Source organism: Nipponia nippon, unplaced genomic scaffold (assembly GCF_047370975.1).
Source record: "Nipponia nippon isolate SJK-2023a ecotype South Korea unplaced genomic scaffold, ASM4737097v1 scaffold_3, whole genome shotgun sequence".
Classification (NCBI taxonomy): Eukaryota; Metazoa; Chordata; class Aves; order Pelecaniformes; family Threskiornithidae; genus Nipponia; species Nipponia nippon.
Window position 1 is genome coordinate 109,633,744 of NW_028262347.1, and position 144,179 is coordinate 109,777,922.

General features: G+C 36.2%; 1 protein-coding gene and 1 long non-coding RNA gene across 3 annotated transcripts; one reads left to right on the plus strand and one right to left on the minus strand.

The window, feature by feature from the left end:
* Positions 1–44,513: 44,513 nt before the first annotated feature.
* LOC104012880 (heparan sulfate glucosamine 3-O-sulfotransferase 1) lies at positions 44,514–107,378 on the plus strand. 2 transcript variants are annotated; one of them, XM_087765580.1, is made up of 4 exons: positions 44,514–44,877; positions 45,306–45,495; positions 102,862–105,505; positions 106,554–107,378. In XM_087765580.1, exon 3 carries the CDS (start codon positions 102,981–102,983, stop codon positions 103,908–103,910), a length of 930 nt encoding a protein of 309 aa, XP_087621706.1. In that variant the 5' UTR covers positions 44,514–44,877; positions 45,306–45,495; positions 102,862–102,980; the 3' UTR covers positions 103,911–105,505; positions 106,554–107,378. The 2 variants fall into 2 exon arrangements, with proteins under 2 accessions (XP_087621706.1, XP_087621707.1); XM_087765581.1 differs by lacking the exon at positions 45,306–45,495.
* On the minus strand, positions 90,700–107,458 carry LOC148054830 (uncharacterized). The gene is made up of 4 exons (XR_015706469.1): positions 107,355–107,458; positions 106,348–106,498; positions 102,926–103,035; positions 90,700–90,926 (listed from the first exon to the last, which is right to left on the minus strand). It is a non-coding gene; the product is annotated as an uncharacterized LOC148054830 (long non-coding RNA).
* Between the last annotated feature and the right edge of the window lie 36,721 nt (positions 107,459–144,179).

A 144,179-nucleotide genomic window follows, 5' to 3' on the forward strand; every position in this document is an offset into this window, starting at 1 on the left:
TATTAGTATGCATTTTCCTTTAGAGAACATTTTGCCACGCTTGTACTATACATAATGCCATTCCATATTTGATGTACAATCAATCCACATTTTATTTTGCTTTTAAAATTATCCTATGAAAAGTACAAGGCAATCAATGTACTGTGCTCTAGAGAGATGGTGGTATTATTTGAACTGCTATTTAATATTTAGTTTTCAATAAAGCCTTGATTATGGCCCATTGTATTAGCTACCATACAAGTACTTAGGAAAATGTGGCCCCTAATCTAAAGTTCAGCATCTCTGTTTGAATTATGAAGCTTTGGTAAGCTTCAAAAAAGACGGGTAAAACACATTAGAGTGGCCTGGTTATTATTTGTTCTTCATACGTTACCCCTGAACATTCAGAGACTGAGATCACTCCACCATCTTGGAATTCTCATATCAGTTCATATAGCAGGATACCTAAGAAATCATTCTATTGGAGTTAATGTTTTTTAAGTGATTCTAAAGACCTTTGACACTGCACAATAGAGTATTGGACTTTACATAGCTTAAAAAGATTGTCTTCGTAATGCTCTGCAGAGTTCATTCCCTTACTTTAGCAGTGAGGAATTCAGTCACAGCTAGACGAAAACTAAAAAACTACTAGTGGATATGTTTGCCTTTTACCAAGCACAAAATCTGTCCCCATAGATGTCCTTGACATGAAAGGCGTATTCCAAAGTGTATAAGAGGCAAAGCAAGAGTGGCTCAATGACTGGAGAAGGTCATTTAAGATTTTGAAAATCCTGGACACGTTTTGGCTTGACTAAAGAGTGCAGGTGAGAGGTCTATTAGTGCATTTATGTAACTTTAGTGGGGTTACCAGTGAGGAAAGTGGTTGTCCCTGACACCAGATGCACACGGAATTTTTAATGTGTTTGTGAAACTATTGTGAGGCAGACTTATTCCCAGAAGACAATAAATGTATCCTTTGGATTCCTATCTCTATAAAGCCATTGTGGCTACTGTGTACATTGGTATTTTTAAATCTCAAATATTATCAACGCGTTTATTGCATAAAATGAAGACCTGCATTTATGCACTTCTCCCCACTGTAAGGTATTCATTAGTTGAAGGAGGCAGCCAATGCTTCACGACTTGCCAGTCTGTGTGAAGCTTTAAGGACACTTGTGTTAAAGTAATGAGTTGAGGTAATTGTACATGTGCTGCAACTAATTTTATGTAGCCTCACAGTTTTATTTTAAAACCAAATTTTTACTCCACTTATTCTGCACTGACTAAAACAAATTCACTCTTTCATTTCCTTGCTTCCTTCTTCAAATTAGAATATAATAAACAATTTCTTAATTTTCTGACAGAAAAAGGGCAGATTTTATGTAATAAAATAATACAAAATTGTTGTTTTCCAGACTAAAGTGGTACACACCAGATTTCAGCCTGTAGTGAATTTTGTAACGAAGTGGTAAACGGGGATTTGGAAGAGAAATACTGACAGGTCTATTACTAGCATTGTAATATTGTTGAATATGAAAAGTTTCTGAAAGTTTCAATCATATATAATTACAGTACTTACAAAAGCATTTCCCAACACAAAAAAAGGCTAAACTTAGTAGCAGCCAACCTGTCATTCTGCCTCCTTTTTCAGCATTCCTGCGTTTCTTGGAGGTCATTTTTAATGAGTATGTGCAAGCACCTGAAAAATCAGGTGCATAAATTAGCTACCAATTAAGGTAGTTAAAAAAAAAAATTTAATTACTAGTTTCCATATATAAGTCCACTCATTATCATGCAGTATGTCTGCATGTTTATCACATAGCAATTACTGAGGCTCCAAAGAAAAGTGATGTTTTCATTGTGTTGCAGTCCTGAAACTGGATATAACATGAAGCAAAAGAATTTGCTTTCAAATTTATATGTCAGTGTGTACAGTTGAAAGAATGTTATCACGATTTAATATAGCAAGTGCTTAATTATTTCTGTATAACATTTCCCCCCCATTTAATATCACTGTCTGTCTGGAGTGGCTGTTGACCTAGTTTTCAATTAATTGCAATGAGAATACAAAATTGCCTTTAAAGCAGTGAATTTTTTTCACTGGATTACCCACGACAGCTAAAATGGTGAATTCATAATTGATAAACTTTGTTGCCACCATCAATAGTGAACTGGTATTATTACCAAAAATCTTACAAAACAATAATGTCATCGGAAAATATACAGAATGTTGGGAATAAGACTCTGTAGGAAATATCACATTTATTTATAAGACAAAGAAATTTAATATCCACAAATACAAAATAAAATGTCTATGTATTTGGATATTAACACACCAATTATCCTATGAAATATGATCAGGTGATAGCCATGTATTTTAGGCAACTTTGTTGGGGTTTGACTGAGTAGCATAATCAACATTTGGCATTACACCCATAAAACAAGGGAAAATACTTTTCTTTCCATCAGACAAAGAACAGAAGATAATAAGGCGAAGAAAGAAAATGAGGTAAAAAAGATCCATTTACTGTAACCAATCTCGCTCCAACAAATCACAGCCTAGGTATAACAAAGAGTGAAGATGCCTGTAGTTGCAATTTTGATGCAGGCATTTAGATGCCTGGACTCCAGAGTGGAATCCAAAAACGTAAGTGAAATGCTATGGATAGCTGCAGGAGTTAAAAGGTAAGCTATGAGCCTCCAATTGGAATCCCAATGTGATGAATAAATTATCCAAGAAGGAAATGCTGAGAAGGTGAATATAATTTCTAACCTTTCATAGCTGTCCACTAAGGACCAACAACCAGTATCCTTCTCCAGTATATAGCCATTTAATCTTTCTTTTGAAAATTTCAGGTAGGTTTACTCTTTGTTTAAAATTTAACTGCTGGAGTAGAACAAAAAAAAAGACAACCTGATAGTGACAATGCTCCTTTTATATAACAAGCTTTGGTCCAATTCTTCAGTTATCTTTTGGGAACTTAGCTCCCACTGAAACCCAGGAGAATTATGTACCTAATTACTTTTGTTAATGTGATGCCTAGAAGTCAGAACACTACTCAGAATGTTTAAGACCTAAAATCAAGGTCCTCCTCTGCCTGAGGGGATTCAAACCCTGTGTTCTCAGACACTGAGCTCATCCTGCATACACCCAGAGTCAAAACACCAGTCACCCATGTGTAGAGTTTAGCTAGCATCAGATGATATAAGGATTTTATAGCGGTATTAGTTTCATCAATTTTGAATCAATTTGATCATGGTGGTTGAAGAATTTTAATGCCAATAAGACACACAGAAGGAAACTAAAGTCAGCAGATGGTAAATACTCCCAAGTACCCGTGACCTTTCTGTTGTGCATCCAAGCATAATTCCTTCTACTTTTTTTTTTTTTTTCAGAAACATCTCTCAAAGTAAACATTATTAGAGCAAATGGATAGCAATTAAGTTGCTGCTGACATCTCAGAATACAGGATACCTGTATACTATTTAAGTAATATGCAGACTGTAACTTACAGCATTAGAGACATTTACTGTATGCATTTCATTCAGCACTGTAATAGCCATGGACTGTATTCAGCACTTGCTATCAAAATTAGCCTCAGCTAACTGAATGTTATTTATCTCTTTCCATTTCATTATTCACCATCATTTGTTGTTGGTACCTACACTATTAGCACCACATGAGTCACCTTAAAGTAATTTAATCAGTGAAGTTCTCCTGTCACTTAATATTGGTCAACTCAGGCTGCATTGGTATAAAGTGAAAGCATAATTTAGCTCAATGACTGAAAATTAAAGGAGATGATGCTTGTAATATAGATTGCATTCTTGTTGTTTGGACTTCAAGTTAGTTGCCCTTTAGTAGGTCTTTTATCCTGTGTAGCTCACATTGATGACAAGGGTTAACAGTGGTCATTAGTAGGTATTAGTGCAATACACTCATAGGTACCACCCACTGCTAACACAGATCAGCTATTATTCCCCATAAAATTACTTTTAAGTATGCAGGTCAAGCATGCCAGTATTGTCACGCTCAGCCATGGACAGTCCATTATCTGCATATACATAATAAATATTCAGGACTTTTTTTTGTTCTTTTTTTATTCCCAGTGTTTTCCATATAGCTAGATAAAAGAAGGACTGAAGACAGAAATATAGGAGAAGATCAAGGAAAAATGCAACATAAGTCAGAATTCTGTACAGGCTGATAAAATTATAAGATCTCATATGAGGAAACTTGTATGTAAAACTTTATTCATTAATGTGAGATGTTAACCGGTGGTTTGTTGGAAAAAAAAAAGAACTGTGAAGATGACCTTAGACACCACACAGCCACATTATGTAATGTTTTTTTGCAGTTCATTTACGGACTTGTACAGAGACCTGTACACTGCAAAATACAGTGGAAGGTACATATGATTCCTCTCTTTACTTTGACCTTTGATCTGTCAAAAAGACAGTGAAAAATGACATTTTGCACCAGGTAGATACCTCCTTGGTTAGTTAGGGTTGTTCCTGCTCTTTCCTGCATATCTTATATTTCAGGTGCTGAATCTGCAGTACTGAAAAATTTCTGTTGCTTTTGGCTATAAAGTAATTGGCAAACAACCAAGCCCATGAAGGGCGGGTATTTCACCACTATGAGGCATTTGTCATAAACTGTTGAGGTTGGTTTTTTTTTAACCTGTAAAACCTGTAAGTCACAGGGAAGTGGGATTTTGAAAGTATGGTCCCATAGATGAACAAAATATACCCCAAAGACATTATGCAGATGTTTTGCACCCATATATATATATATATATAACATTTAAATAGTATCTGTTCTGTGTAACTAACTGCAAATTATTTTATGATGACCAAAAATAAACAGGGCATCCTTAAAGAACAAGCTGTTGACCAGACAACAGATTATTTTGTTATAGTTTCTGTCAGGACACTAGAGACACTGATAGTACTTAGACACTTAATATTGGTTTTTACTTGGACAATTTAAACCAAGGACACTTAATCTGCGAGGCAATTGGGGCATCGACAGTTCATATTAATTTAAATTAATCTAAAAAATGGTATTATGGAGTCAGAGTGATTTAAAAGACTAAGAAAACCACTGTTTCTCTTGATAGTTTTCTGTACAGAATGTTGATGAAAATTAGACCCCAACATTTCCTGAGACCAAGTGTTTTACTTATTATTCCCTTTGGATTTTTTTGTAGCCAGGAACAAATACACATGGTCACTTTAATTTGTTTTTCTGTTCCAAAGCTGTCAGTCAGCTTTTGGCAGTAGGGACCATTAGGCAGGTGACTAGCACCTTCATTGTATGTTTGTGATCACATAGCAGGACCCAGGATATTAAAGGGAGATGAGGCAGAGAAGCTGAAGAGAAATGGGAGATGAGGGATTTTCCCAGCAGACTTCTGGGAAAATAAGACCAAAGTAATAGAAAAAAGCTGTCAGGATATCAAAGTAATTTTCTGGGTTTTGTCAGTGTCTTTAGGAATACAATTCTCATAGTTCTTGTAAACAGGAGAGCAAAATGTCCATTTAATTTATTTTCACATCAGTCCTTGTGCACAGGTAATCCTCTCTGCTTTAGGTTTTTGTGAGTTTTTTTGAAATAGTTAATCTCAGTCCTTCTGAACTCTCTGCTTCATATAAAATGTAAGTGCAAAACCTATGTTTATTTTCATGATAGGAAGTACAGAATTCTCTTTGCTTAAGGATGATTTTATCGGTATCTCTTTATGTGCAGTAGCAAAGAAAATGATGTGTAGAAGGGCAAAAAAAAGAATGAGGAAGATCTGTATCATTCTACTGATTCCACAGCTCCAGATGGTAGAATACTGCAAATGATGTGAACTCAGATGAAGAATCTCAAAAGGAAGCATTTCCTTACCAGGTATGCCTTTATATGTGTATTGGGTCTGGCTGAGATGAAGTTAATTTTCCTCATAGTGCTGTGCTTTGTGTTGATAGCTGGAAGGGTGTTGATAACACACCAGTGTTTTGGCTGCTGCTGAGCGGTGCTTGCACAGCATCAAGGCTGTCTCCTGGGAGTGGATATAGCCAGGACAGCTGACCCACACTGACCAAAGGGATATTCCATACCATATGATGTCGGCTCAGTAATAAAAGGGGGGGGGGGGGGGGGCAGCATTTGATGTTTTATGGCATTGGTTCTCCAGAGCAACCTTCGATGTTTTATGGCATTGGTCCTCCAGAGCAACCACTACGCATGCTGGGGCCCTGCTTCCTGGGGGGTGGCTGGACATCACTGCTGATAGGAAGTAGAGAATAAAATCTTTTTGTTTTCCTTTTGCTTTTCCACGAGCGGCCTTTGCTTCTGCTTTCATTAAACTGTCCTTATCTTGACCCACGAGCCTTTCGTTATACTTCCTCTCCCCTGTCCACCTGAGGAGGGGGAGTGATAGAGCGGCTTTGGTGGGCACCTGGCGTCCAACCAGGGCCAACCCACCACAATATCATAGCACAGAGGTAGAAGTGATGCATACCAAGAACAAGGGAACGGACCACAAAAGTTGGAGTCGCAAGCAGATAGTGTCTGTGGTTTTCTCAGGTATCCTTACAGTTTACTAGGAAGTCAGCAGGTAACTAGAAGCAGAAAAATACTTGCTTCTCCCCCATAAGTATGGGACTTCCATGTCTTTTCTGTTTAACAGCTCCTAGAAGGGGAAAGAGGAGAGTGGATACGTGGCATATCTCTGGATGCCACATATAGGATAAGGTTCAGTATAGTTATCCATGGGCACTATCAAAATACAAGATATTCGTAGTTTTTGAGAGACATATTGGATGGGGAAGCTGATTTGTATGTTATGCACATAAATTTAAAGATAAATGATGCTTCTGCCCTCAGTGGAAAAGACGTTAGAAACTTCAAAGTTGCATATTTACTTGAGCTTCCATCCTTCACTCTGAAGTCAACTAAATGAAGCCAACATATCTAACAATATAGATATGCTGCTAAGCAGCAACCAGTGCCAGAAGAGAGTTTGCTGGCAACTAATGAATAGCAAGAGAAGATAAAAATCCCAGGCAGCACTAATTGTCCTCAAATAGTCTTGTGTGAAACAGAAATGCTGTAAGTAAGAATCTTGAACTTTGAGGTTTGCAGTTTCTTAACTGTACAGTATTGGGAAAGTCTAGAGCATTTTGTGGAAAGTAATATAGCTGTTCCATAACTAACCTTTTAAAAAATTATAACACTGGATTGTTCTCATTCAAAATACTCCAGTTTTTATATCCACACTTCTGCATTTTATATTTTGAATTTTCAATTCAACAAACCTATGTAAAATGAAGACAGCTGAGTATTTGAAATGCTATGCATATCAAAATGAAACTGATGTTTTTGTCTCTGAAAAGAGCACGCTTGGGGCAGGACAAAAATGCGAACATTTTCATCGTTTTTTTCCAGAATCAATAGAAAATTGATTTGTTATATCTGCATAGTCCCAGTCTTATTCTAGTCTTACGTGTTTATGTGACTAGCTCAGCTTTGGGGGTTATAGTGTTATCATATACAGAATATTTGGGCATTGATATGTATGATTGCCATGCCTTTATCATTAGTTACCTTCTCTAGCCTTTCCATCATCCACAAATTTTATCAGAAGGTTTTTTTTATTCACTTTTACTTTATTGGTGAAAGTGCTGAATAGCTTCAGGATTTATACTGATATCTGAAGAACTCCACCAGAAATGTTTTTTTCTAGTCCTTCAGTTAGTAAGTTTTCATTCTATTTAGTGTAAGATCTATAGATATTGTATTGTACTAATTCCCTCTCAGATTATCTTACAGTACTGATTCAAATGCTGTACAAAGGCTATTGCATCTCTTCAGTTTCTTTTATCAACTAAGTCAGAAATTTTGTTGAAGAATGAAATCAGGTAGTTTGACAAGACAGAATATGTGTAAATTCAATCCCGCCACTTTTGTAAATATGGCTGGCATTGTTTTCTACCTGTAATTTTTGTCAGTTGACTCCCATATTAGCGTTTCCATATTTTCCATGGGATTTATGCCAGGCTGACCAGTCTGAAAAAAACTATTGTCATCCCCTCTAATTTTTTTTTTTTCCATGCTGATACAGCATTAGCACTCTTCTAGGTATCTGAAATTTTCTAGTAGCGCTAGAAACACAGTGATCTTTTGTACTCTTTAGTACATTCTCGTAAGTCTTTTGGGCAGGGATACTCTGGGCATCTTGATTATAAAATATCAGTTCTAAGTAAATGTTGTCTAACATCTCCCCTACATCCTGCTTAGATGATTTAAGCATACTGTCAATCTTCTTCCAAAATACAGTACAAACGTGTTTACTGAATGTTCATACATTTTCTACCTCATCTCTAACAATTCCACAGCTTCTGTCTGAAAAGGTGTCTTTTTTTTCTCTTAATATAGATTGAAAGATCCTCCCTATTTTCATTTTAAGTCGTCAGCCATACATTTTCCTAATGTCTTATCAGTAAACTCCAAATTGGTTTCTACTGCTATTGATAGTTTTCTTTTCCTATTTTTGATACATTGACTTGTATTAAAAATTGCTGCCTTCAGCCAGGATGGGCTTTCATCAAAGTTGAAGCCATAGTTAAAGCAATTATTTTTGTGTTGTACTGAGTATTCTGGCCTTCTACTATCTCATTTTATGGATCTTACAATTGAATAATTTTTCATTGACTTCTTCCGTGTAGTCACTTTATGCATAATTTCCAGCAGCTTAGGAAAGTTGCCACCAGTAAATACCAAGGATGTAAAAGCATGGACCAGGCAGCCTTCTTTCCTACATTAACCCTGTTCAACACAGCATGGTTTCTCTGTCACATGATGGGCGAGAAGCTGCATCCTGTTCTTTGTCTTGCTTTTAAAGAAATCAGGTGATGATCACTGTTTCCCAGGCAACCACCAACCTCCTGTCTTGAGAGTAATCCATTTGAGTCCATGATTTTGAGGGCCAAAATAGTTATTTTAAGTTCGGTAAAGTTTGGGTTTGTTTGGCTTTTTTCATTCAGTAAATATTTCTTTATTGGCATATACAAAAAGCTTTCAATGTATAGCTCCCAGTTTACGTAAAAATAGGGTTTTTTAATTTGCACTCATTATTGACAGGCATTTTGAAAGGATCTCATTTCACTTTCTGATCTGATAGTCTGTAATAGATTTCTACCTTGGCATTGCTATCATATTCCTTTAGATGCATCTAAAACCTATATTTCTGATTTACCAGTAATTCTAAAAGAGAAAGATGTAGAATGCTGAATATGTAGAATGTTTCTCCTATCTAGTCTTCTTTTACATAGTCTACCTTTTTTGAATATGCAATAACCCAGTTATATTAGCATTCAAGTCATGAATCATCCCATCAGGTTTCAGGAATGCCAGTTATGTCCAATTTCTTTTGCACAATGAGAATTTCCAACTCCTTTTGGTTCTTATGGAGCCTCATATGACTTGCACACAAACAACTGAAAAATGTCCTCTTTGTTTTTGTCATATCAGTTCAGTATATTCATGAGGGTGCAGATTTAAATTTCTACTACAGTGATAACCAAGCTAGCTGTAAACGAGCTAGCTTAGGTATCAGAAGCTGTCAAGTTGCAACCGCATAAAATTCAGCTTAGGCTAAAATACTCAGATATTATTTGAGAGCTCACCTGAAAATAGGATTGTATTCTGTTTGTCTCCTTACTTCATAACATTGATTATTTAGTCACCTCCCAGCTGCTTGAACCAGTCTCCAACTCTTTGTATGATATCTCACAAGAATAATGTGACCCACAAACTTAAGCTTTCTGCTTCATGCCAGTTCCACTATCAACAGTAAAGTTTCCATATTTTCACTGCTAGGCAATCTTTCACAATGTGGAACACATATCCTCTCCCCATCATGATGTCTTCTTCAAAGACATTTCAATTACTCATAGTTCAGATCAGTTCAGAAACCTCTGAAGATGGAGATTCCCAGCACCAATAGGTCACTAAGACAGTGAAAGAGACCAGGGCTTATGAAAAAATGCACTGATGTGCAGTGATATTTGAAAATCACGCACTAACCTTTTAAAAAATATATACAGTGTTTAAAACAAAAATAAAAAATCTAAAGTCTCTCACTCTTAGACTTTCTCTTGAAATGCATCACAATTTTTCCTGTTGCAACATTTACTTCCAAAACTCTCCAGCTGCTTCATGTTCATTCTAAACATGAATACCAGATGGCACTTGCCCTCAGGCCAAACATACCTTCTATGTCTTGACACTTCTTTTGTTTTAATGTTTTTTGAGAGAATGATACCTTTGCAGAAGCTGCAGCAGAGAAGATGCTAATGCATTTTTCAAAGCTCCTCAGATCCTATAGTTTACTCTTTGCTTTCCACTACATTTATTGAGTGCCACATTGGGTAGAGAGATGATCAATGTGTCCGTCTCATGGCAATCCTTTTCACTGTTCGTTCACATCTCCTTAATAAGGTGGGAAAGGAAGTGAATTTTATTTGTTAGTGTAGTTCAAATAATTATCAACCCAGTCTGATGCCAAGAATAAGTGAAACAATGCAAAAGGAACTCATAGTCTGACAGTAACAATAAAAATCACGTTTGATATGTTCTGTTTACTTTGTTATGCAATTAAGACCATACAGGATAGCAAATGAAAACTGATTTCAAACAGAACTTGATACTCTTCACTCATGTAACTATTTCATTAGCACTACATAGTTCTGAAAACTTCAGTATCTTCCTACCAAGTCTCCTGCCTTACACAGTAAGTCTTGTAGCTTGTCTTCAGGTAGCGTTGAGAGTCCCAGCTGCAATTGCTCTTGCGTTGTCTGCAGTGTCCAGTTCTAAGGCAGTCCATGTTCACTATCATATTTGCAGTCAGTGCCATCACGTTTTTCCCTCCCTAGATGTCTGATCCAAAGCCTGTTAAAACCAGTGGAAGGGCTGTAATCAGCTTCAGTGGGCTTTCATCAGCCATAGCCAGTCTCTCCTGTCACTATGGGTTTTTCACCAAGTTATGTAAGCACTGTTGTTACTAATAAAAAGAAATTCCTTGGAAACAAAACAGAGAAATGTCTGTGATCAAATTCTACAAAACATTATTTGACCAGTTGGTACTGAGAATTCTCAATCAAAAACTGTTTTCACTCTGAAGACCTGCCAGTTTACCAGACAGGCAAATGAAGGCAGTGAGTTAGCTTAACATTTGTACAATAGTTTATGTTAATTTAAAGCCACATTATTGGTGCCCTTTGCTCAAGTGCAGGCAAGAGAGAAAGAATTTTGCAGGAGAGCAATTACTCCTTTCTTATATTATCTGTTGCTTTTTTGAGTTCCAGCAAGTCACAGTGAAAGACGTTATTGAAATAAAGCTCAATCACAAGAAAGTATTGGATTTTCTTGCCCTGTCCTATTTAAAAGCTAGATCCAGGGCCCTAGGGACCTTGCAAGACTAAGCTCACCAAGGTGAGTTTAGTTCTGGTTTTTTTTTTTCCTGGACTAAACTTGATTGGCTATTCGGACAACACATTTTTATATTTTGAAGTGTTTAGAGCTTTTTTGAAATACTTGGAAATGTATGATTTTTAACTGTACTCCTGTCTTTACGACCCTAAAAGGTTACATCTATTATATTCTGCAGTCAAAGCAGCTCTGCAGGGAATCTTATCTCTGACATATGCCAAATTATGCAGAATCTCATCCATCTAATTGCACATCATGTACAGTGACTTTTAAAGAGTATTTTTAGGCCCTGAGACTGCTACTAACCTTTAAAAAGTGCTCAATCCATTTGTTGTGCCACCTCCTATCACCTGTTTAATTTTTGTCTTGTATGACTGTTAAGTTCAAAAAACAAAAAAACCCAACCAAACCAGCTTGACTGATTTCTTTGTGTATAAGCACAGAAAAATTTGCACCATCTACATTCAAGTGAAAGGATCTCTTCCCTAAACAATCACGTTGTTATGGCTCATACAAGGCACACCTATGGCTTAATTACAATGCCATCTTTTACACAAAATTCAAAGCTATTAGCCCCTTTGTGTAGTATTTCCTTAAAAGATTCTCTTGCATGACCTCAGTTGGTTCTTGTACTGCTAAATATTAACTTGTAGGACCATGTTTTGCATGGGTATTCAGACTATCATATTGATTTTGTCTCTGTGTAAAAAGTGCTGAAATATACATTTAGTTCTGAAGGAATCTTCACTGGGATTAAAAAGAGTACATAGTAGATATCGAATTTCAATGGCAGCTGAGTTCTTCACTCAAAGAATTACCTGTAAAAGTCTCTGCCAGTATCTTTCTTGTGCTTTTGAGAAATTTAGGAATTAAACTGCAACATGTGATGAGGTATTTATTACTGCAATTTATACTTATACAGGAAAATTAAATGTGTATATATATTTTATTTGTATAAAATATTCACAGGGAGTTGATAAACTACCATATTTTTCTAACCATTTAAATTGACTCCCTTTTTGCCCAGCTTCTGCAAAACTAAAATTGTTGTACGTTGCAAACATCAAATCATTCCTCTTCATACTTGAGGTTACTGATCAAGACAGATTCCTTAACATAATACTTGCCTATCAAAAATTGTGGACTCCTCCAAATTCATGAAGCCAAGCAAAGTTTACGTGGAATATGATTGCAAAAATTTTTATCCCAGACACAATATGAAGACTTTGTATTTAAAACAAAGGAAAAATGGTTCTGAATGTATCATTTGTTACCTGCACCCCAAACAGACCAACATAAATATCTGCAGGAATCTGTGAAAATTAGAGCCTAAGAAGCTTGCACAGCTCAAGTAAGAATGTTTCATCTACATTAATTCTTCCTTACCTTTGTGCATGACAGTCAATTGAACCAGATTTGTAGGGGGTTTTTTGTTCCATCATGGGTAGACAGATTTTTTTTTTTTTTTAGTGCAAGTTTAACAGGAGTAGAAATATTTCAAAGTGTTTGCAATTTGCTTTTGTTAATATTAATCCCTAAAATACTTGCCCTCCATACAATGAAGCAAAATAACTTTAAGGTCCCCTGTACTAATACCAGTTTCTATAGGGGTGCAATTTTGAGAAAAAAACTGCATGTAGTTCACTGTGGGGCACAATGTATTCATGTAATTTCATAGACTATAAATTAACAAACTACAGTACTCTGCCCGACAGCTTCAGTGACTAAGACACTGTGCAGAAAATGTTAACCATTCTTTTTCCTAAAAAATGTCATGTGGTTAACTAGGATTGAATAGCACAAACTATCATTTGAAACATGAAAACTCTCTATGCATATACCAATTCATACAGTAGGTTCTTCCTAACACCATTTAGGATTTCCCAGTGTTATCTGATTTGTAAGGAGAAGTCCAGCCATGTACAGCAATTTTAGTTTTGCAGCAGCGAAGCATTTGCCATGTTGCTTCCTGAAGACATGGACTATACAGAGTTCATAGGCAGAAAAGTATACCGTTCAGAAATGTGAAGATGTTGAATGTTTTTTATATGCTGTTCATGCTCATTTTAAGGTGAGTTTATTCAGACTGGAATGCATTTAAGTTCATTATTACATTTTAGAATGACTAAAAAGAAAGATCTTTCCTCTTTAAAGCCCTCCATAAAGGAATAACCACAAGGGTAAAGGGTGACATGATATGGATAATAAATATCACTGTATGCATACAGAAAAATCCACATTAAATGTCAAGACTCCCTAGACTCCCCCAATTGCTGTATTTGGTAATGAGATGTCTGAAGTTCTGATCCATCCTAAGAACTAATGAACAAGTAAAGTCTTTTCCTTCCACTTCCAATAAAACAGTAATAGAAAATTCTTTCTTTAAACTTACCTTGCTGCCTAACACATGCAGTTTTTTTCACCATCTTTCTGTAGCACTGTAATGATATGTGCTGTATCACAAACACTGAGTTGTTTTTTCTTCTTAAGACAAATCTAAGTAGTACTTTTGTCTCTTAGCAGGCCCATACATTTCAGTGTGATCACTACCTTGCAGCAAGGTAAGATATGCAGGAGCACTATCTGACCTACTGTAACACAGAAACTGTAAAAAGATTCTGTCACCACAGGAATATTTTAGTACTCCACAGTGTTGTGAAGATAACTATGAAAAACGTATTTTGTGTGCAGTCTGATTCTGAGTGATGTTATTCTTCCAGCTACTCCCGAGTTCAATGGGTGCTATCCCATGTGTATTTTGTTAAAGTAGTATTTAACACCTAAATAATCAAGACAAGTGTCCTTTTTTTTTTTTTGCAAACTAATTTAATTGTTAAAAACAACTTTTATTCCCATATTAAAACTGTATGATTCTTCAGAAAAGCATGAACGACTCTACAGCTTTGTATATACTTCTGGAAAACAATTGATTGAAAAGATTAATAGCTGTTTATTGGCTTGCTGTTTCTTAAGAAACATAATACCATATGTTTACATTGCAGGAGTTAATAAATGATGGCAAATTCCTCAAGGCATTATCAAACTGTGTGAATTTGTGTATCTAATCAAATATTTATTAGCTGCAGTCTCTTCCTACACTGATTTTTCTTTTCATTTATTGCTCTAGGCCTTACTGCACAACACTAAGGTGATACTCATGGGCATATGCCCCCCAAAGAAAAGCAATCACTATGAAATACCCAACTTCAAAACCACAAGCTGCCTGAATTTTAATTTTTGTTTTGTGTTTTTTTTTTCCTTTAAGTAAGCTGCCACACTATTTAATTATCTTTTCTAGCTCATTTACTTGGCCTATATTAAAATTAAACAGAAAGAAATTTTCATTATTTAAGCTGATAATAGATATTAATTTCTATCGAACAATGTCCTAAGCTTTCTATACTTATATTTAAGCTCTTCTCATTGCTGTATAATTCTACAGAAAGTGATTTGTTCTGATTCTTCATTCAGTGTTTACTGTCTTGGTAGAGGTCTGCTCTATATTATTTTCATTTCTATAGACATGTTAGATGTGCAACAGGTTCATTGCACTGAACTAGTCTGAAACTTTGAAACCAGTAAATGTACTAATAAGGCTTGTGGAAGATTGATAGTTGAAGAAAAATGAAATGTCAATGAAAAAGAAGGAAATGTGTGCAAATCTCCCAGACGCTCTCAGTTTCAACACTGAGCCACCATTAAGTCTTCTGGGTAAGATGCCTTGTTTCAATGCAGTTAACTCAGAGGAGGGAATCTGTGGTGCTGACCCAGCAGGAGCACAGTGCCCACTGTATTACAGGAGCACTAAGGAATGGCACATATCCTATTTTCTCTCATGACCAATCCTTTAGCACCTTTGAGTAAAATAGAACTTCCTGGCGGTGGGAGAGATAGCCTAATGATAACCCCTCCTTCTACAGTGTTCATTTCAGAGTTTTGTTTACCCCGTCATGCTGCATAGGTTCATAGGATAGAGAATTATCTTCTGGGTGTGACCAAATATGCTTTGCAACAGGACTTTGCTTCTCTGAGCACTGCACAGCAAGTTGTTAGGATCCCTTTTATAATTTGAACATCTATGTGTCTATATTAAAATAGATGGAGAGAAAAAACATATTTTGCTTAGGAATATATCACATCCTTGGGTTTTTCTGCATTTCTGTAGGGCCATAAGAAGCTTTGGAGGAACCTGTTTTCAGTAGTTTCACCATAGGAAATGATACGTATATAGAGAAAACCAGTGGCACTACCTTCTCATTTCATTCTCTTTTCTGTCCTTCATAGATTCTCCATTTACCTCTGAGGATGTAGGCCAAAATAGGCCATGGAGACATTGTGTAAATAATACTCTTTATAATATCCCATGTTCTCTAAAATGGAGACATCTTCAGAACTAAGCTAAATTTACATACTGATGCAGAATGCAAACAAATGCACAGAAGTAAAATAAGCCTGAATTATAGCTTACAAAAACATACATTTCATGAAGAACAATAGGGAGAAAGTCTCAGGAGAGTGCAAAGTCACAGACTTGTGAGATCTATGTATTTATTTTGATTCATACAAATAGATGAAGAGGTGCCTATGCTGAGCCCTAGGCATCCCTGACAATTATGAAAAAGCATAAGCAACATAAAGAATGAAGCACTCTGCAGCAATCTCTGCCATCCGCAGCACTGTGTATTAGACCTTACAGCAAGAGGAAATGAAGAGAAACCATGCCTCCCTCGTTCCCTTTCTCCCCAAGCACCCTTCCAAAAAGGAACTTAGGTGCAGGACCACATGATGCATATAATATTGCTGTTTGGTTATTTCATTACTGAGATATTCTTCTCACAAGATAGAGAGATAGATAGGTATCTCCTCTATGTGTATATATAGTCTTGTATGAAATGTGAGAAATGATAGTTTCCATTTCATTTGTTCTATGGTAGTGAACAAGAAATCCCCAATAAGTAATCACTGTCTAATACCTTGTTATAGATTCATACACAATGTTTGACCTGATATGCTGTCTTTTAATGTTTTTTCTTTGTATAATCAATCAAACATGCATATGGACAATTGATACAGCTAGAAGAAATTTAACATCAGTCCCAAGATTCCTAAATGATACATCAAAGACAAAGAGCTCTAGTCTACAATATTAAACCAGTCTAAATTTTAAAATTGAAATTGTTAATAAAACAGTAGTCATACTTACGTTGTTCCATTAGCTTGGCCCTGGACACTGGTATAAAGGGGGCAGTGTTTAGGTGTTAAGTGGTACTATGTTTCAGATTCTGAATTATTTAGGCCTGCTAAGCCACTGAAATCAGTGAAGCTTTGTCCACAGCTCTAGCCAAATAACTAACTGTCGTTGTGGGGTTTTTTTGTTGGGTTTTTTTTTGTTTGTTTGTTTTTTTAGGTCAGGAAGCTGATTGATTGTATCTTTAAGTACCTTCATTTGGAATTTCATTAGGATAATGATTCTCTCTTATCAGTTAGCAGCAGTTCAAATTTTACACAGAGCAGAATATTCTGTCGTTCTGTCCTGGGGAGTGCTTCTGTATGCTGATCCTTTTCCCCTGTTTGCTCTTTGCTTCTACATTCTGAGAAGAGGCATGAGGGAACCATGTGGTGTTTACTGTGACTGCACAGGGTTGAGTCAGAGATGTGTCTTTTTGTCTATTTGATTCTAAAGGCAGTCAGGTTTGGGTTTTGGTGTGCAGTTGGAGAAAGGTAACTACTGCACACATGCTGTGAAGGTATCTGTTAAGATGAAGATTACTCCCTTTTCATCTAAATACTTATCTGTGTTTGAAAACTGCATAGAATGAGATTCAAGGTTTTGAAAATTATTATCATCTGTTTAGTTAAAGCAGCCAAGTATTAGGACTTAAGCATTTAGGATGAATGAAAATGTCTCAGTTTGAAAGCGTCACAGAAAAAAATATAAAGTAAAGGTTAAAAAAAAAAAAGGCCTATGTCAATAAATAAGGAGCTGACTGATAGAATTAAAACCAGGAAACACTGAGGAATTTGTTTTTTTGCAGCACGAGTAGAAGGGTTATGTTTCAATAGGGTCACAGCACGGATGAATTGTCAGCAGGTAACCTTCACCCTGAGCGCAGAAAGATGGCAACATAGTTACAGCCCATTGCATTAACACTTCCCCCTTGTTATCCCAACAAGAAGACAGACTGTACCCATACAGATACCCAAAATGAAGACACAGTAAAGGTGGGCTGTAACCTGGCCTCAGAATGATAGAGGTTGAAGTAAAATTCCAAGGCAAAAGACTGTGCTATAATTGTTTGACTTGTAAAAGGATTAAAAAGCCAGTCCAAAAACCAGTTCATTGTCAGCAATCAAGAGAAACCTAGGAGATGTAGCAAGGTCTTGATACCAGCCATCACTTGTCCTCCATGCTCATACAAGGGATCTTGACCAGGCCACAGGGATCTTGGCCGGACCAGAGATACACACATCTTTGTGCTTGTGAGTATGGAAATACAAGAACGGGAGTGAGTGAAATCCAATGAGTGTGAATGACTAGAATTAGTTTTGTTTAAGATAAATATCACATTCCCCTCCATTAAGGTTTTATGCTGAGTTTTGTTACATTAAATTCCTACAAAAGCAGGCACTTATTGTTTCCAGAGACCTGTTTATATTTTAGGAAGTGTGCTATACTTTTGTGTCCACAAAGGAAACCAAGGCAAATCTCATTCCAATGTCCTTATTTTCTTTCTTTCTCTAGAGTTGCCAGTGTGCTTTGCTATTCATACAAAGACGGAAAGATGATAACTAAAGGACTTTCTCCACCTGTTTACATATGATATCTTGTCTCTAGGCAGATTACTTAAGGATTTACAGGAAGATTTTCAAAGGTAGAAATGGCAATTAGTTATCTAACTCAACTGAGAAAACTACAAGAACTTTATTATAGAAATTGATGAACACTTGCTTTTCCATAAGGAAAATTCAAATAAATTTATTTTGTTTTTATTTTCTAATATGATCCCATGTTTGTAATGAATACAATGCTGTAACTGCTGTAAAAATGTTTTCACGCTGAAAACTTACCTTTATCTATACAATTATAATTATACAAGAAGCCTAAACGATGAGGGGGAAAGTAGAATTTGTGATTGTAAATGCTTTGGGAAGAGTGGAGAAATGCAAAGAGGCAAGAGCACTCTTATCTCAGCATTGTCTACCATATTCATTTACAAACATGGTGATAGCATTTGTCACTATTTTAAGACTTAAATCTCATTTTATATATGCCGTTAACCTTTATGAATTAAAGCATCAATGACTGTTATATGAATATTGAGTAATGTGACTTAATATTTTATATACAGCTGGGCGTAGGTTATTTATGAGTGTTATACTTAACCTGAACTAATTTTTTTAACCCCATTTGCACTTTCATTGGGAAGCATTTTTGGGAGGAAAACAATAATAAATTCCACCTTATTAGCTGGAGCTGGGTCTTTACCCTGCGAAGGGAGAAAAAAGATGCTGGAGGGAGAGAACAGAATTCACTTATATTTTCTTCCCTGATCACTTTTAGCTGAATCAAAGAAGATTAAATAGGAAGTTGAGATGCTGGATGAAGCCTCTGGCCACTCACTGTTCCATAACAGAGGGCTACAGGTAATTTGGAATTTACAGGACTTATCAGTCTAGTCAAAGATCAGGAGAATGGGATGACTTAGATTATTTGGGGTCCTTTCCTGTATGGACTTTAGGCAGACCTAGGATCCTTGCCCCAGATGCTTCATGGGCACCAACACCAGGCCTGTGGACTTTTGATAATGAGACTGGGCTGACAAAGCACTGTCAAGTAGCTGGGATAATTCAGTAACTTTTGTTTTCTGTAAGAGAACTGAACTTTAAAGGAAGAATTGCTAGAATTCTTAGAGCAAGAGGCACAGAGAATTTTGAATAAAGATTGAGTTGTCAGGATATTACAGATCCTATAATATGTATAATAATATAGCAGAAATCACATTTGTTAAGAGAATGTGCAGAAAGCCCAAGTGTGAGGTAATATGTTAGCCAGCCTTTGTTCCCATCACTTTCTCCTCTAAAATACGATGCCCTGTTGTGGTTTGGGTTTTGTTGTTGTTGTTGGGTTTTGGGGGGGTTTGGGGGGGGGGTGTTGTTTTTTGGGGGGGAAGGGGGATGGGGATGTCCCTGAGGAGTTCTTATGGTTTCTATTCAAATGTATTTTATTTTAATTCTGTAAAGCAGCATTCCACGTTGGGGTTTCCGGTGGTTAGCTGAAAGCTTCTTTCTTGACAATCTATAGATGACTGAGTAATTTTGGATGAGCCACACAACACAATGCAAGGTTGTGTAGATATATCTGTGCTTGTTCTGAACCAGTAATCATAGGTGGTAGAAGTCCCTTAAATATCATTTATATTCCAGGAAGAAGGCAGTGTTATGATACACTGTCCTCAGCCAAGCTAAGTACACTGAGTAAAACAGCACACAATGGTGATTAAGCTGTTTTTAAAACACATGTGTATACTTAAGTATACTCTAAATGCAGTAACATAGTTCACTGAGCCTGTGTCTCTACTGTCAGGCATGGTCTAAAATCACAGATGCCCTGTGGAATATTAAAACTTGTTTTTTGATGGTGCATTACACTGACTTTGCACAGAAGTACATTATTGTTAAACCTTGCAGGACAATATAGATTTGGTCCCAGTTTATTCATTCATCATGAATTTTGCTTTGATAAAATCACTCCTGTATATCTTTATTTGTAAAGTTAGGGATACTGTGGCCTCAACTATCATCAGAGTTCAGGCACTATCACCAAATTTTTCTCTTTGCTTGGAATAACATCTAGAAAGCTAAAAGCTCATATTACACTGTGAATGAAAATGTGAATTTCTGTAATTAGGAACACAAGTATAGTAACCTTAAATGAAGGTCATATCCTTACAAAGAGATTTATAATGAGAGTGCAAGTACACATGCTGCTGAAACATAACCCTTTGAACTGTACTGCATAGAAGTTGTAGTAATGATTCACTGATTTTGTGGGTTTTTTTAATTAATTCAGTGATGGGTGAAATCTCTTATGTCTTGCTTCTATTGTCTCTTTGTGACATTTGCCATGTAATTATCATCTTTTAATGTTTCATAGGATCTCCCAGCTATCTTCTGTTCTCAGTAAAATTAGTTTCACTGTTGGTCTATAGCATTATGATTGATTCTTTAAAAAAATTAGATCACAGTATTGCAGCACAGACTCCTAATGCCCAAAACTCAAAGCTGTAATAGATGAGCATTTCCCAGGTTTTCAAGGGAAAGTCTTTTAAATTAAGGATTTATAACGGGAGTTGTATTGCAGTCTCAAATTGCTCCCTTCATCACGTGTTTAAAAGGAGTAGTATTCTGAACATCAACAATTTTTTGTTATTCTCAGGTAAGAACCTTTGTTTATGTAAGTTTGAAGAATATTGATCAAATTATATTTCTGGTTAATTTTTAGTTCTAAAAATTCTTGAAAGTGGAAACTACTTGGAATCATCTCAGTGCTCTCTCAAATTCTTGATGTGCTAACCATTGATACCTCATTCTTGTGTTATTTCTAATTGTATCTTTTGAAATTAAATATATTCCAGCTACAAAAAGTAAATTCTTTTGGCTGTGCTGAACTTAAATTAACACATTAGATGTATTTTCCTTTGAAATTGTTCCCATAAGTTAGATAAGATCAAGTCTGAAAAATCTTGAAAAAGTTTCTCAATGATTGTTCAAGTTATATAGGTTTCTGTCCTATTATACGGAACAGTATAGATTTAAATAGTTTATTTTGCCTTAATTTTATCCTGCATTTAAATATTGTTTACTTGAGGACATTGTTTTTTCCATCAATGTCCTTGGTGAAATGTATGAGCTGTGCTAATTAATTACTATATAGTTTTCATAGTGCCTCACAAAGGAGCAATTATTGAAATAGATCAGTGCATCAGATAAAAAAAAATTGTTTAGTACAACAGGTTGAAATATTTGTGTTAGGAAGCCATGAAAGAGCTAAGACAGCAACCCTGAAATTCATTGTTAAAATTCATCCAACATAGAAGTGTAAAAACATGGTGCTCTCCATGGAACTAACAACATGACAAGAAAGGATGAAAATTATATCAGGTCAGAACTTGCAAGTACACAGACCAGGCAACTTTGAAACAATCTTCTCAAAATTAAATAATTTCAGCTGTTTCAGTTTACTGTGATACAGCAAACAATGTCTGAAATCACCACTTCCCTTAAAGAGAAGCTCTGCAGTGGATAATATTTTATAAGACACTTTATGAATTCAATTTATTACTTGAAAATGCTTACATTTATATGCATCAGAATACTGATATGAGTTCTCTAACACTACCTGAGCTATGTATTTTCAAATGAGCTAAACTGTAATGCTGGCATAGTTAGTTTTAGTGAGACAGAGACAGCCATGACACTATATGTTTTCTCACAGCAGTATCTGTAAATTTTACATCTTTGATATCGGTTTGGAATCAGATAGTTCTAAGATTGAAGGAATATCACCTGTCTGGTCCAAAACCCATGGCACACATACATAGGGTGTAACTGGTGTCTGCATATTCTGTTTTTTTGGGTTGGATCCTAAAGGGGAGGTTTTTTTGTATTGCAGTCCAGGACTGCAGAAGAAGCAGCAAATGGAGAGAGCTGTCCAGAAGTACTGTAGGAGAATGTTCCCTGACATTTCCAGCTTCAATCAGCTCTGACCAGTCTTTATCTCATATTGGTCAATTGTAGACCCACCTGAAAAAGGAAGATCACAGCCATTGTAGACACAGGTTACCTATGAGATTTCAGAGCCTACATCTTGTGGAAGATCAATGCAACTGTAGGACTGTAGCCAGCAGGGCACTGTGGTAACGTGCAACTTCCAGTAAAAAAGTGACCTGTTAAAAGCTACTTCAGATGCCTATACATAGTTTTTCACTATGTGATATAGACATCTCAAGGTCTTTTTTTAAACAGGAGTTTAGAGTATTACTTGATGAACAGAAATGGTGCCAAGTGTTGCAGTTTTAAAACTTCTCACTCCCTTTGCTGGGAAAAATTAGTGGCTCAGCTCAGCTTCAGCAATGAAGTGTGTGCTTTCCATACCCTTTCAATGGAAATTTGAACAGGTTTGCTTAAAGTTTAAGTGAACCCATTTCATGTTGCAGTGAAACCAATGAGGAGCTGTCACACTGTCATTTCCTGCACCTCACCAGAGAGCAGTCAATAGCTTCCTTAGAGTTCCTTTAACTGAACCACTTGTGATTTTCTTATCATACCACTAATTGCAAATGTCACTTAATATTTTTGAAAATGTGAATGTAGGCTAATCACAGATGCACCTCTACTAATCACATATTTCTCCTTTCCCAACAATGATTTTGGCCAACTTAATCTTGTGAATTTCGTTTGACTCTCATTTAAATCACTGCTTCAGAACAGTTTAATTTTTTTTTCAGCACTTTCTTTCATAATTCACTGTGATGTTCTAGTTGCTGCGGTACTGTCCTAAATTTGCAACAAGTGAGTCCTTTCAGAGCCTTCTTTGCTGTTTACAGTTTCACTGATATTAAATCTTTGGGAAAGGAATATTCCAATTTAGGTTTTGGAAAATGGTCCAAAGAAATTAGGAAGTCTGGAGAGAGTAGCATGAAGAGTAGATGTCTAATATAAAGGCATATTAAGTGGCAAAAAGATTAATAAATTCAGCAGAACGATTTCTTTTACATTGTTGTGAAGGGTTATGGATGTCTTATGTACTTGGCAGAACTAATGGCTAGGAGTCAGGCCTGCCTGTAAGGTATTATGCATGTGCAAGATTCTTGGAGAAAACCAATCGAGAATGGAAACTTCATTAAAATGACAGCTTTTTTTAATCAGTCCCCTTCACAGCTGTCTTATTCAAAGCGTACAAGAATGATAGCTGACCTTCTGGATATAAAAATGACATTTAAAAGTATGAATAAAGTACAAATTAATCCAGTTATAAAAGGAAAATACATTATCATTTCTTTGTCTTTGGTATTACTGTTTTGCACTGATAATCCGTCTCAGTTGAAATCTGTGGGAATTTACAATTGATTTTAACTCAGCAAAATGTGCCGTCTCCTGACATCAGAAAAAGACTGACTGAAAAGCTTAAGGTGTCTATTGTGCGGTTTTATTTTTGGAAACTATGCAAATTGAGTTCCTGATGTATTCTAATCCAAAACTAACATATACTGGGCCTGATTTTCATGATTGCTATAAGTAGCTTTCCCACACTCTGGTGGCTAGAATGTACACTTGGGAAGTGGGAGGCATAGATTTGAATTTGCACAGGCTAAGGAGAACAAAACCATAGTTTTTATGCTTTTGAACAGATTAGCCTACTTGGTGAGTTGTTTTGAAAAAAGCAGGTATCATCAGCCAGCTAAGTTCCAGAAAAAGTGAGTCCTGACTAATTAAGTGCCTGTCTTCAGAATATTATTCCAGTCTGTAGAGCATGCATGCAGGCCCTTAATATACCATGCTCGCTGGTACATTTCATGGGGTTTTAGGCTCATTGCTATGCTCACGGTGGTTTATTGGCTGGAACTGGGTATACCCTCACACACAGAAGGGTTTTTGTGGGCCAGCCTACTGAGTTTCTTGTCTGTATTCACTACTGAGGGGAACCTGGGTATTGAACTGTCACTCCCTGGATCATCCTCTTAGAATCAGCCACCTAAGTTTTTGCTGCTGCCTAAGTTGGAAATGCTTTGTCCCTTTCTTTTCATCTTAAGTTAATACCCTTGCTTTAAGGAAACTGTTTTGTCACTGTTTATTACTACATTTGTTGTTCCCCCAAAAAATGGTCTTTCAGGTACTAGTATTCTTGCAAGTACTGGAAATAAGTCAGATCAACTGTGATAATCATAGCGGATGTGGCAGTAACGGATGTCCAAGGCCTAGTCTAAGAATGGGAGAATAAGCTGGACTCAATCCTTTGATTGTCCCTGCCACATTAACCACGTTAGTGCTGTCACAAGTTAATTTATAACAGACACTAGGACTAGTTGGAAAATTTCTGATGCAACATCTCCATCAGCCAGTATTGGTCTGTCAGGAAAAAAATGGAAACATGGTAATTATGATCAATCTTTTGAATGAAACCAGACAAGTTTCTGATAAAATCCTGTTTAGTTTCCCAACAGCTCATCTGACTTCACTGGCTCCTTGGTAGCCCATGGGCAATTGCAGAGCCGGGGACTGTGAGTTATCCAGAGTCCCAGATGGCAGACTAGTCTGTTTTTCAATCATAAAAGCACAAACCCCTACTTTTTTTAAAGTCCCCAGTAGCTTTAATGGAGAGTACTTTTTGGAGTCATTCTATCAATGGTCTAGGAGAAAAGATTCCAAGGTGTAATCTAAAGGCCATGATGAATAGTAAGTGGCCATGGAATTGTGCAACAGAATTCTCACCTAAAATCTTTTGAAATGGATATATTCCAGCTTCTGGAAGAGGAAATCTGCTTACCTAAGAAGAAAAACGTGGGGGGGGTCTGATTTTTTTCCAAATTCTTTAAGGTAGAGAAAAGGCTGTTGGTTTTTTTCCCCTCTTATGGGTAGATTTTAATTTTTGACAGCAATGTGCTAACTCAGTTATCTTAATGGAATTCTATAACTACCTCCTTCACGCTGTCCTTAATAATTACAATCATCACTATCAGTTTTGTGAGCCTATAAATGTGCAGGGATTTGTGCTGTATCTCCTCCCACCAATTGTGTCTAACAGTATATTTAAGAAGGCATTGGAGAAAGGGTGTGGTAGCAATCTCAGTATACAGAAATCTGTGCTTTATTAGAATATGCTTTAACTAAATTGCAAAGAGCATTAACATTTCCCCTCTTGCTTGCTTCTGTAGCATAGTCTTGGACTAAGCTGATGCCTAGTAAAAAAACTATCCGAGACAGGCAAGAACTGCTCTTGCTTTACAGCTGCAATATCTGTAAGAGGAAAGGGAAGTTCCTGCTCTTTTAAAACAATGTGTTAATGACAAATGCATCACTTATCGACACCGAAGGTTTCATTTCAGTAGTTAAATCAGCTGATAAACTATGGAAATTTTTTTTTTTAAATCTGAATATAATAACTAAGGTGTACCACGTGCCATGTTGAGAAAATATTCTGCGTTATTTTGTTCTTTCATGAAGCAACAGTAGAAAACGGGAGGGGGTGGTGGAGTGTGGAACCTAAACCCACAAATCTTTAAGTTATAGTTCCATCGACTTCCATTTATAACAAGTTTGATGCGGTGAAAGTCAGTGTATGCAATGGAAATTACCCCAGTGTGAAAACAGTGGGCTTGATTTTTTTTCATTTCATCAAAACCATTGTACCAGTGCAGAATATAAGTACAAAATGTTATTGTATTGATTTGAGTTTCTCTACTACCTAATCAGCCACAAGCCAGCAGTGTGTTGTAATGACAGCAGGTCAGAGCATCATGTATCCGTTGTTTCTAATACCGTCTCTTCTAAAAGAATGCCTATTTATGCCTATAGCAGCAGATTCACTCGTTTCTGCCAGATAAAATGGATTGTTAAACTAGCATTTTTCAAACTCCTTACTGACAAAAACTCTGGAACATCATTTAAGACTAGATCAAGTTTCAGATAAATGTTTTCTCATCTTTTTGCTGATTTAGGGATACAAACTCCAGTCATTGTTCTTTTTCCAGTAAAGTGCAAGAGATAATTAAGGGGAGCATACATGTGTGAAGTACTGAGTACAGCTTGCTAAATGTCTTAAAAAAGTGTATTTCACTGTGAGGCAGTTGCTAATCAAATGGAGATAATTTAAACTATTCTAGGTCTATCTTTAGATTAAAAGAAAAAAATAAATAAAACAAAGAGAAAGGGGCCATGAAGTAGCTTACACCCAAAGTGTGACTTGCCATAAAATTAGCATAGTAGTTTTGGATTCCTAACACCTTCCCACTCCAAAACCTACCCGTTTATTGCAATGAAACAATTGACCCTATTTACATAAAAGTTTCAGTATCTTGGCTTGACACGCTTTTCAAACCTTGCTCCATACACATTATTTTTCTATATAGCCCCTATTTTGCATAACTGTATAGTAATTAATGCCTTATAAACAAACTACGGCAGCTGTATTCATTGCAGCAGAGATGACAGAGTTGTGTTGCTGCATTTGGCTTTTTTTAGCCTAAAGCCGTTTTAAAATAGTTAATGGAATTTCATTTTTCACCCTGGTATTTAAACCATGATAAAGTTCCCCATTAAAGATCCCTGACATTCTTATGACAGTAGATGAAGCTGAGTGACATAAGCCTCTGCCCTCTTGTGGCAGATCAGGTTGGTGAAGTAAGCTAATGGTTAGAGAATTTCTTTAACAGTGTTTCTGTAAAATGATAAAAAGTTTTAAGGGTTCAGTTCTGTAGGCACTGAAATCTTTGCCTACTCTCATAGTTTCCTAATGGAGCAAGGCCCATGGGCAGAAAATGACTGGCTTTTCTGATTCAGCTCTGCCATTCAAACTCTGCTTGGAACACAGGTATATTCAAATAAAAAAAAGGAGTCCCTGTGCGATGGTGATGGGTAAAGCCCTGCTTGCAAAAGATTGCTTAGGCATTCTGCAACTTCTCTACTGAGACTAACCAAGCTCGTTTGTCATTGTAAATATCCTGGCATACAGTGTTTACAGCAGACAAATCATCAAATACAGGAATAAGCCATAACAGTTCAGTACCATATTCTAGAGATACCAGAGAGAGTTAACTGAAGGGATATTTAATCAAGGTGTACTTCAATACAAACGTTAAACAGAGAAAACTAGCGCATGAATGTACTCACATTAGAAGGAGCCTAAGGAGTATAATTTGGACATTTGGGTGAGAAAGAAACTTTATCCTTCTTTGTTGCCCTAGCAGCAAAGTATTTTTCAATGATATTTTTCAAGGCACTTGCTGGTTCAGCAAACTCCATTTCTTATTTTGAGCTTTTGACATAGTTTGTGGGTGGTTCACCATGAAAAGAAAAGGTATAATAATAGAAAGAGGGGAGGGGCACAGTTGTGAACAGAAGTAGAGGGTCACGAGAAATCCGTGGAGACAAGCTAAGAAGCTCTGGGTATATCAAAAGCCACAGGAGGTTACAATAAATGAGTGGTAATGGTTAAAATGTAGAAGTACAGAAGAACATAGCTAAGGGACACTGGATGTCAAGTTTTGCTTGTCTGTGCAGAGCTGCTCTTCTAATTCACTCTTGGAACCAGATCAGAAGGGTTTTTTTAGCTCCAATTCAGTATAATAAAAGGCTAAGAGACTTTCTGAGGGAAGATAGATGGATAAGAAATCATCTGGAGAAAAAAAAAAAAGAAAAAAAGAAAAACACCAAACAAAAAAACCCCTCAACCCTCCAGGTTCAGCAAGTAGAAAAATAAGCTCAGGCTAAGTATAATGTTGTAGTAATGTATTTACTATCTTGGAACTTTGTGATATAAATTAACAGTAGATTTGAACTACAGCAATTAGTTCTGTTTCAATCTTGTGTTCAATGCTTTAAGATCAGAAATCCTATCTATTTAATGAGAAAAATGTGACACGCATTTAGCAGTTGATTGTTTTTGCTGTAATGGTAATCTGTACAGTTATACATCTCCTCGGTGCCTTAATGACCACAAAGTACTATGATGTGCTACATATTTAAATACTAGCAAACGTATCCACCATAAATAGAAATGGTATTCAGATATCAGATTGCCAAAGAAACTGGCTGTAAACAAAGTAGCAAAAAAAAAACCCCTGAAAACCACAAGGATGAAAAGTAAAAATAGGAAAGTGAAAAAATCAGTTCTTAAAGTTTGTAAAGCCAGATTAACAATGTAGCAACACCTGTTTGTCTGTTTGTAATGCAGTATCTGCTGAATGTCCTAGCCAGTCAATACCAGGGAATATTCTAGGAACCAATCAATAGAATGCTGTTGATTTGGGGACATATCAGGAAAAACAACAACAAAAGGCGAAAGGGAGGACAATGGAGCTTTTGCCATGTGTGTGGCAGAATCTCGGCTTTAGTGTTTCTGCAGTTGTCTGTAATGGATGGCACCCTTAATGGCTTCCTATCCAACCTTGCTACTCCGCCTTACAGAGTTTAAGATATCTTGACACCAAAATTATTATCTCCTAAACAAATAATAACAGAAAGAAAAAAAAAAAAAAAAGGGCGCGTGCACAAAGACTGAAAATACTGTGTTCATAACCTCAGCAGGGAAGCAGAGGGACTGAAGGAAGGCGGGGAAACACAGATCCTACCATGGAGTAAAGTGGAGCAAAGGGCCTTCTGGGCATGGTAGCTCCCACCAAGCAAATAGCATAGAAAGTGGTGGGCCCTTCTGTGTGCGGAAAGGGAATGTGTGAGTGCACAGACCCCCTGAGGGCTCTGAGACGCTGTGATGGAGTGGTCTGTCACAGAGGCAGTGCATATAAAGCCCTAGCTGACAGAAGAAAACAAGGGGTGTGAGTGGGTGCTGGGACTGGGAGAGCCCCGCCCAGGCATGAGAGAGTAGGTAGGAAAGCTGCAGAGGGAGGTGAATGGGAGAACAGAGGAAAACCAGGAATTACTGGTGTCTGCAGTGAACTTGGCCTTACAAAAACTATTAGGATTATTGCTGCCTTATGTATTTAATTGAAAATAAAAAAGAAACATTGTGGATTAGCATCCATGTCGTTGTGAGCATGCTTATTATTAAATCCTACTTCTTCATGTCCTTTGTGTACTGCTACCATGAGAAGACAGCCTACCATTTCTCAAACATCTGTTTTGAAAGACTTGTGAATATTTGCTTACAGTAGCATGTATTTAACATTTAAGCACTTTCAGCAACTCTTTACAACAATTAGCTCATAATGAGCAGCTTCCATGCTAGCAAACTATACTAAAATGCTTATTAAAAACTGTAAAATGTTAAGACTCTGACTTTAACAAGAAAAAGGCCACACAATCATCAGCTCACTCTGGGAAGTCATTTTGAGGTGTTGTTTCTACAAAGCAGAAAATAATTGCTGCAAGGAAGTTCTATTTCACTGTAAGCTTTTGTGCAAGGACTATGTCTGAAGGTACATCAAAGCCTGCTGAGGTTGAGTGTTTTGTGACAAATTCCTGAAACGTCATATGAACAGAGTTTTGACATGATATATTATAAAAGTTGTTGGGGATTTTCTTGGGCTTCTTCATGAACCTTTATCTCACTTCCTTCATCATCAGTAGGCCCAAGGTGCTGCCTTGCCAACCTAGCTGTAAAAAATAGAGTTTGACAAGATAAGGGAAGACAGGGAAAGTGTTTCCTGACACCAGCTATTCAAGAGAAGAGGGCTGACAATGAGGTCTTGCTACAGGGGTAGACCATCAAAAAGAGGCACCTGGCTCAGAAGCAGGGCTTTTCCTTATGTTTCTTGACCACAGAACAATGTGGCCAATATTTGAGAACTCTGATTTCTTGAAGCTGTCCTTGAAGAATCACCAAGGTTTCTTTGTGGAGATCCTTCCCAGAGATCCCAGGAGTCCTAACCCTCCCCCCCCCCCCCCCGCCCCAGATTAAAGTTCAGCCTTGGAACTTGAATGCTTTAGTTAGCTGAACCACAAAGACAGAAATGGAAATAAATAAATAACTCTCTCCTTCTTTCCCCTAAACTTTAGGACTGTTTATTTTTGCCTTGAGATGTAAACTCTTCTCATCCAAATGAACTTAATCTGTAGTTTGCAACTTCTGGTCACTTTGCAAAATGGAAAAATACCTAAAAGGGACTTACCACAGTTCATTTCAACTACTTTATTAGAGGTATTGTTTCACATCAAATATGCGTAAGAGGGAGTTATTGTAAGTTTATTACAAATTTAGAAGGCAGCAATGCTATGAAAAATATATGGAGTGCATGTGCTTAACTGTTCAAAGCCTACGTTATAATCATTTTTTTTAAATGCATACCTCCGCATGCTTAAATCTGAATGTAAATTTTCAGGACCTCAGTGCCTTGGAGGCCCATCTAACACTGTTCCTATTGTGCTGGAGACTGTGTAATTGCATAGTATGAGATGTTGCATGCTGTGACGAGCTGATACTTTAGGTAGACAAGAGCAATGAAGAAAAGCTTATTTAGGGATAATAGATGAAGAAGTGAGGGCCAGATGGAATAAATATTCTTTGTAAGGCCACATGGCTTTCTAGCCAAAATAAGAAATAAACCTTGTTCACATGCTCTGTCTTCTATAAATGTTGAGTCACTTCAGTTGTTTACTCAATAAAAATAACTCAAAGCCTTAATAACAGGTATGAGGTGTCAGTGTTCTTTAGCAGAATGTACAACTTGGTACTTGTACCCAATGTTTCCTGGCATAGTCAAGGGGAGTTTTATCATTCTCTGAAATAAGAATAGGATTTCAGTCATTCAGTTCACCTCAAATGTTATTAACGTGTTAATCTTTGAAAAGAAATGAAAGGTTTTCCAGCACAGAACTTTGATGATTGTTCAGGGTTTGAGATACATCCTTGTTAGTTATGTACCTGCCCTAACACCTTGGATCCAGCATCTCTATGCCCACACAATAATTCTACCCAGAATCAGATCTTGTTTTCTTGAGAATTTAAGCATGCTATATAATACAGCTGATAGTAGGATGTGGAAACTCAAGACCATCAATCTATTGATAGGCTGCTTGGTTCAAAAGTAGCTATGATGCTCTCACTAACAAGAAGCAATTTTTGTCATGACTTCAGTGGCCTTTTGCATGTAGCTTAGACACTTCACTCCAGCATCCTATATCTTGGTTCTCTTTGTCTTATGTACGTGAATTGCAGTCCCATAGATCATATTCTGTCCTATTGAAAGATATTGCACTTACGAGGAAGCAATGAAAACTTAGAGACGTTAATTTATAAGAAAGACCTAGGGTGCAGATATTTGGAAGAACCTCCCTTTTTCCTTCATGATCAAATACATTTGAAACACTGTTATAAAATATGCACTGAGAATCACAGTGATAAAATGTTCCTTCACGTTCTCTAAATAGACAAAGGAGTTCTTGCAGATTATGCAGATTTTAAAGACATAAAGCAAATAACCAATGCATCTTCAGTATACCTTGTTTTCTGTGATTATCTACATAACTACCATAATTGCCCATTGTATTCAATGCATTTTAGTAATATTCTAATTGCTATTATGTTCCTGAAGATGTCATATTTCTAGTTGCTGTCAGCAGTCAACAGATGGCATATGTGCTTGGCATCATAAATTATATATCATATCAAAGAAAAATATCACTTTATCCTTTGCTAATTTGGCTAATTTTTTTTGGGGGGGGAGGGGGAATCTACTTTTAAAAAATTTCTATTTTAAGTATCTAACTATTGCTTTAGATCATGGTTTTGCATGCATCATTAAATTAACATCTGTGAATAAATTGAGCAAAATGACCCAAATTAGAATTTGACCAAAATGCCATGTGAATATATTTACTTTCAACTTTGATGCCTGCTTCCACAGCAGATAGAAAAATAAGGTACATAATAATAATTTAAAAAAACATAGTAAGAAAAATAAGCTTTGGTCATATTCAGCAAAAATTCTGATGTTAGGTCTTCTTCCACTGTTAGGTATATTTATAAGAGCTTTTAAAGGCAAACATGATTTCTACCTGCCCATTCTCTGAAGCAACATGAGCCAGTTCTCACTACATATGAGCCATCCAGCAGCTATATAGCTTCAATAGCACAACACCAAGCATAGCTACACCACCATATATCACAGCAATCCATGGCTTCTGTTTTGAAGATGATTTCCTCTAATCAGTTCAAAACATAGGGAGGCTGAAGTTGCATCTGGTGGTAAAATACAGCGTAGATATATCCTCCGTTAACATAATCTGATCTAGTGTGTCATTCAGTAGGCCTGGACTCAATCTTTTAGTTAGGTCTAATCAGAAGATTTCTACTTCCTTTATTGGGGGTTTTTCATACAAAGTCCTCTGGATACATAGGACAACCCTGCATATCCAAAACTCTCAAACATCCAGAGGGAAAAAAAAAATTAAAACTTTACTTCTTATGTTTTTTCAGTATGTTTAATATAGTTAAAACATCTATATTAACAAATAGTTAACAAATTACATACATGCAAAGCTCTCATTGCTGTTATTGGCAGATCTGATGAATAAATGATACAGCATAGAACACTTGTAGATTTTTGTTGGCTTCCTTTGAATTTATTTTAGAATAGTTACACTTTAAAAGAATGCTATGACATAAACCTTCACTAAAGTTACAGAGGATGCACCACCATTCTGCTCCCCAAACCACCTTTGATCTCCAGTGACAATCTTGGATCCCCAATGACAACTGACTGCACATACATTTTGAAATCTCCAGAATGCTTTCTATGGAGGATTGATCTGAGTAAGAGTGTGGGAACTGTTTCTTGGAAGCGAACTCAAAAAAGTTAAGAAGAACATTTTATTTAAAACCAGCAAAACTGAGCTAGAGGATGACTGAAGACAGTTTTTAAGAGGGTTTTGGTTTTGTGCTTGTTATATCTTGCTTGTATAATGGCACCAGAAGACCCAGATTATGTAAAAGAGAGTTCATGAAAAGATGTTTGCTGTACCAAACCAAATTTTGAAAAGGTGACTCTGGTTTTGATGTCTCAAATACTGGATACTTAGTATAAGAATATTATATTTAGTATATACTTATACTTAGTATAAATATTTGTAGGCAATGAGTACCCACAGTTACCACATCGATATCAGCTGGATTTTGAAAGCACAAACCACTCTGAAAAATCAGGCCCTAGTTTTGCATAGGTTGGACAAAAGTGAAGGCCTATTTTTAAATCTTTGTAATTATCTCTACCTGTAGAGCTAATAAGCAATTAAGTCTATCTACGAAAATTTCTGAGGCAAACAGATCCATTGTTTTCTGTGTTAAACTGCCCAGTAGCCTTTGCTTATGAAGCGTCATGTCTTAATAGTAGAGGATTTATTTTGCTCATACACATTTTGTTTTGTTTTTGGAACATTATGTGGTACCTAAAACCACAGGAATACAATTATTCTTTGATTTTTTGGGAGGGGGGTCTAATTAAGCAGGTCTCCACTGCTATAGGCACAGCTGTGACAGAATTGACTGTGACATGAGTTATGTATCCCAAACTGAAGGCAAGGTTGCTCAATAGATTAGGTTTATTATTTGAGAGTAGAATCCACAACAAAAGAGATAATTAACATCAGAAGAATATAGATACCATTATTTTCTTGGTTTAGGTGATTTCTTTTTTGGACAGGCATGGTAAGTTGTTCTTTTAATGTCAATCTTTTCTTTTAAAGACTACAGTCATTACTGTGTAAGCTGCTTTGATGGGTTAGAGTGGATTCTATTTAGTTAAAATATCCCATAGTACTCTGATGTGTTAAAATGACCCAATTAATGTATATACTTACCAAGAAAAAATCTAACTGAAATATTAAAAACTATTGTGAAGAGACCAAATATGAAAAACTAAATGAAGTCAAGGGCCACCCTTTTTTGTTTTAATTACTGTCATTTCCTCAATTCCCCAGCTGTAAAAAGTGCGTATTTCCTTGTTCACATCTTCTCCGATATTTTGTAGTTAGGCTGTTTCACACAAGGACAGTTTCCCTCAAACAAAGAGATACCAATCTTGATTTTGTGATGTAAATCTTAAACACTTCAGTCGAAGGTTTTCAACTTCCTCTGTCATGCCTCAATGGCAAAGTCTCATTTGACTTCTACAAATGTAGGCACAGATGTGAGAGGTCCATTTCATGATACATGTGTAAACAACTGAAAATGTTTTCAACAGGAAAGCAGGACTTCAAGGAGCTGAGAACTCTTAACGTTGAAATCTGCAGTGCATTAAGGGAGCTGTAGCAGATTCAGTCTCCAGGCTACTATAAAATGGAGTCATCCTATAAAGTAGTTTGGGAGCTGAACAAAGTGTAACTAACTAGTTCACTTAGAAGTATTACAAGTATCATTTTTTCATAATTTTATGTTTAGAACCTTGCACATTTCCTCAGATTCATTTAACCTGGAATGATTACAGCTACATATTTGAAAATGAAGGCCAAATGATTTTATACATTAAATTAAATCATTTGCATTTTAGATAATTTCTTTATTTTTAACCCTGGGCATTTCCTTTTAAATGTTTTTTTCCTTGAGACTTATCTGCTACCAAGCCTTTTTTTCAGCCAAGAACTTCAACATTTGAGGCCATGGAGCAAAACTGCTGATTTTTAAAAATTTGATTAAATAACTGTCAACCTAACCACACAGATAAAGGAACTTCAAATGGCCTGAACTTTACAGACATGGAGAAGTAAGCAGGAGGAAACATGTAAAAGATGGACTGAATAAGATAAAGGTATGGGATACAATTATTTTTAACATAATCATCTATCAGTTAGTCTGTTTCACTAGGCTGATTGGTAAGACTTCACATTTTCCTTTGAAAACAGTGGATTTATCCTGTTCTTTGCTTTAGTTTCTTCTGTATCTTTTACTGTCATCTCTGAAATCATGGTGAGTTTTTATCCTGATAAGAGGATAATGACCATTCCGTAATGTCTGGATAAATAAAATCCCCATCTAACATTTTCTGAGCACCTACATGACCAAAGCTAAGTTTAAATGCGACTTTCAGGAAAACAAACAAAAAAACAAACAAACAAACAAACAAAATTGGTAAGGTATTTATTTCTTAACAGACTACTTTTTTCTCTTTTTCCTGCTTATGAGAAAGAGAGAAAATAATATGCCAAAAAAGCCTAAACTGGAATTGGGTTCTCTTCAGTTAAGTGGCAGAGTTCCGTCATCTTTTTACAGTCCTCATAAAGGGCCAAGTACAGTCCTTCAACTATGATCCCGTAAGCTCATGGGTCACCCTTTGCCATTTCCTGCATTCCGAGCTTCTCCATGAGGTAGATACATTTGGAGCTATGAGCTTGTGTCTGCTTCCCGTATGCCACTCAGAAAACTTTACTTGATTCATGGAGTTTGATTCCCTATTGTAAAAGTCTATGCATCTGCCATAGTTGTTTTAGGAGCACTGAGAATAATACATGTCCCTTCCTTCAAAGCTTCATGTGAAATGATGTCATGCAGTGCTTACAAAATGGACTGCTGTTATCAAGGCAAAGGTTGTCCTGTAAATTATTTTGATCCGGGTATATTTCTTCATATTTGCTGTAATGCACTTTACCTGAACAATCTTCTGGAACAACAGTGGCAAGGATAGTAACTTTTTAACGATGCTATCTGAACTCTGTTTAGAACAGATCTAAGAGTAAATGACAAAGTTGCAGTAGTCTAATGACTTATCTACATGATTATTACTACTATTGGCAAAGAACAGAAAAAGAAAAAATTCTATCATAGATGGATTAAATGAGCCAGCTAAGGTTATTCAGTGTTACCACAACAATCAGACTGACTGTATATAAAATACTTTTCCATGAATATTTTTTCAGCCTGAAGAATAATCAGTTATGCATCGATGTAGACTGACTAATCATTCCATATACCTTGCATTACAGACTAAGCGTACTGTTTTAAATATCTCCCTTTGGAATCATTATTGCATCTGGCGTTCAGCAGTGTAGTAGATGATAACAAATCCCAGGAATCGGGGGTCTGAAACTCTATTCCAGTTGCTTCAAAATACAGGAGTTTAATATATGATGAATGGCTATTTATGGTTTGTATAATACCATCGGTGTGAATAGCAATTTATGCCATAAAAACTGACAGGTTTCTATCCTGATTTTCCAATCTAGTACTGAAAACAGTAGTGAGGGTCAGTTTCCTTCTTGACTTCACAACATTTGTAGAATTACTGTAGAATAAATGATTGGCAACTATGAACTAAAAGAAAATAAATATGTTGAGGAATTGTGTTGACACACTGTAGTACATAAGAGTAAAACTATTGATGTAGAGTGAAAGATAGATTTCCCTGAAGTCAATGAGAATTTTTCTACTGGGTTCCACATTGCCAACATTTCACTGTCAGTACACAGAGTTTGGCTATTTTTATCTTGAATTAATGTACAGTTCATCTCCTTTCCTATCCCTCCCCACTCATTTTCTCCTCTACTACTCTGCCTCCCTCCTTACCTCTCTTTGGTTCCTGTTCCATATCTGCTGCATCTGCCAGGCAGTTAAATTTTAAAATAGCTTTTCCCTTTGAAGTGCTAATGCCAGCACTGCTATTTCTATAGCAAGTAACTTCACTGACTCTTGTGGTTTGGTTTTACTCTTTGTTTTATGTGTTTGTATGTGCATATGCAGGGTGTTATGTGATTTTAACAGTGAAGAGATGGAAAGAATGGAAAGAAAGAAAAAAAAATCTCCTAATTAAGTTTTATAAATGAAAGTTAAATCCCAGCTGCTCCACCTCAGGCTGTTATTTTGTCACGAGCTAAGCAGGTTGAACTTGGTGAGTAATTAGACAGGAGACCTCCGAGGAAAACCCAGGGTGCTGTATGTGGTGGCACTGAAGATTCAGTAGCTGCCACTGTTCCTTTTCAGTAAGTGTTAAATCATTGCTTATGTTGTTCTTTCTTCATTCAGTCCATCAGTGACTATTAAACATGACAAGTCTGTACAGAACCTCTGTTGCAGAAAACCTTTACACTGTTTATTGCCAGAAGGTAAGATGTTCTTCTGAAAGGACCACTTTGTACACACACTCTTTTTATAGTCTTTAACCATCTGCTAGTGGCCAAGGATAGAAAAGTAGATGAACTATACATTGGAGACAGAGTACTGGACCTTTGATCAGTTCCAGCGTGGCATTCATATGCTCTCTTAATAGCCAGAATTTTTTTGTGTATTGAGCACTTGAGCAATCACTGTTGTCTTCTTCAAGATCGTTCTTTTTGCTGTTGAATAAAATATGTGTGTGTTTATTTTAAACATCTATACTTACCTTATTTACATTAATGACCAACTGCCTTAATGTGACCATTATACAATATGCTGTACATTTACATAGCAAAGTAAAAAAAAAATGCATTCCATACTTGGGTGTTAACCTAAAAGAGTTTGGGAGTCCTTAGTGATACCGTGAGATTTATAAAGCTCAGAGGTGTCCATTTTAAATATTTATGTTTCATTCTTTCACACTGGAAATGTTTAATGCATGAGTGTGTTGCATCTTCCACATAAGTTGTTTAATTTATTTACAGGTATAGGAAAAAAAACAGTGATTAATAATGAAGTCACCAGTTACGTGTGCACTGGGAAAATTAATCATTTGCATTATCTGGATTATCCTCGAGATTTGCTTTGGGAAAGATAATTTGAGATAACTGTCTGTATAAGTCAGGAATGTACTCATACTTTAGTGAGTTGAACTCACAAGGTCAAAGCTTGACGGGTTGTCCTCTTGTACAGTTGTTTCTTTGAGCTGATCCTGTTTGTTTACAAGAAACTAGAAAATCCTGTTTCCCTGAACAAAGCAACGGAGTATTCCTTCACTGCTTGCTCCAAGCCACTGTCAGCCCGCTACCCCAAAGGCTCTCTCCTTTTCTAAGCTTTTTTCAAGGCTCTGGGGGCAAATTCAAAAGATACCTACCTACATGCTCTCTTACTTTTTCCTAGACTTGCTGGAGAGGGGTTGTAGGTGTATTGGGGAGGCTACAAACGCCTAAATCTTCACATAAAAGTTGGGAATTAAAAACTTTTTCTCCTGTATAGGAATGTCTTTTTGATTTAGCAGGTCTTTGGGGTATTTGAATGATAACTAGATATATCAGTTTCAGCTCCCAAGCATAAATAATTCTTATGAACACCTTAAAGGAAGGTGTTTCTCTGAAAATGTGAGGCGGGAATTCTGTAAGTCAATTAATAATGATATGTATAGTTATATCTGAGATTTATCACTTTAATAACAGCATGTATATTTACATCTGAGATTTATCACTCTGTCACACAGCTTTGTTATTGTGCCCAGCGGCTGGTCAAAATTTGGGGGTTTGTAGACTATTCCCACTAGAAGGAGGAACTGTTAATAGAGATTGATCTTTTTTCAGTGCGGTCCTGTTTCTAAAAAGCAACATAAAAATATCCTGTTTCCTTGAGTGTATCAGAAATTACACATATTGAAAAAGCTTCTTTTTTTCAGGGATTCAACACATGTCAGTCTGTGCTAGCATCCAAAACCTGTCTAGGTTTTCTCCTAGGTACCTATTCTTTCGCAGTAATTTGACATGAGCTCCTTCTACATATTGGCTGTGTCTGCATGTTTACGTATGTCCTACATACCTAGCCCCTATTTGTTTCACTTGTATTTATTTCCTGCTTAAAACAGCAAAACCAGTCCACCCACCTCAGTCACATTCTGAGCTGGCTCTTTCAAGCTTTTGTTTTGTAGAGAGACATGTAATTGTGTTTGGGGTTTAGAGACTACTGTCATTCCAGCTACTTGTTTCTGCAAAGGAGCATAATGACTTCTTACATCTATCTTAAATGAAGAGGGACAGCTATACCCAAGAGCTGCAATGAGGTTTACCTGACCTATAATTTTATAGCATTATAAACCACATTTCAACTGAAACTTCAGGGCTAGCAAAACATTAAAGGTCTTGGTTCAGCATTGCGGTGTAGTGAGTTTTCCTTCCGGTGGTCTCATGTCTGTTCTTCCAGAACCTGGAAATGCATCGAGGTTCTGAAGGGCAAGTCTGCAACACCCTTCACTCTTCGGTTAATTGCACAGCTTCAAGAGGATGTTCAGAGATGATAAACTGTAGACACCAGCCCTGTCTGCAACTTACCCTAGCTGCGTATAGATAATTTTGGACTGTTTTCAGGGTGAGAGAACTACAAAAGCAATTTTACTTTTAGTTACCATCCACTCTGAGTCTGCAGAAGGTACAACTCAGCTGGACTAGCAATTCGGAGTAATGTCTTTTTTTGGATCATCTTATTCCTTGCTGTGACTGCTCATTTACCCTTCCTATTTTCTCTCTTTTCTTTCTTCAGTTCACTGCCTCTGGTGATACAATTTAGAGCAGTGCAACAGACATGTGAGTGAGGGTATTTAAAATCAAGGGCAATTTTAAAAATCAGAAATAGAGTATATGGCAAAGTGTTTCAGCTTCAAAAATTATCTACACTTGTGTGGAATGTCCTCAGTAACCCTTCAGGAATGACAGAATTGCCCCATTTTTGGAAAATAAATTTGTCATCTTTCAACACTGTTGATGTCCTCTCAGTAACTTGTGTCTATCGCTTTACTGTTAATAAGGATTTCTAACAGTCTTTATAACTTTAGTGAGAAAAAGTCATTTCATGATAATTAAGATGTCAGGAATTACAATACTCAATTGCTAAATAAACATGAGAGAAGATGCACTTCTCTGGAGTCTTTCAAAGGTTGGTACTGTATTGAATACTAGACGGTGCCTATGTCAAGCCCTGAGGTTTCATATGATAAAGTTCCTGTAAGTTTTATGCAGATTGAAATCCACATTTGTCTTCATAATCTCACTTTGTTATAAAGCTGTGAAGAAAAGGTCTTTGGAGAATGAGGAAATGTTGAGTCAAATTCACTTTTAATGAACTCTAGTGACTTGAGTACAGAAAGGTAAATCTGCCCCATTATTTGTCAGATGTTTAATTCACTTAAAAACGCATTGAAAATCAAGGCAAAAGACACCCTTTATGCCTTGAGTTTTAGTCTATGCTTCAGACTGAAACAAATACTCAATCATAATTCAACTGAATCCACAGTTTCTGTGTAGTGGCCAGAATTAGTCATAAATCAGACCAACTCTGTGAACCTTAGTGGATGAATAATTGTGACCAAATTTTGAGTATTAAGCCTTGCATCAAGCAAATGTCATATGGCCTTCAGGCCAGGGATATTTCATATAGCTCTATTACTATTATTTGCTTTTAGCTTTACTAAATCAGGACTGATCCCATCATAAAATATTCTTCCATCAATATAATTCATTTTCTAAAAAAAAAAATAAATCTAGAAAACCTCTATGTTTATATTTTATATAAGCTACTGTAATTAGGAATTTCATGTCAAATACAGTGAACCCTCAGAGAAAATTCAGTGAAAGAAATCCTAGCCCTGATGATGGAACTAGCAGAATTTCCTTGATTTTTATGTGATCAGGATTTCACCTAAAGTCTTTGACAGACATGCACCAAGACTAAATGTGTAGATGTGACAGCACTGAAACTTGAAGTGATCCATAATATGAATACATATATTACTTGAAATATTTCCAATTAATCTGCGTCCATATAAATTCATATGTTGCAGTAGTGGAACTATGCATCCTTATGTAATAAATCTGTCCATCTTTTAGTACCAGTAAGGCATCAGCAAGGATGTTAACCATTTAGTAGAAACATAAAGTTGTACTTCAATAAATAAAAACAATGTAAGAACTCCAGGCTTTGAAATTTTGAATACTTTTATAGGTACATAGCTCCACAAGAGTCACTGAGATGACTGATGAATAAAATAGCCCATGCAATTGAGTTCTATGATAAGGAATCTGGATAATTTCCAAAAATACTCAGAAGAAACTAGTGAAAAGCATTGAAAATAGGTCCTTTCTCCCTCCTCTCCAGCCACAGTGATTTTTCTTTGCATCATAGTCCTAGGCCATTTGTAAGTGGAAATCTAGCACAGCAGATAGACTGGACTTTCACCAGGCTAGCCATACATGTTCTTCTCCTCTGTTCTTTTAATTACACTGTACCTTTATCCCTCTATCACGAACATATGACACCTCATCCACCATCTCATTTAACACCTGTGTTTTCCAGAGTTTAATGCTAGTCACCTGGAAGCAGCTGTCTGTATATGGGCAACTATTTAAATGGAAGAGATGAAAACTAGTAAAAAAATTGTGAAGCAGATAAGGACCTGCAAAAGGAAGGGGTCTTATGTTGAAAACAGATCAATGCATAACATGGAATCTGCTAGATTCTTTAAGAATCAGTCTTATTATTTCAGTATCTTTTAATAATTTCACTCGTAATCTTAGAAAAAAAGAAAATGTGAAATTTACCGTTGATTCCCAACTTGTCAACAGCACACACAAGATATTGGAGCCAAGAAATGGTGTTACAGCATAACAAAATTCAAGATTATGCAGTAGACCCTAAGAAAAATTTTTGGTATAATCTTGTAGTTTGAGAGTCAAAAGTTGTACAGCAGGAGAAGAATTTGTTGTTAGTACTGAGCACAGGACAAGTTATACCCTATCAACATAGGAAAGTCATGAAAGAAAGTAAGGCCAATCCCATCCTTATCAGTGTTTAAATGGAGATGAGAGACTTAATGCTATTATGCACATTACTAGTAAGAGTTCACTTGAATGCCATTTATAAAACTCTGTCCATTAGTGTTTGAGACAGACTAATTCAAACTGTAATAGGTCATAGATGTCATCAGAGAAACAGAGAACTTATTTTATGAAAAGAGATTAAAAGAGAATCTGGTTCAATTAAATAAAAACTCAGTGTTGTATATAAATACATCAAATGGTGAACCAAAGAGAATAACACTTAAGAACATTATTGAGAGAAACAAATGAGACAATTTCTAATCAGAGGAGTGATGTTCAGGCACTGCCTTCAGTAGGAACAGTGAAACTGATTTTAAGATGAACCACTGGATTACACAAGATATTAGATAATGTAGTCTGCTGAAAAGCAAAGAGTTTTGGATTGGCAATTCATAGGTTTTACTCAAGTCCCATTTTTTTTTCTATTTTTCCTGCTAAAACTGATGTACGCATGTGAAACTTTCAATTCTGACAAACTGATTTTTTTCAATAAAAACTAGACAGTACAGTTCCATCTAATATTATGTAATTATGTTGGAACACCAGTACTAAGTGCAATGAAGTAATATGGTGGCTATATCCAGAAGCAGTCAGAAAACAATGAAGAAAATTAAATCCACATGAAAACCAGACACCAGAATTAAAAGAATACTTCATTTCATCAGAATATTAATCTAGGACACACACTTTTAAAAGCAAAATCAGAAACAGGTCTATCTGTCAAATCTCTGTCAAATTTAATTGGTCTGTGACAAATATTGGGATGATTTATATGCTTAATTTTAAAAGTTCAAAATTAGCTTTACCTGTGTTCTTATCCCACTGTAAGAATGGCTTGCAATACATGGGAACCCTTAGAATTCAGAAATGTGAAGAAAATGTGAAAATTCTGAAAAAGAGGGCAATTAAGATTTTTCTCTGCAGAAGACATAAATATTGTTTTTAAAAGAAATTTTAAAGTTTAAAGAAAGTTGTAATTCTCAAGTGTTATGGTGCCAAACGTGTAGTCTAAATGCAAGCATTCAAGTATTAACCGTAGAGATTTTAATCCTGCTATAAGTGTAAACCACAGTGCAACCTCAGCTGTGGAGTTACAAGTAATTACTCTTTTGTATACAAGTAACACAAAACCTACAGCATAATGGGAAAGGAAAAACAACAATAACGTGTCATGTAAATGAAATTTTCCTACAAAAGCGCTCTACCTTTTCATTTTATTTTCTTCTTCCTCCTTAACAGCTTTAATCCTATGATTATCTAACTAAGGGCTTGTGACAATTTGGGGGATCTCTCTATGTAAAGCTTATGAATTCTGTTTGATGCTTGGGAATCTCTATATATAGCTATGTCAGGTTGAAAATTCTTTGCTAATCTGAAATCCAGAAGGGGTAACAAGAGAAATTTTTGCTCCTGGCATATGATCAATAAAGAATTGTTAAACCTTTATAATGTCCTATTCAAATACAATCCCTTGAAGCATGATGATGCTACCAGGTAGGCAAACTTGGTTTCATAGATGAGGTGTGGAGGTTATAAATAGGTGATAAATCATCTGTTCTACACAAATTTCATCACCTGATAAGGGAGCTACCTGACTAAGAAGATAAGGTGGCTGTAAGAGCAAGTGTCTCTTGCTTGGTGTTGTAGACTAAGTACATCTGTTAGTAAGTATTGGAGGGGGATGGTGGACTTGCAGGATTTCTACCTCTATTTGGAGTGGAATATAAAGGCAGAGAAATGCAAAGGTACTCCTGCCTTTAACAGCTGTTCTGAAACCCTTAAAATCGGAGTGGCTGCTTACCCCTGCTGTGAAGAAACTCGAAGTCCAGCGTACCGCAAGTTTAAACAAATGGTATTTGAAGAAATCAGCACGGCCCCTCAGAAGAGAGGGCGGTAGAGCCCCGTGCCAAGATCGCTGCCGGAGGACTAGGGAAGGAGTCGGCGTTGCTGCTTCAGCAGACCAAAACAAGCTCACATGCATATTAGTGGTGTGTTGCATGGAGAAACCTGGCTCTAGCAACTGGCAAGTGGCCGAACAGTTGTTTTTACCAAGGCTGGGGTGGGTGGGGTGGCTACTTTTGTGCGAATGAGCCCTGTCCTGCTAATGTGATCACGGCCATATGGATGCTCAGTGGCCTTTCTGCCCTCAGGAATTCTTGCACTGCCCGGCTCATCCCCTCCGTGCTTGGCAGCGGGCAGCTCGGGGCTCCGGGGCCCTTCTCCACAGCCGAGAAGACAAGCGAGGGCTGCACCTCCCGCCCGCGGCCTGTTTCCCACTGAACTGGGGAATCTCCCCGGCGTTCAGCTGAAATCCGCTTCGTGGCGTGGAGCCGTTGCAACTTCCCACGGTTACCTCAGCCTTTTCCGACCGCTGCCCGCCCGATTCTCGGGCGAGCTACCGCGGCCAGCGGGCTGAGGGCGCGCGTGCCGCGACCGTTGAGCCCTAGCGGTTCCCCGCGCGGGAGGCGCGTGGGGCGGCTGGCGCTGGCCGGGGAGCCAGGGGTGCCGGCGGGGCGGGGTGGTGGGGTGGAGATCGCCCGGTCACCTGCCCAGAGGACTCCCCCCTCCCTCAGACCTGGCAGGGCACGGGCAGCCGCGGCGAGGCGAGGCGAGGCGAGGCGAGGCGAGGCGGGCGCCGGGCGCAGCCTCCCCTCTCGTCCCTCCGCGCCGGCGGAGCCCTGCGCCGGCGGGGGTGAACTCCGGTAGAAGGGACGCTCCCTGCGCCCTGCCTCTCCCCGGCCCCCGCTCCCCTCCGCGTGCCTCCTCCTCTGGTCACTGGGGCTGATGAATTAATCATGATGTGGCTGCTGTTAATGCATTTATGTGGAGCGGGCTGTGCCACCGGCTCGAGGCATAGCGCGGCGGGGTGAGGGAGTGAGGAGAGCGCCGGCCCCTCCGCTCCGCTCCTCACTGCTCCGGCGCGGAGCCGCCGCCAGCCGCGCGGAGCCGAGGCCACGGCCGCACCGCTCTCCATGGCTCCGGAGGAGGTAACGGGAGTTGGGACTCGCTCCCCCTTTCCCCGGCAGCCAGGGAAGGGGGCAGGGCTGGCGGGTGCAGGGGTGTGGAGGGGCACGGCGGCGCTGGCAGGGCAGTTTAAATTGCCGGGAGGGGGGAGAGCAACGCGCCTGTTAGCGCGGGGGAGGTTGGCCCCGTTTCCCCGCGGTTCCCCCCCAAATCCTGCCCGTGGTTTAAAAATTGCTCTCTTGGCATAACTGTGCGGGAGCCGGGCTCACTTTTATCGCCGCTGACGCTGTCAAAAACGTTGTGGCTTCAGCAGTAACAACGGCGAGCCCCCTCCCTCCGCCGGGCTGCCGGGTCACCCGCTCCGTGTGAGAAATTAAAGGCTGATAATCCATTAGCTTCATCTTCCCCGCTTAAGCGAGAGTGATGAAGACTTGCTAATTAATTTACATAGGAGGGAATGATCTCTGAAGGAAGGAAAAAATACCCCGTTGCACCTGCTCCGCCGAGACTTGTCATCTGAAGCTGGAGGAGAGCTGTAAATCATGTAAAGTGTTCGCAGTGGAGTCGGCTTCTGAGAGCTGTAGGATTATGTATCCAAATGCTGAATTTATATTTCCCACTAGGAAAAGACTGAAACTCAGGTCAGATATAAACTACATCATTTCATTTAAAACTAAACTGTAGTTATTTACTGTAATTCTAGAGGGGATTTTTCTTCTCTACTGATTAAATAAAAAGTACTATTAGAGCATGTAGTAATGATTTACACATTATAGCCTGAAATCTCTTGCGGAGTTGGAAGTGGTTGACAGTGTAAGGATGATGCTTTAGAATCACATATGCCCTATTTTTTTGCAAGACATGCAAAGACTGAGAATAACCAGGCTGTTAAATTTTACTTTCAGTTTTTAGTCTGTGCAAACCCATATTTTCTGAGATACAGAATGGACAGAACTTGGACTAGGGAGACCACAACTTCCATTGAAAATGTTGACTTTCTCAACTACAGCAACTAAAATCTGTGTGATGTCTGCTTTGATTATTTCCATCCTTTGAAAAAAAAAACTTTAAAAATGTGATAGGCTACTTCCAAGAATTTCGCTTACTGCCTCTAAGGCAACAATAGTTCTTGACACTTGCCTGTTAAATGAGCTGAACTGGGAAGAGCTACTGCTCAGTAAGATGTTTGTGTTTAGGGATATTTATTCCTGTGGCAGGTATTTCTTCATAAAACAGGAAATGGGGGGGGGGTTAGGCTGATAAGATCATGGTTTCGTACTGTAGAAATTATTAATGGTTTAGTTTTATGACATCAGTGAATTTTCATGTATTTGACTAGTTTTGTTGCTGGCAAAACTAGACTGAGGTTTTGTCATTTCAGATGGAACTAATTTAGATTGGGGTTAATTGCTTTAGTAGCCTAACATATTTTTGGTAATACTGTAAATGGCAAATATTATTAAGTTCTTTTGTTCCAATTATGTAAAACTATTGCTTTCTGATTAAAAAGATGTTGTGTGTTATAGATGGAGCCTGTACATTGCATTAAGTCATGTCGTCAGAAAGAGGGAATTGAGGAGTTTGTGTCCCTCAACAACACATGTGATTTCCAAGTTTCATAAGTTGTGAGCTTATTGTAAAAATCTGTGTATGTGTGTGGGAAAAGAGGGCGATACTAGTAAAATAAACTAATCTATGAAGTAAGCAAGAACATATGAGCTAGGCTAACCACTCAATATGCTTACTCTGAAAACGTGTATGCAGTAGTTTTCATATCAGTGTTCTGCAGCAACAAAATAAGGAAGCCAAGAATAAGCACAAGCAGGAAATAAAAGGACAAAAATATAAAAGGAGACTAGTCAGAGGGGAAGAAACATTTTGAAATTGAGTCCTGTTAAATCCAAGACTGCATGTCATTGTTGAACTAAAGCACACTCTCATATACAGCAGTTTATGACATTTAAGGTGGAAGCCTCGGTCTAGTCTATAACAAACCAATTAGAAGATATTCTGTTGTTGAGGATTTGGTTTGTCACAGAATCAGAGATGGTAGAGGTCAAAAGACAGTCAATAAAGGTGGACTTCATCTCTGAACTTGGAACAGGAGAGCAATTTGTTTTCTTCTCTGATTCTTCTGTCTCTGACTGGAAATGTTGTCATGAACAGCAGTCCCAAAGTGGCCAAAGTATACTAAGCGGTGGATGTATATTGGTCTGAGATAGCACTTTAACAGAAGTACTTTTTCTATGTAACCAGCTTTGTTCTGGCCAGTGCTTTGGCTATGTAGGTCATACGCAGATAACACGTAAGTTTTGAAAGATTAGGGGTTTGAAAAATTTCTGTCATTGCTTAAGTTTCAGTCTAGTGTACATTTTTAAGTGAAATTTATGTTTGGCTGCCAAAGTATAGATCAAGTTACACTGGAAAAGCATTTGCTTCTTTTCTAATCTAAAGTGAAAAAAATCTTTTGTCAGCCAGAAGGATGCAGGGAAATGTGTTTACAGTCACCAGACTTTATGGTGCACACAACGACTTGATTGTGTTTGATACAATGGATTGTGGGCTTGGTGACTTCAGTGAATGACAGACCCACCTACCTTTTCAACATTTGCAACAGGTTGAGCATGCTTTTTGTGTCATGAAGCCATAGTGCTGCACATTTCTTGATGGACATAGGTTTGAAAGGAGCTGAATGGAGAAGAGTTAGCTGTCTGCAACATTGCTTAACGTTCCCTTAATGCTATACAAATAACTATGTGGCAACTGGTCCATGTCTGTAGTCATGTGAATATGCCCTCTCTATTTTCTGTAGCTTATTTTGAATTACACACTGCCATAAGAAAACTTTTGAATGGGTTATTCAATGATTAATATAAAAGCAGTCTGTTACCAGGGGCGCGGGTAGCTCAATGTCCTAACAGAAGCTTATGTGAAGTTTTCACATAGCAACATCAATATAGAAAGGATAGTGCCAGCATTTGAGGCATATACGCATAGAGTACAATCAAATTCCTTTTCTGGCTCTTTATATAGTAAGCAGGAACCCATTAAACTGGCAAGGAGGAGAAATATTTAATGAAGACCTAAAGAGGCAATATAATTTCAGTATGTTTGCAATGCATTGCTCTGTTTAGTTGCTGACTAAATCTTTTGATCTCAAGGAGAGCTGCTAGTAATCTGCTTTGATGCAATATTTTATAAAAACATGTAAGCTAGTGGGGTAGGTGTTTAAGTCTTAAGACGGTTTTCTTTTAAAGATAAAAAATTGCATGTAGTCCTCTCATAGCCCCAGTTGAACTTTAGTGGGAATACTGGGAACAAAAAGACTGGGAAGGGAGGAAGAAGAATAGGGAGCAGTTCTTCACCATAGTAATTCAGGGCTGAAGAAAAGGCCTTTCTGAGTTAGGCAACAATCTTATCTAATCCCAGCCATAAAGTCACCACAGTCTACCTTAAAGCCAGTTAAGTACTTTGCCCTGTTGCTCTTTCTGGAAAGATGTTTCAAAACCTCTCTCCTAATGCTTAGAACTTGCTTTGAACTTCCAGCCTAAATATATTCTTTGATTCCGAGTTTTTAATATCTTAATATTGTTGTTTAAAACCCCTTCCTTGGTGTGTAGCCTTCAATAAATTATAAACATTGATCATGTGTCTTCCTCAGCTTTTATGTGCTAGGATCAAACAAGCAGAGCAAGTACCTTTTAGTTTGTCTAGTAAAACAGAATAAACAGGAAGATACAGAGCCTAGTAACTTGATTTTCCTGAATTCTGAATGTACCTCACCTGCATCAGATACCTTGTACCTGAACTGTTTCCTTAAAGTCTTGAATAATAGTGCTAATGCTCCACTTGGTCTACTGAAAATGCTTTGTCAGATATTAGTGAAGATCAAGTTTGTTTTACAGGTATGCCAGGTTTGCTTAATCTTCTTGCAGTAAACTAGACATGGGTGTGTGATTTCTCTTTTTCTGTTGCTCTCAAATGATAAGACACCCTGTAATTACAGAATTTTGCTGTTTGTAATCATGTGCCTTTGAAGAGCTGCTAAATGTTTTTCCCTTTCTAATATGCCTACCCCAATGGTCCTCCAATGTGTTCTGTAAGTTAGCGACAGCCTCTTCTGTATCAAGAATGCTTCCTGTAACCAGTTTTTATCAAAACACCTCTACTTTTTGCCAGGTTCATAGACATGCAATGAGTCTGAAGAAGGATCTTAAATAAGTCTATTCAATATGTCACCATTAGTCAGTTTTATATCCACTTTATTTTTCTGTTACACCCTATCTTTTCCAACTCAGTAAACAATTGCTGGGTGATACCATATCAAATTATTTACTGAAATCTGGAGAGATTGGACTCTAGATTTCCTTTGCCTTAATATTTGCTTTTAAAGGTTAACTTACTTGTTCCAGACCAATATGTCTTTTTAAAGTTATGTTGAAATTATCTCGATTTTTTTTTTAAATTGTCCTCCTTATTGTTCATTACCTTTTAATTGAAAAAAAGAAAAGCCCAACTTTTCGTACATTGAAGTCAGGATAACAATTGCCTAGGTCACTTGCTTCTCTCTTCTTACACCTAAGCACTACGTTTTCTACTCTCCAATATACTCTCTACTTTGATCTAGATTTTTTTTGCTACTCACTGTTTAAAAGGAGTAATACCTTACAGCTTTCTGCTGATGATACTAGGGCCTTTGTAAATTCCCTACCCTGTGGCCAATCCATTAATAATCCAGGGAGGAAGCATAATTTAATAGCTCAAAAGCCATTGTGCCTTAGTCACTGAGAACAAGGGACTGATCCAGACACTTTTTTTTTTTTTAATACTTGGTTTAATTTCCTAGGTCAGCTTTGTGTCCCTACTGCTTCTTTCTTTCCCCATTCCCCCCTTACAATTGCTGTCCGTTCTGTTCAGCTGCTCAGATGGTGTTCTCTTGAGACTTAATAAAAAAATGGGATAGAGGTGGAATATGGTAGGATTTTCATGATGACATGGGCAACACTTGCAAATTGGGTCATTGAATTATTACTGAAAATATACTATAGAAGTGGAAAGTAGTAATTGTGACTGCATCATTTAAAATTTACTTAGGTCATTCTGTTAAATAACAGACTGATCTATGTTTGTGATGAGTAAATTTGTTGAAATGATTTAAAGATGTTGTCATTCTCTAGATATCACTTTATGAAGATAGCTAGTTCATGTGGCTCCACAGAAGAAAATTATGTCTTGCTGCTGAAAGGACTTTGAATGTAAACTTTTCTCAGTTTAATGTCTAAGTTTCCTTGAGCTCAAAAGTGAAGAATATCTCCAGGATTAGGTTTTTGCTGGGGTGTCTTTCTTTCATTTGTAGTCATTTCTTGTCTGTTAAAGCAGGTTCCTATTTTCAATCCAGTCCTTATTTCTACTGGTATCTGTGAAACAAGCGACACTTACCAGAGCTTTATCAGTCTTCCTGCTGCCTACAAAGTTTTGAATGGAAGCTGTTGAATTGACCAGAGTCTCATGCTAATGTTGCTGCAGGACTGCACCTCCATCTGTACCTCAAAAAACCCATTACCCTTTCATGCATATTTAGAATTTTATCATTTCTAATTATGAATGTAAGAATCTATTCTGTTCAAATACTGAAGAAATTTCTATTGGGGAAAAAAATGCAGTTAAGCCCCCTTGGCTAAAACTAACAAACAGATTGGGAAGTTTTCAAGCCTGGAGAAGAAAGGTAAGCCCATCATATTAATAGATGTTGATAACTGAAATGGGAAGTAAGTGGAAAAGCTACTAAAGGGACATATGTGCTGCAATGGCTTGAATAACTTGAGCTGGAATAAGAGTATGGCTACATTTCATTAATTAAGTTAAAGTGTGGTTTTGAAACAACTGTGTTTTTTAAATGTTTCATTTAAAAAATATAAATAGTATTTTGCATTAATCTTACTTGTATTGCATTTTGACATTGCAACTTTTTTTTTTTTTTAAACCTTTCACTAGTGTTGATTTTGCTTAATCCCCAAAGTGTAACAAGATTTCCACGGAAATATGATGGTGTAGTATTACTCTTACTTCATACTTTAAAATTTTTAATTGTAGATAAGAAAGCAGAGTATGTCATATAAGTGATACATCGAAAATTCAGGGTAGGACATAAACATTATGCTAAATTTGGCAGTGTTAGGTTAACAGTTGGACTCGATGATCTTAAGGGTCTTTTCCAACCTTAACAATTCTATGATTCTATGATAAATAACAGTAGTTTGCCTTTATATATGTGGAGCTGCTTACACAAAAGATCAAATGGATATCTAACCACAGAATCACAGGACTGGAGAAGGTGGAGGGGACCTCTGGAGATCATCTAGTCCAATCCTCCTGCTCAGAACAGAGTCACCTAGAGCATGTTGCCAATGGCTGTCTCCAGTTGGGTTTTGAATATCTCCAAGGATGGATACTTTACAGCCTTGTTAGGCAACCTGTTTCAGTGTAGGACAACCCTCACATGAAAAATGTTTTTTCTTGTGTTCAAATAGAATTTATTGTATTTCTATTTATGCCTTCTGCCTCTTGTCCTTTCACTGGATGCTCCTGAGAAGAGTCTGTGTATGTCTTCTATTCTCCCTCCCATCAGGTATTTATACATACTGATAAGATCCCTCCTGAGCCTTCTCCAGGCTAAACAATCCCAGCTCTTCCAGCCTCTCTTCATATGACAGATACTCCAATCCCCATAACATCTCTGTGGCCCTTTAATGGATGCACACCAGTATGTCCATGTCCTTCTTGTACTGGGGACCCCAGAACTGGACACAGTACTCCAGGTGTGACCTCAGTGGTGCTGAGGGGAGGATCACAGCCTGTTGGCAGTGCTTTTCCTAATGCAGCTCAGGAGGGTGTTGGCCTTCATTGCCGCAAGGGCACTTTGCTGGCTCATGTTCAACTTCTTGTCCACCAGGACCCCCCACATCCTTTTCTGCCCAGTTGCTTTCCACCTGGTTGGTCCCTAGCCTTTTACAAGTGCACAGGGTTATTCCTGTCTGGGTGAGGAATGTGCATTTCCTTTTGCTGAACTTCATTTTTCCAGCCTGTTGAGGTCCCTCTGAATGACAGTGCTACTACTTCCAATTTCATATGGTCTGCCAGCTTGCTGAGGGTGCGCTCAGTCCCATTATTCAGGTCATTAATGAAAATGTTAAACAGCATTGGCCCCAATGTCAGCCCTTTGGGGTGCACCATTAGTAACTGGCCTCCAGCTGAATTTTGTGGCACTGATCACAATCCTCTGAGCTCAGCAGTTCCTCCAGTTTTCATTTCATCTCACTTCCATACTTCATCACTAATAAAGTAGATTACCACTGCTGTATAGCCAGGATAATTAACAGATAAAAATGTCTTTTTGCCATCTTTCCTTGTTCTGATTTAATATCACTGGTACATGTGTGTGCACACACACACTAATTGACAGTTGTCCTTTTGTCTATGTTTTAGTGGATGGGTGTGAATTACCCATACCATGTGTTTGATACAGGGAAGATAGTGTTATTTTATATGTCACACAGCACTGCATTTTTTTGCATGAAATTTATTTCCCCTCCTCATTTTTGAGGAAGGACAACCCTCTGGGCTTGATATAGTTATGGAGATTTTGAAATATATAGTCTTGAAATAATTGATTGTGAAATGGGGGTGAATTAATCAGGCTATGGCCAAAGTTCATGAAGCCTAAATGGCCTTTCATTCAGCTGAAGCAATTGTGTATCTTATGTTTGAAAAATGCAAGGACTTTTAAATATATGCTTGCTTCATATGGTAAAAAAAAACTTGCGAGAAATTGCATCTGTATTCCACATTTCCTCTTGCTATGCCGCGCTCACCTGCTTTGCCAGCAGCACCGAGCAGAAGAGACACTGGACTACCCTCATTGTAAGCAAAGCTTAAGATTTCTAGGGTGATACTCAGTGCTCTGTTTAAGCTTGGTCTAGGATCAAGCTGTTTTGACTCAGGAAAACTTATTCAATATGCTTGAACATAAGGAGTTTTCTGTTGGCTTGTCAAGTCACTGGTGCATTTGCTTTTAGCTAAAAAGCTGTGTTTTCTTTGTGTGTGTGTGCATGGAAGAGTGAATAAAAGGAACCGTTTCATCAAATGAAGGTTTTCTGTTTACAGAATACTGCAAAAGGTAGTACTTAAAATACTGAAACTGCCGATTCTCTTTCTTCTCCTCCTTGAAATGAAGATATGGTGTCCTAGGGACACAGTGATGAGCTAACTATACTTTCAACTTAATACCTTGACACTGATTTTGAGAAGCAATCTAGTCTTTGCAATTTGATTCTGAATTCACATCCTGTAGGAACTCCATTAGAAAAATGGAAGAATTTTGCTTCTCTGTGTGATGCTGAGGCATCTCAGGATGCCTCCAGAACTTGGAGAGAAATGGCTCTTGGCATCTAAGCTGCAGTGAACAGGTGGAGATTGAAAAAGTGCTAATGGGCACCTGTGCAAGTACACAGCTGTAGCCTTTACCTTTATTTCCAAAATCAATATAAATGCATATGCTCCTCATCTCGATTTCAGGAAAATAATTGCTTTTGTTTTTCCTTCTTTTTGTTGTTGTCTAAAATTTCTTGTTAACGCTGTACCTCTGTTTAACTTGGAAAGGTAGAGCAAATCCTTTTCAACTGGTGCTGTAAAAGGTGCCGATATAGTTATTAGGTAAAACGTTACACATTACCTGCAGAACAATGGAGAAAATTATTTAATATTTTTTTCCTACTGTGATTCTTCAGAGTGCTAACCAACCATTTTGTGTACTACATTTAAGTCTCTGCAAGTAAAGTCTTACCTTTTTGTCACCTTAAAAAGTGTGTAAAGGGAAAAAAAGATGTCTAATTAAACTTTGTATAAACTGCAAATAGAAGACTTTCCTTTTTTGCAGGGATCGACCATAGAAAATGTGTTCTAAAATGTGTTCTAAGATTGTATTTATTTACAATGGGATCTTAGTGGATATCTGAAAAAATTTGAAAGCCCAAAAGCAAGATAATAGGGAGATAGATTGCGTTGATAAATGGCAAAATATCAGTTAGTAGAGATACTCTTTTTTAGACATGAGTGAATAAAGTAATCAAAATACTGAGCATAACTTTTTAGTTTCTGGATGGAGAGAAACTGGGCTACTTCTGTCCTTGTCATAATTTAGCATCCATATAGTGCTTACTAGGTACTAAGCTCTTTATATTGTTAATGAGTTTCATTACACCCTCTGAAGGAGGTAGGTGATCTTCTAAAAATGAACTGTATAGGAGCAATATGTTTTAGACCTAGAAATCTGATAGGAGTTTGAATTTTGATATAAATTTGTTTGAAGTGTATGAAGAGCAGACTATGTCCCTCAGTATCCAAAATTAGCTCTTGCAAGATATGCTTTCATTTTTAAGGAACAAAGACACAGGGTTTCATTCTGAACACTTGAATAACGTCACGTGTCTTTGATAATGGAGTCCAGTCAGATGTAGTTTTTCCTGAATTAATGTATTGGCTACTATGCAGAACACTTTTTAAAGGTTCATACAGAATAGATCTTTAATTTACAAAGGTTATATCAGATTTAGCTTCCATTTGTATGGAAAGGTGGTTACACGTGGAAAGAGGGAGCTTGTTTTTCCTGTCTTCCACCTTCCTTGGTTGACAGGCTTTCCCTCCAGCAATCAGTTGACAGCAATCAGTTTGAGGATTATTTCTGAAAGGAAAAGATTTACAGCTTTACTTCAACAGTAAGATTAAAAAGAAAGTAGCTGTCATCTATTTCCTTGGCTTAACTAGTTAAAAACATAGCCATAAAGATGCCGTATTACTCAGCTAAGCTGTTCTGTGTGTTTTATACAGTAAGCAGACCTTATTAAATGAAAGGCGGTCAATTCTTGCAAACAACAGTTTGTAACACAAAATACAAAAAAATAAATTTTTACTAGAACTTCAGAATTTGTTATTTATTGTTTCTAGATGAATTAATGATTTAAAATAACCCTTACACAGATATTGTAATGAAATATTTTAGCCTGTGGCCTTGTCATATATGAAGGAAGGTAATTCTCAGGGTAAAAAAAGTTCATGTCTTATAACAGCCAGATTCTCGAGCATCTTCCAGACTTGCCTCACATTAATTCCCACGTCGCCATGTTTCACATTGTACCATTTATAAAGGAAAGTACTATCAAGTTTAAGATGGAAAATCATTTGCAATAGTCAACTTTGACACTTTCTACTGGTAGATTCCTAAGCTGCAGTATGAAAATAAGCATTTAAGATTTTTTTTTTCTAGGTTGCAACAGCTGGACATCTTTTAGACCTAATCCCCAAACATTAGGCTCTGTGAGTCTCAGGAAGATCTGACTCGCTTCCGTTGTACCACATGCTACCTTTAGTTTATTCTGTAAATAAATAGCTCAATTTAGTTAGATGGTGTTTTGTTGGTTTGGGGTTTTGTTTTGTTTTGTTAATCTGTTTACTTAATTGACTGACAGAATTCAATTTTATGGCTTTGATTTTGTTCTATACTATTAAATGTTGAGTTTTCCAGTAGTTTTGGTTACCTGTGCATCACTGATTTTCTGGCTGTGATATTTTTCCCTCCCCTCCTGTAGTAGATTAATGAAAAATCCGTACAATGCATAGACTTTTTTGTGCTTCTAGAGTTTTCTAAATTCAAAATCTGACATGTGCACTGGAGAATGAAGAAAAAGAAAAGGCTTGTTATTTTCATACTCTAATGCATTCTTACGTTAGCTCCAAGTTTCTGGATCCTAAAGTAAGATCCGTGCCTGTACACTGCAGAAAATCCTGAGAGATTAGGCCTCTTTAGCAGGTTAGAGAGCTGAATATTGTTGTTTTCACCCATTTTGTAATCTCCCCTCAACAAAATTATGGAAGTTTAAGACATTTATTTAAATGTTTCATGGCTGGCTTTTTATTATTGTACTTTATCTCCTGTATCCTGATAGCGTAAATAGTGCCAATGATAGAAAACAGAAATTTCAAAACTAAATTTATCTTTAAAAGAGGACTGTTATAATTACATATGGAGTTTTAGAAAATGGGAATAATATAAATCTTTGCTAAAGAACTCTTCCTCAAAGTCAGGTAATCAGGTATTCAGAAAAGAGCACTGTATCTCTTTTCTTTTGAATCCTTGTGTGGTCATATGCACAAAATATTGTGCTTTAGTACTCCAAGGAATTGTTCTACTTTGCTTCTATAATGAAGCAGTTTCCTTTAATCAAACGGAAGCCAATAGAAATACACAAGCATTGAACATAGTTCTATACTGCCCGCTGGGAGATATTTAAATTTGTGCTAGCTTGCACTAGAAGGAAATGCTGTTAAAGCATTTTGTTTTGTTTTGTTTCTGTAAAAACTCTAATATTCAGTGTGTAAAATTTCCATTTAAAAACAAAAAACAGATAATAGCATATATACTGATTAAGGCAGTTAATTGTTCGGCCAATTGTAGAATACTACTATGCATGTTTTAACATGTTATTCCTGTACAAACTGATCATATTACTTTACACCGTAGATAAAGAAATATGGGCTGCTCTGCTGTTTCTAATTTACTTTTTGTGATCCTAGGGTATTCTCATTTATTAAATGGAAATAATAATTTGTGTATATATATATATATATATATATGTGCGGAAGGAAATAACTGTCTAGGTCTTAAATTGCAAGTATTTGTTTTGATGGACATGATTTTGCTTTTATCTATAAAAGATTCCTCGCTAAAAAGGTTCACAGAAAGAAGAATGTTAGGATTGCAGGGTAATTTTTAAAAATTATGAGTCTAAAAATACCAATTATCTCTGCATATAGCTTATTATATGTGCATTAGTATTTTGACACAGTCTTGCCTGTGCAGTCATGTGCTGTTGATCCTCGTCCCATGAAATGTGTTCATTGTGCACAGTTAATAAGAGCAGCAGATACTTTATAGTTTTTCATTTGTAGATTTTTAATGAGGATAATAAGATTATAACAATGTTTATTTTTACAATCTTATTATAATCTTATTTTTTTTAAACAGATGGAGCAACCAAAGCATACACAGTGAGTTGTTACATAGGAAGCTTTGCAGAACACTTAGAATTAAGTTTTGAGTTTGTAGCTATTGAATGAGAAATGTTCAGTATGGGTCTTCACTGAATAGTATGCCTAGGTTTAAATCTACTGCAGTGTGTAATTGAGGTGAGCTTGTTTTTATCACTTAAAATGTACTTACATAAGGCATGAAGGAATTTTACGTATCAGTGTACAGTGGGTCAGAAACTTTTGGAGGGAATGTACCTGTTGACACACTGCTTGGGCTTAATATTTCATGAGAAAATATTAATTCTGTCTAATAGAATTACTGTCTTTCCTACTCCTAACTGACTTTAAGGGAACTACAGGTCCCAGGAATCCTAGCTGTAAGGCAGAGCTTACCACGCTGGCAGCAGGAAATCTGTATAGCTAGGGGAGTTTGTTTCACATAACTTAATGGAAAATCTCTTTTTTTTTTTCTTTTAACAAAGAGCTTGGGGAAAACTTCTTTCCCCTTCTCCAAATTATCTAAGAAATTTTGCTTCTTAAGTGGAATAATTTCTTGTACTACTGAAGCTTCAGAATTCCTCAGAACCTGAATTCTACCTCCCAGTTAGCTAAGTATCCAAGTATAAAATACCTCTATCTTGACCTCTTAATGGTTAACTTATTCTAATTTTGATGCTGAGTAAATACCTACTTAGCTTTAATATAATCCTGTTTAATGTGGGATGGCTCTGAAAAGTGAATATTGAATTTTGCAATCTAATTTGTAAGGTCATAAGGAAAACATTTTGCCTATTTGAAGTTTTATAAATTGGTCACTTTTTGTTTTATGTCAAGGGAATGAGTTAGTGAGATGGGAAGGGCTATAAGTGGCTTTCCCCCCAAATAACCAGACAATGCTTTCTAAGGCCCATTCAGCATTATTCAGACAGATATGGCAGAAGAAGGTCCCACCTACATCTTTGCTGATGATAAGGTTTTTCTTCCGCACTTTAATATACAATGCAGCTATTTTTTTAGAAGATGCTTTATTCTGTGTTGAAGAGGGAAGAACACAGTCTAATTTAGTCACATTTTCTTTTTAGGTACAGTTTTTACATTTCTTGTGAGTTCTGATTTCTTGTTCATTTGTCTGTTTCCTGTTGTCTGTCATTAAGTGTAATCAATATTTAGTGCAGACTTCTTTTTATGCAGTCTATTTTTTTGGATTTTTTTCCTTTAAGTCTGTGGTTCTCTTGACACATATTTATGGTTTATTTTTCTGGCTTCTCTGGGTTTTTTTGTGTTTTTGGGGTTTTTTTGTGTGTGTGGTGTTTGTTTTAATTTTTATTTTCCTCACGCTTGATTTTCAGTTCTGTTTTTGCTTTCTGCTTGTCATTCTTCACCATCTTCCAATCTCCCAGATATGGTTTTGAGTTCTGAAATGAAACCTCAAACCCTGTTGAACTGCAGGTTTTGATTAGCTTGGGATGGAATTTTCTTCTGAAATGTTTCTCAGTAGATGACACCAGTTTGTCAAAACTCTACCTGTTCACCTGTATTTTGACAAAATCAGTAATTCAGTGGTGTGGGTGCTCACCTGATGGTTGAATTGCAGTAAAATGGGCAGAATCAGGGCTTTGTCTTGCCACATTTTGCTTATATGTTGCACTAGGTAAATATATCTTTTTTTTTTTTTTTTTCCATTTAATGTTGAGAAACTTGTCTTTATTATGATGCAGCAGAAACTGTCTGTAGAGTGTAGCGTTGTATTTCTTGGTGAACAAATCTTTGGCTGACCAGCTTTAGATGTAAATGAACTTTGGATTTGGGATATTTTTGTCACATCTTAAAGTAAAAAATTTTGGAAGTAACTGCGTGCCAAAAGATATAGATGCCTGTAGTGCACTTTTTCTGAAGAGATCTTCAGTATATCATCATTCACTTTTGTGTAGTAGCTACTGGCTATGACATTGAATATATAGTTTATTAGCACAGCATATGCGAGCATAGGACTCATTCAGGATTTGAAACCCGGGTTGTCTCCTACATGCTTTTGAATCCACATCTTCTGCCTGCTGGGAGAGTGTCCACACTGTTAGTTCATAGAATGGTTTTTGGTAGAATGTTGGATTTGGACCTTTACACTGGCACTGTTTTATTATTTTAAATATTAATGAGATAGAGAATACAGCCATAGTGCCCATATCCCTCCCCTGAAAAAGTGGACTGCACCTCAGATCTTCCTGTCTTTAAGGGCAGTTGCCTCAGAGGCAATTTCACTTTTGATCTTGGGTTAGTTAATTAATGCCTGCAAAGTGAAATAGTTTCACAAAATGAGTGAGGAATGGATCTTGTTTTCCTGATTTTCCTCCAGCATCTGAAAATGGATGGGCAGCTATAGTGGAAGGTTTATGTTTGGATCCCTCCAGGCAATACAATTGTTCCTGGTTTCCCATTGTCTCCTGAATGCCTCCTCTGACAGTTGGAGAAGAATAGTGACATTGGCGTTAGCCGAAAAGCAAGGAGAGCTGTGCTAATGTGTGCCAAAATCATCCAAGAGAGAAGGCTGCATCGTGTCTCGTTCCTGTGAGTTCCCTGGACAAAGCGGGTTTCAATAGGAGAGCTGGAAATTATCTGACTTGCTGTAGTGCGCTATTTGGGGAAAAGATCTGGGAAGTATCTAGATGGCAATAAAGCTGTCTATTTAGTAGAGTACACTTGAGTGAAGTAGAGATTTGAATGTCCAATAGTGCTACTACCAGCACAGTCTCAGAACTGGCTGGTGACTTTGGATGCTCTCAGTTTTGTGCTACCAAATGGTATATTTTTAAAAAATTATTTACAGAGAACTGATATTTAATGTTTCTGAAAGTTAGATAGACTTTAAAGGAGTCAATTTTTCAAATTCTGGCTTCATGCTTAAAGAATCTAGTCCTATATATTCAGGTACTTTGGTATATGTTCACAATGCATTTTCATAGGCTTGCTTACAAGTAAACAGAATAAACTGCTTTACTCTAATGATGTTTTTCCTCTTGTTTTTCACTGAAGGCAGGGTTACCTTCTTTACATTAGTAATTGAAACACAGTGGTTTTTAATTGTCAGATTTCACCAGACACTTTAGCAGGAGTACTTGCAAACATAATATTAGTTCTGCTGAAATCCATAGAGCTATAAGTGGCTGAAGTTACAGTTGCTTAAACTGAGCTTGCATTGAGTATTTTTGAGAGGGGTGTTTGTTTAATATTGGAATACATTCTGTATATTCAATTAATATTTAAATGAGACAAACATTTTTTAAAAAAAGCCCATGGCATATCAAATTTTGAAAAGGACCTTGGCAGAAGAAAAGCAATATATTGAAATTTATTTTTTCAGATTAAAAATGTTTTAAGGAGCTGGCATAGGGAAAACTTTTAATTACTTTTATGTGATATTCGGATTGTGGTATTGAAAGAAAGGCTTCCAACTTTGCAAATTATGCTAAATTGGGAGAAAAAATGCAGTCATATTTTATACAAAAGAACTTAAATTAGTTAAGTATTCAAGCTAATAACTGTCAGATGTAGTTAAATGCAGATATGTAATACTACTCTGCGCCAAGATTAAAATGGAGGGTATCTACTGAATGGAAAAATGTTGGAGCGTGCTGACCAGCAGAGGGAATCGAAGGACTTGTTAGAAGAATACCTGGTGTATAAAGCACTGTTTCAGTACAGCTGTACTGTAGCTGGGGAAAAAGAAAAGGGAGAGTTATATATATAAATAAGTTGAAGTCATAGAAGTTTGTTAACATATATACGTGGGAGCATTCAAAGTTAAACTGAACTAAACATTTTTATTTAAATCATATTGAGTCAATGGATATATAACACTTTTTCCTTGTCTCCATTCAGTGTATTTCACTGAGTGGCCATCTTATTTCTTAAGAAATATGTGTACACATCGATCAATATATTTTAGATTTAATTTGGTTTAATATCCCTGAATTTTCTTATATTGATGTGACCCCAGATCCTATCTGGCAAATTAAGGTGTACTTTGTGTGTTTGTCTGAGAATAGTTACTTCGTGTGCTCAAGTCATAGATTCACATTATTCCCCCAGTGAAAATGAAGACAGGTTAAAAACACTATTGTACCTTCTTGCCAAATAGCAGACTTAACCTGCTGCATGTGAAACTGTTATTTTGAAGAGGATAGTAGAGAGGGTATAGAATATAATAAAAAATTTGATGTACTGTTCTTTCTGGGGGAAGCAAAGAATATGAAGCATGTTGAACGATAGGGTGGAAAGATGTCCATGTTTTAATGGGGTCTAGGTAAGAGGAATGTCTGGGATTAATCCAGTGATAAATTAGGTTCTATTCTACTCTCATAGTCTGTGCTCATTGGACTTGTTATTATGTGGTAATCCGGTTTCTCCATATGACACCAGTATAAAAGAGGACTCTCCCTGCCTGCAGAGCCCCATGCCATCCATTTTCCTGCCCACCTCTCTTATGGACCAAAAAGTGATTGTACATTGTGCTCCATTTCTAAGTATGGCATTCTTTGCCCTTCATCAGATTCTGCATTTGGCTCAGAAAATGAAAGAACTGAGAGTCTATTTTGCATCTACTGGGCTTGACTTTATTGGTGAATCAAAAAGATGGGGCTCAGATTGGCTGTCAGTGAAAAAGCTGAGCTTTCTGCTGTGAATAATCAACAGTTGGCCAGCAGCTGTGTGTGTAAGAGCTCAACTGCAGAGCCCTGTTGTGGAAAGCTAGTGTTTTATCATCCATATAATTGGTGTCTGAAATCCATCTGCAGCCATGTGTCGACAGATAGCTGAGGTTAGAAATTAAGAGTCTCTAGCAGTGATAGCCAATTCCTGGAGAAAAACATAGATGCTATAAGAATGTGAAAATGCTATAGTGCTGATGTTAAACCAGCGTTAGAAGTTGGGGGAAGGACAGAGCCTTAAGCCAAAGTTTTAGTCCCAGAACCTTGGCCAAATTCTAGTTTAAATATATACTGTCTGCCTACCCTGTCTGTCTTACTTTGAGGATGGTGCAGGATGAAGGAAATAAATTGTAAAATGTCCTTGATGCAAAGGAGCAATTCTAACTCTGGCATTATAAAATCTGAGACACCCGAAATTAACCTTGTGAAGTTAATCTTGCATACCCCCCATACTCAGTTCTTTAACATTAGAAAGTGGGGGGGTTTGTCTGTGGCAGATGCTTATCTTTTTCTCTGCTCTTCATTTATGGTCATCTTAAATGAATTCTGTGTTCAGTCATTTCTGAGGCTAGTGTAAGGAAATAACATCTGTTTGGCTTGAAGTTCCTGCTATTTGCTTTTAAGTAAACTAGACAGTTCTCTTTATATCCCTCTCTCTTTTTGGTGGTGGTTTTTTTAATTTTCACAAGCATGGGGAATGCTTTTTTGTGGAAGACAGCCTGCATGCCCTAAACGTCACCCTGCCATTCTAATTCTTAAATTGAAACCTTTATTTTTAGGTTTTTATATATAATCTCAGCGTATATGCTCTCTTTCCCCTCTATTTGTCAGAAAGATTAATGTGGGAGTAGACTATTAGCATAGCACAGCACAGGATTATATTAGCTAGTTCTTGTCTCTCTAGAAAGGACCTCTATTCCTTTATTGTATGTTTTCTTTGAATTTGTTGACAGTAAGAGCAGGATCCCACTAAAGAAAAAAAACATCTCTTTGGAAAGCTAACAAAGGAACAATTCCATATAACAGAAGTGTCACAGAAGAGTGGTCATAATTTTCATTGCTTGCACCTTTAGAGTAAAAAGCAGAAATGGATCCAGTCATTTAGTGTGATTCTTGGATACTGCAATCACAGTAGCTGAGAGTAGTTGCATAAGTGGACAAACAGGTAAACAGTAAAAGCACTTTAGCATTTAAGGGTATATACTGTTTGAATTCTTCCCTGAAGAAGCATGGGGTCACTATTTTTCACACTTAGGTAGGATGACAGAATCATTTAAACTCTGTAACAATGTTAACTGAAGCTGGTGAGCCGCTGCTTTTCATTTAAGAAGCACCAAAACAAAGGTATGTCACTCAGAACGTGTAGCTGAGGGGTTTTGCTGAATAATTTTTAGGAGAAATGAGGAAATGACACAAAGGTGAAAATGAGCCCAATGCTCATGAACTTGCATAAATGACTACTTGAAGTGTGAATTGAGACACTGCTTTGTGAGAGCTCTTTTGATGGAATGGTAGATGAAAGTGAGTAGTAAGGAACAGAAAACAATTGCCTGCTTGTGTTTTGTTGTGTTGAGAAAAGTGGAACTTAAACATTGTCTGTAAATAAGCAAGATTGCATCAGACACCAAGTTTCATCATCTGTTTCTTTCCTTAATCAGAAGAAACCTTGAGAACACTGTAATTTTATGTAGCTGTTTAGGTCAGCTGTAGTCAAGCTGATCCCACCTTTAGCAAGAAGCAACTCTTTTCCTGCTGAAATAATCAAGACAAGAATGGAAAAAACAAGTTCATCATGCTTTGAAGCATTCCATCTCTGATCTGAGTAATTGTCCCAAGGGATCTCTAGAGAACTTCAGTTTTCTCATTTATTTTTTTAGAGCACCAGGAGCACTTTAGTCTGTTGGGGAAGCAGTTATTAAATCTGCACAGTGCACTCTAACTCACTTTTGAAAGACTTGCACCTGCTCCCATTGAAATGTCAGAGAAGCCAGCCTAGGTATTGGATGAGGAAAGGACTGAACATGCCTCTTGCATTTCTCTTGTTACACAACCACTTAGTAACAAGAACTATAATTGTCAAAAAAAAACTTAGTCTTGTTGAAACTGGGAAGAGATTAATTCTTCCAGAATGGGATGTTGGTTTTATGTTGTTTTATAAACAGATAATTTTAAAGCTGTGGGTAATACAGTCCTTTATCTCGGCTGACTTAAAAGTATGAGAGTCTGTAATCTACAGCATAGGTAATGTGCAAGATAATGGTGTGTGTCTACTAGAAGTGTTGTTTCCTGTACCATTTTGCCTCTTACTGTATGTGTGGGTACTTAAAACTTGTTACAGAATTAGCATTTAACAGTTATTTCTCTTACTTACCTCTACTTTAAGACCCTTTTTCCTATTCCCATACTGTTCTTATGGGAGTGTGTTATTTGTTTTCATATTGTGTATATTTCCAGAACACAGACATTGGGTGTTTTGGTTGGATTTTTTTTGGTTTAACAGTGGTAGAGCTAGCTCAAACCTTATTCAATTCCTTGAAAATGAATTGTGAACACTTCTGTCATAGATTATAGGCTCATACAAAAATTCAGGTTGGAAGAGACCCAGGAGGTTATCTTGATCTAGCCCTCTGCTCAAAACAGGGTCAGTGTTGAAGTCAGGCCAGGTTACTCAGGGTTTGTTTGAGTGCAGAGACTGTACCACCTCTTGGGGCAACCTGTTCCAATGCCTGACTGTCATAGTAAAAAGGCTTTTCCTTACATGCAGTCAGAATCTCTCATGTTTCAGCTTACATCTGTTGTCTTGTGTCCTCCCACTATGCAACACTATGGAGAGCCTGGCTCCACTGTTGTGATGACCTCCTTGTAGATAAGCTCCTTCATTGTTAATAGTAGCATTATAGATGTTTAAGTACTCTGCCTCACTTAGAAGATTGGCTTCCATTTTTGTGGTTCTGATACCAAAAAGATATTGGAGGCAATTCATCCTATGTGTCTGATCTTCTCTTTCATAGATGTTGGTGCTTGAAGAGAAGGCTCAGGGAGGCAATATCAGTGTTTATAAATATCTGATTGGAGAGTGCAAAAAAGATGAACCCATACTCTTCTCAGCAGTGCCCAGTGGCAGAATAAGAGACAATGGGCATAAACTGAAACACGAGTCCCATCTGAACATAAGAAAACAGTTTTTTACTGTGAGGGAGTTATGGCGTGGGAGTTTTCAAGTTTGGGTTTATTTTTTTTTCTAATTTGGAAATAATCTCAAATAATCTCACAGAGGTAAGTTTTACATGATGATAAATAGATGAGATGCAAGTTAATGGAAGCCAACTGAACAATAGCTAAAATACTGTTGGAAGAAAACAATTTTTTTAACCATATGTTCTTAATTAATTGCCTTTTATTCAGAAGCATATATCTGATGAAATGAGACTAAAAGATCTTGATGTTCTTATTTCCTTCTGTGAATGCACTAGGTCTAAATACTTCAGTAAAACTTGTGGGTTATGTCTCCAGTCAGTTCCTATTGTTCCAATAGGAAAAAAGGTAAAGTATTCTGAGCCATTGTATAACCAAAAATTACTCTTGTCTTTTGATTATGTATCTCTCAGACTTTATAAAGCAAATAAGGCAAGTAGCAGTTTATTCTGTTAGGTGTACAAACCAAACCAGACTTTTCTTTTCCTAGGATAACTATTCAATTTCAGCCTGAACTAAATTTTCCATAAAACAAAGTAATTTGAAAATGCACTCAGTTTTTTAGAAGCATTTTAAGATTTATCATTTGTAACTGAAGATATTCAGAATCACAGATTAATTACTAAATTGCAAAAATAGTGTATATTGAGGGATTGCCAAACATTTCTAAGCTGGTATTTCAGTCCTTTATTTCCAGACAAGCGTGTATCCTGAAGTATCAACATTCTGTGCTACTGTTAATACTGTGATTCAGCACTAATGCACTAATTTATCTAGAAGGAACATTTCTGGAAGATGGTCTGACTGGAGCCAGTGCTTTTGTTGCTCATAGATCATCCTTCTGTGCTACCTTGATCAGCCAGAACTCAAGCATAGAATGTGACACCTGTGTTAGACTCCTGTGCAACACAAAGCATGAGATGTAGAGGAAATAAACTACAGTGTAAAAGTAAGCGTCAGAATTAAAACTTCTGACCACAGGGAAGATGTTTGTTCTGTTTCACTCTGTACGCAAGCAGTAGCTGCCAGCAGAGAGTAAGGTGTACAGAAGTTAGTCTTTTTTTTTTCCCCAAAAGTTGTTTCTACTGCATTTGGTGGTTTTAGTTGTTTCATAGCTCACTGGATCATCAGAATTCATTATGGACATCTTATACAGAAATTGAATCAAGTTTGTGCTTTATTGCTCATGTCCGGTGTTGCCTGCACTCAAAAAGAAGAGTTTGTTGCTAATGTCAACTGGAAAAGCCTATTTTGCCATTGCTAACAGAGTCTCTGGTCAGATCATAGACTGAGATTAAGGTCTTGGGCAAAATCCTGACATTACTACAAGACCCAAAATTCACTATTGGCACAAATGCTAATTATTTTGTCAACCTCAGAAACTCACTCAGAAGCTTAGGAAGAAAAAGTCCTGTGATACAGTAGATGTGATAGAGAACTCAAGGTAATAATTGATGAAAATCATAGAATAGTTTGCATTGGAAGGGACCATTAAAGGTCATCCAGTCCAATCCCCCTGCAATGAGCAGGGACATCTTCGACTAGATCAGTTGCTCAGAGTCTTGTCCAACCTGACCTTGAATGTTTCCAGGGATGGGGCATCTACCGCTTCTCTGGGCAACTTGTTCCAGTGTTTCACCACCCTCATCATAAAAAATTTCTTCCTTATATCTAGTCTGAATCTATCCTTTTTTAGTTTAAAACCATTGCCCATCGTCCTATCACAATAGGCCCTACTAAAATGAAGTAGTGCTTTTCAGAGTGGGAAACACAGTGATCTTGCAAGACTAATAGTTGCGTGAGACACAGGCAACACTAGGAAGTCTTGGCAGCAATGACAGCAGGCTGAGATTTCTGGGCCCAAGGTAGGATTCAGAAAGATAATCAACTTTTTGCTGCCTTAATGAAATAATACTGATATCTTAAATCCATCAGTACCTCAGGGCTGAACTGAAGACTGTTTAGTTATGGGTTATTTCTGTATGTCTCAAAGCTGATTTGGAAAAGTAAACTTGGGGAGTTGTATCTCATACTAGAATCATTTGGAGCTGATGATGCCAAGGGCCATATTTAGGTAATGCTGATCCATTAGAATTCAGAATGTTGAAGCCAATAAGTCAGAGATAACTGTTTCCATCATGTGATTACACAAACAGCCCTCCTTGTGTCCTATGTGCCCTAACTTTGGCACCTAGTAAAGCTAAAATTAAGAGTCTAGGCTCTCCAAAGTCAGTGGTGGCTTCAGAGACTGATTCAACTGTGTAAGATAGGAACACCATCTGCACTGATTGCACAGAGGATCCTCATTTCATGCAAACTTAAATACCAAAAGAACAATTCAGTTAAATTATGGATCTAGGGAGAAGGGAACATTCCTTCTATCCACATCTATAGCTGTCTCCTTCTTACAAAGGAGCTCTCCACCCTCCCAGAACCTGGAAGGGAAGCAGTTTTCAATAGATTGTGCTCCTAGTTTTTGGTTTTGTGTTTTTTAATGCAATTTTTTTCCCCATCACAGACTTAGTTGAAGACAGGTCAAATTCTGTCTCTTGTCCTAGTAGATAGAACTCGTGAGTATGAGATTGAAAAGTTTTCAACCCTGTGTCACCCAAAGAGATGATCTTAGCTACTATCATCTAACCAGTCTAAAATGTTTTAACTGATCAAAATGGAAAGAAAGAATCAGTGTGAATACTTCTTTTCTTCCTTTTTTTTTTTTTTTTTTTTTAACCTGCAGCCATTCCATATTATTGTCTGGCTAATTGATGTATATAGAAAATATGTTGCATGTCAGTAGTGACATGTCCTAAAGCAAAGGTCTGTGGAATGTATACTCCGTGAGACCAGACTTTCTCTGCCTGGAGATCACTTCCCCACCTGTGAAGTAGTCCTAGGGAGACTAAGCAAATCAATATAAATGCAGAGATAGCAAAGAGAAAACCTTACACTGAGATTTTCCTATCATAGCATGTCTGCCATGTAAGCTTTCACACAAAGATTGTCAAGCTTCTACTTTTACATTAGGAAATATATCTCCAATAGATTGGATGGCAGGGTTTTATGAGGACTTTATTTGCGGGAATAGTGAAAACTAGAAACAAAAACTTCCTTTCAGAAGCTAAACCTCTAATCCTTGCTTATTTGGCTAGGAAAGTGACAGTTAATCCACTGGTACCATTAAGAATTATCTCTCTGTTCTGGTTTTCATTTTCTCCTTGGGTAACAAAACCCAAAGAATTTAGTATGCTCATCATATACCCGTCCCCTGCCAAAGCAGTAATGTTAAGACAACTCCCATGGGAGTAGACTGTTTTGCCAAATGTTTTACACAGATTGAAAGCCTCTCAGTAGCCATAGTATTCTTTAGGGTTTTTTGGTGTGTTTGGGGTTTTTTTGTTTGTTTTTTTTTTTTTGTTTCTTCTTGTTTTTGAGATTAACTCCTGTGTATGTTTAGCACCCAAGGATATCTGGGTAAACTTCACATTGTCTTGACTGGGAGTAAGCAACATCTTGCAAAATTAATTTTTTTTTTTTTTTTTTTTTTTGCAATCATGCGCAAAGTTAAGCCAACTGGTTAGAGAAACTATCTCTATAATAATACTCTTCAGTTCTACTGGAACTTCTGAAAATGAGGTATTATATGTATCAACAGCCTAGATTATATTTCATGTATGAAACTCATGGTTAGAAGGGTCTAACTTTTGGGATTTAGTCACTTAAAGAGGCATCAGAATCTGTATCTGTAATGGAGTGATTTGATAAAGGTGTTTTTGCAAAAAAAAGTATAAACAGTCTTTGAATAAGAACAAGTCTGGTTCAGAAGTATTTCTGGTACTCTCAAGTTTCCTCTTTCAGCCATGAAAGAGATAATCATGCTCTGACATAGAAGAAGATTGCCTTTGGATTTTAGAAACGTATTTTTACATGAAAGTGAATTTTCATTGTTGTTCTCTTATTTATCTATGGTGACTCTGTGTTAGGTAATGTGTTTTCCTGTATTGATAAGCTTTGCTAGGAAATCACTTGCTGATCCATTCATTTAGTAAGTTTTAAAGCTTTGATGTCCTAGACATTAAATGCAAATGTAAATGAAGTTTTATTCAGGCTTTTTGGTTTTGATGTATTTCCCAGAAAATTAACTGCAAATGCAGTTCAATGTACTCAGGTTTAGAGACAGATATGTATAGAGGTAGATGTTGCTGAGGAAATGTCTTTAACGTAAAACTGAATTTTTGAGTTTCTAAAATGGTTTTTGAAATGTGATTATTCTAATTGTTTCTTCAAAGAGAGAAGAAAAAGATACTCTCTCTGCCCCCAAAACCACTGGCATAGAAGCACTGTTCACATCTTTCTTTCAATTTTGTTTTGTAAAAATATTTTTAGAAACAACAAAAAAACATTCCTGAGTCCAAAAATCATTAATTCACAGTTTTCCCTGTCTCTTACCATCCTGATTAATTATTATTATATCTGCAACTCTGTTTGAAAGAATGCTTTAATTCTAGCTCATCTATCACTTTAAAAATAACACATGTAAACTCTCTCCAGATGTCATAATTTCTTTCTTAAATTTTAGGATTTGTTTTCAGGAAAACTGAAGCAAAATATACATATGCAATAATATTATGGATATATGCTCCTTCCTATTGACACTATGTAAAATTTTACCAGATCGCCTTCTGTTTCAAATAGATTGTAAAAAAAAATTTTTTTTACATTTTATATTGCCTTGTTTTTAGTTTGCCCCTCTTTTCCTCAGATTATCCTTTTGGGATACTGGATATAGCTTCAGGCAGCACCTTTTTAGCATTTGCTAATTGGTAACACAGCAATGAAACTGAAAATGCATATCTTAAAATGAAAATCAGGAAGGACAGTGTAGGGCACAGATATGAAGTATAGCATACAGTATTACAGAGCACCTGCGAGTTGCTGATGTTTATGTGCTTGAGCAGTTGGTGGTACTTAAAACTGACGTGGCACATTGAGATTCATCAGTTTGACACCAATGAGTCCCACAGTCCATGCTGTGGGCTAACAGAGACACTGGTAAAGCCTAGTCGGGAATGAAGTGCTGTGGCTGTAATTGTGACAGACTGTGATCCCTGCCAGTTCTGCAAGTAAATAAATATATAAACTTCCTGTTATGCACCTTTTAATAGCCTAAATGTAATGTAGTTATGCTGGTTTTCCTTGTCTGATAAATATAAAGTTAAAATGATGTGATGTTTCTGAAATTTTGCTTTTTCTTCCTTAATCTGTTCTTCAGAAAAATGAGCTACATTAAAGGTGTTACAAGCACATCAGAGTATTCTGAGCTGCTTCACTTAGTGATCTGTTTTGAAAAATGATACATACACAAAGGCAACAGTTTATAACTTCAGGCAAGTAACTAATTTTGAATAGAAACTTTATTTCTAAAGGGATTTAGTAGTATCACTGGTGTTAAAGAACAGTGCTTATTGTTTTAATAAGCAAGGCTACCCTTTAGATACTCCACGGTAATTTTTTATTTATATATACACCTTCACTTACCAACTCCCAAATTAAAGTATAGTTGATGAATATATCACTTTTACTACAGACTGAAGTATTTTGCAATGGCTCAGTGCAGGGCTAGCTAAAAGATTACATATTTTAGCCATGAAATGATACCAAGTAAGCTTTATTTGCACATTCTTCAAACCTAGTCTTCAAGTTTTCTTTTTTTACTTTTGTTTCCTCCTATCTATGATGATCTGTACAGGTACTGCTGTGGCATATCAGAGCTCTTAAGATAGTTATTATAGATTCTATAAAGTAACATGAGTCAATATTTTTAATAGCATCCTAACTCACACCTGTAACTCTTGTTTGTAATTTTGAAGCCCTGAAAATGTGACACAGAATAGATTATATATTATAGTCATTATTACTGGAGTTATCCATATTGTACATTGTTAGAATTATAGATTACTATACTTTTAATTAGCCAGATGTAAAGGTTTTTCAGCAGAAGTTGAGAAACTTCTGATGCTTTTACCACTTCTCATAACTTTGATCTCTGATTAAAATTAAATTATACTAACAGTTGTTTTCTGAAATTCTTGCTGCTTTATAATTGTTTCTAAGAGCATCAAAGACTAGAATGAAATTGATATTCTTATAACTTAATTAAAATGTTGTTTTACTGCAGAATACTAAGCATAACCTTCATGATCAGACTGTGCATATGAAACCACTCATTATTAAACTGCAGAAAAGAATTTGCACACATTTAAATATAAATAAAAGATTCAAGCCAGACTTAACTTCACACTTGAATTTGCAACTTCTTTCCTTAAGCTTATCTGTTTGCTCAAATGTCTTGACATGTGATGACTTTTCCATTCTATACTCACAAATGTCTCAGGTTTAATGGAAAACATTCACAATATCCATGGATAGGTATACTTCATCTCATTCTGGACTGCGGTCATATCAAGTAAATCCCTGTGTCTGAACATAGGCCACAGAAGTCATTAAGCTTTTATATAAATTATAAAGGTGAAAATACAGTTTGCTCTCCTGAGGGAGGAGAAGACTTCCTGTGTGTGCAGCAATGAGTTCACACACGTGTCGTAGCTCTAATGTACGATGCATTGAAACTGTTGTTGGTGCGCTTTGCAGTTTGATGTGAGCACACATGGCAACTTCATGTACATCTGCTAACATTGCCATGGTTGTAGCTCTTACGTTAGCTCTTAGGGGGCTGTTTTGTTTATAAACTATATCTTATGCTAGTAGAAGATGTCAGTTTTCAATAAGCCCAGATGTAGACTGAAAGTGTAATCCCATGCTCTGTCCAGAGATAACAGTCTGAGAGCTATACAAAATAACTCTTGAATGGCTGAAAGTGAGGAATTTAATCTTTTTTTTTTTTAAATAAATTTGCTTTTATGCACATTAATAATACTTCTTGGTTTTTATCTAGCAGTATTTTTTTAATTTTTTTTTTTTTAAATGCTCTGGAAATGTTCCATAGGTAAACAAATACCAGCAATGCCATGTCTTCAGGGCAGGTAGAGGACAAGGTAAGAGTTAGAACCAAGCTGTGTTTGATGAATTCTATGTTAAATAATAATTTCCAGTAAAGACTTTTTTTCATTTAATTGTATTGAGTTCCGGAATATTTGAGAACACCTAGAGTGACCACTTTGCAGTGTCCAAGTTAGCCCATGTTGAGCATCTGGCATTTTTTATAAATAAAGTGTTTGGTATATTAGTTTTTGGATTGAATCTTATGGGGATTAGATGATCTAAACTTCTTAAAGCTGCTGCTTCTACTTCTTTCAGGGAAAATTTAGGAAAAGAGGTGGTGATGCTTTGATACCTGTTTCTTTTTTTTTTTTTTTTTTTTTTTTTTTTTACTGTGTTCCTGCAACCATCTGTTCTTTTTAATTTAGTTTTATGCCAGAAAGTTCTTACTCAGGGTGAAACTAGCTTTATGCAAAATACTATGTGCTTCTTACATCCTCATAAAAAGGTGTTGGGTTTTTGCACAGGGATAACATTCCTTTGCGCAACAGACTCAAACAGGAGAAAAAAAAAAAAGTTAAATTTAACTGGTGGTTTTCTTGTGACCTTTTTTATTGACAGCTTTTTTAAAAACATGGTTAGTAATATACTGATATTTAATAAGTGACAGTTGATGTTGCACAGACCTCAAAGGCTTTCTGTTCTTTGTTCTCTGATACAGGATTTCATATGTGAGGCTACTGTTTGACAGCACTGCTTGCTGTAACATTTCCTATCTTACTTTTGTCTGTGGTGTAGTTTAGGTGGATCTGCAGACATTTCAGCAGGATGCAGCCAGAATACATTGTTTTATGGAAATTAGCTTCTTCCATTTTTTATTTTTGTGTCATTTTATTTTTACCTGTTTCAACATATGTTTCACAGAGGGCAACAGTTACAATCAACAAAGTATGCTAATTTAAGAAGCAATCACTGGAAGCCAAAAATGTGGCATAAAGTTAGCTAAATACTTCTTGGAGAGTAGACAGTACAGTTGTAATTTTTCATGACATTTGATCTTGATTAATCATGTTTTACTTGAGAAACAAATGAACTGACCATATGTGACGTGATGTTCTATGTGTTCTATATGCACCAGCTTTATAATCTAACAGAAATCACATTATACTAGAAACTTTGTAATGCAATTGTTAGTGGAACTTTGCCATTTTCCATTTATTGCAAATGCTCATTAAAAATACAAATATAAATACTACAAGTTGATAAGGGCTTAGTGGCAGTCTTGCTACCATTCAAACAGAGCAGACAGTGTTTTAAACGCAAGAGGACTGAAGCCGATACCACCTTGCTTTTGTTGTGCAGATTGCTCCTTCCCTCTCACATGTCCTGGCAGAGAGACTCACTGACTGTCCATTAAATGCATGGAGGCAATAGGTTTTCTTCAGCTTCATGTCTTGATAATCACTGTGGAACGCCAAGATCAGAAGAGGAGGAAATGCTCAATGGGAGATGGGGAGATGAATGATACATGTCTTAAAAGGGACATGTAAAATGGCCTTTTCTGTTCTCATCTGGCCAGACAAAATTCTCCTGATTTCTGAGAGCTTACAGGGTAAGGAAAGTCCCAGAGATTTCATTAAGCTATTGCTTTTACTGCGTTATTCAGTGGATTTAATAAGAGTCTGATTTGAACAGAGTGGAAGGAATTTCATGGAGAGGAATATCAGGCTTCTAACACTAACTAATTTGTATCAGACAGGTTCTGAAAAGTAGTCCTCCTAAAGTAAGCCTCTTAAAGGACAATTTACCCTCTGACAGTTTATTTGAATTTGATTTCTTTAATCTTAATAGACAATTTCTGGATCTCCTCCCCTACCCCAACATTTATTTCTCCACTCACATTTTCCTTTGAGGTGGCAAATATTTGGGGAAAAGAAATAATAAGGCAACTTTTCTGTGGATGTTTCAAGTCATTTTACTTGCAGACAGGTGAAAACTTGAAGATTGACTCTCAGCATGGGTGATTATTGGAAGCATGTTGCAAGTATTCCACAGCAGAAAGTATTTCATTATAGGTGCAGCCAAAATCTCAGTCAAGAGGTGCATTTCAAAGAATAAATAACAATGAAGTGACAAGATATTTAAAAAAAAAAAAAGTTTATAGTGGAAAGGTGAAATAAAATTACCAGAATCAGACAGGGAGAGCTCTCTTTCAGTACAACTTCATGAAACTGAAATTTAAAGGCTTTCTAACTCATTGGAAGACTTTAATTAAAAAGTTTGGGTAGATTTTTTTTTAATGTATTTTTCACTGTGTCTGGATTTTGATTCTTTATTTAACTCTGCCGTATATTCTCTCCAGACAGCTTAGTAGCTCAACCTCATTCACTATTAAGAAACTAAAAAAATGGCCAAAGGGCACAGAAAGAATACTAGTCTTTAAAATGAAATCTTATGTAATTTTTCCTGATGTCTTTTTGCTCTGTTATCTGTCCAGGAGATCTTTAGTTTGTCACTAATGGGAAAAAAAGTGTATTTAGGCTTCAAAATAAAGTCTATGTAATCTTTATAGTATTATTTTCTTCGAAAGCAGGTTTACAATAACACTATCAGATCTTTTTCCCAGCAGAAGTATATTATAGAACTTATATGGAGCAGAGTAGACAGTAATAGCATTAGGCAGTGTCTGTGCAGGAGAGCTACCTTACCACTTGAAATATCCAAACTAAAATCAAGACTGTTTATAGTGGGAAGGGGTGCATCACAGTTACTTACAAAACAGTCTGCTGTGGTGGATTGAGGTCTTCTCTGTGTGCATTGACTTGTCACCCAGTGATGTTCTCCTTTTGGAACATGACCCTTTGCTGCCAATAACAGCTGGGGATCCTTTTATTACCTTACTAAGGTAAATGAGGCAATTCAGTAGCTAGTAGAATCTTATTGTTTCAGGTCTAATCTCTATTTCCAGAAGTGTGGGAAAGTCCTCCACTTTTCAGATTTTTAAAGTACTAGACTTTCTAAGCTTTTTTAATGCCAGTTACCTTTACAAGCAGCATCTTCTATTGCATTCCTGTCCTTAGGATATTTTAAAAATTATATTTTGTTGTATATTTCTTGTCCAAAATTGCAAAAAGTACAATTTTTACAATTATGTCAAATCTCCATTTTTACAGGAGAAGATAAGGCATAGGTGGACAAGAACTTAAAAGTTACAACCACAAACTAGATATAAATAAACGTTTATTATATTTTTTCAAAGAATTTGGGCATGGCTTGTAAATGATCAAAAACATGCTTGGATGTGATACTGTTACTTGTGGAGTGAACTTTTGCTCAGAGCAGGAAGAGGCCTTTCAGTCACCTCTGGCAGTTCTACTAATGCCTTTGCCATCAGAAGATTTCTCTCAAAAAAGATTCACTTTTACTGATGTATTCTATTTTCTTACCTATTCAGATTAAACAGCCTGCTCTTAATTAGTAGTAAGATTTGGTTCCCAGCCACTCCAGGTTTGTCCTCCCTGCACTCAAGGGGCTTAACAAAATAGTGAAATCTCGACTGTTAGAGGAAAACTAATGTTGGGGGTTTTTTTTATTATTTACTGTATTATAATATATCTTGGAATTCAAGTCTGGGACCACTGGGTGGGGCTGTATGAATGCCAAAGACTTCTGCCTACAAGAGTTTATAATCTAAGCATGAACTAAGAGACAATAGATGGATACAAACCAAGAAGGAGGAGTAATATGAGGAAACAATGAGATGTTAGAAGGTAGTCATCCAGCAAAGGAGCAACTGGCTTTTGAAGGCCAAGAAAGCAAAGAATTTAAAATAGGGCAATGAAATAGCTTTGCTGATACTTTCTAGGATGTTTCGTGTGCAGAAGGGCACCATAGAAGAAAACTCTGCAGTTCTCCTGCAAGTAAAGGAATGGACAACAGAAACAAGGTACAGTTGGATGATGATAAATGAAAGATGGCAACAGACAAGGGTAGATTATGAAGCACCAAAGAAAACGAGGAGAAGCAGAAGACACTGCAGATTTTTGGCCTATATTGCAATAGCCTCAAATCCTTTTAACTTTTCTTCTTTTAAAGAATTATATTGTGGAACATTAGGGTTAAAGCATCCATCCTATATACAGTATGTTATAGTTTATCAGAAAAGTTACATGTTAATCTGGCACAGTATTTTCTGTTATCTTTAAGTTGCAGTAACTACAGAATCCAAATGATTTAAAGATTGAAGCCTTCTGAGAATACATCTGATTCTTTCCTTTTGTGTGTCAGGTTGTTGAAAATTTTGCTCTGAATGGCTACTGCCATGCTTAATTAGCGAGTAGATCATAAGAGAAACTGCTTCTTCACCAACTGTGACCAGGAGGTATTGACAAGAAAGCCATGTAAACTCTACAAATGACTGCTGGTGTGCTTAAAACAGCAGAAAAATACGTTCACTTCAATGTCCCTGGGGCATTTAGCTTTGTATATTAGACAGCAGCTTTTACTGGAAATGCGAGCACAGGGCTTGTGAACCTGCAAAAATCTATAGATAATGTTCCAGCTGTTTGAAGAAGCCCATACACACTTATTGGTAGAGTGTTGTCAATATTTAACTCGGCAAGTTCAAAACTTTTTTCTAGGGGATACAAAAACAAAAAAGAGATTGTTCATTTTTCCACTTTTCAAAATAGTTTTTGATCTGTTTTTGGTACCTTTTTCTTCCAGGTATCAGGACTAAAGCCTTAGAGCACCCCTTTTCCCATAACAGTGAGATCCTCTTCTCTCTACCACCATGAAAATTTTAATTTGTCTAGTAAAATTATTCCCATAAAGCAGGAAAAAAAAAAGTTAGAAGCCTTAGTTAATCTATATTAAATTCTGGAAAGAATTGATACCTTTGCAAATAAAGTCCTGCTGTTTTTTATGTTGTTAGTAGAGAATTAATTCTACATCCTAATTGCAAGCAGCTGTGATTCCCAAATCATGCTTGTGAATGAACTGTCATATTCATCCTTCAGTGCAAGTCAAGATGCAGACCAGTGTCAGGAGCTGGCTGGCTTGACCATAGAATCCACATTTGTGAAGGTGCTAATTTGTTTATCATTAGATCCTTTGGCTTCAACAGGCCTAGGCCCCCTGAAATACTTTGCATTATAAATTTGTATTAAACCACAGCCCACCCATGGGGTATATGTGTATATACATATATATGTGTATACGAAAGCATCTCAATCCTTCTGTATAAAAATAATAAGAAAGTAAGATTCATAAAAGTATTTAGCACACAAATTACACTGTATTAGAGAATGCGGTGTATTTATACCTTGATTAATTATGAAGTCCTCTAACTTACTAATTTAAGGGCACTTGTGATCAGTTATGCAGAATTTCTCTCTTTATAAAATTGAAAAACAACAGACATTTTGTATGCCTAGTCACAAAGATATGTGTGCATTGTTATTATCTGCATGAATTCAAGAGTGCCATATTGTCCATTAAAACTGACAAAGAATTAATCCTGCAGACGAGTGTCAGTAAGAACTTTTTGCTACATTGAATTATTAGTAGGTGCAATTGGTAACAGTAATTTTGTAGATTGCCTAAGGAAGGTGTGGAATTTCCATCACTGGAAATTTTTTAAGATCAAGTTATAGAAACATCTGTCAAGAATGGTTTCAATATAGTTGATTTTGCCTTGGGGCAGAGAGGCAGACTAAGCAACTTCTTGAGGTCCCTTCCACCCCAGTTTTCTGTGATTCTGTGGCATTGTGATGCCACATATTGTAGATATGTATATAAAAGTTACTCATTTATAAATGTTTATTTGTACTATTTTATCCCACTCCTGTTTTTTAAGCTTGAGGGATTCATGTGTATAAGTAGGAAGGAGAATGGTTCCTAATTAATTATGGAAACTTGAAATACCATTTAATTGGATGCTGCATTTTAAGATCTACCTTGAGACTGATAAAGACCAGAGTGCAACGAAGAGATAAAAGCGAAGCAGCATAGATGTCGTGGTTTAACCCCAGCCGGCAGCTAAGCACCACGCAGCCACTCAGTCATTCCCCCCCAGTGGGATGGGGGAGAGAATCAAAAGAGTAAAAGTGAGGAAACTCATGGGTTGAGATAAAGACAGTTTAATAGGTAAAACAAAAGCTGTGCATGCAAGCAAAGCAAAACAAGGAATTCATTCCCTACTTCCCATCGGCAGGCAGGTGTTCGGCCATCTCCAGGAAAGCAGGGCTCCATCATGTGTAACGGTTACTTGGGAAGACAAATACCATCACTCTGAACGTTCCCCCCTTTCTTCTTCTTTCTCTAGCTTTATATGCTGAGAATATGGTGTAGAATGTGGTATAGAATATCCTTTTGGTCAGTTGGGGTCAGCTGTCCCGGCTGTGTCCCTTCCCAACTTCTTGTGCACCCCCAGTCTACTCACTGGTGGGGTGGGCTGAGAAGTGGAAAAGGCCACGACTGAGCGCTGCTCAACAGTAACTAAAACATCCCTGTGTTATCAATGCTGTTTTCAGCACAAATCTAAAACATAGCCCCATACTAGCTACTATGAAGAAAATTAACTCTATCCCAGCCAAAACCAGTACAATAGATCAAGACTTGAAAGTTTGCTAAATCAACCTTTCTTATTGAAATATGTTTTAAATGGAATATATCCATAAAGACAGGACAGAGTATTCTTATGACAAGTTTATGAGGAGGAAAGACTGGCATTGCTTGAGAGGAGACTTGAATGCTAGAACTGACAGTGAAGAGGTGAGTGTAGTGTGAAGTCCCAACCATGCAGGGTGCTGCAGATTCACAATTCCTATTAAGTTCAGCCCAATCTTAGGAAGTGTAAAAGAGTTGCAATGACAAGTACTGCTTTACACAGTGGATTGTCGTATGCCACAGAGTTTCCATTTGTGCGTTTACAACTGTGGATGAAAGAGCTTTTCAAAATTCAAAAGGTAGACTGCTACAAGGAAATAACATTTATTGAAGAACATTGCTTTTATTTCTTCCAGACAATGATGGTATGTTTGGCAGAGTTGTTAACCTTTACTAATTGGTGATACAAATAACATGCTTGTTCAGACTGTTCTGTGAAGTTCATAAAAATGTGTGTTTGCAGCTTCTTACTGTATGCCTTGTCCCGTTGATGGAATGAGTGGTACAGTTACCTTTAGGACTCTTCAAAAATATAGGTGGCAGCAGATGGCAGCAGCAATGTTTATGCGTATGCAGCTATGCCTGCAACTTATTATCAACTTCCTAAGCTCAAAAACTGAAAACTCAAGGAAGGTGCTAATTAAACTGGAGTTGAAAAAGTATACTGTTCTGTAACATGTTTCTCTTTTGAGAAAAGGATGGAAAAGCTGGGGGATAAGGAGGAGAAAACACAAGCATTATTCTTGAAGTGGTGTGGTCTAATAATGGAAAATTAGTTCTCAATCAGACAAATCAGGTACTTGACTCTTCTCCCAGAGCACAGATTAGTGTCCTAACAGGGGCCTATCAAACATATTTTAATAAAATACCATTTTTTGTTGAACATTGAAATGTTTCAGTTTGGTTTTCTGCAGAAGGAATATAAATTTGAAAACTTTGGAATTTATATAGCTTTGCAGTAGTGATCTCCAGTACACGCTGTAACTACAATTAGTATAACTTAGGTGGTATGAGAAACACAGTAGGGCTTCTTTCATCCAAACTACAATTAATATAACTTAGTTGGTATGAGAAACACAGTATGGCTTCTTCATCCAAACTAGACTAAGCTTGCTAGAATTAACTGAAATTAAACCTCTTACAAAAGTACAGCAGTAGTTTTACTGATAGAACAGAATTCTGGTATCTTGACTCTTGAGGTGTGCCTTAACCATAAGTCATCTTTCAAGCCTAGTAACAATTTATATCTGTGCATATGCATGTTGGTGTTTGTTGGTTTTTGGTCAATTGAAGACATCTGTTATTTTGGGTGATGGGACCCCCATGAATATTACTGAGATCTCATTTTTTAAGTTAATATTATTTGATATTATTAATTAATACTTGTGTCATTAAAATACATGTCTACTATTAATTAGTAGTTGTTGAGGATGCTCTTTAAATACTACTGTATAATAACGGACTGGAAGTATTTAGGTTTTTGCAACTGACCCATTTTTAGACAGTTTTGCAACATTAGCAGATTCAGAACACAAACAACTACTCCATTTATAGAACACGCATTAAAAATGAAGTAGCAATTTAGTATAGGAATAGTTAAGAGGTCAGTGAAAGTCCCTGCAGCATGGGACTAAAGCATTTCCTTTTATTTGTCATACTACATACCATTTTCCATCAGTAAGATAAAAATCTGGTAACATGTAGGTAACATAACTGTTTGTTACCTCAGATCTCTACATGCATAATTAACTTCCTTATTCCAAGTAGACATATGAAAATAATAAGTGCTGATGATGGTAAGTGCATAAGCAAATATTCACTTTCAAAGACAATAATATGAGAAAATATTTTCTGTTGCCTTGAAAAATATTTAACATACATTTTTAAAAGTGCTTATTAATTTTATGTACCTCTGCTCTTAGCTGTTTGACATAGTTAATGTCAGGTGATGTGTACCTGGCTGCTCTTGTTAATATGGGCTGTATTTGCAGAAGTCTTGCATTTGTGAAAACTTGGACTTTGATATTAAAGCTTGTCTGTTTAGAACGGAAACATTAAAGTATACTGGAAGTTTCTGAAAAAGTTGCCCTATGTTTCCATCTCTATGGAGCCTTGAAATGTTGTGTGCATATTTCTGAGTCTAATTTTTATAGAACATGACTAGTTTGAGCCTTTTTGGCTCTGGGTCCTCATTTGTCACAGTTAATCAAGTATTTAAGAATGTGTGAGCAATTCCAATGGATTTGGAAAGTGAGCTACTAACGTAAGTCTAAAGATTTATATTTCTTGAAGTGAAGTCCAAGTGCCAGATACAACAATCTAATTAAAATATTCCTGGACTTGATGTGGAAGATATGTCAACTGAAGAAGATATTGCTGAAATTGCAGCATGATATGGAAATAATTATATACATTATTTTGCTTGGTTGTCTTTGTTAGGGGATGAAACCTTTGATAACAAAATAATGTAAGCAAACACTTTTAAACTTAGAGTATGGCTTTTTTTGCCTCAAGGAATTCTAATGTATGCTTAAATTCAAGAACATGGCTCAGAGCTTTACTGGATATCTCTCTTCAGTCATGTCTTGAATAGAGAAAAAAAGTGTAAATGTAGTTCTAAAAGTTAGTTGAGATATTAACAACTGATCAAGAAATAAGTAGTGAATTACCAAATGGTCTTTTGTGGATTGTGCTTCAAATGTGTATTACATTAGAGACTTTTTATGTTTATCTTCTCATGCTGAAAAGGATTACATCTGTGGACATTTAAAATGTTATCTGTCAACAGGTAAGCACTCACTCTGTTTTTAAAGTCAGTATTATGTTAATGCTTTTTAAAGCACTGTGGAACCCTAAATACATTGTAGTGCTCTTGCAAAGGCATAAACTGCCAACATTTTAATAGCATCAAAGACTGTTTTCTTCTGTTTTAGGAAAGGAGAAAAAAAGTCAGTGATTTTTATTACTTCCTTACTTTCTGAAGAACCTTGAATCTGTATGCATTAATCTACTTAAATTTTATACATGACCATTTTAAGCAAACTTTAACTATGACCAGTATACTGAACAGCTTATTTCACTGATTTCAATCGTTGCAGTTCACATATTTTAATTGGAACATTCAGTGAAGTTTTCTAGTGGAGCAAATTACCAATGTACCAGCAATTAGATTTAAAAAAAAGTTGTTACATTGCATAGAAAAAAATAAGAGCTTGTTAAAGAAATAGTAAAGTCCTTAGTTATGGCAAACAAGCTTCAAGGGTTTTGGGGAAGAAAGGTTCAGTGCAGGTGTAATTTTATTTGCAATATAAAGAGGAATCAGTTTACACAAATTTGGTTTGGGCAGTTTTTGTTAGAATGGGAATAGAAACAAATCCTTGAAAGTTTCCAGTTCAAGGTAGAAATGGCAGTAAAGTTGAGCAGGTTTAAGAATATTCAAAGTTGTATTAAATATTAAATGTTGTCTTTCTTCAGAACTGCAAAAGGATTGTGAGAAAATGAGAAGGTTCACTGGGTATCAGATCCCAGAGAGACAGCTAAAGACTTTTTATGTTTAAAATGGAGTTTCCGTGATGTCATATATTTGCAATAGCTTCTGGGTAGACAGATCTTGGAATTACTTCTGCTACACAAGGCTACCACCAAGAAATAATTGTTCAACTGTTCTCTTTTTAGGACATACTTATGTTCTAAATTCATATGGTATGAATTTTGTTGCATGGGCAGTACATTGTATGGACAGCTACAGCAAGCGTTTTGTTAGTTATTTCACCATTGTTGGGGGTATATATCTTTCTCATGTAGATGTGCTCCACCCTTCAACTGAGTTCTTGTGCCATATATTAACAAATTCTCTGAAGCATGCCTTCTTCCTTTCTTGATTCTTCTGTAAAGCAGAACTCTTTTGGACAGTAATGTACTTTTTTCTACAGGCTGCTAATAACCCATAAGTACGTGTATATTACTTTTACACAGGTAGTTAAGGGAATGAGGGGATGCCACTGTCTATGCAATTATTTAAAGAAGTGCTAAAACCACAAATGCAGAAGTTATTTCTGTAAAGTACCTATAATTTGGGTGCAATCTTAAAGTTAAAATCTCAAACAGTTGGTTAGCAGAAATGAAAGGCTAATTGCATTTTGTTTTGTTTAATGGTATAGGAATACCTCAGACTGTTAGTCCTTTTGCTCTCTTTCAGTTCTTCTGTTGTGCTTAGTAGTACTTGTTTCATGTGTATTGTTGGGTTTTTTGTGAAGCTTGAAATATGATACAGCTACAAAGCTAGCAGTCTAAAGTATAACCACAATGCCATACATGATGGAGGCAAGCAGTGGAAGTAGAGATGGAGGAAGGAAAGCTCAGGATGACAAAAATAAATTCAGGATACAATTTAGACATCTTATCCATATTTTAATAATGCCTCTAAATAGCAACACATCAGTCAGTATTTGGAATGCAAAATTCAGAAGTTCACATATTGTTCTGGATCTTCCAACAACACAGTGTGTGGGCATCCTGTGTGCAGTGAATTTATATATACATATATATGAATTACTGGTCATGCTCTGATAATTGTTTTCTTCACACAGAGCAGAGGAAGCTGTTCATTCAGGATTTGCAGACATCAGTGGACTGATCAAGGTAGTAGATTCACTCAAAGGCCTATAGAAAACTCAGAGAAGTGGTCAAAAAAGTTGTTAGCATGGACAGGTCTGTAAATGTTTATATGCAAGTGCCTGTCCTATAGAGGAAGCTGGAAGTGGTGCCTGTATTTCATACTGCACATTAATAGCATCATATGTTCAGTTTTTCATAATGCCCCAATTATCAGCTATTACAGGAAGCTGTTCCGTGCAAATCATCTATCTCAGGCTGAATGTTTGTCAAAATTAACCTATTTCAACTATATCTAAGAGTTGTTTAAAAATAAAATAGGGAAAAATATGAGTATAACCTCTTAAAACTAAAAAGTTTGAAACCTCTGTTAGTTGTAGAAAGGGTTTGCCTCTTTTGGGTTCAGTTCAGAGTCCATAGGGAATGGGATGTTAGAGGTTACAAACACCTAAGCCTCCACTGCTCTTTGGTCCTGGTAGTATTGAAACACATCTGGTCTTCCTCTCCAAGTGTCTTGTCCCTTTCTGTCTGTTCTTTTTGGCTTCTTCAGCACCCTTGTGGCTTTTATGCTCCTTCGCACTGCACAATTTTTCATTGCAGTGCACTTTAGTGTGGCCACTGCCACGCAGCCTGGGCGCCAGGCAGGGAGCACAGAGCCCATGACGGGGGTTTCCTGCTGGGCCTTGGCAGCTGCTGTGTGGAATGGTGGGGCAGGTTTGGGGTAAAAATGCCGTGGGAAGGTGGAGCAGGCAGCATGCAATGGGTGATTCAGAGAGTTTTGGCAACCAGGTTTCAAAAAAGATGGTGTGTGTGTATAAACAGAAATTAATAGAAACTCTAACTTGGCCAAATTTCAGGGAAATTTTCATGGACTCAGTAAAATGCTGACAATTCTTTGTCATATTACAAAGCCCTGTTTAACAAAACAACACTAAAGCTTCTCAAAGAGCAAGTTGCTGTGTATTTTTTTTTTTTTAATAACCTGAACAAACAATGTGATTTTCCCCCGGCTTCATTCTTGGAAGCAGCTCACCTCAGTAAGTTGCCATTTTCAAGAAAAAAAAAAATCACCTTGGGCAGACACCCAAGTGTGGAGAATTTCAGCTGACATTTTTTTGGCAAATTTGCGTGCAACTGAAAACTGGATTCGCTAAGAAACTGTGTTGAGCAGCATTGGTGTAAGTCATTGTAGCAGTAATTAAAATGGCAAAGATAGGTGGGACTAGGGAGGGGGAGAACTGAAAAAGAAGGAGGGAGGAATAAAGTGCAGGAACAAAAGGAGAAAGATGAAGCCATGAAGGTAAATGCTGAGAGTGCAGAGCAAGTTAAATAGGAGAGATAAAGATCATGGAGAGCATACAATAGTTGGATAAAGGTAGATGATAGGTGTCATTTTACTGTAAAGAGGTGTCTGCTTAAGTGTTTTGGAATGAGCAGTGCATAGAGTTGTAGCTCAATTTCAGAGAAGCTGTGTAGTCTTAACCAAATAATAAAATGTTAAGAGTAAAGGCATTATGGGGTTTTTTAACATTATTTAACCCATTCTCATGAACTGTTCCAAAGCTATTGAATTCAGTGCAAATAATTCTTACCGTCAGGTGGGGTTTACATCATATACTTACTGTAGAGGATGTTTACTGCAAAAACATCATCAAATCTCAGCAAGTGAACTGGAGAATGCTTTCATCTAGACCATTTCCAAAGCAGTGTATTGGCATCTTGAACCATCTGCTTGTCTTTGGTCTTGAAGTACCAAATTAAAATCGTCTAGAATGCAAAAAGGTTCCATTGAATTATTCTAATTCATTTGACTGTATCTTAAATAGCTTTATTCAGCTCCTTTTGATACATCTCTAACAGTTGTGTGTTTAGTCTCTTCTAAAATTGAGATTTTGGCTAAACCTTCTGACAAGAAGGCACTAACAAATCAGTATGTAAGAAACGAAGACATGCCTGTTATTCCATTATACAAGGATAACAGAAACATAAAAACCACAAATAGAACATAAAACCACAATAAGGTAGACTAAAAAAGAGCTTACAAAACAATTTGTTAAAGACATAAGACTAGCCTTATTTCAAATACACCAGAAACAGGAAGCTTTTTTGTGCCCAAGAATGAACTTCAAACTGACAACTACTGTTCAAGAACTTCACTGTGAGATTATATATTCACAGAGGCATGTATTCACTGCGAGCTATGAAAATAGTAGCAGTCAAAAAAAAGCAAATTTAATACTGGAAATTTTTAGAAAGAAATAGAATGAAGTAGAGAACATCATGGTTACAAGAAGTGTCACAGTGATGCACCTGCACCTTGAAAAGGAAAAGAGAAGAATGAGTAGGATGAGTAAAGGATGATTAAATCTTTCAAACAAGGAACAAGTAGAACTAAGAGTTTTCAGTCTGGGAAGAAGAAAGTTGAAGGAAGCTATGACAAGTTTATCAACTTATGAATAGCGAGTAAATAGATTATGAGTGATTGTTCACTGACTGTTCTATCGCAAGGATATTTGGGATTAGATTAAACTAGTAGGTGGTATGTTTAAGTTAAACCAAAGGAAGTATTTTTTTTTTCATGTTTCATATGGTTATGCCATGGAAGTCCTTGCCACAAGCTGAGTTTACATTGATTCAAAAAGTAATAAGACTCGTTACTGATGTTATCCATTAAGGACTAAAAGCTAATAATTCTGTCTCAGAGAGCCACTGAAACTCAGACTCACTGGAGGCTGGGGAAGTATGCTTGGAAAACTCACTGTATGTTTGCCTTGGTTTTGTACACTCCCTTGTGTCCATGATGGGCCACTGCTAGAGAGGGGATACAGGACAAGTGAAATGCTTGGTCCGACCAAGTATAGCCTTTCTTAGATTAAGCTTAACAAATGTTTCAGTTAAAACTGCTGTCAAGATGCAAGCGTGCTTCAATTTGCATGTAGCTTCAGAGATGGAGAGCTGGCTTTTTCTTTTGTGTGTTTGTTTTAATTTGACTTAATCTGAAATTAACATCTCCATTGAGATGAATGGGATAGCATTTCTAGATCTTTTTTGTTATTGTTACATGAAAGTATGTTACTTTCATGGCTAATTATATTTTAATTTACTCACTGCATATATTCATATCTTTTTTCTGCATTTAATCACATATCAACCATTGCCCTGTATTTAATTCCTAGACTTTCTTTTTAATACATCTTGAATGAGAGTTGTGCTGTAGAGTTCACTGTTTATTGGCAGAAAGCTATATTGGACTACACAATTTTTAAGCGTAAGAGAAACTATGCAGTGTCTTTTATTAATGACCTGGATGACGGAGAAGACATAGGTGATACTAAGTGAGGAAAGGTGCAAGCACACGGGAGGACAGAACTGGGTGTGAAAATGTTGTTGCTATATTCAAGAAATGACTTGAATAAAATAGGCTGCAGTTTAATAGGAACACGTACAAGTAGAAATAAACAGAAATGTTTAACTGTACAAATCCCAGGTGTGGAGTTATTGACTAGCTAAGAGTTGCACTGAAGAATTTCATGTGATTTAATGGATTAGAAACTGGCCAAGAATTAATGCCATCCAAGCAAAAAAGCAGGAAGAATGTAAGAATTATTTATGTGGGCCATAGTCTGGAACCCAAGTGAAGTGGTTGGTTGTTGTCTGTGTTAGTGAGGTCTTATCTGTTGAAAGAGGCCTGGGATTTGGTGTCATGATTGGGGTGGATTTGAAGCAACAGAAAGAGTCTAGAGATCAGTAAGAATGGTCAGAAGTCTAGAAAACATGACTCACAAGCTGAAATTAAATGAACTGTGACTGTACCCTATCATGTACCCTCTTAGGTTTTTCTTTGTACAGTAGAATGTCTTCAAATTCGTTAAACGCTGTTACAAGACAACTGTTTAGGATTCATCACTTAATCATGTTACTTTATGCCCTGGCATCTATAATATGATATAATATAGATAATATAGATATAATATAATAATCTAGAAGGAGCTGAGTTCCTAACTTTCCTCTGTTAGCTTGCTTCATTTTTCATATTTACAACTGCTTCTCCTCTGGCATGTGACTCTAGTCTGTCATGCTGCTGTCCTTTTTCTCGTCTTCTGTAAGTCATCCAACTTTGCTTATACTTTCAATACCAATGTCAAACTGTATGCTCCAATTGTATAGTTCCTGGTCTTCACTAAAGTTAGTGAAACACAAAAAGTTGTCCTTTGAGCTATGACAGTGGAAACTGTGGTCTTTTAGTCAGACATGGAGATTTTTCTCTGTCCTTCTTTCCACAGAACTCAATAAAGTAAACAAATGCATCCAAACCTATTAAAAATTATTTAGCCCTTATTTATATGAAATTTCTTTGGAAAATATAATAAAATAAGTAAGTTGTTATGGGTTTTTATATTATCTACCTCCTAGTTATTATGATCCCAGAAGTGCAGATTTCTCAAATGGAATTCTGTTTCCCCTTGAGCTCTGGTAAATTCTATTTTATAGAAGATTGCTTATTTAAGACACTAAATACTCTATTTTGAAATACAGCTTAAAATGTCCTTTTTCTTTGTTGGCTGTTCTTTCTTTCTTTTTTATTTGTGTTACATAGGTCTTCAGTAATATTTAATGGCAATGACACTCCGAGATTAATCGTACATTGTTCAGAGCATGTAACTTTGTCAGTTTTAATTTTGTTGCCTTTTTGTTTCACTGAAACATGTTCTTCCTGAACTTGCAAGGAGATGAGCAAGGGTTATTCTAGTTCATTTATCTAATGTAGCAGCCAAAGTACAAACTCCTGAGAAAGAAAAATACACGTAGCTTTTGACTACCTCCTTATATTAACAAATTATTTATGCTTGCAATTTTCTGTTGGCAGCCACCTCTGAACTCCCTCTCTCTTTTGAGAGAGATTGACCAGAAAGAAACACACTGTTCCTGGTCACTCTGAACTATTAGTTTACCAAAATACATTAAAATTGTACTGGCATTTTCTCTCACTGCTTTTGCATACTAATAGCGTGCTTGCTTTTGTCCGCTACTGTGCATCATGCTGAAGTTTTCATTGAGGTTTCTGAGTGTTTCACAAAGAATCCTAAGGGTAGGGCTTTCCAAGAAGGCTGAGGGACCTAGGCGTCCATCTCTAATTTGAAATTCAAATTTCAAATGAATTAGTAACCGAAGCTCCCTTAGGCTTCTTTGAAACTCTCAGCCTGTATCTGTTTCTGAAGAGATGCATGGTGCAAGGTTCGGAATTAACCAGATGCTGTAGATGTCCTGCGCATTCCTACACTTTGGTTTCTGAGCTTTTTTTTTTTTAATTCACATTGAATCTTTGCTTTTTACCCAGAAACTAATAGTGAAGTACTTTTTGTAAAAAGGTCAAGTAAACTATGTCATAAACATGAGGGCTGATATTGCTTGATAGGTTGTCAACTCTGTAATTTAAAATCCCTCCAGAACACCTGGATATATTTCTAAACATGCATGGTGATTTAACATTTCCTTTATTGTCCTCATTGCTGTAGCAATGCAACTCACCACTACAATCTTAAAAGGAATCCATTTCATGGTTGCCTCTACCTTTCTATCACCTGGACATTCAAGGTGTTTGGATTTGTCTTTGTAATATCACTGCAAGGTGAGGAACACAATTCTGAAGAGCACAAAATGAGGAACACAATTCTGAAGAGCACAAAATGAGGAAGAAAGGGTAATATTTCAAAACTTTCATAACTGTGCTACTAAGTAAATTATTCTATAACTGACTTCTATGGGACTAAAATTAGGCCAGTGTAAATATGTCTGAAAAATTTCACGCTCAAGGCTTGTCTTCAAGGGGAAATTGCTGTAAGAAAGCTGAGATGTAAATTTTAAAACACATTAGCTGCTGAGCTCTAACTCCCCATGTGAATAATCTCAGAGTTTGAGGAGGTTGCTCTACTTGGAGAGCATGTAATCAACTGTAAATTCAAACTCCATCTCACTTTGTTATGGCATCACTGTGCAAGGTATGTTTGCTCCAGCTCCCCACAGGAAAATGTGGAAATTGAACTCAAATTCATTCAGTTTCCACTCCAATCACAACCACAATACCATCCTTACCACTTTTGCCTTTCTACATACCTGCACCATAATAGAACCTAAATTTTCCTAAGGTTTGATATGTTGCAACAAATCTAAGTTCTTCTGTGCTTGAACAGCTGTTCGTATTTCCAGTGTATACACATTTACCTGTTTGCAATAAACTTTTATAACCTATATTTATCAGCATCAGCTGCATTGCTTGTGAACCCAAGTAGTTTAAATTCTTGAATCTGACTACATTATTTTCTATTACTGCCTGTTCTTTATTTCTCTGTGTGCTATATATGTGTGTGTGTGTATTTGTACAAGTATAGAACCTAATTCTGGACATTAAATGTCATAATTTAAAATACTTCACATTCAATTTCTCTTGCATACTTAAAACACAGCAGATCCATAATGTTTTATGAAATAAGTTGGACTTTGTGATTTTTTTCTCCTACTACTTTTAAATTTGACTGAAATTTCATTTCTGAAACATGCTCAGACTGTGAATGACAATTATATCAGTAATTTTTTTTTAAATGTCAGGGGAAATAGCTTCATTTTATGAATGTTTTTGATGTGCTACTCTCCAATTTCTTATATAATTTTGGTAAGCTCCATAGCGTAGGAATTGAGACTCTTTCACATTCAATAATTGAACCTCTCATTTCTCACACACTGACACTTCCATGTTGTTTGATTGTAACATCTTGATTCTGATCTCAAAAATTTGCTCTGAACTGTTTGTTATCTATAAACTCAGAGTTAGTGACTTTTTCTTTTGACTATAATTCCCTTTAAGGCATCAGTGGGTGTGACAGCTTTCCAAGTACATCCATGTCAGACTTTCCCCCCTGGACAGAAAGGTTCTGGAAGAAATTTAACCTGCTCTTAATATTAATGTTCTTTTTGCTTGAAATGTATTTAAATTGATAGATGCCATAAAGAATAAGTGGGACATGAGTGTGAAAATATTTTAGCTAAGAAATGTCAAACTACAAATGTGAGATGAAAATTCAGCGTTAAAAATGTAAAATAATGTATACAATTTATAGTGTCTAGAAGAAATACTGTCCTCCCTTGAGAGGAAAACCTATTACCATTGCTTTAAAACAGAGCTGGCATCAATAACCGATAGCTTACACTGCTTACTTGCATTACCTTTTTTAGCATGCTATAAACAGAAATAACTATTCCATATTTTATAGTTACAAATTAAATTTAAAATCCAGATTTATTTTCCCCTGTGGGCACATATTTAAGGTAAGAGGAATGAACATTCATAATCAGAACGCAGAAAAAAATCCTTTATTGCCACAAAATTAAACATGATGTTGCTTAAATAGAAGTGTACATTTTTCACAAATGGGACTGGGAGAGAATAGTATTATGACTGTGCTTCATAAACCACTTTATGTATCAATGATCAAACGGTGAGATACTAAAAGCTGAGAGTAGGAGGATGGATAGGTTATGATAAGTAATTCTGGGATTTAAGCAGAGATCCCCTTTCCCTCACTAAGTTTCATGTTAATTTTTCCGAATTACTGTGTCAGGTTGTTTTTAAATTTAAAGTTCTTCTGAAATGGCGCAACATTTGGACATGTCATCAGCTGCAAATAGGTAGTCTGCAAATGTTTGCCAGAGAATTGTTACACATGCCTGAGTATGTTTCTTCCATCTTGCTGAGTTGGAAAATGATTGTATCAGGGTCTGAGAACAGGCGACCTTCAGTGGAGTTCTCAGCCATCCTAGAGATAAAAAAGATTCAAATGCTCACCGTCTTTAAAGATTACACCACCATTTACCTAGGGACTTAAGATTCTCTAGTCTTACATTCAGCACTATCCAACTCCATTTTATTAATGGAATAAAGTACCATTCACTGTGAGTAATGGAAGCAGAATGTCTTTCTGATTTTATGTGCTTTTAGGCAGTCTGATTTGCAAGTGTTGGTTTGGTGTTTCACTTTCTGTTTTTTCTGTAAAACCCACTGGACTTGCAAATTAACTGGTATTCAGGTGTTGACATTTGTTCTTCAAAAGGTTTAAAGTAACTGCTAAGCTACTGATGAAGGATGCCACAGAAAACCTGTGAAAGTACTTCTGTTAACGATCCAGAAAAACTCAGAATGCATTGAAAACGGACAAAAATAATGTACTCAGAAGTAAAATGCATAGTGAGATAATATTTTTTTTTTTAAATTGCACCATGCATAGGGGCTGCTCAGTGTGCTTATGGGGCAAGAGAAACAAGGATCAGGATGCACAAGATGTGTACTTTATGTTTAAAACCATCACGTACAAACGCTTGCTTTATATAACAGTGCTTTAGTAATAATGGAGAACAGGTAAAAGAGAAATGAGGACTGATCCCCAACTTTTCTTTTTTGAATTTCCCAAGGAAAAATAAAATGGACTAGAACAGTATGGAATGTGTGGGTTGTAAGCTATACAGTAAGAAAACCAAATTTAATTGTGGCTAGACAATGGCAATGATAGATCACAAAATCAATCACCTCCTCCTACAGAAAGTAAAGGTCTTTTGCCAGTCTGGAACTGAAATAACAACATTTTGTGCTTTGGTTTTTTGTCTCTTTTATTTAGGAGGGAAGGAGACTGAGAGGGAGAGGGAGAACACAAGATAATGGAAGTACATTTTGCCTTTAAGCCATGTTAAAGTATTGATCCTTAGGGAAATGTCCAGTTGTTCTGGCAATATAAGACCTGTCTGCTGTCATACCGTATCTTTTTGAGTAGCTGAAATCAGGGGGTTTACAATCAGTTAAAGTACATGTGCTGTACAACCTACTCACTGGTAAGAGAATGACTTTGAACATTCTAATGCTTTATTGCTCTAATTAATATGCAGATAATTATGAAAATATATCAGAGTCCCTCCCTATCTCTGCCTCTTTCTCCTCTGTTACAGGGGTTTCTAGCACCTTGCCAACCACCAGAATACTGATAACACCGTTCAGACTTAAGCAGAAAAATATTAAAAGGTCATTATAAGATATCTAGGTGCAACAGATATCTTCCAAATTGATAGTACAATTTCAAATAAAAAAGTACTAGTTAATAAATTTTATCATCTCAGCCAGCAAACACAATATTTGAATCTGGAAAGCAATCTTACCATGCTCCAATTCAGTCTCTGACCACATCTATCGTGGCTCCTCCTAGTCAGAGTTTCTAATGTGACAAACCCTTACCATTTGTCACAAGTCTCACAAATTTGAAGTCTTAAAGTCCAGATCCTGAACATATGTGATGGCTCCTAAATATGATTTTACCTTAAAGACCGAGGTGAAAATTGACAGACAGATCTTAAAGGCTCCAAAGAATTGCTGTAGGCACTCTCAGCTATCAAAGAGCCTTTCTGAGAAGTTGTAACTGAAGTGAAGCAGCATTAAATGAATAGTGTGGAAGGCTTATCTGGGTGCAAAGTAACACTGAGCTATGGGGGAGAAGTGATGCTATATGGCGGGGAGCATGTTCTGTTTGAATTAACCATGCTATATGATGCAGTGGTACTGCAAGGATTTTTCCCCTGGCTTTTCAGGTTTAGAGAACAACCACAGAAAGTGTTTTTGTGGGGAGGACTTAAGCTTGTAGATGCGGAGATTTGTTTTTGCACAGGGAAGTTGTCATAATAACTGGCTGGACTGGGGGAGAGAAGAAGGAGTTACTTCATTTTCCAATGAAGTTTAAAAGATTTTTGACATATGTTTGTATATCTTTAATGCTTTGACTTTGGTTGGACCACTAACAAACCTACTGGTTCAGGCTGTACATTAAAGTTTGAAAGACTGGGACTGCAGAGAGGCTTTTCTGTCTTTCCTAACTAAGAAGTTCAAAAGACAGTCATATAGGACCCCTATTAAATCTCAGAAATCCTAGAGATAAGCAGAAGAAGTGTTTGGTACTAGCTATCTGCTTTCAGACTTTTCAGAGTGGAGAGTATTCTTTTACTGTATTTTAACATAGTACTTCAGCAGTGGGAAGAGGTCTGATAAGGAGCAAAGGATCTGATTTCTACTTTTCCTATGATACCCAGAAAATAAACCATCTTTTACTTATTCTGTGTTTTCAGACTGTCATCTTTGATTCTCTGTTTTAGCCTGAGGAGCAGTACCAAAGAGGCACGAGTTTGGCACATTGGGCTCTTTTCTGTGTTGTACTGTGGTTATCAGGCATTTTCAAATGTTTCCTCAATTGCTTTCATTCCTGTGTCTCTGCAGCTGCCTGCCGGGTTGGACATGCACGTAACTCAATAATGGATATGTGTTGAAGGCATTAATTGAGATTTTATTCAAGAAAAGTATTATATATTTGTTTCTTTTCTAATGTGTTTGCCTGTTCTATATTATGGTATTATATTTACCTCCTTTGTTAGCAAGGAATAAGCAATTACCAGTGTAAGACAGAGTTATGCCTTTTTACTGCTTTCTGTATTAATCAGTTTTAAGAACTGCTGGACAGTTGCTTTCTGTGGTCTCTGACTTCAAGCCCTGCACATTTATTTACTTTGAGGAAAGGTAGACTATGAGGCTTTTTTTGTATAAGTTTGGATTCTTTGATGCCCAAAGTCTCTCAGCTTGCCTAAGCTCAGCATGGACTGGGTATGTTTCTTGGTTTTGCAAATCCTATTATTTCATCAAATATTCATACTCACTCAGGGCTTTTGTCTCTGATCCTTACCTTGATCTTGTCTCTTATCAGGGCCTATGCCAGTACCCAAAATTTCAAAATTAGATTTTCAGCCTTAAATCGTCTAGATGACTTATGTTTTCAGCTTCTTTATATTCTCTCACATCCTCTGTTTTATAGTCATTCTTTACAAAAATTTAAAAAATTGCTCCTGAGCTATTTTTTATTTTTCTCTGTGGTATATTTTTCACAGTCCTGAGTTAACTAAAAACTATTAAAAATATCAAGTACTGAAGAAGTAGCTGGAGTCAGAAAAATAAATATGTCCTTTGGTTGCATGCAGTAATGAAGTACTTTTTAAACTTTGTTCAGTCATCCTTTACAAGGCCAGATAATTTCAACTCTGATGGGCCTTTCAGCTGCTTTGTTTTATTGTGCATGAATTCTCAGCTCACTTTACAGCTGTGCTTTTTCAGTATATTCCTGAGCCAAGGAGTTGGCTCCTTCTCTTAGTGTCTGAATTTGACATTAGAAGGTCTCCAATCTGCTGATTGTTGGATAGTAGGACTTACTACCAAGGGAAGGATCAGTTTATTTTATGCCTTGTATAATGGGGATATACAGCAATTATACAGGACCCAATACAGCAATTCTTATCAGGCAGCATCATATAACTACTTCCCAGAGACTAATGCCAGAGCCTTGGAAAAGTTCTCCAAAAAGATAGTATAAACAGAGGGTAAGATTCTGAGCTTGGCTCAGCAGACTTGGCTGAAGTGCTTAACTGTGGGAGAGCACTCAAGGTGGGGACAAAGGAGCCTCCTTGCCTGCAAGACTTCTACTTCGTGGCTTCTCTCCCTGGCCAGCTCCTTACATGTCACTCCTGGCTGTCTTAGGTAGCTCCAGTGCAGCTGTCATTATCTGCCTGGAGTGCTCTCAGCCTGCATTGGGGCAGTGCTGAAAACATAAAGTATAATACTGACAAGTTCTGCCCAGAAAAGCTCTCCAGTGAGACAAAGTCTTCCCTTTCTGGAGTCCTTGAAGTGGTCATACTCTAGAATCCCCACCAGTTCAGATTAGCAGGGGTTCATGGGGGTTTTTTGTGTTGGATTTGGATTTGGTTTTGGTTTTGGTTTTTTTGTTGTTTTTTTTTTTAAATGCCAGGAAGCTGTGCTCTTTACAAGAGAGAATAACAGGTTCTAGGGTCACCTGTTTGGCATGGATGTCCTGTTGCAATTTGCTGTTTTGTACAACAGAGAGCTAACCTGTCCTCGTTCCTATTGAATGCTTCTGTTGCCATCTCTGACCCTCTGAGGAATCTTTTCCTTTGAAAGACAGGTCTCTCATAAATCCTCTGCAGCAAATTCTAATTTTAATTCCTAAACAACAGTGAGTATTAAGGTGTTCTTTGTGACAATGAGTGTGGGCAAATGAAGAATATTCAATTAATTATACGAGAGGTTGAAGTTTTACCTTAGAAATAAACAAAAAAGCTAGTTATCAGCCAGACATCGTTACATCTTGCACCTTTATAATTACACAGTTACTGCTTATTTGGCTGAAGACCTGGCATGGCATCTTTGTTACTTCAATTTATATTAGTCCTGATGCATAATTAACAATTAGAGGTATAAGTAAGTTTAATTCAACAAAATGATAACGCAATTCCATTTGAAATATGCTCATGTGATATGTAGAGTGATTAGACATATAAAATTGGCCTTGTCATCTGTATTAATCTGACCACTATCTATGCTTTATATCTTAATAGGAACAGATTTTTTTTTTTTTATGTCTAATTAGACGTATGCTTAGAAGGTACCTGGCTTTATGGACTAAACATGTTAAGGGCCTTTATGAAATTGTAATTCACTAACTTTTATGTGGATGGTTTGAATATGGTATTTTTCAGAGATACCATAAAATATAAATGTGTAGGCTACATCTGTAGAAGGTTTATTTAGCTCAGAAATATATTAGTATATTTATACTGTGTATATTACCGTATATGAGATACTGCTATATATTTGCAGTCATATTGTCATCAGGCAATTTTCTATCTTGAGTTATCAGAAAAGGGAATTAGAAAATATAATGGTAGCCTTAGGGAAGCAAACTTTTTTCAGAACTCCTATCTGCTAATATCACCTGCCAATGATTTAATGTGTTTATAGTTTACGCTAACCTTTCTTAGCTTTCCTTTTTATCCATTATAGTCTGTGTACCTGGTAGAAGGGAAGCCTGCAGCCAATTGCCGTTACTTTGCAGCTCCTATCTTTACTCACCAAATAACTATTTTCTTTTTTATTCCTTTTTTTATTCCTGTAAGGTAGTAACTGTTGGCTGTTATAAAACTGCAATCTCATTAGAAAAGGTTCATCCAAATAAATTCACTGCTGATATTAGGACTTTTAAATGTTAATGTCTTTGTCTTTCTTTAGGATAACATATGTTTTTATATTGGTGCTGAAAGAGACACCTTTAGACTCTTTCATTTCTGCTAGAGTTGTTATGACAGCAAGACAGCATTTTGGGACAGTCTGTGGGATCATGGTTTTTTTAGGTAGTGCCTCATTTAAGAATTGTTAGTACATCTCCCTATTAAAAATATGTCCATAGTTTGAGTAAAAATGAAAGTGAGCAAAATTCTTCAGTGCATACAAGAATGTTAATGTTCTTTATCAGCAATATGAACTGCTGCCATGTTTGTTTGACTCTGGGATCTGTGGTCCTTTTTGTACTTTCTTAGTCCTCTACTCCTTGTATAACCAGGGACCAGTGGAGCTCAGCTTGAAGCTCTGTTACAAAACGACAATGTCATATTTTACTCACACTCAGCCTTTCTTGCTTTCCCCAGTTTGCATCACACATTTTCCACAGTGGAACGTATTCTTCATGTCCAATCTGTGTATATTCATGGAAACTGACTAACCTCTCCTGACAGATTTTGATGAAGCCCAATAACGACATCATGGGAATGTTATTTAGTTATTACACTTAATCTGGCAATGGAGTATAAAGTAAATGTGTAGCAGAAGAGTGTCCTGCCCTATCTAAAGATAAAGTGTTATCATGTGCTGGGATAACTGTCCTTTCACACATAGTCTTTAGTTTCATGAATAGTTAATTTGGGATTCTTCTGAATCAGATCTCACTGAAACTTTTAGGATGCAGCTCTAACCATATTCAATTGCCCCTAATTGATCTCATTCTAACATAAATCTAAACTAATTGCACTGCTTGTAATAAAATTAAGGTCTACTCACAATTGTTTCTATGTAGGAAACTTTTTCAAAATTTTAAATATTTTTCACACTCGGAAATGTGCTCTCATTGTCTCCTGAACTCAGTCTAGACATATCTGACCTGTGTGGATAGAAATAGCTGAATTTTGTTTCCTTTTACTTCATGTTAAAGAGGATACTTTTTTGTTCAACCATTGGGCATGGGCCAAGTATTTTTAAATGTCCATTCTTTCACAAACAATTCTGTAAAGCAGAATTAAGGTATTACGAAAAGGACTTTTGATGGTTGTATTAACTTCCAACATTTAATGCTTAGAATTAATAGAATTAGTCATTGCTTTTTTTGGATTGGAATAAATTGATATTGGCTTGTATTAAGTAATGTGCCCCATATGCGCTGGATTATTCATTTGCCTGTTTTTCAAAAATGTATAAGCCATACTGAGAACAGATTTGCATTTATTATGCTATGTAACTAGCTCTACTTTTACCAAAGGAAAAAAAAACAACTTAATTTCAGATATTTGAAAACTTTTAGAATTGTGGTGGTGGTGGTGTTATTTAGAATTATTTATTACATAAAGCCAGTCTGTACATGGATACTTTACACTGGCATAACTGTCATCACAGTATGATTTTCTTTTAAAAAATTCCTGAAATAGTTCACCTTATATGACCCTTGGTTGTGAATACAGTCAGGCTGCTGTAGCTTTTTTATATTGTCAGCATTAGAGATGCTCTTAATTATAGAGATATAATTGAGCTGTTGTTACAAATTTGTGTGCCAATAAGCCTTAAAATATTTGAATTGTACTCTTCTCAGTGGCTGATTTCTGTGTTGGGATGAGTTGATATCCAATAGGAATAAACAGGAAAAGCAGTACACTTTTTAAAATCCAAATATAGTTTTAAAAATCAAGACAAAAATTGGTGCTTTGTTATACTTGTTCTGACCACCTCCCCTTGTCATAGTTTTCAGTAGCAAACAGGAGTATTTCTGCACAAATACACTGAAACAACAAAATCCTGAGTTCATACTTTGTTTCAATTTGAGGGGGAGCAAGTGGTAAGAAACTGCCGTATTCCACAAAATACTTGAATCTTATGCTGAAGCTTTTCAGTTCAGCATGTAACCCAAGTATAAGTTACCATAAGAGATGTGAGTGGCTGCCGTGAAATGGCACAAAATTGGAACTGGAAGGGGAATTGGAAGCCCTGGGGTTTTTATTCTTGTTTGGACTATAAACCTGTTATATGACCTTGAGCAGATCACATTAACCCTGACTTTCCAAAGCATTTGCACTCCTGAACTCGATCTATAGATTGGTCAGTTGCAATTTCCTGTAAGGTGAGAATGGTGCCTTAACAGGGTGCAGACAGTTCATTAACACAAAGTGCTGTGAAATTCTCCAATGAAAAGCATTACAGGCAGTGGAAAGCATTATTAGAAATTAATAATGTTATAAATTAGTAATAATAATATAGTTAGGTTTACCCTATGGTGTTGTACTTTACCCTGAAGCAAGATAAATCATAAGCCATTTAGAAGGTTTCTTTACAATGCGGTGCAGCAGTTAAGAGTCATTAGAACATTTCTTCAATATTAAAAGGATTTTTCTGCCAGCATATTAGCTTCTTCGGTCTAGTCTAAGGTTTTAAAAAAATAAAACAAACAAAAGTGCAAGGTATGATTTACTTAATTAGTCCTCTCTGCAGCATGAATTGCTTTCTGAACTTCGTTTCTGCTTAATAAGTATCATATCTGTTGATGTTCCTTATGTTACTAAGCAACACCAACACTACCAAATAATAGTAAAAAAAACACATAATAAGGCATTATAATTTTGATCATGTATCATGGGGTTAATTTCTTAGGAATACTTGGAGATTCAAAGAGTGTTCAGTGCAGCAGTATAAAATATATTGTTTTCATTATAAAAAGCAGTTCATATCTTCTAAAAATGTGCATTTAATTGCATAAAGGCAGAAAAGCAACACAAAAATTATTCAAATAACATTACAATTATATTTGATAAATCATCTTTAAAACCTTTACATTTATGTAGCAATTATAATCTAACCACAGGATCTAACAACTTAGAGCTTCATCAAAATCAATCAAATATCTTAGGCTGAAGCTGGAATGTTGTTCTGATGGAATTGGTCCCAAAGGCAATTTTGATCTATTTAGGCACCAGTTTTACAGCGCATTCTGAATTTGATTATTTCTGGTATTATTTCCTGGGTAAGGTTTTGTTCTAGCAATGACTCTAAGAAATTTCTACTATATAAAACAATTAATTAATTGCAAACTGGTTAAACTAACATAAGTGTTTTCAAAAATGCTGCTAATACTTTTGTCCACAGAAAGTGCAGTATCTCTTCTGTTACTTGCTTTCTAAGTGTGTTTTATACAGAACTGCTGATTTCAGGTGGTAAATTAAACGGACTCTCACTCACATCACATATGAACCTGAGAATATTTTGGAAGACCCATCTTTCCCTAGTTCTAAGTACGAATTTCTCATTCAGCTTCCGGGCTTCTTTGAACAACAGCATTTGCACCTGATTCTTAGGTGCATGAAACCAAATAACTATCAGTTAACTAGGGATAAAACAATATTAGTGTGTTGGGTTTTTTAAAATAAAATAAAAGAGTGAATTTGAGCATTTTTTTCATCCATCACCAGATCTAGGAAGAACACACCTCTGTCTATACTACTGCAGTCCCCAGTCTCAAATACTTTTGTATCTTTTTTTACACTGGTTTTAGTGTATTTCAGAGAAATTCCTTCTTTCTTATCTCCCCTTCTATTTTTTGTTTGAAGTATAACCTAGTTAGTCTCAAGAATACTTCTTCTCAAAAACTCTAAAAATAATTTTCTTTCTGGTTAGATAAAGTTGCCTAAAATATCTGTCAGAATCAGTTCATAAAACTGTTTCAAGATGGGACAGTTCCAGACTTCAAATTAGAAAATGAACTATATGTTTCCACCTTGGTATTTGCAAGGCATTTCTTGCTTGGCAGACATTCAGGCTGGTCTTGGCTTAGTTTCAAAGTGCTTGTAATCTAAGGTATACAGGTGTATATACATTATAATGTATAATGTGCTGTGTGTATCAGCACAAAAAAGGTAAATTGAAAAAAAAAATGTAAGGTGTTTACAAAAACAATTCCTCAGTCTTCCTGAAAGAATTTTTATTTCAAAATGAAGATAAATAGAATGTAAATTAACACTGGGGTTTCGGAACAGGTTAAAAGAAAGATTAACTTCTCCTTTGTTCCGCCCCTCCAAATCCCAGCCTACGGGCACCACAGGTCTGGAAAGCAGCCGTACTGCCATATATTCCTACTTCAGAGAAGAGAGGAAGTGTTTTCAAAACCATCTTATGCGTAGCTCTGTCCTTACTCAGAATGGACTGTTCAGGAACCTTGTGAATCACCAAAAATTTGGCTTGAAATTATTAAAGCAGAGTCAGTGCCTACAACCATGCTTAACATCTGAAGGCCAGAATTTTCAGGAGTCAGTTGGGGTGTGGTGCCTCAAATTGCGTGGTCACTGTTGTATGAGAGCTTTTCAAAACCAACATTAGCTGCGGTTATATCAGAACGTATTTTGATTCCTGAGCAGCACTAAATAGCATGTTTACCATTTCCCAAACTTGCCATCCGGAAGAGTAATCATTCCGAAAACCGTGACTACAAATGGGTTTGGTGCAAACATCTGTTCTTCTGTCCTGTAATTGCCATAGAAATGCTTGCATTCCCTACTTTGCTTGAAAACTTTAAATAGAACTTCCATGTGAAGTTCTTAGTAAAAAACTTGTGACCTTTAAAATGAAACTTCCTTTCAGGTTTGTAAGAGAGAACAATATTTTCTCCAGTCTCTGATTACAAAGCCAATTTGTACTTGGACTTTTCCAATACTTAATAAGTGTATGCTCACACACTTTACCTGGCTGAAGCTGTGCTCTCTTTGAAGAAGAAGTTGCCCTTTAGGTCTTGCTTGGGCATAACAGGGAATGCTGTTCACAGATTTACTCACTAAAGGTCATAGTTTATTTTTAAAATAGCAATTTTAGGGTTAATATTTATTATCTGTCTGTGAGTTTAGAGCTCATTCAGGCTAACAAGAGTAATTCCTTAGATATCCAAGAAGCTGGAGTAGGTTTTAATAAGATTTAGAAAAATAGATTTAATGAATCTGCTACATTGCCTAGACTCTTATTATCAACAATGTTCTTATGTTAAATGTTTAAGTGTGTAAAGTAAGCCTCAAAGTAAACAATTTTTAAATAGAAATACTGAGTGCTCCTCAGAGCCATGACAAATGGGAATTGGCTGTGTTTTCTAAGGTCGTTTCTAAGAGGCGAAGTACTGTGACCAATATATTCAGAAAAAGAAAGAGACTAACTGACAGCAGAACCGAAGAAGGAGCTAAAGCTGTAGTAGTTCTGAGACTACTTTAAAATATGAGCCATAATTCAAATAGATTCCAAAAACTGTTATTGTTTTTAAAATGACTGCTGCTTCACGGTATGAAATAGCTTCTTTCCTCATGCTACACTGAAAAAAAAAAAAACTACAAGGATCTAGATCTATCCTACAAATCTTAAAATGTTATAATTGCTCAGAAAAGGGATGAAGTCCAAGAATCCTCTCAATGAGGATTTGTCCTGTAAGATTTTCAGGCATAGAAACGAGCAATCCAAGCATAGCGGTTCCAATGCAGGTGTTGCATTGATCTGAATTTTTTTATCACTGCTATTGTGATGGCAGACCTGTTAGCGATCTGTTTCAAATAATATGTACAGGAGTTACCCAAGAGTTTTCAAATGTTAGCAACACAGTTACAGTGACATTTTGTTTCACTTATATGTGCACATGCACATACCTGCAAGCTTAAAGACTTTTTCAAATTTTTAAGAGATCTAACATTCACCACTTCCTTAAAATGATCTTAATTGTGGATTAAGAAAAAGAAGGTATCTGGCTCCAAACAGACTTGCTTCCCTGCATCAGTTTTTTAGGTGTCTAGAAAGCATCTCTTATATGGAGCTTTGGAGAAATTGCAGAATATTAACTGAAGATTTGATTTTGCAAAGATTTTCCCAACACTTCAGTGAGTATGGTTCACAACACCAGGATAGTTGCAAAGAACCCCCCTGTCTCATTTATTTTTGCCACACTGACCCAACTCAGCCACTTCACTGTTGCTTTGCCACACTGTTAGTTTTCTGCTCTAAAGGGCTCAGATTCCAAAATTTTGCCTATATCTGTGCTTTGTGTCTAAGTAAACAGAACTTTTTTCGTATGATCCATAGCTCACTGGAAACCAAACGGATGCACCACCATCCATTGCTCTCATTTAGATTAGGATATACTATTCTAGCAGGGAACTTGGGGAAAGGCACTGATGTTCAAAAACGCTTTGGAATTATTATTAATATCATATTGGGGAAGGTATATATGGAAGAGAACTAGGGAAATCAAAGCAACCAAATAATGGTCAGGAATTTAAAATCAGGTAAACAATCCTAAAGTTCTACTTAAAGGAAATAAGAGCTATTGAAGGGTTAGTATCCATCACTGATCACTTATGGTTAAGGAGGAAAACTACATGAGGGTTGTTTTTGTTCTTCTGAAATGAAGTCAGGGAAACCAAATAACTTTGGTATAAATTTTCTGTTGTGATCACAGATTAGATTTGTGAATTGAATTGTGAGTTGAATTTCCAACTGGTGATGGGTTTAGAAATAATACTGATTTGTCTTATTTTATTTTGTAGATGCTTCAGAAACTTGCTGTGTACTTACCACGGGTTCTGCCAACCAGCTCAAGAGGGGACTTACCTATTCTTTCATTAGTTGGGCGTAACATTATCTTGAACTAATTATTCCTCTCCACATGGCCTTCCTACTAGTGTCAGCTTATCTTCTGCTGACTCATGCTCAGGGTGCTCCTGTTGAGAATGGGGCACTGTTGGAAACACTGAAGTCACAAGTAGGATTATTCAGCAATAAAAGTGAACACTATCTGGCACAGGTGAGACCTCCTGGCACAAGCCGACAAATACCTCAGACAATCATCATAGGAGTTCGCAAAGGAGGGACAAGGGCTTTGCTGGAAATGTTGGATATTCATCCTAATATCGTGGTAGCAGCTACAGAAGTCCACTTCTTTGACTGGGATGAAAATTATGTGAAAGGAATAGACTGGTATAGAAGTCTGATGCCATTTTCTTATGGAAATCAAATTACAATTGAGAAAACACCAGGCTATTTTACATCACCACAGGCTCCAGAAAGAATTCATGACATGAATAGCTCCATTAAACTGCTGCTCATTCTAAGAGATCCCACTGAGAGAGTTATATCTGACTATACACAAGTATATTACAACAGAGTAGAAAGCCACAAGCCTGTTCAGCTTTTTGAAGATATTGTTATTAAGAATGGAGCACTTAATACCAAATACAAAGCTATTCAGAGAAGTCTATATGATGTTCATATGGAAAAGTGGCTTAAGCATTTCAGTTTGGATCAGATTCACATAGTGGATGGCAATACTTTAATCAAGGACCCTCTTCCTGAATTACAAAAAGTTGAAAGATTTCTAAATCTTCCTTCCCGAATTATGTCCTCTAATTTTTATTTTAACCAAACCAAGGGATTCTACTGCATTAGAAGTGATGGAAGGGAGAGATGTTTACATGAATCCAAAGGGCGTCCCCATCCCCTTGTTAACAACACTGTTTTAGAGCAACTCTATTCTTACTTCAGAGAGCACAATGCAAAATTTTACAGAATGGTTAATCATTCCTTTGACTGGCATTAATGCATTTGGAATCAATGTTTCTTAAAAAGGGCCTGAAACAAACTCTTTCAAACATAGCTTTCTAAACGGTAGAGATTCGTATTATGAGAACTTAACATACTGGTTGTATGCTTCATCAGAATAACACATCTGTTAACTCATTGAAGTGGTACCCTTTATGTTGGGAAAAATAAGTTTCACATATTTATAGGATTACTGTGAGTCATATTCTGATCTTCTTTCTCCCATCATGCAAATACATTAACTTCAGCGGACTTATTTCAGATATGGATCTGTTGCAAGATTTGTGCTGTTTTGGAAAAATGACTGCTTCTAACACTGTAAAAAATGTAAATATTTGAAATGGTATTATTCTAACTGTTCTGTATTTTTTGTTGCTAGTATTTTTTTATATCACGCACAATGATAGTGGCGTTGATTTCTAGAATTTTTCATACAATAAGCTAAATTGTATATTAAAACAGGGGCATACAGAGTGGCTCCAATAAATAATTCATCCTCTGTTAATATGCTGAAGTTCTTAATCAATTAATAATAAAACGAATCTATTTCACCTATGATTTTGACTAGGTGAACTAGAAGCTCCCTGTCTGTATATCATTAGGTTTAAACCACACTCTTGCTATCTTGGGTTTGTAAAAAAAAAAAAAAAAAAAAAAAAAAAGTCTCCAAACAAAGAATATGAACTGTTTGAAGAAGCTTTAAGTGAGAGTTCTGAATGTAAAGAAATTAAATGATCCCAGGCAACTTCAATTTACACTGTTACTCTAGACACTAAAAAAAAAAAAAAAAATTAATGCAAAAAAATTATTAATATCAGCAACTGTACAAATATTTGATTATATAAATTATGTCACTTTGCTCTTGAATGGAAAAGCTCTTCATTAGTACTACCATAGTAATCATGTTTGTAGTCTGTGACTAGTTATTCTATTGCTCTCCTGGCTTTAGTTTACGTATCTCCATTGGCACATTGATTCTTTTTTTAAAAAAAAAAAAAAAAATTTACTTGCTTGCCCTCCAAAGTATTTTTATTTTGTCATTTGTAATGCAGATCATGGGATGTACTCCAAGTTAAAATAACGTCTTGTTATACTGTATCTCTCAGACACAGTGTTCAATATGCTAAGTATGACATACTCAGATTATATATAAAAACCACACCCATCTATACCCCTGCATTAGGAATTTTTTTCATATTTTTTGTTTGACAGTATTGTGCTGGTCTGTTCTCCTTTTTCATGTAACCATTTTATTACATATCAATACCAAAGAAGAAAATCAACTTGAAATGTTAAATATGGTGCCAGATAGAACTACAGATGCAGATGTGCTTGTTTCACCTTGCACCTTGCAATCCGGAAACTCTGGTGCACCCCATAGCAGAAGCATTCATTAGGTGCATTCCTCGTTAAGCTTCTCAGAACACTGCTGAGATGTAGTTGTGTGGGCCCACTCTGAGCATCGCAGCCTCAAACTCCACCTAATCCTGTTGAGAATCCTGGATCTGTGACCTTCTGTCTAAGACGCTCTGCAGCCTACAGGAGTACACATTCCTAACATGGGATTCCGTCTTCCACTTCACAGGCTAAAAGGTATGTATTGCAGCACTAATTTTTAGGCTTCTAATACTTCATGAGCGGGCTGCTCAGATGTTAGGCAGGTAGTAGTATTCCACTGAAGCTGGACAGAGTCAGACCCAGCCAGATTATGTGGAAATAGCCTTCATCAAACAGTACCTCAAAAATATAAAATGTTAAAAATAATATAATAAATCTTATTCTTTATCTCTTCTGCTACTTGTATGTGCATATATGAGAGAAAATTATGTTTATTTGTCATTAGCGTATAATTAACTTCTGGAATTATCTTTCTGAAGTATAGTTATTTACTACATCTCTGATTTCTACAGATGGCCAAAATTGTTATTTACTTCTTCCACCTTTTCTGAGACTGTGGCTTCTTAGTCATTAATACTGATCAGATCTGGGCTCTAGTCAGAAGTACAAAGTTGACCTGAACGAGGTGTGGAAAGAACAGGATGTTTATGCTGGATAAGGACACTGGATAGGTAAACTGTAATAATTACAGTTGTGTAGTCTAACAATACCTTCTTTGTCATTTGCCAAGTAAAAAGTTAACCCAGAAAATTCTGAACTCTGCCATTAGCAGGGTGATTTTATATTGGACCAACACTGTATTTTGTGACCACAAAATTTTTACCTAGTAACAGAAGCCCCAAATCCAGATTCCCTGTATTGTTTAATACAGCCTGTTCTTTCTGACCGATGCAATCTCAGTGATGAACAAAACTCATTCCAGTTCACTAATTTCAGAAATACCGTATTGAAAGTAGCAGCATACCAGCAGTTTATATCATAGATTGTTGTTTTCCTTTCAGCATTGCTTTCTGTTTCTTATACATTCCAAAACTTACCATATTCTTGTTTTGCTTCTTTTCAACGATGATTTCCATTTTTTTTTGCAAGAAGCTAATTTGAAAACAATGTAGACTTTAGCAGAGGTCTCAGGTAGTTTCCAGTAATTGAAGAGTTCAGATGTCTGTATGTCACATTCAATTTCACAGGCTTCCAAGAAAAAAAAATAAAAAATTCTAATGTCTTTCTATATTTATGCTTGCAGGCATCAAGTCTTTCTCTTTCTTCTCTGAAGTTTACAGCTAATCTTTAAATGAGTTGAATGCAGGAACGCCAGTTGGCAGAAGCTGTATGCATCTTTGAAAATGCAGGTCCCTTTCTGGAATTTACATTTCAAGGAGAGCTGATCTGTATGGATTAGTGATGCATATATCTACTTGATTTGTTAGGACTCTTCATTCCTGCTCAGCATTTTTGGGAAGGACAGAGTTGATGGAATGAATTCAATGATCATTTTAGAGTTTACTAATACCAGAAGAAATATATTATGCATATTATAATTTGGGTGAAGGGTTGGTTGGGTTGGTTTGGTTTGTTTTTACAGAAATCAAGATTCTCATCTGAAGTTTAGTTTTGGTAAATGGTCTATAAAGGTGCAACTTAACCTCTGCATAACAGAATTCAATAAATATAGAAGACTATAATTTAACATTACAAACTCTTTCAATCAGTTTCTCATTTTGTGGTCTGAAAAATATTATCTCATGAAGTCCTGACCTTCTCTATTCTTACTGTCTTCGAAAGATAACACTCCTTCCCTCACCCTCAGGAGGGGGATCAGATCAACTTAATAGGAGATCCACTTTAGTAATATTGAAATAAAAAGTACTCAATTTTGGGCACTTGGAGTTCAAAACTAGTCGAATTTTGGAAAAAACTGGAGGCTCACCATCAGTTTAAAGATGCTATTAACAATTTAAGAAATTACAAATCTCTCTTATGAATTTCCACAATTGATAGCAAACCATAAACTATTCTTCTCCAAATTGGTCATTAAAGGACTTACATCTCCTTGTCTGATACTGAAGAGGTGTTTGCAAAAATAAATCTCATGTGGGAAGATTGCTTAAAGAGATCACGCAGTTGTTTCAAAGGTTGTTGGGAGCATCTGAAACAGACAATACAGTCACATGTGTCAGACTACTGCAGAATTTATGATGATTTGAGCAGCTCTTTGATGTTGTTTTGCATTCCACAAATATTAAGCTTTCACTTTAAATACTGTTCCTTTCCTTTTTTTAGTTAAAATGCCATAGTTATAGTTGCTTTGATCTAATATCACTGAGAATTAGTAATATCAAGCAACTGCAGCTGTAACTGGATCAGTTTAGCCTTTGCCATAATAAGCAGCACACTCAATACCTAGACGAGCCTAATATTAGTATTTTTTTTATATGTGCTATATATATTAACTATAGTACATAAAGAAAAAGTAGTGGGAAACTTAAGAGCTAGGGTTTTGCCCCAAAAAGTTCTTAGTACGTAACTAATGGGAAGAAAACAAAGAGGTTCCTCTATTGCACTCGCCCCCATTATTTCACCAGGCAGAAGGCTGGATTTTTGCATTGTAGCCTCTGTCTCTGGCTGCTCAAAGGCCTTGGGCTGACTTCTCGTCTTTTCTTTCACAGCTTAGCCTTAATAGAGCATTTAGAGTTCCTCTTAAAGAATACCTGCTAAAGCAGAGACATTTTTGGAATATCCATAGGCAATATTGTGGAGAACTTTACAGAGCTATTGCACATCATTGGGTGCTGCTACACACCATCAACTCCTTCAGTATCCTTTTGATACAAAGCCAATAGTTAATCCCATAAAATGCATCGAAGAAAGATTTACATTGACTACTGTAGGGAAGCGCATCCACATACAGAGTTTTCAGTCTTCATGCACATTTCAAGAACACATCAAAAAAGTTTAAAAATTGGGTTGCTTCCAGCAAGTTTGATTGCTTGTTGCCTTTGTCAATTCAGATGCTTTCATGAGTCGGACAAAAATTTTAATATTGTCATAATCCCTACAATTTCTTTTTTAATCTATGTGGTCAAAAAAGAAAAAGAGAGAGACATAACCCCCAATACTTTGATTCATAGTAAGAGCTGCACAATAACAATACTCACAATAACATTTCCTCGCACAGAAAGGAACATTTAAATTATTTAAGTAAAGATTATACTCCTGTAGATTATTATTTTCTATACTTGTGGATTTGATCCTTCATTTCCTTCAAAAGCCTGCATTCTATCATAGAAGTGAACAGACACATTGCAATTAAAATCAGTAATAATTTGCCTAGCACATTAATCATTACCAGCAGTTAATGGTCAATATTTAGTTACTGGCCAAATAATTTCCACTTTGATTATTTCAAGTTTCAAATGTGACTTACTAAACTGTTTTGCTATTTTATGAAACAAATTTAAAAGTTAGAACCAACAGTGGATAAAAAGACTCTGTAGTATCATTCTGTAATTCTGGAGGAATTGTCATGTCTTTAAGGTTAATTAAGGTTAACAGTGACATGAGCTTACCACAATTCCTGAAAAATTATTGGAAGCCAAGATACTAATGGAAACTAAAAAGTATGAATTAGTACTTGAAGTTGAATCTGCTACTTATGGAAAACACAACAGATTAAAACAGACTGACATAAATCATACTTTCCTGGTAAAATAGATGTGATGTAAAACGTACAGTATCTCATGTATTAGCCCATGTAACAAGTACTATGCAGTCTATTATCTGATGCAAAATAGTCTTACACTTTTACATTGTATGTTCTTTTAGTTCCATTACAAAAACCTCTCAACAAGTGTTTAAAGAAAAACATCCTAATGAAAACTCTTTACCAGTGTTACAGTTTTTCTCTCAAAAGGACATTTCTCTGGTTTTGTATTGTTTCCTCTGAGATAAAAAGGTGGTTTGGGTCATGCTACAATAAAAGTAGAGAGTTATCATACCAGAATTAAGACTATTACTTCTGTTTATTACAGTTCTCAGTGAGGAACATTTTATAGAGGGACTGATAATAGCTTAACAATCTCCTTGTGTTTTCTCTTCTTCATTAGGTAATACAACTATGTTATAGTTTTTCTTACTCTGAAGAATGTTATGCTAAACTCTCACATTGTTCCTCTAAAGCACTGACTTACAGATCTAAATCAGGTGGCAGTAATAAAAGGGAAGCACAGGTAATTAAAAGTTCATTCTCTTTGCCACTCAGACTGGCTAAGATTTTCTTATTTTTTAACTCTCTTGATGTGAACATTTTGATCCGTCGTAAACTTTCTATTAGGAATGTATCAGCTAAATTTGCAATAGGGAAAAATAAGGCAAGGGCAACTAGAATGCAATAAAACCTGAGCTGAAGGCCCTCTTGTGCTAAATATTTGTTGACGTAATATGGCACAGTTAAAAATGAAAATTATGATTGGCCTGATAAGACAATGCACAGGACTAAGTAACATGCTGCTCCAGGGATTTATCGAGGTATTCTACATGCCTGAATTAATTCTACGATCATTAGGCTATTAGGGACATACGTGAATATACATTTTCAAAACACTGTATTTCATCTTATTAGAAAATTCTACAATACTGTAGGACAGGTTGAATATATTATGTCTGTTCTTGGGTGAAATGCTGCAGTGATACCAAGGCAAATTGAATGGGAAGTAACAATTCTCTACACTAAGTGTTGGGCATTTTTCAATTCCTTATGGAAAATTAGCAGCATTAGAGTGGTTTTGTTATGGATTTGACAAGGACTGTCAGCCTAGAAAAATGCTGTGCAGCTGTCATGAGAAGATTGAAGATACCTTTTCTATACTCTGCCAAGATACAAATCTACAACTCAAGACAAGTGACACAGATGGAACACTGTAAACTGCAGGGAGTGCATTGCTGCCTTGAGTGAAGAAAGATTAAAGGCTCAATAAACAACATATGCTATAGTTACACACACATGCACGCATCATACCCAGCTTGCAAAATACACTGGGTCTAAACCAAAAAACAAGCAGAATCTACAGCTGCGCACTAAAGTGATCCTGTTGAGGGCATACTGAACCAGGGGCTATCTGTAACTTATTATTTGTTGTATTAATAAACTGAAGTCTGTTTAGGCCATGCTCTAAGCATCTTCTGTGAGCTAGCAGCATGTACTGCTCTTAATATTTTCACCTTGCAGACAATGGGTGTTGTATTCTCAGATTCAAAGTCAGCTTCATCCATTACGAGTTTGCCAGACAACCCATGTTTATGTGATTGAAGTTCTTAGTCAAGTGTACATACGACAAAATTAATAAAATAGATGAACAGCTTCTCTGGAAAAAAATGGCTAATGGGTCATACGCTTAGGGCCTGGTTATGTACCGTAAGCATAGCAGAACAGGGTTCAAGTAAACTGCCTTTCATACTTTTCACAAATAAACTTTCTGTGTGTTTTCATTTCCTTTAATTTGGGGGGGGGGGGGGGTAAGTCTTCTCTACATTGTTTAATAACAAACTTGGAATTTTAAAATTCAAATTCATCTGAGAAGTTAAAAATATTTTGGTTTCACTGTCTTTAAATAAGAAATTACCATTCAGAAGTTACTACATTTTTAGTAGCATTAGAAAACTGTTCACTTTCTTTTTAGTTCTTTTATGCCTTGTGTCGCACCCTCCCACCTCTCCCTTCAAATAGTATTTTCATAGCAAACACCCTTTTTGCCAGCTGATTTCAATGTTATATGGGCAGAGTTCACAATATTAATCACTTGCATTAAAAATACAAAGATTTGGTAGGGTGATAGCTGAGAAGTCTTACATTTCCACGAGTGGAAAAAATGGCATATGAAATAAAACTATGGTCACTTCAAATGGGTACCTGCTGAATCATACTGAGTATTGTGTGCTCCAGATTAGAGAGAGATCAGGGCTGCTTCAGCCATACAGATGACTGTGTGCAACATCTCTTGTGAGTTTGGGAAGAGTGGTTCCCCCTTCCATCAAACAGACATTCAGACTTCAATCTGAGAAAAATCTTTTTTCCAGTTCTTAGGGTGCTTCTGTGGAAATGAGTGGTTAGGTGCCCTTTTTCCCCTCAAATTACCTGCAGGACAGATTTTTGCCTAATTGGACTATGTATTCCATTGGTAACAGCAAACTAACTTTGGAAGCCCCGTTTAATTTCTTTTACTAGGTGCTGGGTCCTCCGTTATTTTTGTCAAAAAACCCAGCTGGCACAGATGGTAATTATTCTAGGCAAATACAGCCACCCAGAAAAGTATGAATAAAATACACTAATCCAGCTTTCTGTAGCTACTAGATACAATGAGCCAGAAAATACAGAAGCTTGTTATCTTGTTAGGATCCTTTATCCATGACCCCTTTTTATCAAGTAAGGATTGGGTACAATTATATATACTTGTCTGACTCCCTATCCTGATCGTCTGTATATTCTGATCAAAGGGAACAGGATTATGTTACCTCACTTTAAATACTAAAGCCCAGGATGTTTATTTCACATAAACACAACTTCACTGCCAGTCACCCGCTATCTTTGATTTTCTTCTCCATCTATAAATTCTTCTCTGTGAGTTTTTCATTTATTAATGAATTCTGGCTCTTCTCTTTCATGGATTAAATAGTTTTGATCTTAAATTGAGCCTTCCTGATCTGAGAAAAGGAAAAGCTGAAACATATACTATGGCTTTCAAAAGTAAATAAATTTTGCCTCTGTGCTGTGTTAGTATGTCAGGGAATCAGAGTACAAACTTGCAAGCAATTAAGACAAAATAGCTAATCCTAACACACATAGCAAGCATAATGATTGAGGATATTTTTTGGAGGATAGGAAAAAAAATTCACCTTCCATTTTAACAAAGAAGTATTTATTTGATATTTAACAGAAGCATTTAGATTCGTGTGCTCCACTAATGTAAAGTGGCACTGACTTCAGTCAGCTACAGTGACTGCAGTAAAACTACTCTAATTTCTAGCTAAGGATCTAGCCTGAAATGTATATCCATAGAGCATGCTACTTCAGTCTTAGCTGGCTGATAAGTCAAATGAAATAACTGTACTTTCTGAAACATAAATACTCTTATCAGTTAATACACAAATTAAACATTTGATAGTAATGCTAATATAGAAGCTATTTCTTCATTTGATTTTTCTGTAGAAATTCTAGTCAGTGAGTTAGTCAATGACAAGCAATAAACTGCGTTCTCTAACTTCATATATAAATGAGTGTATTTACTACAAGGAGGGAGGGAGGAAAAATTCCTTTATTTGCATCGCTGGCCTCATTCTGTCAACATATCACCCAGATTGCTGGATACACACAGAGATGCATTCTGGCAACACTAGGAAGGGACCTGCATTTCCTGCTGTCTATTTCAACTTATTAATAATAGGATGATGCTTCTGGCACATACTAAAATAAATTAATATTGAATTAATTCAATTCAAAAAGGTGTCAGGAAAACACATTGCAGATTCATTCATCACAAACTTGAGACCAATATGTTTAAAAACAGACTACTGTAGTAATTACATTTACATGTATAATTGCCTAAAGCTGAGCCAAATGACACAATATATTCTAACACTTTCCAACATGCCTTCAGTGCTGCTTGAGCCACCAGCTCGTAAAATAAATATAAATATAGTATTTTCCACACTAACAGTAACACAAAGAAATTATTTTAATTAGTTTTGTGTTACTTTAGAAAGCATTTTATCTGAACTACCAACAGATTTTTTTATTGCTGATGGTCTAAAAGTTGTGTTCACTGACCATTTCTTTGTTGTTCGCTGATGATCATTTAGATCTTTTTGAATATCAAGGAATGACAGCGCAGCAGGTTTTTTTTCAGTGGTAACAGGCTGGGCGAGAACAACTGCCAAACTTTACGTAATTGACTGAGGTGTAGTACTGGTTGAAAAATTTTATAAGACTATATCTAACCCATTTATACATAGTATAATACAATGCCAAAAGTAAGAGCAATAGAAAAGTCTGAATAAACATTTTAGCATTTAGAGTACCTTATTGATAGGAAGATCAAAGTAAACAAAGAAATGGCAGACTGATTCTGTAGCCTTTGACCAGAAAAAACTCCTACCTGTAAGAGACATAACGCTTGAGCTAAGGCTGCAGATCTGGACCATTGATTTGAATGTGCTATATTCTGATATTTCATTCGCACTACCTGTGTCTTCAGTAGGACCTCAGATACAGTTATATCCTACTCAACCTGTCAGAATTTCACTAGATGTGAGGATGAATTCGGATTTACTTGTCTTGTAGTCATGACAGGTAGATGAAATACAGATAGAGTAATAAAGATACCCTTAGCAAGAGTCTCAGCATGTTTAGTAGCTTGCCCTTTGCACATTTTACAAGTGTAGAGCATAAGAATCCTATTTGTCTGAAGTATTTAATATGATTTAAAATAAGCAAGCATAATAGCCTCTCAAAGAGTCTCAAAAACACAGGGAAGTAAGCTGAAAAAGTCAAATTAATAATTTTTCATAAGCAATGTCCAAGGCAAAGAGTGATGACTCCTTCTTTAATAAGATTATAACATTTCCATAGTCTTTCTTCCTTAGTCTGCTACTTTAAATCATAACTGCTAACACTGAAATAATTACAACTAAAAGTATTGTTGCACAAAGCTTTTCGGTTGTAGGTGGAAAGCATATTTTTAAATATACTAAATTTGTGACACATTTGAGCTCTGGAGGGAAAACATTCCACATGCCCAGTACTCCAGAGGAAAAGATAATGTACATTCAGCTTATTCCATTTCAGAGAGCCCTCAGGCCCAAAATCTCTCTCTCTCCTAACCGTCAAGATTGAAATGGAATACAGGGCATCAGAAGCTCAAAAATGCACTTGGGATGCAATCCTCTTGGGACTTTATAAATATTAACATGAAAAATCTTAAACCTTGGGCTACCAGGCAGCTGAGACAGATAGCAAAACATTGTGAAGAGTCACGCTCCCTTCTGCTAATCTCTCCGTGCAACAATAACACACAACTACATAGTGAACCAGCTGCAGGCAACAGATCATTTATGCAACTTGCCCAATGTACTGCATGTATTTCTTTAATCTGTCTGCCATTTCACAAAGATGTGCATCATGATTATCATCAGGGAATTCAAACAGAGCTTGATCTCATTTTCATTGCAATAAAGTTAACAGTGGCTTCAGGTCCTTGAATTGCAGCCTCTGGTCAATAACAGCACGTAGACTGCACAACCTGCTGGCCTGCAGGAATGGTACCTCATCACAATTCAAAAGGCCTAGGGAAATAACACTTTCTTCAGACCTCCTGCCTGAACCAATCATGATAAATTAAATCTGCAGGGACTCTGCCTTAGCTAATCTCGTCTTTTTATCACGTACTTCAGTCATATAAATGGAAAACAATTGCATGTCTTCTTTAGTTGCAACTGGATATAGATTATGCTAATGGTAACTCAGGCCATCTTGCTCTCAAACTCTCGATAAATCAGATTATGTTTTCCACATCAGTATAGGAACCAAACCAGTCCCTTGTGAGACACAATGCCGGGCAAAAACAGGCAAGAAAATAACTAGGTTCAAAAGCACGCTGGCACCATCTGCCGTCCCAGGTGGCTTAGAAAAACAAGCCAGTCCCAAAGAACCGCAAGATTGAAAGAGAAATCACAGGTTTCTTTTTACTATTCAGTTTGATTTTACCTTCCATTTTTAAGCCTTCAGGGGGTTCTAGTGTCATGTATCCATGCTTTTCTCTACAACCAGAAAACATAGGCATTTTCTTTAATTAAAAAATAATAAGCCAAGATACACTAATATATTCCCAAATTTCCAATAGCTGAAACTTTTGGGGAAAAAAGAGCAATCACCTTGAGACTTGCCCTTGAAACATGGGAGCTGGCAAAGCTGGAGAAAGATTCATCACACACTTCCTCATCCTAGCTAATTAGCTGGAGAACTATCTGGATCTGCAGTATCAGAAAGAAGATGATGCAAAAATGAGGTAAGGTAAACAGTTATAAATCGCAGCGGCCAGCCTCTACTCATCAGATCCTCATTTAATTTTATACTAAATGGCATAATTCAAAACCAAATTCTTCTGCTACTTTAATCTGAATTTGGCTCATGGTAGGAACTTGTAACATTTAGATCAAACTCTATGAACAACCACTGTTGTTAATCTAGGGGATGAATTCTTTTGCTGATAATAATCAGTGATACATATTCTTTACATTCTTTTTTTCCTTATAATGAGACATGCTGTTCTTTAAAAAAAATGGTGCAACATGTTTTAAACAGAAACTCCAAACTTTCAATCTCTGCCTTATAGTGTTCTTTAGATTACTTAGATTATCCACATTTCATGTGGATTTTGCTGTTACTCAGTCATGAAGCTCTCCTATATGTTTGTGCAAGAAAGGATTTAAATCAGATTAGAGCTATATTCGTGCTCCAATACTGTCAGGCATTCTGCCTATGAGAATGAAGTATAAATTACATAATTTAATAAATGTCTGATTTGATAGCTAACATACTTGTGTTTTCTTGATGAATTATACCTAGAAGTTAGTAAGTTTGCTATGGATGGGAATGACATCAAGTTTGCATTTATAAACCCATTAACAAATGAAAGACTAATTTTTTTTGAGTGCTGGGAACCAACAATTTCACAATAATATTTTAGTTTATCTTCAACCAAATACCTGTACTCTGGCACTTTGTAAAAAATTACAATCTGAAATCTCCTTCTAGTCTTTGGAAGCCAGTAGTGTATGCTGGTAGATCCTAATCTCCCCTCCATCCAATTCACATCTATTTCAGTTTATCCGTACCTCAATCACTGCGACCAAATAACTGAGAAGAAACTAAATTGTTTCAAAGCTTTTTCTAAAGAGGAAGGAGCAGTTTTCTCTTCAAAGCTCCAGGCTGACCAGCCAGCTGGTAATTTACTGTGACTTCCTTCAGCAGTGGTTAAATTGGATGCATGTTTAACCAGGGAAAATTTTGCAAAAAGGAAAGGCAAGTGCTGTTGGGACAATTTCTTTACATGATGCTATAGAATTTTAAATAAAAATAAAAAAGCCACATTCCCTCTGCAGACAATGCCTGTATTGATGTGAACCACTGTTGGCATCCTTTACATACGTACTCCCGCACCAATCAATACACAGTGACAAAGACTGTGTTATTCCCTAAGCAGCTCCCTGAACTGCGCAGACAGAACGCAGCCATACTGTGCCCATACCTCTGGTATGGGCAAAACACCCCTGAGGACAGGTAGCCTGTTCTCTTTAGTGGTGTATCAGTCTGTTCTACTGATAAACCTTGACAAAGAAAAATAGAACAGAAAATAAATTCTCTTCCAAATTTCTTAAATGCAATTGATCCATGCCTTTCAATGGGGGGGCAGGATCAAACTGCTGGGGATAAGGGAGAGAGAAAAAGACATGCATTTATTTACTCTAAAAGCAGACATTCAACAGAGCTTCTATACTGAGAGAAATTTCAAACCCCACAGTAGAAGTCAACATTAAAAACATTCCTGTCATACATGGGGTATATAAAACAGTGCCCTTATTTCACGTAGAAAAAGTTAAAATTTATTGTGGTAAGATGCAGATTTACTTAGATGCTGGGGGGGGTGGAATCAACAAATGCTAAATAGATCTTTATTTTAAAAGAGAAAAGAAACCATGAGCTAAACAGTAAAGAAAAAGTTGGTGCATCATATAAGGAGAACATTAGATAGATAAAATTAAGTAGAGCAGTGTTTCTCATGTATTTTATGTAAATATATTGTGTGTTGAATCTCGTCCATTATGTTGTTATTTTTAGATATATCAGATGATTTTTTCCCTCTCAAGATTAATCCATGTTGTTTGAATACTCACCATAGTGTAAATAGAATATTGATGGGTTTAGAAATATTCTGTATTATAAGAATTATCTTTCAATTAAACTTATTTTATATAATGTGCTTCTAATGATAGAAAAAGACAGTATGAACATTAACAACCAAAGTGTTGAATCAGATGCTGAGCCAATAAGAACCTTTTCCAGACAAGCTAAAGCCATGGTGGCTGTTCTTGGATTTTAAAGATACATCTTAGCTGTATAAGTTTCACCCAGTTAGTCAGAACGACTAGCAGCCTGAGCGGACAGCTACAATTACTTTTTTTCCTGCCACAGCAATAGTTTCTTATTTTTTCTACAGGTAGTTGCTTGTGTTTCTTGTGGGAAAGCAAAACAGAAAAAATAGCACTTCAGAATTAGTTTTCCTTGAAGAAGTCTTACCTAACTGTTTCCTTTTGACTAAAGCTAAGTTTTAATCACAAATATCTCATTTGTTCAAGTATTTTTGCATCTGTCTGTGTATTATCTTTACTGACCTGTGTCAAACAGGGATGCAGGATTTTCTGGCCAAAAAGAACCTGGTACTAAATATGGATTTTTTTTAGTGCATGCAAGAGTGCAGTACATATTTCTAAATAAATATTTTAAAATTTCTTACTTCTATGTAAGTATAAGGAGAACTAGTACTGTAGGCTCAGTAGATTTTTCAGATATATCTATTTAAAATGCAAATGTGTGTATATGTGAATATCAGGGTCTATGTCTATAAAAAGCCCCTTTGAAAAAATAATTAAGAGTTTGAACATTTAAAAGATTCCTGGGGATTCTTTCACTCAGATCACCTTTCAATTTTTAATTTACTTTATTAAAATCTCAATAAATCATCATATTGCCAACTTTTCTATCTGGAAATCATTAACATATCAGAAGATAATTTATCAGTCACAGCTCATATATTGCTTCTCATACATCAATTTGTCATTTCTCTGCTTCCATTCTCCTTTGTATGAACTAAGAACATCTTATCTCATTTCAAATTTCTGTTAATCCAGGATGTATAAATTTTAACTATTTAAAGTCATCTAAATGCTTAAATTAGCTAAGTTTACATATGCCAAATTTTTAAACTTTTTTTCCTTGATAGATGAAAAATATTCTAAACTACTGAAGTATAGAAAAGGTTAAATTTCAGATTCATCAATGCTGGCAAAATCTTGCAATAACAGAGTAGTAACAGTCTACGCACAGCTAAGAACCATTTAGCTCTAACAGTATTACCAGTGTTGATATAGCAAGACATCTGTTTTCTGTGCAGTCGTGGACAAGTCACTTAAGCCTCCCTGAATCCCAGGGCTTTTCTGTAGGACATCCATCAGAAGAATGGAATAGTGTCCTAAGTAAACACCCTCCTTCCAGCATACATAAGGCACTATGGAACAACTACAGGTTGCCCCCACTTAGAAAATTCAGTGTTCCTATTTCATGGAAGTGTAGCGAAGATGAATCATTCAAGACTATAAGGCAATCAGGCACACACAAAACCTAAAGTAGACAGATAAGTAACCACACATGTCTGAACTAATACGATCAAAGTGATACTAAAAATGCTTTTGGTAGCTGGCCATCTGCCTCCATTAGAAGTCAGGTTCTCATCTGCACTTACATTCAGGTGAAACACATAGTATCAAATTGCATCTACACCTTTTCTGAGTTTCCTATGATGGCTAGGGTGACAGAAAAGAGCTACTGCATAAATGAGATTCAATCTTAAGACACCAGATATTGTCTGCAGGAACAGAGGCATATTTTACAAAATTCAGTTATAGTTCAGACTATCATCAGATAGATGAGAACTCCCTGTGGATTAGCAGCAACTGGAAAGTCACTAAGACTTTACGTCAGTTAAACATACTATTGTCGGAATTTTGAAAAACAAAAAAGCCAACTCCTGTGCACAAAGGTTTTGGCAGATCCAATAGAGTCCCATTTTAAAACTTTATAATATAAACAGAGGACTGATTCTATAAATATCTGATGAATCCCATCACCAAAGATAATAAAGCTATATGATTTTGTAATAGCACTTTTGCAGGAGTGAATACAGAAGAATTTATGGGATGGAGACACCAAGTAGAAGCAGAAGAGGCCGTAAGTAATCTCTCTTAACATTTTGAAAGACCGCAACTGTAAAAGATAGTTGTGAGCAACTCTGAGCAATAACCAATATGAGATTCATCTCACCTAACTTTAGATGCTTACATTGTAGCTACCTGCATGTAAGCTTATTGTCTAGATTTGTTCAATAAGAAGTAATATGCAGCAGAGGAAGGAAATATTCACTTCCAGAACACAGTTCATCGGACCTATTTCAGACATCTATACAAGATAACACAAATTATGCCCTAAAAGTATCTATTTCCATTCACTGAACTCTTCAATAGAGTTAACAATTGCAAATATTTACACTGTAAGTGTTCAAGTTTGAACAGATGAATCTTACCCAAATTGCCATCAATGAGAAGAGCAAATGAAAAGTGTTTATCTATAAACCTGGATGAAAACAACCATATTTATCCCTACTCTGGCAACCAAAAAAGCTGTTGTAGCCATAAATAAATGTGAGAGTTCAGCAGAGGTGTTCTCTAGGTCCTTGTTTTTGAACCTGTATCTGATTTATTCAGTAGTGTTCTGCAAAGTACTCAATGGAAAAATTTTCTACTAATTGCTGTTAATGAACCCTTAAAAGGCAGCTGCAATCAGCTCCTGACTTGTCTCAATCACCTCCTGAAACAGCAAATGCCAATGAATGATTATACTCCAGCAAAAAAAGTCCCTTTGTCCTTTAATTTCACTTTATCTCCTTACTTTGAGATAGAGCTAAAAAGAAGACAGTAGTCATTTCTTACTAATCTTTTCACCTCAATCAAATGCCTGTTATTCACCTTATTCAGACTGAATTATCCTGGTTCTTTTCAATCTCTTTGTTCCTATAGAAGTACTACTATACCTTTAATCACTCTTAACACCTATCTGGACTCTTCCAGTCTCAGCTTTATCTTTCTTAGGCAGCTGTCAGAGAAGGCACTAGGATCACAAACATACTGAAACACGAGTAACAGTTTCTTACATAGGGTTTCTCAGATTACCAGTGAGCCTGTGCACTTCCTTGTTCAGTCCGTGAACTTAAAAACCAAGATGGTCTTGTATCAGTTTATAGACTGTAAATGATTTTCTAGATTACACAAAAACACGAGGTAGAATTTGTGAAAGTTTCAAATGACAACACAAACTTGTAGTCCCTTGTAAATATAATGTAGTCATGCAAGCAAAGTGGCAGTCTGCCAAAGCAAATATTTTACAACTCCAGAGGAGTACTGTAGGAAAATATTGCAAGTTGTGTGATAGAAAATACTGGCCTAACAGTCACGGAAGCAAGAACAAGTATGAAGAACAGAATGAGTTAAGAGAAAAGAACAAGTCATAGGAAATTAAAAAAACAGTAGAAAATTAGTTGATCTAGGGAATCTGCCTAAGTGGAAGGAGGAAGAGTGGTAGGAGAAAGATACTTCAAGAGATCAGGGATATTTTATTCTGGCAAAACTGTCAGAGGAAATTAATTCCCACAAAGCCCATATAAAATTTTGTTCTGAATCCTATAAAGTTTGTCTAAGAGACAGACATCCTTTCCGCCCTCTCCCCTCCCCACCAAGGAAATGCACAATGATCAAATGAGACCTTTTACTCTTTTATATCAAGTTGGATGCCAAGGAGAAAACATTAAAGAACAACTTTTCCTGGGCAAAAATTTAATTGTCTCTGTAAAGTTTTGTTGTTGTTCAGAAAAAAGGACAGAGGTGGCATAACACAGAGGAATGATCTTGGAAGTAAAACCATCACTCAAACTCTTGAAAGATTTCCTATACATTTTTCATATAGCATTGATAGAGTATTTGGGCCAAATTAAAGTAACTGTTGATATCAACCTAGTTACAGGAGGCATAAGTGTGAGTCACATTGTCTTGAAAAATTTGCAGCTATTTCAAGTCAAAGGAAAATGAAGAGACTAAGCTTTCCATCAGAAAGCTTCTTAAACAGATTCTGTATGACTGCAGGGAAAAAAAAAAAGGTGCAAAGGTTTGCAGAGAACTGAAAAAACCTTTAGGAATATAGATGAGCCAAGTTCACTGAAACAATCATTCTCCTTGAATCAAAGGTTTTTTAATGGTTTTAGACAAATTTTGTAGCACCAGGATGACATCAAGTGACTACTCAAGCCAATTACTCCACACTTGCTAGAAACAGTCATTATGACATCTCCTTAATAAGCTATTCCTACTGTGTAAAATAATTGTAATACCAACAACTGCCTGTACTTTAAATTCAATTTTTGCATGTCTCAATTTCAAGTCCTCCGTACTTCCCTCAAGCCTCTCTCCAAAAATAATAAACCTAGAAACCTCCCAACTCATGAAATAATTCTCTTTTTCACCTAATACCTTTCAATTCAGGAATCAGAAATATAGATGTCTTTGGATTTTACAGGTTTATTAAACTTTCTAATAACTGGAATAATTAGGCTTAGCTAGTCAGACTTTAACTAGAGGGAAAGAAATTCATCCAATACCTTGAAAGACCTTGGTGTGTAAGGCAGATTATTAATAATTGAAAGAAATTTCACAGTTTAATACAGCGAGAACAATCATTCACTGGAACAAGCTCCCCAGCAACATGGTAGAGTCCCCACCACTAGAGGTTTTCAAGATGTGGTTGGACAGGGTGCTAGATAATCTCATCTAGTCTCCCTTTCCCATGAAAGGTTGGACCAGATGATCTTTCAAGGTCCCTTCGAACCTGGGCTATTCTATGATTCTATATTCTAGACAAATAACTGCTGTAGCTTCTGATAAGCTTGTCTTAAGGCTATAAAAATATGATAACCAGTTTAGAACTAGTGCATGGATAAACATTTCAAGCACCTTTGACTTTATTAATAATATGATTCACTACATTTTGTATTTCTCAAAATTTTATTCCAAGAAGTGTCAATCTTCAAACACAGCAGTAAGGATTATAGTCCAAAACTGAATTTGCAGACAATCAAATATCTAAGAGTATTTATAAGACAATCTCTTTCCAGCATGAAGAATGTGATCTTAAAAGTTTACACGTTTCCTTCCTAGCTGTTCTGCAGAATTTAAGAAAGTCTGCTCAAAGAAAAAAAAGAGAATTAGTTCATAAATAGCAAAAGTAATGGAACCTTCCTATGAATTCGTATCCTTTGATCCCCCTACCAAGCTTTATTCACCACAAGAGCCTCACCCTTATTCCAAAGAATCAGGTGTATTCTGTCTGCTTTTCCTTTAGTGGGACATTATTTTGAATAAATCTCCTGCATCTAAGTGCCAGTTTCCAGAGATCTCACAGGAATTTAAGTATATTTCAAATTTGCTTGAAAGCAGCTATCATTTCAAACGTTATTATGGGTGCAATGACCAAATGGAGAGAGACAAAGAGAGACAACATTACCAAGTAAGCCTTGTTTCCTCAAGTAGTTAAAAAAAAAAAAAATAAAAAAAATCCCAAACCCCCCACTAACTATTGCCCTAAATAGATATCAGTTTTCAAGGTGTCTGTTTCCATTCTTTCTCTTGCTCTCCCAATGTCCTATACGAATTTATTGAAGGCTAAAAAAGTCTTCCACATTCCTTTTGTTCTGTACATTCCCCCAGTCTAAATGTACTTGAAAAGATTACCCACTCTGAAGATCTCTTGCAAAATATACCTACAGGAGTTTTGTCCAAACCCTGTCTTGGCAGCAATTTCTATTCTGCTTGCACGTCAACTAATATCTTCATTCAAATACTCAAATGACACCAAGCTGTTGAGTTCTGCCAAGAGTTCCTCTAAGTTATGTTGTCATGTTTTTATTTAAAAGCTCTGATTGACTCTTGGAAAGATGTTATCTGCTATGAAGGCCACAGTGAGCAGATCTATGCTAATTTCTAGAAAAGCAGGCCTTAAGGAAGCTGAAGAACTAGGCTGCCCTTCAGAGCCTGATATCACCCAAACGCCCTCAGGGACTTTTCTAACAAGACAGTCACCTTGTCTTGTCTGAGCTTTGGGTTTCAGAGCTGGACCTGATGAGGAATGACAGCTCTTAGTCATGGCAGACTCTGGAACTAATAAACTTCTTTTAGATCGCAGACAGAAAACCTGCTGCATTCAATCTCTGATTTTATGGTGCTGGGTATAATACACATTTTTAAAAGTACTTGTCCTCTAAATATCTATGCAATTTTTTTTCTCCAATCATTTATTCATACTGAAAGTAGGTTTAGAACAATATAAGCACTAGGGTTGTAGGCATTATCAGGATTAATTTAACTAGTGTTACTGTACTAGCAACTTAGTAATCACCAGAGGCAACATAAATACTTGATTCTGTTTTCACTGAAAGTCACAGAAAAATGCACGAGTTTAACAGGAATAGACTTGTGGACCTAACATTTTTAATACTTTATTTCTGAATTTTTAATTTTTTTCATTTTAGTAAAACACTGCAAATTCTAGAATCTGTAAAGTTCAGGCCACTATCCCTTTGAAGACTTCGAACTATTGCTAGCAGCTTAGTCTTACAAGTAACTGGCCAAGTGTTTAGCTGAAGTAGTTCAGTTGGCTTTTTCTAGTAGTATTCCCTTTTTTATTTTATTATTTTATTATTATTCCCTTTTTTATTTTATTCCCCTTTTTTATGTCCACCTTTGGTAGCTCTATCAGTTAGTTTTCTTTCCTCACTGCAAGATCAAAAGGATGTTTGTTCATGACTTCTTTGCTTTTCTTTGTTCAGAATATTTTTGGCCTTTCACTTTTAGGACACACTAGAGAGTGAACTGTAAGTTTTGAAAGTATATTTGATTGTCATGATGCATGGATAAGAAATCATGCGCCTATTTCAGTCATAGACTGAAAATAAAGAATACAGAATTAAGCACTACTCAACTGACATCCTTAAGTCATTGGCTGCAGAACACTGTCGGAGAATGGAAACATGGGGCACTCATCTAAAGCACTTTATACACATCACTTCGAATAGTATTTGATAAATAGCTATAAACATTAAATAGTCACACCACAAAACCTAAAAGATAGACAGGACATCTTAATAAAGGACAGATATAATCAGTTAGAAAACCTGTTCTTGTTATCAGAAGCATGCTCCAGTTTCTGTAATTTATTTTTCAAAGCTTTCATTTTTTTTTTCTCTAAATTAAGGCTAATGGTATGTGAATGTCAGAGAGAGAGCATGGGCAAGCACAGGAAGAGAGAGAGAGAGCGCACTTGTGCGCATAAAAACTGCTGAAAGTCATTTCCCATAGACTTGAGCTATAATGATGGAAACAATCTCACAACAAAAAACTGTAGCTACTTAAGAATCTCTATTGGGGTTCCTTTTTAATAATAATTCTATATGGTTTCCTATACTGGCATCATTGGGAAATTAAAACTTTTCCAAGTACAGGAGCAAAGGAACAAAGGGATTGTAATGCAGCATTCAGCATAAAGCCAGAGAGAAGTGCTTTCTTTCCAAATTCCAAGAGAATTTGCTTCCTTATTTTCTTTTGGCACAGAAAACACTGAGACAGAGAATGTGTTCTGTGTACCAAACAGGATGTTTGGATACCTTTCTTTTTAAGCATAGGGAAGGACCTTTGGGAGACAAGAGGAAGAAATTAATTAGAGAAGTTGAGACAATGGGGAAAAAATAAGTTACTGAAACAATCATATTGAATGCCAAGTACTTTGTCAACATCAGAATTACTTTGTTTTGATTTAATTGTTTTAATGAGAAAATATCCAAAAGTCTAAATAAAAATCTGTTCATGCATTACCACCTAGCAACTTGAGGCTTGTTTTAGGGGGTTTTTTTTGAGGGTCAGATCCTTACCTGATGGAAATTCCCATAGTTACACTGACTTAGCTCTAACCAGCTGAAGTTTCATGCTCTATAGCCTAGCATCAACAGAAAACATACAACTTTTATAACTGCAATGCCTGCTACAATGATAACAAATTACTTTTTCCTCTCTGATGTGGAGTGCTATTATAACTTGAGGTATAGTTAGTCACAAAAGAGGAATAGGGAAAACTTTTAAAATCCATTTCTGGTCATACTGACGTGCACAGAACTTGATACTGCAAATTAAAAGCAGGATGTAAAACAGCTCGATAAAATAATGTAGTTGTATTTGCTTCATTAATGGAATCCTGCATTGTGAATCTAGCCATCAAGAATGCTTATGCTGTTGCTTATTCGACTGCAGGCAAATGAAAAGCTTCAGATATAGCATAATACTGGATTAGACCCTTTCATCGACAGACCTACATTTTCCTTTTGTTGCTGGCATACTGGTAGCATCACTTATGGTTACTTATTAAGTCCTTACCTAGTTTTAGTTCCAGCTAAGCTTGGCCTCAGAGATCTCATCCCTAAGTACTCAAGCAATGCTTTTATAGCATCTTCCTTTGGTACCTATTCTAGTTTCCTCTTCCTATATGCCCTCTTTTTGCCTTAAGAAGCCACAGCTGACTATCTAGTGTTGGCAACAGTCTTGTTTTGAGCAGGAGGTTGGACTAGATGACCCTCAAAGGTCTCTTCCAATCAATATTTCTATGATTCCGTGAATACTTATTTTCACTAAGTATTGATTTCTAAACTGATATTAAATGTTACATTAAAAACAGTACATATTAAAATTGGTTTTTAGTGCAATTTACTCATCAGAATACAGTCAATATTAGTTTTGGAAGCCACAGGATACCACTCCCCCTTATTAATCAATGGTTGTTATCTCAGAAAAAAATTATTTTGACAAAAATTTTGGTGCTTACACTGAACTGTCATTATTTAAATGAAAAGATCTTCTTTGGAGAACTATTACTGTGCTGGTTGTTAATATCGTAACAAAGAGAAAGATGACAATTTCAGGCCCTAGATGTTGACTATTGGCTGGTATTATCTGATGATACACATAAATGTTTTAATAGTTATAAAGACAGGCAAATAGATGTTTTCTATTTTCCACATCATGGGAAAGCAATCAGACAAAATCACTTCATTTTGCCACAAAGGGTTCAATTACCTACTCCTTTACATTTCATCGCAATAATTTACACCTGTTCAAAGGGTATGCAATTTGTTACCAAACCGGACTGGTTTCATTTAACACCTAATTTCATTCTGCATATGTGCAAACCTTTTACACGAGGTGCAAACCAGTGGAGAATTAGGATTCAAGGCAGAAAATTATTGTCTGGTGATTAAAATTTCATAATACACTTATAGAATGAAAGTTCATCTGAGGCAATTCCTAAGAGTACAACTAAGTACATATGAAGATATTTGAAACTCTTAGTTCTGTCACCTGGCAAGAGGACAGAGGTTTGGGTTAGCCCAAGGATGTAAATTAAATAGGAGTTATGCCCAGAGGAGTGTCCAGATATAGCTGTTCCCAGCTGTCTCCAACTCTGTACCACTGAGATGTCCTAGGGAAACTAGGCAGCAAAACCAAAGTACAGTGGAACTTATGAGCCCAAGTTTCCTTGTGGACTTTGCCTCAAGATCTGAAGAAATTAAATACTGTCACAGGCAAAGCAGTCTTAACACTCAGAGTTTTTTTGGTTTGTTTTTTTTTACTTAATTTAATTTATTGTCAATTAACACAAACTTCTAATCACTGATTCAGGTACTGGGAAAAAGAAAACATAAGTAGTTAAACAAACGCTTATGGAAACGTCTTTCTTCCCCCTTCCCCAGGCTCAGCTCAAGCCAAACTCCTACCCTCTCCCACTCGCAAGTCTCTACGTCCTTTATTTTCACCATGGGTTATGTTCTGTCCATCCCAATTCCTTCAGTGAGGTGATGGGCAGTGCAGGAGGCTAGCATTAAGCGTGTAATGGTTTCTTTCTGCAACCCATTTCCTGGGCCAGGAAAATGAGGTACACAAACAATGAATGAAGATAACAGCAAGAAGAAATTTGTGTTACAGGAACATCCAGTCACCAGTACTTGTAGGGAATAAGGAAGCTTTCTCCTGGGAAGACTAAATTGCCACAAGGCTTCTCAATTTTTTTGGCCTTCTTTAAAGTAGAAAAAGAACAGGTAAAGTCCCTAGAAAAAAAGTTGACATGGAAATTTGCTGCACAGTATGAGTCCTAGCAGGCAGATACCAAGGTAACAGGGTGATAAAGGACTTGACTCCAAACTTGAAAGCTATAGGAAGAGCCTGTAGGATGCTGAACCAGAGCTAAAAGGCTATCCTGCAGCTAGATCAATTTAAAGAAATTTCACCCTCAGAAAAAGTGAAGGTCTTTCCATAAAGGGAAAGAACATTTTACATAGTCTAGAAAACAGTGTAAAGAAACAGACTAGACAACAAATAGCTGGTGTGTATAATCATCAGGCCAGGAAAAAGCTAAACAGACATAAAATTAGTTTGCAGTTTCCACATCAACAGGAGTGATTATATGCTCTAATATGAAACACCTAATTTGTGTGCCTAAACTGAGAAACTAAGTTTCTATGCAGAAATACAGAAGCTTCCAGGACTATACCAACCAAGTGTTAATTTCCTTTGTGCTCCCCTGCAAAGAAAACATAAGGCTGTGCTTTTGACCCTACCTCTGCTTCGAAAGGCATGCACCTGACATCACTTTATTCTTTCTCACTAACAAAATGAAATTGGCATCTAGTGGCAACACCCTGACAGCAACGACCTCCAGGAATTCTTGCTATTGATTTCTTTGTTGCCAGGATTTCACTCATTCATGGCAGAATAATGTGAAAAATTTCAGGAGTTGTTTCCACATCAGGAGAGTCAGCCTACACAGAAGAATGCAAGATTGTGCTGATATATCCATGCTAACTCAGGTTCCAAATGCAATAGAGATGAATTACTGCATTGTTCTGCCCTTAGCAACTTACTCTGCTTTATCAGCAAAGCAACTAGCCTAAGACAACATTGATCTTCTAAAGCTATAGTGCTTTCGAGATCTAAGCAAGTATAGTACTGCATTGTGCCATGTCAACACTTGCCAACAGCTGAATTTATGTGAAAATATGGAGGTCAGTCTTCTAGGCTGACTTCTCCAGTTTGGGCCAAAATATAAGTGAGAGTTGATTGGTTGAACACATACCAGAAATGACTGAGGAGAAAAAAGGGAAAGAAATAGCAAGATTACGACAGCTAATATCTTAGTTTAGTTATGTATGTATGCCTATGAATGGTTGCAGCTGAGTGGCAATGGATGAGGAGACTTTGCAGTCTCTCTGCTACGTCCCCATCATTTATCACAAATTGCATGCTGTACAGGACTGACCTAGGAGAAAGATTGTACAGACTAATTTTACTGCAAATGACACTTACATTTTAAATTACCATTTTTGTTTATTTGTGTTTTTAGTTTGTCTTTTATACGACTGTAAAAGATGAGACTGTATCCAGGAAACACCTCTGGAGGGAGTGAGTTGTCTACCCTAAAATTCAGCACCCAGCCAATCTTAAATAGCCCATGCTTTTTGAACCCTGAAGTTCATTGCTACAGGGTTTTGGGTCTTTGCGCAATGCAAAAAAACCCCTGTAATCAATGGATGTAAAAAGTAAAGTCTCAACATGAATATTTTCTTCTGACTGTATGCTAGATACTGGTTTTGTCTATTACTTTAGGTTCAAGAGCCAGTGTTTACAGTAAAACAATACATGTTTCAGTTTTTCTAACTAATACAGTATACAAGTAACATCTAGTGTAAAGATACTACAAAAGATACTTCTTTCTTTTTCTGGACAATATACACTAACAGTGTATACACTGTCCATCTCAGGCAAATACAAATTCATCATAGGAATAGCTCAGGGGCTAGAACCACTCATGCAGTGTTGATGGTGAAAATATTCATGAAAATATGCCATGTCATCATCATTTCTACAGCTTCTCTGGAACTAATGCACATCTATACTGATAATTTCTACATAAGAGGTAATGCAGCTTGGCTTCATCTTACTAATTAGTTTGCAGTATCAGACCCATGCCAGTGGGGAATTCAGCAGTTGAACAAACAGTGCAAAACTCTTCATACCCCTGTCACAGGAAAGCAAAAGATAGTGCAACGTATAACTCAATTGAGTTAGGCATGAAACAGACCATTCATCTTTAAGTGTGAACCTTAAAATTTACAACAAAGATTGTGGTAAAGAGCAAAAGAAATGAAAACCCTATGGTGACACGTGCATGGCAAGATTATAATACTTAAACATAAAAACTGTTCATAATATTGAAATATAAACAAAATTATCTACTCCTCAAAGTAAATCACAGTGGAAATGCAAATCAGAATTACAGTACAGGTTCTGGGGCTCAGACATCCCACTTCTTGTGTAAGTAGAGTTTTGTTTATACATGTTAAATACCAACAACAAATGAACCTATCCCTCTACTCTTTTTTATTCTCACTAATCTCTTCCTGTTCTAATTTATAGGGACCTCAAGCTATCCTAAATTTGTTCTAGTTTTTCATTTTTTTAACTAAGTTCACCTTATTGATAGCAAAAGGAACAGCAAAAACTTCTTTTTTAAGCAAACAGACCTAGGAGTCTTCTGAGCTGGCAGGTCTTCCTGAGCTCTCACAGCTTTAATTTTAACATTGAAAGGCTAATCAAGTTGCATTTTGAAACTCTCTGAAATGTCACTTCCTGCTGCTAGGTTCAGTGCTGGTAATTACATATTGGTTTTTATAGGGGGAGGGGACGAATATCTGTGTAGAGCCTTCTTACCTACACTTGGCAGAATGCCTTTCTGCTATTAAAAGTCCACTGAAAGGCTTACTTTGCTGCACTTTCATTTTTGTTAAGGTCATTATGCTCATATGAAAGCAGGTTCATTGCCTGAGTTCAGCTTTTCTTAAGAAGTTCAGCTTGGATCTGGGAATGTACATTTTCCAGCAGAACTAGTTAGTGTGTTTCTGACTTCTTTTAAGAAAAACAAACAAACAAACAAACAAACAAAACACCCCCAAAAAACTCATTAGATCTCTCAGCTCTCTGTATGTTGTTAGCAGAAAACACAGAGGAAAGCCCAGAATTTGTCTTTGTTGATTCTAGATTTACTTGGGACTGAATCTCAGTCCTGTCCTCCTTGGCTTTATAACAGCTCTTACTTATCTGCTCCTGGTGTAGTCATTAGAGGCAGCAAGAGTCATCCTCTTAAGTTCAAGGGCTGATTTTACTACCTGTACTCAGGCTGATTAATTCCTTTCAAATTGCTGCTTGTGGAAGAAAGCACTATTCAGATACAAGCAAGGGAGACAGAAGCTGAATATCACCTAATCTTTACTGCTATTAAAGTATACATGAAAAATGTAGTGGTAATATTATTTCATCCCTCACAATTATTTTGTCCCTCACACACACAGAGATACTGTCCATAGCACCTGAGATCTGGGAAGAAAGGGTGCTATGTCAGTGTTAATTCATTGTGAATAATACAAAAAGTGAGATGTTGCCTATGGTTGAGCACACAGAAGATCTATTCTATAGGAGACTGGAAATGAAGAGATGAAATGAAGTGTTTGCTTTAAAAATTCTGCAGCCTGTAGGCTATCCAGTTAAAAGTTGTTACAAATCAGGATGTTGATTTAGATTCAGTATCTTCTTGGCTGTCTCAGAACAGCTAAAATAATCTAGAATTTTTTTTCCTTTCCAAATGAAGATATCTAGCTTTTCCATTTTCTTGTAGAGGTGATACCATCTCTTCTTATTGAAAGAAAAATGAGTGTAGTGGACAAAGTAGGTAAGATAAGGAAGGCTTTTGGGGTGGGGTGGTGAAGTGAGAAAAAGAGGAGAGCAGAAGAGATCAAAGAACATTAAAAAGAGACCCAGAATGTGTAGGGAATATCATTTACTGCACTGAAAGTTAGAAACAAATAAAAAAACTAAATATGGCAAATTTTTAACAATATTAATTTTAAGTTCCAATAGCTATTAAACTATTTTATATATCCTACACTTTAGGATGTCATCTGCTATTCAGCTTATTGCCATAGTGTGGCAGTGTGACTTTTCTGACCTTATTTCATTCCATGTTCATAAACCTGCATCTGGCTGGTTAATACAGGATTATAAGGTAATTTAGGTTGGAAAGCTTCTCAGGAGGTCTCTAGACCAACCTCCAGTTGAAAGCAAGGTAAGCGTTGAACAGCTGAGGCTGTCAGACCAGGTTACTCAGAGCTTTATCCAGTTGGGCTGCTAAAACCTCCAAGGATGAAGCTATACAATCTCACAACGTTTGTCAGTTCTTATGGTCAAAAGTTTTTTCTTATATCAAGTCAGAACCTCCCTTCTTTCAACTCATGTCCATTGTCTCTCATCCACCTACCATGGACCACTGTGAAGGGCCTTGGTCCAGCTTGGTAACCTTGTATTGGGAAGCTGCTGTTAGGTCCCTGTGAAGCCTTCTCTTCTCCAAAGTGAAGAAGTCAAGTTCCCTCAGTCTGTCCTCATAGGGAATGAGCTCCAACCCATTTCTGACCATCTTAGTGGCCATCCACTGAACTTGCCCCAGTTTATCAGTCTTTCTTGTACTGGGGGACCAAAAACTGGACACAATATTCTAGATGTGGTCTACTGAGCAGAGGGGGATAATCACTTCCTACATGCAACCAGTGATATGTCTAACCCAGGGGAACTCTGCTAGGAAGTTGTGGCCAAATTACTTCTCCTTTTCCAGTGTCACAAAGAAGCCATACAGCATATTTGTGATGGATTATTTTCCTTTTCCGGTGGCTATATGGCATATACATATTATCCACTAAGATTCTGGAACGGCATCTGCCTCCTGCTTATAACAGTTTATATTTGCTAGTTCTTTTCCTGTTTTCTACGCTCTGAGTCTTACTACATCAGAAACAGTCACTTTGGACATTGGGCACCTAACTTCCTGGCTGTTTACTTTTTTTTTCTTTTCTTTTCTTTTGTTTGTTTGTTTTTAAAAAAAAACATCAACCAGATGGAACAATTTGAAGATTCTAATAGGATCCTCAAAGCCCTAGAAAGCATCGCAAATGGCCTTTTGTAGTATCTTATATCCTGTTAGCAGACCCATGAATGATCATAATGTATATCTGACCCGGATTTGGACATAGCAGAATGTCATACCTAACGTTTATATCTAGATTTGATATTAAGAGATCAAATTCAAAATAAAACCCTGAGATGCTTTAGATGGCTATTTCATTTCACTTGGCTATTACTGCCATCTAGTGACATAATTTACAATCTTCAAAACTTTCAATTTAGAAATTCTATTTCATCAGATGTATTTGGAAAGGTGCAGGACATATTCTAAAATCTATGTTTCATTTACTCGCTAATGTAATGCCCCATGCTGGCATGCAATTATGTACATATTTAGTTTTGAAAGTTGTTATTTTTTTCTGTCTTCCCTATAAGCATGCACTTGAAGACCCAGATACTTTCCTAAGAAGAAAACTGTTCAGAGCCATAGTAGTAGTTTATAATGTATTCAGCTCCTTCTCTTCTAGCAAATTTCCCTTGAACACGCCATATTATTTATGACCACAGTGGTTGTTAGTAAATGATTCATAATAATTTATATGAATATAAATTATGAAAATAATTGTGGTGAAGTAAAGGGAGCTAATCTCTTCCTTTTTCCAGTGAACAGAAAGTGTCCCACGTTTATTTGAAAAGTAATCACTTTCCAAATCTCCTACCTACCTAACATGAGACCATGAAATGAGAAAACACTTAAGAGTGAAAAATTACTCCTAGGATATTACTGGCAGCTGAAGTTCAAATGAGAATAATCTTAACACACTATCTTAATCACGAAGGTAAATTGTCTATTAGAAACATTTATTATTTGTCTGTGATTTGATGTCTTTAAATCAAGAATAATCTTTCTAAAGAATTTGTTAGAGCTCAAATTGTCAATTTAATTCATATGAAAAGATGTTTTTTTATAATCATCTGGTTTTACTTCCTAAGCAGCAAACTACTTAGCAATTTTCTCTAGTTATGTGCATTTAAATTTATTCTTTTGTTTTTTAGTCAGATTATCCCACTTCCCTGCATGGTCATCCAAGTCACAGTGCTGCTGAGTTTAAATCAATTTATGCATTGAACATAAACAGATACAAAACAAATAAAAAAACCCTAATATCTAAGAATCTCAGACTTGACATAATCACATCAACCATATTCAAATTTCATTTCAATTGTTAATTGAACTGCACATGAAAAGCCTTCCCACACAATTCTACCATGGGACAGTTCAGACTTTCATCATAGCTTATCACAGGTGCCTGGGTCACAGACCAAGCACTGAGGGTTCAGTCACAGTGAGCTATATTAACTTTTTCTTCACAGGTTGATCTTTATGTTTCTCCAAGTACTGCTACAGGCCTCTAGGGCATGTTTTTATACTCGTTTTGATGTTTCTCCTTGGTATCTCCCCTAGCTCTGTCACAGAAAAACTTTTCTGCAAGTCTTTCTTCAGCCCAGCTGAACAAACTGTTATGTGATCTGCTTCAAAGTCTGTGATATGGGGAGCTGAATAACAAGGCCACAGAATAGATTATATATGCACTTTCTTGAAGAACCTGTTCCCATCAGCATCAATTTAGCAGAGTATTTAGCCTACATATGTTAAGCACACAGTCTGTGGAATGTTGACATTCTTTAAATTAAGTAATTCTTGGGTCCTGTATTCTAGCAGAAACTTGTGTAATAAGCACTTTGACTATCATTATCATTGTGATCTGCTTAATATCCTGTTTGAATATTTCCAAATACCAAATGTCTTCCTGTATTTTCCAGTTCTCAATGTTAAAACAAACATGTACATTTAATTCTGAGTTTGGACTTAACTCTGTGCAAAATAAAACCTGATAGTTTAGCAGAAAGGTAATCCTATTGTCACATATAGAAGCAACCTCAGTTCTAGCTCACTTAATTCTCATCAGCTCCAAAATCCCAGACTGCTTCATTCTTAGATTTTCAGTTTTTTGATCCTAGATAAATCTCATTGTAACAATACAATCAGGCAAATGCATCTCTGATTAATATTAACTATGCAAATTGGAAAGAAGAAAATGCAAGTCAGACATCATATTCTGTACAGTGGATTTCCATTCTTCCTAGAATCTCTTCAGATTTAGATACTATTAATAAATAGACACTCTACCATATTACAGTCATACATTCAAAATACATATTTTCAACCACTCAAGTAAACTGGAAGAAAATGCTGCTTCTGAAATCGGAGAGGTTTTGGCATTGTTAATTAAATACACAGATTATGCTGTTGAGCACATCTGTGAATTCTTGCAGTCACTGGATCATTGTCGAAGTAACTAAGTTGATGGACCACTAACAATTCAAAATGCTATTTTGTGAACCACTAAGTTAAACATCATATCTAAAGCAAGAGATGACTTCAAGTGACAGAAAAGCGTGCATTTTGCATTATCTTTTTAAGAAGCCATCTGCTAGTGTCAGCAATCAAAGCAAGGATCACTACCAAAAGGGGGGGATCTTGTTCCTCCTGCTTCTGGCTATATACACTGTTCTTTCTCCTTCTTTCATATTCTGCCTGTTCTGGCTCTCATCATACCCTGCATTGAGTCAATTCAATTTGTTGAACCAGAAGAAAACTAACCTGACAAAGAAAGGAGAGTGAATAGTTTGTCGATTTAAAGACTTGAATGAGATTATCACACAATCAGTTAAGTGCTAGAGCTGGTGTGAGGGAAGAGGTGGGATCATGCCGCTAGGAACAGTTGAACAATTTACCTGTTCCGACAAGAGCAAGCTGTTAGATTACATCAGTCATGAACTGTAACTTTATCCTCAAACTGTGCCTCCAAATCATGCTTATTCCTGAGATTTAGCTCCACTTTCAAGCCATATATAGTCTTGCTCCTTCCTATGCCCCAGTTCCAGTGCTTGTCCAACCAGTGTACTGTCATGATTAAAAGACATTCACTTTTTCATTGTCACTGACATACTTTACTGGGTTAGAGTGTTTAAAAAAAAAAAAAAATCAAAGTCAAACAAGCCATGTTACAACTGACATAGTAAAGAAGCAGGAATGTTTAATCAAGGCACTTGGAAAAGCCAGGCTAGTCCACAGAAATCATACTGGCTTAGTTTGCCACTAAATTGCAGTCTCCCTCAAACTTAGGAAATGCTTTTTCCCCCCTCAAAAGTAACAAAAAAAATATTTCCATACAGTAGTCTCACTTTTCATTCCATTTCCCTTTCATAAATCTTTTGGGACTACATCAATCTTTCTTAAATTAAGGACATGTCAATGACAACAGAACAGGGCCACTGGAAGATAGATAGAACTGGGGCATCATTTGGTAGAAGGACAACTAGAAGGTAAGTGGGGAGTATTAGGCCAGTATTTAGCCCACTCTACTCCTAATCTTTACTGCAACTGGGAAATTACCTGAGGCTAACAGTTTGAATTTCTCAATAGCAGACCAGCTGCATGTAAAATTATTTCATTCTGATAATAATTGAACAAACTTAGCTGAAAAAGATTACCATATTGTGATTAATTGAAAAAACAAGACTGAGCTAAATGTCAAGTTTCAAAATAGTATAATCTTATTAAACCTGATTCATTATTTGCTGTAATAAAGGCAAATCTAATATAACTAAGCCCCTATAAAGACAATATGCCAAAAATGATAAAATAACCACCTATGAGATTACAAAATTCAGCAATAACATACCCACTGTAATCACAGTCTTTATAACCTCTGATAAAAATTAAAAACACAATCACGATAACAATTTTACTTTATCACAGTTGGCTATTTATCTTAATATATTAAAAAAGTAATAACACAAGGTATATGCAAATACTTTTTTTTTGTTGTTATAAATCTGATTTTTTTTTTTTAAGCAAACCTGTACATAAAAATTGCAAAAAGAGAAAGGATTAAATGCTGTGACGTTGCTCCAATTTGGAAGTAATATGCTCCAAAATAAAAGACAGGGCAAGTCACCTTTGCTTTTTTAATTTTGCTAAATGTAATACTCGAAAAAGTTTTGAGCTGGCAACATTAGAGTTGCAGTTTGACTGTTCAGCTACAAAGTTCAGGACATGCAGCAATCAGCTATTTAACTAACCCACCAAAAACATCAGCTCCGCAGTGACTATGTCTAGGTCAATTCCCAATTTACTCTCCTTCAAACCCTTACAAGTTCTCACTGATCTGTTGAAAATGATTAGGCTCACTCAGGTGTGATCATTGTGGTGGAACAATCTCAAGATGCACCCATTTTCTCCTACAGTTATAGCTCAGTGTTGCAGCCCTATCACATAAAATGGATCAACTAACATCACTCCCACAAAGATCAACTTTCAGGTGGAACAGATGTAAGGAGGTCTCTAGGTGCAGCTTCCTGCTCAAAGGAAGGTCAGCTTTGAGATCAGATGAAATTCCTTGGGGCTTTATCCATTTAGATATGGAAAACCCCCAAGGACAGAGACTCCCCAAGTTCTCTGGGCAGCCTGCTCCAAAGTTAATGCAAATCCATCCTGCAATGGCATGACTAAACTATTTGCTTTGTACAGTCAGACACTATTGGGCAGTAACTACACTAAAGGACTATGCTGAATTTTGGTGTAGAAAAGATCCTAAAGTCTAATTCCTGGCAAAAGCAAAAATTAAATATATTGAACAGTTGATATAGGTTCAGCAGAGCAGCCTCTTCCTCTCTTACAGTGGCCATGAGGGATATAAGAGAAAGTAGCCCCTTGTAAATAGTCTTTGAAATACTGATCGTTTCTTTGCCTTTGTTCCGAAGAGCCAGATCACCCAAAAAACTTTTTTTTCTGCTTACCTTTTTTTTTTTTTTCTCTGACTTACTCCTTCTTGATGAGAGGTGAACTGAGACATTTTGGACAGCTGCTACTTCAGGTAACATCCATAAAGCAGTTTTCTCTTAAAATTCAGATGGCTGTACATCTAAATAAAACAAGGTTGAAAACAGCAGGTCTTAATTATTTCATTCAGCAATGTCATCTGGCAAACTGCATCTGAAAAAAAATATAAAATGAACTGGTAGGATCAAAATTGGTTTGATGTTAGAACACTCAATTGACTGATGAAATAGCTACCTTTGTATTTAATTACACACAAACACTCCTTCTCAATATAGGGAACCAGGTTAAGGCCCAAATAAAAATCAAGACCAAGACACTCAGAGAATACTCAATCTATATTTAAATAATTTCCCATCTAAATAACTGTTTAAAAAGAGCAAATCATTACTATATATTATCAACTTCCATAATTGTCCATTTCACTCTCTTGGGCAATAGTTAAAAGAAATGAATACTCAGAATTAATTCCTTAATCTTTTCTGAATTCTTCATTTCATTTTTATTAGAAAATACATTACATAAGACAATTGCCAGAAATAGACAACGGAACTTCTAATTATTTGAATAGGATTAAATATTGAAATCCTTGTGCTTTCAATGAAAAGCAATATACTATGAAAAGAAAAAAAAAAAACCATTTTATTCTGAAAAGGTTGGAACTAAATATTGATACTGGTTTGCATTTCTAACTTTGCAGCTATCAGTGATCAGCTGGAATGCACGCCTTGTTTTTTGCTCTAACTCCACTGCAGAGGAGCTGTTTGGGCTTCAGTCCTCACAGAGCGATACAAAGTATCTTTATGGGGAGAAAATATTAGATAATAGAGAATTATCTAATTCCTAAGGAATAGCCTAACAAGAACCAATAATGACAAGCTGAAAAAAGATAAATGCAAACCAAGATATTAAACAAGGTCATTAACTCGGGGGGGCAGGGGAGGGTGCGAATTACCAAGAAAAATAAGGGTCCCATCTTTTGGTGTTTCAGTCAAAATTAGGTAATCTTTTGACAGACAAACTATGGTAAAACAAAATTACTAGGCTCAACAGCAGAGGTGACTGGGTAGAACTTATTAGTCTGTTAAGTGGTCACCTCATATTAAACCTCTAAGGCTTCTTGTCACCCTGAGTTCCATGAATTCCAGCTCATTTGCAATGTTTTGCATCAAAACAAAATTATACTTCATGAGTTTCAAAGCACCTTCTAGTGTAATTATAACAGAGGAGAGGGAATCAAAACAGAATTAAGCCAGATCTTAACTGAGGGAGAAAAGCAGAATAATTCTAAGAGGTTTTTCTTGTCTAAGGCTTAACATCTTTAGAGAGAGTTCATTCTAACAAGAGGATATAAATACTACACTACATTTTCTGATAAGGTGCATTTTCTGTCTATAAATTGGAAAATGAAAATGTTGGTATTCCTATTCAAAGGATTATTTTTTAGACAGTAATTCTGGTCATTTTTATGTAGTCCTGCATTTCACCTGTGTATTTCTGAGTCTGATTTGAGAACTGTTTTGCAATAGTTTGGGAGCAAGGGCATAACATCAACAGTTTTTGAGTTTATTAATAGATTCCTTATGAGAATGTTTTCCATCAAAAAAGTTCTTTCTGCAAAAAGGGAAAACTTTTCACCACAAAAAAAGTCAGTATTATCAAAGCTCTGATTTGTATGTTTTGACAAGCTTCAAATCCTTATTTTTACTGAAGTATTTTTAAAGATATGTATATACTGAAAAAGGAATTTCATTTTCTGTGAATAAACCTTTTCAAAATAAATTCAGTGAAAACTTAGGTAAAAAACATAGGGAAGATATACAACATTGAAAGGTCTTTAAACCCTGCACAGTGAAACTGACTGAAAAAAAAAAATCTTCTATTCAGGAAACCATTTTTAACATTCACTTTGCCTTAATTTTTTAGTCAAAATAGTGTTAGACATTTTTCCAATGTGTTTATGACACACACAGATCACCCAACATACTTCAGAACTTGGCATAAAGAGTTAAGATTTGAAACAACTTTTAAAGAGTGAATGCTTACTGCACAAAAAGGAACTATTTTTCTTTTTGCTGTTTATCAGTCTCTCTCCAAAAAAAAGTTGGTGCAGATGGTACAGAGGCTGCTTAGAGATATTCTCAGCAACAGATACTGCCAGACTTGGATTACATTTGTTCACAAACTGAAACAGTTTGCTTGCTTTCTTTCTCTGTTTTAGGAGCTCAAAGCTCTATGAAGGGGAAGAAGTTTGTCACAATTCAACTAATGATAGAAGAACAGACCATTCTGCAATCCTGCACTGGATGAATCTTTTGGGACAGATGAGCCATTACGCAGTACTACTTATGGGAATCCCTTAAAGCAAAAGAAAAAGTTGTCTGTCTGTATAAATACAGAAGTGTCAGGAGACTTTTAGGTTCAGGAGCATGAAAGACAGTAAAAACAGATCTTAACAAATCCATGTGGACATCTGTAATGAAATCCTGGCCTAATTTCATCTGTCAGAAAATATATTTTTTACTTCAATAGAGCTATAACATTTTCCTGATGTCCATCTTTTTCTATCTGTCCTTAGTATACAACTTTCTTTCAGATAACCTGTATAAAGTGATCAAATTACACAAGTATGAAGCCAGCTTTCTGTCTTGTCAAAAGGGCGAATCATCATATTACTCTTTCATTAAAAGTGAAGAAAGCATTTAAATGGGAATATCATCTTCTCTAATTCTTCAGCAAGCCAAGACTAAATCTTGAAAAGCTAAGTAAGTAAATTTCGGACCTTATGCCACTGCAGTTGTCACGCTGATACAAAGGGACAGAATATATGCCTAAAAGCTTCAGGAAAGTTAAAATCCTTCCAAAATGCATTTATTCTCATGCAGTTATTCATTATAATCCTCCTTCTTTAACTTCATATCTCAGTCCCTTTCATGGTGATATAAAGTAACTTCTAGCTAATTTAATATTCCCCTGGCTAAATATAAGATCCAGTCATTTTCACATGTTATTTATGTTGTCCTTTTCTCTCTTTCTACTTGCACACTCTTTACTATTATGTCTTTGTTTCATTAAGTGCTGGAATGCACCAGAAGAAATTTATTTTTCATCAGAATGGCAAAACTGTCCAGCATCATCAAATTGCCAGATGGGAGTTTTCAGACTTCAAAGCAGGTTCCATCTCCCATGCAGCAGAGAAAAATATCACGCTGTAATTCATTAAGTATTATTTTCTTTAAAGGCTCCCGAAGGAAAAGAAACCAACTATGAACAACTGGTTAAACCACAGATCTACAGAAAGACCATGGTTTTAGTGCAATATGATACAGCAGTTTCTCTATATGGCTTCTGAAAGCCTATAAACACTTAATATTTTTAGTAACTTTTAATTTAAACAAAAATGTTGACTTTTAAGAATAGTATTGTTCCAGAATAGAATAAAATATATTTGAACTTTTTCTACACACAATATATGCTAATAAGCTGAACACAATATTTAAATGGCTCTGAAACAGTCACAGAATAAACACGATCACACAAAATGTGACCCATAGTCATTCTGCTGAATATCTTACAGGTCCAAAGTAGCTCCTACAGAATTGAGCAGGAGCCTCTTTTATCATAGTGAGTGAGCCATGGAGAGGGTTAAGATTCTCAGAAATTATCAGGAATATAAGTGTCTTATTTATACATGTGCCAAACTTCATGCTCCTAAAAATCAGATCTCATTAAGAAAATTCTGCATTAAGACTGTGTCAAAAATGGGACCTCTTAGGGGCAGCTGCAGAGGAGACATTCAAAACCACTAGCAACTTAGTACTTTGGCGTTGGTTATTTATTAACAGGTTTGTTGTAGGTCCCGAAAATGTTTACCTCTAGGTTACAGATTGCAACCCTGTAGGATCCTGCTGTCAGCTACATTTACAGTTATGTTATTGATTAAAAACATGCTGAAAGAACCTAAATTCAGTGTAGACATACTCAATTTGTAATGGAAGAACTCTGTATGGAGAGAAAGGCTGAAAATGTAATGATATTTTCTTTACCTTTTTAATGAAGTGTGGATTTCACTTGTTATTGAATTCATGTTTTTCTTTAGCTGCTAGCAATGATCTTAGAATTTTGTGTTCTGCACCAAATTTGGGGGCGGGGGGGAGGTACCCCCCAAAAATAAACTGAAATACAAAAGAAAGCAGATAGTAGCTATATTTCTAAATATAGAAGAACAGACTTTACCTTTCAATAGCAGAGAACTGTTAAGTTGGTTCAGCAGTCTCAAAGAACCACACCTGAAGGATGCTGTTACATGAGTTTGAAATGTTCTAAATTTTCAGTCCAAAACAGGATGTGTTGTTCAGGAGATTAAACTGGCAAAACCAAATACCTCTCATTGAAAGATTTTCTGTTCTTCTTCAACACTCAAGAGAAAAAAGCTGCTGCTAAGCTGGGCAGGTACTGTATTTCTTTTTCTGATATAAAAAGTAAGAAGTAAAAATATAAAAATATTTTCTGATATAAAAAATAACTTTCAAAATAAGTAATCTCAACACATTTGTTGTCTCTAGAGACAGAAACTTTAGGGGAATTTTTTTTTTTTTCACAGCTCAAAGTAGTCTGTGTTATCTTGTCTCCAGATACATTTATACCTGTACTTCTTACCATAAAGATGGAAATTTATGTACTTTTGTCATAAGCTGGCTGACACATTAACCTCTAACATGGACACAGTTATTTCCATTCTTCACATAAATTAGCAGACTGATTTCACTCTAACGTTTACCTCAATAATTTACCTCAAACCACTAAACCTTAGGAAAACTACAGATAACCAAATCTATTTAAGAATATTATACGCTAGTTACTGTAAGATAACCAACATATGATAAAAATATTTTTTCCTAGTAAAGGCTATTTAAATAGCCAAGTTTTGTTCACATTTAGCTAGTACTTGTTAAAATTCTCTATTTTGAAAGCAGAAATGCAATGCTTCATGGCTCATTTTAGTTTTGGTTTTAGTATAACAACTACCTCATAACACTATATATCAATTATCCCATAACCATATTTAAACTAAGATCTAAAAACATATAATGAAGGCACCAAAATTATACCCTAGGACACACCAATTAAAAAAAAAGTGTTCTTAAAAAATAGACTAGAAGACTGTTTATCATAACCACTAAATATCAGCAAGCCGTCTACAGCAAATATACAAAACTAAAAAGTTAGTATGCCCTGCTGACCTACATATTACATTAACAAAATCTCATGTCCTGAAATATAAATTCTAATCATAGCATATGAAATGCATGGTTGATAGTTTTTCAGCGAGTTGCTACAAGTAGAAAAAAGATCCTTAAATACATCAAACAAGTCTGAATTTTATTCTTCCTCCACTTAGTGATTTAATCTTTCAGACTATCTGAAACTGAGCCTGAGGCAGGAGCAAAAATTTTAAGTCTGACTAAGATTGGGGTGCTGTGTTTTTGACATGTTCAAATTAGATACCTGAATGAAACTTCCCTTTTAAGAAGTGGGGTGAACAATATAATAATTTAACAAATCCTTCAATTGGGCTACAGAAAATGAGAAGATATTGTGTTTGCACTCAGAAATCTTAGCACAAATAGGTCTGCTGTAACATTACTTTAAAAACACAGTAAATAAAATGTAACTGCCCATAATCAGTTAAGAACTGTTGACCTCTTCATATCCATAACTTTAACATTGTGTCATACTGTTTTCACAAGTATGCTCTCCAAACAGTTTTCAAGGTTAATTTTGCTGTTACTCCCTCTGGCAGGGTAAGAAGATAATTCTGTCTCCTCGCTAATTTCTTTCCCAGCTTGTTTGATATCAGTAACTTGTACCAATGCTAAATGAAGTTTTCATCTTTTGTCAAGGCCACTGTTTGAATTTGTCTGTCTGTTTTATTTCTAAAGGTAATATTGATACTTCAAAGGATGCAGAAAAAATGTAGGATGGTTCTTGTTAGTGAGATTGCTGAGAAAGTTGTATAACTTCAGTAACAACATTGTAGAGCAAGCTGCTGTATTTTTCCATTTCTATTTATGAGTAATTAAAATTCAAGAGGGTTTGCTTGAACCTGATCAAAAGTATTTGCCCCTGTGGCTGTGTAACAGATTGGGGAAAAAAACCAACAACAACAACAACAAAAAACCACCACAAAACTGTTAGTCACAATGTCAAATGTTAAGATATAAATTAGCTGTATAAGCCTCAAAGTGTTACTTTTCAAATCACATCCACGAAAAACTGTTCCATTCCTCATACTACTCACATTAGTTATTCTACTGAAATAAGACTATTCTTCTAAGTATAAACATGCAAATTTTTTAAATTTGGGGCATGTGATGCTTTTGGACACAGGCAGCTTAGTCCTTGACAAAATTAATAGATTCAGACTTAAACTAAGGAATAGATGTAACAACAGTACTATATGTTCAGAAATCCCTTTTATTAACACACATTTTTAAAGTTTGAACAAGCTCCTAAATACTAAAATATGAACATTTGTTCAATGTATAGCACAAAAACCTTTGGGCCTGCTGCTGTGAATCAACATAATTTCAGCCCACAAATGTTTACTCATTTACGCCAGCTGAGGATTTGGACTACAGGAGGTGCATTACTTTGCATTTGAGGCTATTTTGATTGTTCAGATGCACTACCACCATTTCCTAATCACTCAGGAAAATGCTTGAAGTACTCAAAATCTTGTGAGCCAATCCACATATTTACAGGTGAAAGAAATCCTCACATTTTGTTAACATGTAGGTATTTTTCCACACACATCTGAAATGCATTTTTTTTTGAAAAATTTTATCCAATGACAATAATAATGTGTAATCTATATGAAACTATTGCATTACCTGTAATAAGAGCTCAGGCAAATGAATGACAATGAAGGTGATCCACACTTGCTAATGTTTTATATTAACCAGTCTTCAGCTGGTAGAGAAATAAAATAAT

What these genes read in the sequence shown, in the direction of transcription:
- LOC104012880 (XM_087765580.1), top strand. Translation starts at nt 102,981, where the DNA reads ATGGCCTTCCTACTAGTGTCAGCTTATCTTCTGCTGACTCATGCTCAG.